Source organism: Lepus europaeus, chromosome 6 (assembly GCF_033115175.1).
Source record: "Lepus europaeus isolate LE1 chromosome 6, mLepTim1.pri, whole genome shotgun sequence".
NCBI lineage: Eukaryota > Metazoa > Chordata > Mammalia > Lagomorpha > Leporidae > Lepus > Lepus europaeus.
Window position 1 is genome coordinate 88,044,992 of NC_084832.1, and position 125,310 is coordinate 88,170,301.

The 125,310-nt window shown below is 42.2% G+C and overlaps 3 protein-coding genes across 11 annotated transcripts in view; 1 reads left to right on the plus strand and 2 right to left on the minus strand.

Moving 5' to 3' along the window:
- Positions 1-18,133, minus strand: part of SKA3 (spindle and kinetochore associated complex subunit 3) — a 19,941-nt gene extending 1,808 nt beyond the window's left edge. Inside the window, exons 1-9 of one of the 2 annotated variants that reach the window (XM_062194544.1) lie at positions 17,930-18,133; positions 16,522-16,583; positions 16,251-16,416; positions 12,614-13,019; positions 9,235-9,320; positions 6,939-7,024; positions 4,344-4,547; positions 2,791-2,918; positions 1-2,352 (exon numbers count right to left, since the gene is read on the minus strand). The exon at positions 1-2,352 is cut by the window's left edge and continues 1,808 nt beyond it. In XM_062194544.1, coding sequence (XP_062050528.1) covers positions 2,793-2,918; positions 4,344-4,547; positions 6,939-7,024; positions 9,235-9,320; positions 12,614-13,019; positions 16,251-16,416; positions 16,522-16,583; positions 17,930-18,032 — 1,239 coding nt within the window. In that variant the 5' untranslated portion in view covers positions 18,033-18,133 and the 3' untranslated portion in view covers positions 1-2,352; positions 2,791-2,792. Of the gene's footprint in view, positions 2,353-2,790; positions 2,919-4,343; positions 4,548-6,938; positions 7,025-9,234; positions 9,321-12,613; positions 13,020-16,250; positions 16,417-16,521; positions 16,584-17,875 lie in introns of both variants that reach the window. The other variant, XM_062194545.1, reaches the window with a different exon arrangement.
- A 40-nt stretch (positions 18,134-18,173) lies between these two features.
- On the plus strand, positions 18,174-19,253 carry MRPL57 (mitochondrial ribosomal protein L57). The gene is made up of 2 exons (XM_062195406.1): positions 18,174-18,251; positions 18,463-19,253. Exon 2 carries the CDS (start codon positions 18,468-18,470, stop codon positions 18,774-18,776), a length of 309 nt encoding a protein of 102 aa, XP_062051390.1. The 5' UTR covers positions 18,174-18,251; positions 18,463-18,467; the 3' UTR covers positions 18,777-19,253.
- A 14,790-nt stretch (positions 19,254-34,043) lies between these two features.
- ZDHHC20 (zinc finger DHHC-type palmitoyltransferase 20) lies at positions 34,044-117,086 on the minus strand. 8 transcript variants are annotated; one of them, XM_062194553.1, is made up of 14 exons: positions 116,876-117,086; positions 84,389-84,415; positions 80,046-80,149; positions 72,358-72,478; positions 66,339-66,408; positions 64,814-64,846; positions 64,086-64,206; positions 57,354-57,389; positions 56,233-56,365; positions 48,262-48,388; positions 41,394-41,483; positions 39,866-39,939; positions 38,748-38,825; positions 34,044-37,330 (listed from the first exon to the last, which is right to left on the minus strand). In XM_062194553.1, the coding sequence occupies exons 1-13, from the start codon at positions 116,991-116,993 to the stop codon at positions 38,788-38,790; spliced, it is 1,092 nt and encodes a 363-aa protein (XP_062050537.1). In that variant the 5' UTR covers positions 116,994-117,086; the 3' UTR covers positions 34,044-37,330; positions 38,748-38,787. The 8 variants fall into 8 exon arrangements, with proteins under 8 accessions (XP_062050537.1, XP_062050532.1, XP_062050531.1 ...); XM_062194548.1 differs by having other exon boundaries at positions 39,866-39,975; positions 116,876-117,085; XM_062194547.1 differs by having other exon boundaries at positions 39,866-39,978; positions 116,876-117,084.
- Positions 117,087-125,310: the final 8,224 nt, after the last annotated feature.

Here is a 125,310-nt window from a genome sequence, read left to right on the forward strand (position 1 = left end):
TTGTTAAGAGCAGGGCTGGGCAAGGCTGAAGCTAGGAGCCAGGAACTCCACTGGCTTTCCAATGTCAGTGGCAGGAACCCAAGTATTTGTGGACTCTGCTGCCTTCACAAGCATACTAACAGGAAGCTGGATGGAAGTGGAGCAGCCAGGACTAAAATCAACACTTCAATATGGGGTGCAGGCATCCCAAGTAGCAGCCTACCCCTGCTGTGCTACAATGCCTGACCCTTGGATTTCATTTTAAGAGCTGTGGAAAATACCAGAAAGATCCCAACAGTCCCGAGGATTATAGGAGGAAGGTGGTAAGGGTTGGGAAGTTGGAAAAGTTGAATTTGTGGGGCCATGTCATGGCCTCACGGACAGTCAGAAGTAGGTATCCATCTATTGTCCATCTTTAAAAACCTCTTTGCTGGGGCAGTGCTGTGGCATAGCACGTAAAGCATCCCATATGGACCCCAGTTCGAGTCCTGGCCACTCCACTTCTGATCCAGCTCCCTACTAATGCACCTGGGGGAAGATGACCCAAGCCCCAGGGACCCTGCCATCCACATGGGAGACCTGGAAGAAACTCAGGGCTTCATATTGCCCCAGCTCCAGCCACTGAGGCCATCTGGGGAATGAACCAGTGGATGGAAGATACCCACCCCCACCCCAACTCTGCCTGTCAAATAAATAAATCTTAAAAAAAAACAAAACCTTTTTGTACCCTATCTCCTGTCTAGCTGCTGTCTTCCTTCTTCAGCAAAACCATCAGAGTTGTCCAAAGCCATCGTCTTTACCCCCCCACTTCTGTTCTCTCTATCCTTCCCAGGACTTCTGTCATTATCAAAATTAACCAGTGTTCAGTAATTTCAACTTCGCCAGATGCAGCAGATGTAGTTCTGAGTCCTGGGTTTGCTAGAGTTCTCAGCAATGATGACAGAATCTCTCTCCTTGAAGCCTGTCTTCCTGCCTTACTGGCCTCTTCTCAGTCTCCCTTGCCAGATGACTGTGCCCTCCCTCCTGTAGCCTGTGTACGCTGTGAACACTCCTTCCCCCAGCAGTCCCTCCAGCTCCAGATGCACATACACACACGGTAAGTCCTGAAGCAAGGCTGACACACATTCTGGAGTCATCAGCATATATAATGTTGACTAGGCCTTTACCTTGAGAGATTAAATCTCTCAAAAATAATTTTTACATTATATTTAACAACAATTACACTTAGCATTACACAGTAATTCCTAGATCAAGGAAATGAACCAGGTTTTGTTTTGGTGACAGTTACCTCGCAAAATTAGCATAGCACACTGTGACACGTCCTCCATTTGACTCTAAGGCACAGTCTTATAAAAGAGGTTAATCTTTGTTTCATCAGAGTTCCCAAAACTACGCCTTTGAAGCACCACACCCTGATATTTGTCAGTTGTTTCTTACATTTTTACCCAGTTTTCACAGGAGGCCAGGTCCTTATTTTCCTATTTGAGAAGTTCTCTAACAGCACTGTTAGCATTTGGACAACGTCTTTCCAGTTGTACTTAAGTGGGTGGCATCTTATGCTGAATGGACAGGTCAGGACAGTCTGAAGCTATCAACCCTAGAGACTTCTGTGGCCGCATCTGAGAGTTCACACGAGGGCCTCTGGCCCAGGGTGAGTCATCAGAACCTTAGGACGGAGTTGAAGCTTGGGCTGCTCAGGGTGGCTGAGCTGAAGAGTGGAGCTTCGGAGGTCAGCGGCCACATGGGGGAAGGAGCCAAAGTGAATGAAATGTGACACAGGGCGCAAAGCTGAGGAGATGTGCACGGCTAGAGAGCTGTGAGCCCTGCTTCCAACTGTCTGACCCGCCTCCTCCTCAAGGGTCATAGTGCACTTTACCCCTGTGAACTCCTCCTCTTTTCCTAAGTTAGTTGAAGTTGTGCTTCTGTTATCTGCATCCAGCAACAGTCTTAAAAGTATACCAGTGAAGCAAGAGGTATAGAAGACGTTGGGATTGTCATGAGAGGAGAAAGGCAGAGCTAACAGACGGCAGTAACTACATAGCCATGAGAAGTGGGTGGCCTTATTCAGAGATCAAACAATAGCATTCAAATTTTTAAAATTATTGCCCTACTTCCTAATATTACTTAAACCACTCTGCTCTGTTGGATTAAGCAGGGTAATTGTTATCAATGATACAATGCTACATGTCAACAAGATCGAGGTTGAACTGAATCAAAACTTCATTAAAAGCATGATACGACAGCAGTGTCCATGTTGCTCATTACACCGGATTAGATTTTAAAAGGGGAAGCCATAGGGAAACGTGAATAAGTCCAGTTATGCCTTCTTCTGATTCCTTACAGTTTTTATAATAGATGGATCCACTAGAATTTCTGCAAACAGATATAAATAAAAATTATCAATTAAAAGTAAAATTTTTATTACCACTCAAATGTTAAATTTTTTTCCCAAAGAAAACCATTTATTGAATGAGTACAAATTTCATAAGTACAATTTTAGGAATATAGTGATTCTTCCCATCATACCTGCCCTCCCACGCCACCTCATCCTCCCTCTCCCATTCCCATTCCCATTCTCCATTCAGAAAAACAAACAAACAAAAAAAAACCTGTTTCTCAAAAGTCAAGACAAGGGCTGTACAAGTCATTGCTTCTCAAAGTGACAATTTCCCTTCTACAGATTTCCTTAGTTATCACAGATCAGGGAGAACATACGATATTTGTCCCTTTGGGACTGGCTTATCAAATCTGAATTTTTAAATGCCCTTCTCAAATAGCATGTGTACTTTCTTCAGAAAGTAACATACTCACTTTCACCAGTTTTCTTTGTTGCCAATATCCCGGATGTTCTGTCCTTCATATTTGAGGAACTCTTTCCTGGCTGGCACTGCTTTAACAGCTACTGGAGTAGCCAGCTTTGAATTGTATTTTGTTAAAATCTAAAACAAAAATAAAATTTTTTTGAGTACTTCCAGTACACATGCATAATTCCCTATTTCCGAGGGTTTCCATTTGGATACAACAGGGATAGAAAACAAGGTGCAGGAAATGGGGTGAGTCTCCCGGCCATTTCCTCATTCCTGACTCCCGCATGGTACCGACCCTGCCCTCCTAGTTGTCAGCAGAACCAAGAAAATTCTTTTGTATCAAGTTATATGATCAATATAAATGTGGAAGATGTTACAAAATGTTCAAGAAAAGCCCTGGAAAATCTGAAGACATAGATTATTTAAAACTCTTAAGAATTATTTTTTACCAGTGCATAAAGTTTTTCAATATGCACTCAGTAGCAATACAGTCATGAAAGCAAATTAAGGGCCGGCGCTGTGGCTTAACAGGTTAATCCTCTGCCTTGCGGCGCCGTCACACCAGGTACTAGGTCCGGTTGGGGCGCCGGATTCTATCCCGGTTGCCCCTCTTCCAGGCCAGCTCTCTGCTATGGCCCGGGAAGGCAGTGGAGGATGACCCAGGTCCTTGGGCCCTGCACCCGCATGGGAGACCAGGAGAAGTACCTGGCTCCTTGCTTCAGATCAGCGAGATGCGCCAGCCGCAGCGGCCATTGGAGGGTGAACCAACGGCAAAAAGGAAGACCTTTCTCTCTGTCTCTCTCTCTCTCACTATCCACTCTGCCTGTCAAAAAAAAAAAAAAAAAAAGAAAGAAAGAAAGAAAGAAAGAAAGCAAGCAAGCAAATTAAGCTTCTACAAAGATTTAGGGGAAATATACATAGGAAAAATCTGAAATGAATGCTCAAGAGAAAGGTCATCAGTTATAAAGATTATAAAAGAAGAATCTGAAATATCACCAATTTTTTTTCATGCATAAAGAAGTTTCTTTCCCTTCATGCAGAAATATGGAGGAAAGAATCAACCACAGGGAAATATAAACTTAAACTCCCATAATGACAAGAGATGTTCCTTCCTCACCCAAATTCTTGTATCTCTCAGGAAAGCAGTAAAGATAAAGAAGGAGAATAAATATTTTACTGATATCTTAGGATATATTCTTTTTTTTTTTTTTGACAGGCAGAGTTAGACAGTGAGAGAGAGTCAGAGAGAGGTCTTCCTTCCGTTGGTTTACCCCCCAAATGGCTGCTACAGCCAGCGCGCCGATCTGAAGCCAGGAGCCAGGTGCTTCCTCCTGGTCTCCTATGCGGGAGCAGGTCCCAAGCACTTGGGCCATCCTCCACTGCCTTCCTGGAGCACAGCAGAGAGCTGGACTGGAAGAGGAGCAACTGGGACTAGAACCTGGAGTGCCAGCGCCGCAGGTGGAGGATTAGCCTAGTGAGCCATGGCGCCGGCCAGTCATAGGTCTTTACGTAATTAATTTTGGAAAGAATATCAGAAAAAATAGCCTGGAAAAATACCTGGAGAATATCTTCTGGAATTGTAGTTACTTCTGGAGGTGTAGGTGTTCTGAGCAGATTCTCATAAGAAGAAATCGTAGGAGAAGAGGGATCTGCAAAATTCTCAAAGCACTGGTCTGAATTTAAAACTAATGAAGTACAATCTGTAACTTCCAAATCATTTGATGACTTGTTTGTTTTTGATAATGGAAAATTTGTGGATACCTATGAGATAAAAGCAGTCATTAAATTACAGTAATATAAAATAATGCAATAAACAAAAATTATTAGTTAATTGTTAGTTCTGTTGGGGTCTTCAAGTGGGCCTCAGAATGACTCCATCCATGATCAAGTTCTGAAACTGATACTATGGTGGCTCAGCAGGTTAAGCTGCTGCTGGTGCAACCCAAATCAGAGTGCCTGGAATCAAGTCCCACCTCTGCTTTCCATCGAGCTTCCTGCTACTGAGACCAGAGAGAGATGATGGCCCAACTACTTTGCTCCCTGCCACCCACATGGGAGAACGAGACAGAGTTCCTGACTCCTGGCTTTGGTCTGGTCCAGTCCTGTCTGTTTTTGGAATTTCAGGAGAAAACCAGTAGATAAAAGATTGATCTCTCTCTTCCCTTCCCTCCTTCCACCTGTCTGTTTTTCAAATGAAAAATAATAAATCTTTTTTTAAAAAAGGAAAGGAAATAGCATTACTAGAAAAGGCTAGTTAAGTTAGAACTTAACATGAGGATTAAATGGACTTTTTTAACTAAACCACCAGGTTTAGATGGACTCACCCACCTTGTCTCAGACTACACTAAACTCGGCCAGATGAAAATCCTGGCATGTGTGGGCAAAGTGTTACCACATACCCTCAAGCAGGCAGGCTTGCTCCCATGAAGAAAGGAGCTCTGAAGTAAGCTTAGCAGTTTAATCATACTAAACTGACCAACTGGGTAAGTAACTCCATCTCCTAGGGTCAGGGTGGTTAAGAGGAGAAAGGCCAGGAGTGTCACGTCAGTAGGATGCTTTCCATGTGAATGGAAACATAAGGAGTAGACTAAATGTAAATGGATGGTTACCTGAAACTCTTAACTGATAACACAGCACTATTTGTCTACAGCTGTACCATCCCGCACAGCAGTTAAACGCCACATGAGACTACTTAATTTTAAATTAAGTACAAGTTATAAAAATTAAAAATTAGTTTTTCAGGGGGCCAGTGCTGTGGTATAGCAGGGGAAGCCACCATCTGCAGCACCAGCATCCCATATACACCCGGTCTGAGTCCCAGCTGCTCCACTTTGGATACAGCTCCCTGCTAATGTGCCTAAGAAAGCAACAGAAGATGGCCCAGGTCCTTGGGCCCCTGCACCCACGTGGGAGACCTGAAGGAGACTCCTGGCTTCTGACTTCGGATTGGCCGAGCTCCAACAGTTGCGGCCATTTGGGGAGTGAACCAGTGGATGGAAGATCTCTTTTTTTTTTTTTTTTTGACAGGCAGAGTGGACAGAGAGAGAGAGAGAGACAGAGAGAAAGGTCTTCCTTTTGCCGTTGGTTCACCCTCCAATGGCTGCCACGGCCGGCGCACCGCGCTGATCCAAAGGCAGGAGCCAGGTGCTTCTCCTGGTCTCCCATGGGGTGGCAGGGCCCAAGCACTTGGGCCATCCTCCACTGCACTCCCAGGCCACAGCAGAGAGCTGGCCTGGAAGAGGGGCAACTGGGACAGAATCCGGTGTGCCGGCGCTGCTAGGTGGAGGATTAGCCTGTTGAGCCATGGCGCCAGCCAAGATCTCTTTCTCTGCTTCTCTGTAACTTTGCCTTTCAAATAAATAAATAATTAAATAAATCAGTGTTTTCCAAACTGGAAAAAAAAAAACCTTTAAAATATTATGTATTTATTTTTGAAAGAGTAGGGTGGGGGGGAGAGATACCTGCTTGCATCTGCTGGTTCACTGTAATGGCCAACACTGGGCCAGACTAAAGCCAGGAGCCACACCCAGGTCTCCCACATGGGTGCAGGGGCCTGTCTTCTGCTGCTTTTCCAGGCCACTAGCAGGAAGCCACTAGCAGGAAGCTGGACTGGAAGTGGAGCAGCTGAGACACAAACCGGTACCCACATGGGATGCCAGTATTGCAGGCAGTGGCCTCAAGCACTACGTCACAACGCCAGCACCTCTAGCCAATCTTTTTCCATAAAATAAAATACAGGTATATATTGTATGTGTATACCCATACACACACGTCATTTCCCATATGATTAAGTATTTCTTGAAAACATTCTATGTTCTGTTTTTCAAAGCCTAAGACCATAATTATGAATGATAACAGATCTTATGTATACACCTTATTGTATTTTGCTTCCCCTTTGTCATTTGATATTAATATTGTTTCTCATGTTTTTCCCTTATAATTAATGCTGTTCTTCCCTCTTATACATTCTTTGTTATAAATCTTTGTCCTAACTTGCCTTAGAACAAATTCTGAGACATGGCTAAAGATTATGAAAAATTTTTAAAGCTCTTAATTTATGCTGCTAAATTACCCTCTGGAAATGTATTATAAATATGCTTCTAACAGCTACATTAGTGTAAACTTCTTAAAGAGACTGAGTCTGGAATTTACCAAAGCTGTGTTGTTCTTTGTAGCAGGAATTTTCAAGCCAGGAGTGCAGAATGTGGGCGCCAAGGGGGATTTTGTGTACTCGGTATCTAGAAGACACATACAATAGGCATTACAAGTTGAAATAAAGATTTAAACTCTTAAATTATAAGCTTTGACAATGTAATTTGTGTACTTTATTCTTAATTACTTAAAAAATAACTACAGTGTGTGCTTCACATATGTAACTTTTCATTTATTTGAAAAGCAAAAGAGAAAGAGAGGAAGGGAGATCTTTCATCTGCTGGATCATTCCCTCAAATGCCTCCAATGAGCTAGGGCTGGGCCAGGCCAAAACCAGGAGCCAGGAACTCAATCCAGGTCTCTCATGTGGGTGGCAGAGACACAACTACTTGAGCCATCCCAGGATGCATATTAGCAGGAGGCAGAAATTGGAAGGAAAGCCAGGAATCCAACCCAGTCTCTCTGATATGGCTTGTGGGGCCCCAAGTAGCACTTATACAGTGATTAAGCACCCACTGCAAACACATATGTAATTATTGGCATTAATAAAAGTTCACCAAGGTTGCAAGGTACAACAGCAATACACAATAATGGATAGTTCTGTTATAGAACAGATATAGGCTGGCGCCGCGGCTCACTAGGCTAATCCTCTGCCTTGTGGTGCCGGCACACTAGGTCCTAGTCCAGGTCGGGGCGCCGGATTCTGTCCCGGTTGCCCCTACTCTAGGCCGGCTCTCTGCTGTGGCCCGGGAGTGCAGTGAAGGATGGCCCAAGTGCTTGGGCCCTGTACCAGCATGGGAGACCAGGAGAAGCACCTGGCTCCTGGTATCGGATCAGCATGGTGCGTTGGCCGCAGCGGCCATTGGAGGGTGAACCAACGGTAAAGGAAGACCTTTCTCTCTCTCTCTCTCTCTCACTGTCCACTCTGCCTGTCAAAAATAAAAAAAATTAAAATTAAAAAAAAAAACAGATATAACAGTAATAAACTATTAAAAGCATAATTTGGAAAATTATGGGCACAGATTCTGGTCTCACCTGTGTCACTTTTTTTTTTTTTTTCTTGACAGGCAGAGTTAGACAGTGAGAAAGAGAGAGGGAGAGAAAGGTGTTAGACAGTGAGAAAGAGAGAGAGAAAGGTCTTCCTTCCGTTGGTTCACCCCTTAAATGGCTGCTATGGCCAGCACGCTGCACCAATCCGAAGCCAGGAGCCAGGTGCTTCCTCCTGGTCTCCCACAAGTGCAGGGCCCAAGCACCTGGGCCATCCTTCACTGCCTTCCTGGGCCACAGCAGACAGCTGGACTGGAAGAGGGGCAACTGGGACAGAACTGGTGCCCCAACCGGGATTAGCACCCGGAGTACCGGTGCCACAGGCGGAGGATTAGTCTAGTGAGCCGCAGCACCGGCCTTTTTTTTTTTTTTTTTTAAAGATTTATTTATTTATTTGAAAGGCAGAGTTACAGAGAGGCAGAGAGAGGCAGAGAGAGGCAGAGAGAGGCAGAGAGAGAGAGAGAGGAAGGTCTTCCATCTGCTGGTTCACTTCCCAGATGGCCACAAAAGCTGGAGCTGTGCTATCTGAAGCCAGGAGCCAGGAGCTCCTATGTGGGTGAAGGGGCCCAAGGACTTGGGCCATCCTCTATTGCTTTCCCAGGTCATAGCAGAGTTGGATCGGAAATACAGCAGCTGGGACTCAAACCAGTGGATGGAAGATCTCTTTCTCTGTAACTGCCTTTTAATTAAATAGAAATGAATCTTCAAAAAAACCAAATACTGTACATAATCAGGAAAAGTATTTTTTTTTTTTTTGACAGGCAAAGTGGACAGTGAGAGAGAGAGAGAGACAGAGAGAAAGGTCTTCCTTTTTGCCGTTGGTTCACCCTCCAATGGCCGCCGCGGTAGGTGCTGTTCCGATGGCAGGAGCCAGGTGCTTATCCTGGTCTCCCATGGGGTGCAGGGCCCAAGGACTTGGGCCACCCTCCACTGCACTCCCGGGCCACAGCAGAGAGCTGGCCTGGAAGAGGGGCAACCGGGACAGGATCGGTGCCCCGACCGGGACTAGAACCCTGTGTGCCGGCGCCGCAAGGCGGAGGATTAGCCTAGTGAGCAGCGGTGCCGGCCAGGAAAAGTATTAAAAACATATCAGAAAATTTTATCTTTCTCTTGGATGAAATCATCCTGAACTGAATGGAATGGTACTTAACTCAATGGTTAGTAGAATGTTTAAAGTGAAAGGACCATTTTTGTGCAAAGATCATCTGGAATGAGTACAATTTAGAAATAACTTGATTTTTACACTCACCACATTTTTGCAGCTGCTGGATTATGGGACCAGGAGTGGCAAAAAGTTTATCACTAGATGTGTGTTCTGTTTCTGTGGTCTTCTCCCTGATAAGATTCATAGAGGAATTATAATGTTAAGACATGTTAATATTAAACCTCTGGGGGAAAATTTTATCATCACATCTGCTTTATGCAATAGCATTCTCATAGAATCAATCTTTGAAATATATAGATAGATATCCATGGTTCAAAAGAGGTTAAAAATGATTTTCTACTGACGATCATGACTTAGAGAAGTGGGTTAAGAACAGGGACTTAAATAAAGCCATATGTTCAACTCATTAGTTCAAATATAGGAAATACGTAATTCTTCAGCTTCAAAACCATAAAGTGGAATTTTACAATCAGTATACAGATACAAATTAAGTATCTGTTAAAACTAAAGGATTGATCCTGTCATCTTAGTGAGGCTGTCCTAGCCAGTTACAGAGATGTCTAGAATATCAGTACAAAGGAAAAGTGTCTCTGAATAATATAACATGGTTCAAGACTGATTTTCACTTAAGTTTCCAGTTTTGAATTGGAACGTAATGAGCTATGCTGCCCTTCATAGCCTATGCAAACATTTTTTTAAAGTGTGTATGTAAAATACAGAATATATACAAAATAATGTGTATATAATGTGTGAAAATTAAATAAATTTAAAAATTAACTCCTACATATCACTGTCTGGTTTAAGATATAGAAAACAGCTAGTATCTGTGTAGTCCTCTATGGAAGCTTCTCCATTAGGGATTCCTCTCTGTTCAGAGATTATTTCTTCCTAAATTTCCTCAGTAGTTTAACTACTTATCCATGTGATTTCATATAATTTTTGAAATTCATATACATACAATCATAGTGATATACATATCAATCATTGCACTTTCTAATTATTTTCCTTTAAGAAAAATTTCGTGAGTTCTTTTTATACACACAGCCATTCACTAATGCCAATGAGCGTTATGAAAACATTTATTTTCTATGTCTTTATTATTACTGCATATAATGTTTTCTGAAATTATTTCTCAACATTAACAAGCCCAGTTAAAATAGATCCCTGCCACTCACATGGGAGAGGCCTGGCCTAGCCCCAGCCATTGTGGATATTTGGAGAGTGAACCAGCAGATGGAAGATCTCTCTCTGCCTCTGCCTTTCCCTCTCTGTAACTCTGCCTTTCAAATAAAACAGAAAGAAAGGAAAGGAAAGGAAAAGAAAATTTGAATGGATTTTTTTCCACTTTTTTACCAACTAGTTATTAAATATGGGAAGCATTTTTTGTTGTCTTATATAACTATATGAAATGCACAACACAGAAATACTTATCTCTATTCCCTATCTCATTACATTGGCCAGAGTATCAAGACTAATGTTAAATACTGGTGACAGACAGCTTCACTATTACGTTAGACATTCATATTGTTTACCATATTATAAAGCATCCGTCAGTTAAGAATTTTAAAAGAACAGGTGTCAAATTTTAGCAAATTTCTCATTGACATCTACTGAGATTATCTATTTTTCTTACTGAATCATAGAAATGATGTATGAGTTCCCAAAATTAAACTCGTTTAATAAGTTAAACTAGTTTAATAAGCTTAACATGAAAGACGTCCATTATACTTTTAATATTCTGTTGAGAGGCTGGCATTGTGGTGCAGTGGGTTAAGTCACCACCTGCAACACTGGCATCCCATGAGTGCCAGTCTGAGTCCTATCTGCTCCTCTTCTGATCTGGCTCCCTGATAATACACCTGGAAAAGCAGTGGAAGCTGACCCAAGTACTTGAACCATTGCCACCAACATGGGAGACCTGGATAGAGTTTCTGGCTCCCGGCTTTGGCCTGGCCTAATCCCGTCCATTTCAACCATTTGAGGAGTGAATCAGTGAATGGAAGATCTCTTTCTCTCTGTGTCTCGTCCTCTCTCTTTCTTTGAAATAATAAATTAAAAAAAAAAAAAAAAAGTTCTGTTGAACTCAATTTTAAATTATTTTAATTAGGATTTTCATATCTGTACTCATTAATTAGGTTGGGCCATGGTTTCCTTTTGTGGGTTTTGTCAGTGTTTGTACCAGGAACTATAACTCAGGGTGGGTGTTTGGCACGAGTTGAGTTGCTGCTTGGGATGCCCGCATCTCATACTGGAGCTCTTGGTTCCTGATCCAGCTGCCTGCTAATGCACACTCTGGGAAGCAGAAGATAATGACTCAAGTACTTGGGTCCCTGTCACTCATGTGAGAGACCCGGATTGAGTTCTGGGCTCCTGGCTTCGGCCTGGTCCAGCCTTGGGTGTTGTGGGTATTTGGGAGAGTCAACAAGTCGATGGGAGATCTCTCTGTGTTTATCTGCCTCTATCTCTCTGTCTTTTGAATTAAGAAAAAACAAAAAAAAAGGAGGATTTAACATTCTATATTCCTTGACTAATTTGATAAATGCCATTTGCATTGTAACTCTTAAGATTTTAATCACCATTTTCATGCTTTAGTCTGGCACTGAATTCGTCACTGAGCTTCAAACACATAGTAAAATACCTAAATTTAAGAAGCAATAAAAATGTATACAGACACCTCAAAAACCAACATGTAAGCACATCACCTTTTCCCCTACACTGCAGATATTTTTATCTTAGCTGTTTTCCTTAGCAATAACTTGGGCAACAAAACAGAAATCTGGGATTTATCCTAGATCCTCCTGTCTTCCCAAATCAGTGTGCCAAATTAATAACAAATTCCTACTAATTTTACCCACTTATTTTTAGACCTTTTTTTTTTTTTTGAAGATTTATTTATTTATTTGAAAGGCAGAGAGATAGAGAGATAGAGAGAGAGAGAGAGAGAGAGAGAGAGAAAGGTCTTCCATCTTGTTTCACTCCCCAGTGGCTGCAATGGCCGGAGCTGCACCCAATCTGAAGCCAGGACCCAGGAGCTTCCTCCAGGTCTCTCATGTGGGTGCAGGGGCCCAAGGACTTGGCCCATCTACTGCTTTCCCAGGCCATAGCAGAGAGCTGGATTGGAAGAGGAGCAGCCGGGACTAGAACTGGCACCCATTTGGGATGCCGGCACTGTAGGCGGCCATTTTACCCACTATGCCACAGTGTCGGTCCTGTTTTATACTGTTTTTTATCCCTACAAATGCCATCTATTTTGAGGCTCTTGTTATTCCTTATATAGCAATTCACTTTAGGAAACCAAGAGCTCACATTTTACTGACAGAACTGGTGATTAGAGAGGTTTAAAATATGAAGTACCTGAAAACTTTAAAAAGGAAAGACATTATCTGAAACATTTCCACTAGGACAAATGTCAATAAATAAAAGATTCAGAAAGTAAAAGGAGACTTTATAAAAAGCGGCTTACCTTTTATTATTCTTTATATTTTTAAGTCCCATTGTGTAATCTTCATTTAAACACATAGTATATTCAGAGATACCAAAATGTTCTAATTTAGGAGTCACACACTCAAAATCATCCATCTTCAGTGCACATTTTGGAGTTTTGAGTACATTAATTACTGACTGACTGACAGGTGGAGTTACAATTTTGGGCTCCTCCTTGTGGTGGTTTACTGCTTGTGGAGGGTTTGGCAGAGCTTGGGATATCATGTACCGCTCAAGTCCAAAATCTGAAAGTTGTGGACTACGTGGAGGTTTCTCAGAAACAGAACTGCTTGGAACAGGAGGATCAGACAAATCACCATCAGGCTTTTGAAAACTGTCACACTGAGGCAACTCTGTGGCAGAGTCAACACCATCTTGTTCACACACTAGGAACAAAATTGAAAGAGAATATGCGGTCAAACATTAAAAAGGAAATCTTCTGTTTACTAAAACAGAATAAAATAACTCCCTCTGAAATTTCTCAACTCAGCAAAAAATTTCTCTAAAATTTTTATTTCAATTGTCCTTCCAATAAATTTATTATGTATCTCTTTTTCTTTAACATTTTTTATTTATGCATTTGATGAATTTTCACTTATTTTATTTGAAAAGCAGAGACAGATCCCCAATTTTCTGGTTCACTTCTCAACAGCTGAAGTTGAGCCCGGTCAAAGCCACGAGTCAGGATCTCAACCTGGATCTCCCACATGAGCAACAGGTATTCAACAGCTATTGCCTCTTGTGCACGTCAGCAGGAAGCTAGAATCAGCAGTGGATCTGGAACTTGAAGCTAGGCACTCTGCTACGGGAAGCAGATGACCCAAGGAGCATCCTAACCACTGTACCATATGGCTGCCCTGATATTTATATATTTGAGAGAGGGAGAATGAAAGAGCACTCCAATCCACTGATTCACTCCCCAGATGCCTGCAACAGGTGAAACCAGGCTGGGCTAAAGCCAAGAGGCAGGAACTCAATTCAAGAATCCCATATTTGAGCCATAACCACTGCATCTCAGGGTCAGCAATGGCAGGAAGTTAGAGTCAGGGGGTAGAATCAGTTCTCAAACCTAGACACTCTGATGTGGGATGCAATGTCTTAACCTCTAAGCTAAGCACCTGCCCACCCCCGCCCCAATCCTATTTTGATGATACATTAGAGGAAGAAAGCAACTTAAAGTGCTGAAAGAGGAGCCAGCACTGTGGTGCAGCAGATAAAGCCACACCGGCATCCCATATGGGCGCAGGTTAGAGTCTTGGAAGCTCCACTTCCAATCCAGCTCCCTGCTAATGTGCCTGGGAAAGCAGCAGAAGATGGCCCAAGTCCTTGGGCACCTGCACCCACGTGGGAGACCTGGAAGAAGCTCCCGGCTCCTGGTTTCAGATCGGCCCAGCTTCAGCCCCTGTGGCTGCCATTTGGGGAGTGAACCAGTGGATGGAAGATCTCTGTCTGTCTCTCCCTCTCTGTAATTTTCCTTTTCAAATAAATAATCTTTTTTTTTTAAAGTGCTAAAAAATAAAAAAATCAATACCCACAAGTGAAAGTCCAATTTCCTTACTTCTTCAGTTAATGTGATTTACTGGTCTTTCTTAATACTTTCTGAAGCTATTCTATCATTTTATAACATTAATTACAGTGTGGTATCAATTGTATTCTAGATTTCCCAAAAGGTATATTATTTTAGATTTTTTAATTTCTGATGCCTGTGAGAAAATAGAATGACTGCTGACAGAGATATTTATCTTACATCAGTTTGCAACACTTCTATCGAAAGCCTAATTGAGAAAATAATAGCATTTGAAAGAGATGTAATTTCCTAACCATTAATAGATTTCATGGCTTTAGGCCTTTATTTGGCATTGTGTTTTGTGCATTCTGAAGAATGTCAAAAGAGTTGCCAAAAACATACTATTACATTTAACACAATACAATACATTTATCACCGTTATCACTACTCCACAGGGACACAGTAGTATCTTCCTCATTTTCAAAGCGAAGAAAATGCGATTTAAATCCTCCGCCTTGCGGTGCCGGCACACTGGGTTCTAGTCCCGGTCAGGGTGCCGGATTCTATCCCAGTTGCCCCTCTTCCAGGCCAGCTCTCTGCTATGGCCCGGGAAGGCAGTGGAGGATGGCCCAAGTCCTTGGGCCCTGCACCCGCATGGGAGACCAGGAGAAGCACCTGGCTCCTGGCTTCGGATCAGCGCGATGCGCCGGCCGCAGCGGCCATTGGAGGGTGAACCAATGGCAAAAAGGAAGACCTTTCTGTCTCTCTCTCTCTCATTATCCACTCTGCCTGTCAAAAAAAAAAAAAAAAAGAAAATGCGATTTAGAGAATTTGCTCAAGGTCACACATGTTGCATCTGGTGGAACCAGTCTGAACCCATGGCTCACTCACACCAAAGTCAACGAAATTCTTTATTTTACCAGGGGAACCGTTTAATATACCTTTCACACATTCTCAACACATATTTATTGAATTTAATTAATGCTTTATTTATGTTCACTGGTTATTTTCAAAATGGAAATGAAGACACTGAAGTATATTTAAGGTAGTCATTCAGAGGTATGGGCAAAACAATAGCAGCAGTTAACACTGGGTGAATGGTAAACCAGGCACTGCTCTAAGTAGATGATTTTTTTTTTTTTTTTTTTTTTTTTGACAGGCAGAGTGGATAATGAGAGAGAGAGAGACAGAAAGATCTTCCTTTTTGCCATTGGTTCACCCTCCAATGGCCGCTGTGGTCGGCACATCTCGCTGATCTGAAGCCAGGAGCCAGGTGCTTCTCCTGGTCTCCCATGCAGGTGCAGGGCCCAAGGACTTGGGCCATCCTCCACTGCCTTCCCGGGCCATAGCAGAGAGCTGGCCTGGAAGAGGAGCAACTGGGATAGAATCCGGCGCTCCAACCGGGACTAGAACCCGGTGTGCTGGCGCCGCAAGGCGGAGGATTAGCCTGTTAAGCCACGGCGCCGGCCTCTAAGTAGATTTTATCTTATTTAGTCCTTATATAACTTCTTGAGGTAGATATATTAACCATTCCCAGATGAGAAACTGATGCATGGGTTACGTAACTTGCCAAAGATAATACAGTACGTAAGTGATGCAATAAAGATTTGAACTCAGGCAGTTTAGCTCCAAATTTCAAACAACTGTGTTTTACTACCACTCATAAAATCTTAGAACTAAAAAAGGACTTTATTAACTTAGACAGCCAAAATCTCTCATTCCACAAAAGAGAAAACTGAGAACAGGAAAAATGAAATAGCATTCCTTAAGGTTTCTCAGCTTTTTTTTTTTTTTTTTTTTTTTTGCAGCACTGACTAGAAATGACCAATCCTAAGTCACGCAGATTTATCTTGTACTTTTTCATTTGAACAGCTGAATGAATTCTTTCATCCAACACTGTTAATTCTCATCTAGCATTTTGGAAAGGAGAATGGGACTATCTTTATATTGCACCACAGATTAGCACAGTGACTGCTGAACAGATGTTTGTCAAATCACAGTTGCATAATGGCAGTCAGAAATGAAAACCATTGTCAAGCTAACACTTGTCTCAATCATGTTGCCCTCCTGAACACTAAAACAAATGCAATAAAATGAAAGTTAGTCAAACCTGAATTTTTCTTGACACGTGGATTATAGCCATACTTCTGGAAAAACTCTTTTATTTGCATGATATCCACTGAATTTTTTTTCATCATTACTTTTGTTGTCTTTATGAAACTAATGTTTTCTTCATTTTCCAATCTAGTTTTATCAAGAAGAATACTGACATCATCCTTTAATGAAGAAACAAAATAAATTATAATTTCTGTAACGTTTCAGTTTACTTTGGCTAAAATAATGACCACAGAAAATGATAAAATCAACAGTGTAGAAGGTACCTTTAGAGTCTGGACTTCTGAATGAAGGCCATTTAAAATTCTCATTGGATAATCTTCAAAGTCTTCAATATGAACATTGAAAGGAAAAAATCCAATAAATATAAGGGAAATAAAAAGAGAATTTAGTATAGTTACTGAGAATTATAAAATCCTTGTAGATACTTATTTATAAATTTATGTCCTATTAATTCCTAAGAAACATATTAAGGCTGTTCTTTAAAATGCTTATTGAATTATAACATACACATAGAAAAGTATGTAGGTCATAACTATATAGCTTGCTGAACTTTATTTATTTATTTATTTTTTTGCTGAACTTTATAAAGTGAACATACCTGCAGAAACATCTCTCACCTCAAGAACCAAGGAGGGAGGATTTCTAAAACTCTCTCAGTCCTCTCTCAGTCCCTCCCTTCCCTTTAAAGGTAAACATTTCCCTGATTTCCAAACCCAGGAAGTGCTTTCATCTGTTTATGAACTTTACTTAATGGATTCATACAATATGTAATCTTTTGTGATTGATTTATGTCATTCAATATTGTTTGACATTCCTCTCTGTTCATAATCAAATCCACCCATGCCCATTGCTCTGTATATCTATATATATATATATATATATAGATAGATTGTACTGTATCAAATTAATCCAATCTATTCTGTTCTATCAACAGATAGACTTTGGATTTTGTGTAGTTTGGGACTATTTTAAAGACTCTTGATTTGAACTTCCTATAACATGTCTTTGGTGCTAGTATAGTCATTTTTTTGTTTGCTAAAGGAAAAGTGCTGAAGTATAAATTAGGTATGTATATGCTTAACTTTCCTATATACTGTCAAACGGTTTTCCCACGTGCCTGTTAAAATTACATTTCCACCAGCAGCGCATGGAGGGCTCCATTTATTCCACATCTCTGCAAACACTTGGTATTTTTCTACTTTTTCTTTCAGTGACCCTGGTACTGCATTGGGATTTAATTTGCATTTTTTCTTGGTGACTAATAGATGTTTTTTCGTACATGAGTGACCACCTGAACATAATTTCTCTTGAAGTATTAATTTAAGACTTTCACATTTTCTCTGCATTGTCTTTCTCTTTTAACTTGTAGGCAGTCTTCACACACTTTGGCTATAAATCTCTTGTCAGACATATCAAAACACTATCTTTTTCCTTTCCATTGCATCCTACGTTAAAAATCTTTGCCAATGACACTAGGTATCTCTGACGCTTTCTCCTAAAAGCTTACCAGTTTAGCCTTTTGCATTTAGAGCCACAACACCCGGACTTTATTTCTGTGTACGGCACGAGGTAAGGACCAGACCCATTCTCGTTTTCCAGATGGATATGAGCACTTACTGAAGCCACCGCGGCTGAACGCGGGGGCCGGTCGGGTGCGGCCCCGTCACTCACCGCTGTCGTCTCCGTCCAGCGCTCGCTGCAGCCGGGCCGTCTCGCAGTCCAGCGTGCTGGCCAGAGACCGCAGCTTCCCGCAGAAGCTCCGGATCGGGTCCATGGGTGAGGGCAACAGAGAAAGACTCTAAGCGCGAGCGGACGCCAGCTCTTCACGTTCAGAACCCGCCACTGGTTTGAATCTGAAGGCGACGGACGCGTCCAGATTCTGCGCAAGCGCAGAAGTCCTCTCTCGCCAGAACGAAGTCTCGCGCGAAGACGCTCCAGGGCGCTTCCGGTACGCGTCAGCGTGGGAGACGCGCAGTTCTGAAGAACGCGGGAGGTCAGTGGCTTTCCGTGGGGAGGTTCTCCTGCGGGGTCTCCCTTTTTTTCCCCCTGTTGGACCCAGCTGGGTCCCCCACTTCCGGGGAGGGGGGACGGTGCGCGCTCGCGGGGAGCCGGGCGGCGCCTGGCCGAGGCTGGCGCGTGGCCCGGGGGCCCACCGGCCTCCTCCGCCGTGGCCGGCGCACCTGCAGCTCGCGTCTCCTCGGCAGGCAGCATGTTCCTCACCGCGCTGCTCCGCCGCAATCGCATTCCGGGCCGGCAGTGGAGTGGGAAGCACCGGCGGCCGCGGCTGGTGTCCGTGTTTGCGAAGCAGAACATGATCCGTCGGCTGGAGATCGAGGCCGAGAACCACTACTGGCTGAGCATGCCCTACATGAGCGCCGAGCAGGAGTACGGCCACGCCGCGGCGCGCAGGGCCGAGGCCTTCGAGGCCTTGAAGGCGGCCAGGACCTCCAAGTTCCCCCCGCATAGGTTCGTTGCAGACCAGCTCGACCATCTCAATGTCACCAAGAAGTGGTCCTAACCCTGAGCCGTCGCCCTTGGGTTTGATGGCTCACGGGACCGTCCTGTCTGGTCCCGGGACTGAAAAGCTCCGAGAAGAAGCAGGAAGCTTTGGACCATAGCACAGTGAGCCGTGTATGAGCTGTCTGGGGCTTAAAACTCCCGAAGCACTGGACAGTTGTGTTCACTTTTTAGTCTGCTAGGAAGATATCTGGGATTTCCTGAGCCACAGATAAGATAAAGTGTATTTTGAAAGTTGTAATAAAGCTACAAACCCAATTTGGGGTCTTTGCTTAAATCTGTGATGCTTCGTGGCCTTATCTGGCATCGTGTTTGCTTACCTTGCTTGGATAATCTTCAAAGTTAAATATGATCATTCTCTGCTAAACATACTCCTAAAAATGGCATTTTCCTCTGTGACTTGACTACTAAAAATGGACATTTAAATGAAGTAAGAGTGTTTTTCAGAATGTTACATAAAAGAATTTTTAAGTGAAAACCTTTTACATGTATTTTAAGAGATATTTATTTGTTTTTATTTGGAAGAGAGTGTTGGGGAGAGAGAGAGAGATCTTCGATCCACTGGTTCACTCAAATTGTCCCAACAGCCAAGGCTAGGCTAGGCTGAAGCCAGGAGCTTCATCTGGGTCTCCCACTTGGTTGTAGGGGCCCAGGTACTGGGATCCATGCTGTTTTCCCAGGCCTAGCAGGGAGAGCTGGGTTGGAAGTTGAACAGCTGAGACTTGAACTGGTGCTGGTGCGGGATGTTGGTATTGGAGGCAGCAGATCAGCCGGTTGTGCCACAATACAGGCACCAATCATACACTCTTAAATTTTTTTTTTTTTTAAGATTTATTTATCTCTTTGAAAGTCAGAGTTACATAGAGAAGGAGAGGCAGAGAGAGAGAGAGGGGTCTTCCATCTGATGGTTCACTCCCTAATTGGCCGCGACAGCCAGAGCTGCGCCGATCTGAAGCCAGGAGCTTCTTCCAAGTCTCCCACGTGGGTGCAGGGGCCCAAGGACTTGGGCCATCTTCTATTACTTTCCCAGGCCACAGCAGAGAGCTGCATCGGAAGTGGAGCAGCCGGGTCTCGAACCAGCGCCCATATGGGATACAGGCAATTCAGGCCAGGGCATTAACCACTGCACCACAGCGCCGGCCTCCAATCATACACTCTTGATCACCATTGCTTTACATTTTGAAACTATGTAGTGTAAGTCTTCCAACATTTTTTTCAAAGTTGTTTTGTTTGAGGTCTTCTGAGTTTTCCTGTGAATTTTAGAATCAGTCAATCTAGCCCTCTGTTCTCAGACAATAGACTGTTGGGATTTTGGCTGGAATGGCATTTAAATTCATTTCAATTTGGGTAGAACTGGCATAGTTACCAATATTGAGTCTTCTGACCAATGTACACAGAATCTCCATTTCTTTAGGGCCTCTAATTTCTCTTGGCAACACTTTGTAGTTTTTTTAGTGTAGTGGTCATACTTTTTTTCAGATGGTGGCTTAACCTGTGCCACAACACTGGCCCTTAGAAATACAATTTAATATACGAAACAATTCAGTTGAAAAACAATTTTTTAAATATTTATTTATTTTGAAAGTGAGAGAGAGTAGGAGAGACAGATAGGGATCCTCCATTTACTGGTTCACTCCCCAGATGGCCAGGCCAAAGCCAGGAGCCAAGAGTTTCTTCCAGGTCTCCCACATGCTTGCCAGGAGTCCAAGCACTTGAGCCATTTTCCACTGCTTTCCTAGGTACACTAGCAGGAAACTGGATTGGAAGTGGAGCAGCTGGGACTTCAGCTTGCACCCATATAGGATGCCGCTGTGCCATAATGCAGGCCTCTGTTTTTTTAAATGAGTTTTTCCCTGGGGCAGGCATTTGGCCTAGTCAGGTGCTTTGGATTCTCCAGCTCTGGCTTCTGACTCCAGCTTCTTGGCCAATGCAGAACTTGGGAGGCAGTGGTAATGGCTCGATTAATTGGGTTCTTGCTACTAATGTGAGAGACCTGGATTGCTCTGGCTCCTGCTTTCTACTTCCTGAGGGCGTTTGGGGAGTGAACAAGTGGATAGGAACTTGCTCTCCCTTCCTCTCAGATTTTAAAGTCTTTTTCAGAATGTAATAAAAACAGTTAAGACCTTTATGTTTATACCAAATATTTATACCTTTATATTTATACCAAATAGGGAAATAGGGAAAATGTTGTATTCATTGGTACTTTTTTTTTTTTTTTTTTTTTTTTGTAACAGGGTTTTTGAGGAGCAGAGCTCCACCTTCTGGTTCACTCCCCAATTCCTACAACAACTGGAACTGGGCCAGGCTAATCCCTGGGGCTGGGGATATAATGCAGTTCTGTACCTTTCATGTATGTGGTAGGGACCCAACAACTTTAGTGTGCTACAGCCGGAAGCTAGAGTCAGAAATTTGGAGTTGAACTCAGGTACTCTGATATGGGACACTGGTGTCTTAACTGCTAAGGCACATTCCTGCCACATGACTATTCGGTAGGAGAGAACAGTAACCAAGCCTGTCCAGAGTCACACTCAGTAATTAGGGACTTGGAGTTCGAATGTTATGTAATACAGAAATCTTACTATACATACAACTATTTATTTTTATACATACATTTAATAGAAAATTAGCAAGATACACAGGAGAAAAAATTTGTTCAATTCCATTACCCATTAATGAAATCTTTGTATGTTTTGTCTTTTAGTATTCTTATATACATTCACTTTTTGAAGATATTGAGATTATAGATAAATAGAATTTAAAACTATTTAAATATCTAACTCTAAATGGCTTTCCAAAAAGGTAGCACAAACCCCAAGACTAATAATGTGAGTACTAATCTCATTTGTGATCAGTAACAAAAATACCATATTTTGTTAGGTGATTTTACTTTTTTTTTTTTTTTTTTTTTTTTTTTTTGCTTTTTAAGATTGTATTTATTTGAGAGGCAGAGTTACAGACAGAGAAAAGCTCTTCCATCTGCTGGTTTACTTCCCAAATGGCTGAAATGGCTGGAGTTGGGCTGATCAGGAGCCGGGAGCTTCTGGGTCTCCCATAGAGATGCAGGGGCCCAAGAACTTAGACCATCCTTCACTGCTTTCCCACCATAACAGAAAGCTGGAATGGAAGTGGAGCAGCTGGCACTGCAGGCGGTGGCTTTACCTGCTACGCCACAGCACTGGCCCCCAAAACTCGATTTTTTAAAATTCGTTGCAACTGAGTGCCCAAGTGTTTCATGATTGAGTGTTTAACCAAGTTGAAAGATCAATGGTGTGTCATTATTGTTAGTATATAAATACTTAATGTATACAGTTAAATGCTTTTCATTGTTCATAGAAATGTCTCATGCATATGGGATGTTTATTATGTCCGAACTTTTATTTTCAAGCCTAGAAATAGTGACAGCTGATACTGTTTAGAAAGATGGTGAAGGAAGGAGGCTCAGCTGCCACTTCTTTGCTCTGATCTCTGTATAGAAACCTTTGACTTCAGAGTTGGAAAAATGCTGCTGGATAACGTGAATCGCAGAAGACATTTGAGAAGACAAAGGATGACAGAAGAAAACTTTGGTTCTTAAGAAATGGAAAACAACCATGAGAAAACAATTTTTCAAACAATTGTAAAAAAGTGAAAAAACAATCTTGTGAAATAGATGTCCCCATTATATAGGTGTGAAACCGAAGCTCAGAAATGTCAGCAGCATTCCTGTTTCACACAGGTGATGAACAGTAAAGGTACACTAATGGACTAAGAGTGTCCAAAGACTATGTTCATTTTTAAATAGCAGACTAGGTGCTGGAAATAAAGACCAGCTTTGTTACTGGTCACTTTTTAGCCAAGGCACTTTTGTTGAGAAGTTTAACTTTTCTCCTTTGAATACCACAACTGTTAACCATCATAGTCATAGAGAGTAATCTTTTCACCAACAGCAAGAGGCCTGTTGGCACTCAGAGCTATTCATAATCACACAAGTAATAAAATGCAGACAGCTTAGCCTATTCCCACTTTACAGGGGAGCAAAAGCAATGCACATTGAGTAGAAACTATATTTTGAATTTTGATTTTTTTGCTTGGGCCAGTGGTATGCCACAAAATGTTCTCATGCAATGCTGGGCAGTGGGAGCAGCTGCAGCTCCTGGCCAGCCCCACATTCACAGGGAAAACAGCTGACAGTACCATGTGCAGTGCAACTAAACTAGGATAAATAGTGCTAGGTGCAGTAAATGTATTTTCCATTCACAATGCTATCTTTAAAAAAAAAAAAAAGATTTATTTATTTGAAAGGCAGGAAAAGGGAGATTTCATCCCCAAATGCCTGCAATAGCTGGGGCTGGGCCAGGCCAAAGCTCGGAGTCAGGAACTCCATCCAGGTCTCCCTCATGGGAGCCATCAGCTGCTGCTTCCCAGGTGCCTCTGCAAGAAGCTTGATTGCAAGTGGAGTAGCTGGGATTCAAACCAAGCACTCCCATACAGGATGAGGACTTCCCAAGTTGTGGCCTAACCCACTGAGCCACATTGCCGGCTCCTTTTTTGATACTTTTAATTTGTAGTGGGTTTATCTGAACATAACCCCATTGTGCACTGAAAGCTTTTGTATGACCTGTGCCACACCTGCATTATGAGTGCTACTTGTTTATAGCGCTAGTGGAGCTCCTTGGGCTCTGTTGTATTCAGGTGTCGAGTCGAAGGCAAAGGGCATTTTCAGCCTTGCCTAAGCAGTCAGGAAAAGCTTCAGAAGAGGTGATCTTTGAGGAAATTCAGTTAGCGTGTTGAGCAGATGGGTAGTAGGAACTTCAGAGCAACCTTATGATTGCTCAGGGAATTTGATCATGTAAGCAGTCAGGAGCCATTGAAAGCATTTAATTAGTGGCATGAAAAACATGAAGGATGGGGCCGGAGCTGTGGCATAGCATGTAAAGCCGCTGCCTGCAGTGCTGGCATCCCATATGGATGCTGGTTTGAGTCTCAGCTGTTCCACTTCCGATCCAGCTCTGCTATGGCCTGGGAAAGCAGGAAAATGGCCCAAATCCTCGGGCCCCTGCACCCGTATGGGAGACTGGAGGAAGCTCCTGGCTCCTGGTTTCAGATTGCTGCAGCTCCCGCCATTGTAGCTTTTGGGGGAGAAAACCAGTGATTGGAAGATCTCTCTCCCCCTCTCCCTTTCCCTCTCTCTGTAATACTGCCTTTCAAATAAATAAATCTTTTAAAAATTAGAAAACAAAACTAAGAATAGCATTTTAAAAAGGAAAAATTTTGTGACCTTCATTTAGAAAAAATTTCTTACATATGAACTAAAATGATTCAAAATAAAATTTGAGAAATTAGACTTCATGAAAATTAAGAATATCTGCTTTGTGAGAAGCACTGTTAGAATAAGGAAGAGATGGGGTAAGTGCTTGGCAGAGCAGTAAGGTGCCACTTGCGATACCTGGTATTGGGGCGCCTGGGTTCAAGTCCTGGCCAGGCTCCTGATTCCGGCTTCCTGCCAGTACACACCCTGGGAGGCAGCAGGTAGTCATTCAAGTCGCTGAGTCCCTGCCACCCACGTGTGACGTACAGATTGAAACCCTGGCCTGGCCTAAACTACTGTGGCAAGCTTTTGGGGAATGAACCAATGGATGGGAGATTTCCTCCCTCTCTCTCTCACCACTTGCTATGGTTTGAATGATGGTCTTCTCTCCAATATCCATGTTGAAAATCCTCATCATGGTGGTACCACGAGATGGAATGGATTAAGTCACGAGGGCTCTTCCCTTTGAATGGATTAGGGCCCTTAGAAAAACGGCTTGCCGGAGTGGGCTCACTCCCTTCCTTCTGCCATGCGAGGATGCAACAAAATTCACCATCTGGGAAGCAGAGAAACCCTCATTACACTCCAGTGCCAGCACCTTGATCTTGGACGTCCAGGCTTCCAGCACTGTGGGAAATAGCACCCAGTCTGTGGTCTTTTCTTATAGCAGCACAGACTAAGACACGACCCAAGCAGGATGGCACAGGGGCAGCGCCTCGTTACAGCTGTAGGAGAGCAGAAGTGCAGGTCCTCACTCTGCTTTGATGTCGGGGAGGGGTGTGTGTGTGCGCGCATGTTTGTGCTGTTTGCGCTGTTTGAGTGAGTAGGGTGGTTATTGTATAAATGTTTTCTGTCTTGCTCAATTGTTCCTTTCTTGATCCTTTGGTTACAGAAAGCAGTTTTCTCCATGGGGTTTATTGTGTCTTCTCCACTGATGTTTTCACAACTCCGGAGACAGGACACAAAGAAGGAAACCAACTGTTATGTCATTCCTTTGGCCGGAGGTTCCTGATGGTCAGCCTTCTCTCCACCTTGCATATGCTTCTTGTTTGCTTTGTATATAATGTACTTGGTGGGGAGAATAGGAAGATGTGCCTTGCTTCCATCTTTTTCTGGAGCTGGAGTTGTGGGGAAGTTTTTGATTACAAATCCACTTTCTTTTTTTTTTTTTTTTTTTTTGACAGGCAGAGTGGACAGTAGAGGGAGACAGAGAGAAAGGTCTTCCTTTTTGCCGTTGGTTCACCCTCCAATGGCCGCTGCGGTAGGCGCACTGCGGCCGGCGCACCGCGCTGTTCCGATGGCAGGAGCCAGGTGCTTCTCCTGGTCTCCCATGGGGTGCAGGGCCCAAGTATTTGGGCCATCCTCCACTGCACTCCCGGGCCACAGCAGAGAGCTGGCCTGGAAGAGGGGCAACCGGGACAGGATCGGTGCCCCGACCGGGACTAGAACCCGGTGTGCCGGCGCCGCAAGTAAATCCACTTTCTTTGCTACTCAGATTTTCCTGTGTGCCAGTGGGTAAGTTGTGTTTTCTAATATGCCATGTATTAGCATAATGTTGCTTATAACATTCTCTTTATTCTCTTGATTTCAATAGGCTCTGTAGTGATAATCTTGTTCATTACTGTGTTTGCTTTTTTTCTTAAAGATTTATTTATTTATTTGAAAGGTACAGTTATAGAGAGGCAGGGAGAGAGGGGCGTGGGGAGAGGTCTTCCATCCACTGGCTCACTCCCCAAATGGCCACAATGGACGGAGCTGCACTGATCTGGAGCCAGGAGCCAGGAGCTTCTTTCAGGTCTCCCACATAGTTGCAGGGACCCAAGTACTCAGGCCATCTGCTGCTTTCCCAGGCCATAGCAGAGAGCTGGATTGGAAGTGGAGCAGCCAGGACTTGAACTGGCACACATATGGGATGCTGGCACTGCAGGCTCTGGCTTCACCCACTATGCCACAGCACCAGCCCCTCATTACTATATTTGTAAGTTATGTCTTCTTGCTTATTGGTCAGTCTTCCTAGGGATTTTTTTTTTTTAAGATTATTTATTTGAGACAAAGTTACAGACAGAGAGAGGGAGAGACAGAGAGGTCTTCCATCCGCTGGTTCACTCCTCAAATGGCTGCAATGGCTGGAGCTAAGCCAATCAAAGCCAGGAGCTGGGAGTTTCTTCTGGGTCTTCCATGCAGGTGCAGGGGCCCAAGTATTCACGCCACTCTCCACTGCTTTCTCAGGCCATAAGCAGAGAGGTGGATTGGAAGAGAGCAGCTGGGGCATGAACTGGCACTCATATGGGATGCCATTGTAGCAGGTGGGGGCCCAGCCAACTGCGCCACAGCACCGGACCCACTTGGGGTTAGATTTTCACACACCAGATAGCTTTAGATCTGAAGCAGTTTGTCTACTAATGGTGGAGCCCAACATTGGATAGTTCAGAACAGGAGCCTGCACTATGGCACAACAGGTTTCCCATATCAGCATTGGTTTGAGTTCCAGCTGTTCCACCTCTTAGGGTTCCTGGAAAAGCAGCAGAAGATGGCCTAAGTGCTTGGCCCCTGCACCCATGTGGGAGTCCTGGAGGATGCTCCTGGCTCCTGGCTCCTGTCTGGCTCAGGCCTGGCCATTGCGGCTATTTGGGAAGTGAACCAGCAGATGGAAGATAGCTCTCTCTCTGTCTTTCCTTCTTTCTGTAACTCTGCCTTTCAAATAAATAAATAAATGTCTTTTTTTTAAAGAAATATTCAGAAAAAAACCTTTTTTCTTAAAGGCCTTTGTCTTTTTTTTCAGATTTATTATTTATTTGTATATTTGGAAGAGTTACAGAGAGATCTTCCATCTGTTGGTTCACTCCCCAAATGACTGCAACAGTTGGGGCTGGGTCGGGCCAAAGCCAGGAACCTAGAACTCCATCCAGATCTCACATGTTGGTGGCAGGGGCCCAAGCACTTGGTCTGTCCTCTGCTGCTTTCCTAGGCACATTAGCATGGAGCTGGATTGGAAGTGAAGTATCTGGGACTTGAACCAGCGCTCTGATATGGCATTACATGTGGCAGCTTATCTCACTGTGCCACAACAGCAGCCCCAGATCAAACTCTCTTTTTAAAATATTTATTTGAAAGACAGAAGCAGAGGCAGAGGGAGAGAGAAATCTTCCATCCACTGGTTCACTGCCCAGATGGCTCCACTGGCTGGAGCTGTGTCAACCTGAAGCCAGGAACCAGGAGCTTCTTCGGGTTTCCCATGTGGGTTCAGGGGCCCAAGCACTTGGGCCACCTTCTACTGCTTTCCCAGGCCATAGCAGGGAGCTGGATCAGAAGAGGTGCAGCTGGGACTTGAACAAGCACCCAAATGGATGTCAGCACTGCAGGCAGCAGCTTTACCCGCTACACCAAAGTGCCAATCCCTAAACTAAAAAAAAAATTTATTTCATTTATTCTAAAGTCAGAGTCACAAGAGATCTTACACCTTTTGGTTCACTCCCCAAATGGCAGCAATGGCTAGGGCTAGGCAAAGCAGAAGCCAGGAGCCAGGAGCTTCATCTGGGTCTCCCATGTGGGTGCAGGAACACAAGGACCTGATCCATCTTGGGCTGCTTCCCCAGGTGCATTGGCGGGGAGCTGGGTCAGAAGTAGAGCGGCCAGGACTCAAACCAGTGCCTCTGTGGGATGCTGGCATTGCAGGTGGCAGCTTAACCCATTATGCTACAATGCCAGTCCCTCAAACTCTTTATTCAATCCAAAAAACTGTTCTTACTGGTGTTCTCCATTGTGTGACTTCACATTATATTCATCCTGATTGTTCAAGCCGGAAACGTCAACCACTGATTTTTTTTTTTTTTGAAGATTATTTATTTGAAAGGCAGAGTTAGTGATAGGAGGAAAGAGAGAGGTCTTTCATCTGCTGGTTCACTCCCCAAATGGCTGCAACGACTGGGGCTGGGCAAGTCCAAAGCCAGGAACTTTTTCCAGGTTTCCCACGTGGATGCAGGGACCTAAGAACTTGGGCCACCTTCCACTGCTTTCCTAGGCCATTAGTGGGTAGCTGGATCAGAAGTGGAGCAGCTGGGACTTGAACCCGTGCCATATGGAATGCTGGCACTGCAAGAGGAGGCTTAACCTACTAAGCTACAGTGCTGGCCCCACCACTGATTTCTTATATTATATTATACTTTTTTATTGTCTGTCCTATGTTAAAAAATTTTTGTCATTGAAAATGGTAGAGGTGGGGCTGGCGCTGTGGTGTAGCAGGTAAAGCCACTGCCTGCGGTGCCGGCATCCCATATGGGCGCTGGTTCGAGTCCCAGCTGCTTTACTTCCAATCCAACTCTTTTCTATGGCCTGGAAAGGCAGAAGCAGTGGAAGATGCCCAAAGTCCTTGGGCCTCTGTACCCACGTGGGAGACCCGGAAGAAGCCCCTGGCTCCTGGCTTCAGATCAACCCAGGTCTGGCCATTGTGGCCATTTGGGGAGTCAACCAGCAGATGGAAGACCTCTTCCTCTCTCTCTCCCTCTCTGTAACTCTGCCTTTCAAATAAATAAGTAAATCTTAAAAAAAATTATCATCTGGCCTTTTAGATACTTTCCTATGCATATAAAAATTTTATACATGTTTGTGTCTAACATTTTAGAAGCTAGGATATTACTTTTTTTTTTTTTTTTAATTTGAAAGGCAGATTTAGAGAAAGAATCTTCCATCCATTGGTTCACTTCCTAGATGACTGTAATGGCCAGGGCTGGGCCAGACCAAACCCAGGAGTTAGGAGCTTCTTCCGGGTCTCCCACGTGGATGCAGGGGCCCAAGTACTTTGGGCCATCCTCTGCTGCTCCCAGGTGCATCAGCAGGAAGCTGAGTTGGAAGCGGGGCAACCAGAACTTGGACCAGTATCCATATGGGATGCTGGTGTTACCATAACACTGGCCCCCACAGGATATTACATTTTATTCTGCTGCTTTTTTTTTTTTTTTAAGATTTTATTTATATATTTGAGAGGTGGAGTTACAGACAGACAGAGGGAGAGACAGAGAGAAAGGTCTTCCGTCTGCTGGTTCACTCCCCAGATAGTTGTAATGATCGGAGCTGTGCTGATCCGAAGCCAGTAGCCAGGAGCTTCTTCCAGGTCTCCCACATGGGTGCAGGGGCCCAAGCACTTGGGCCATCTTCTGCTGCTTTCCCAGGTACTTAGCAGGGGGCTGGATCTGAAGTGGAGAGTCTGGGATTTGAACTGGTGCTCATAGAGGACTTTGGTGTCACAGGCGGTGGCTTAACCCATTGCACCACAATGCTGGCTCCTCTTTTTACTTCCTAGTCTGGGTTTTTGTTTACATATATTAAAATGTAGAGTTGTAAAATATGTAACAACACACTAAGGAAAATGAATGATCTTTCTAGTATTCCTCTTACTACTCTCCTTTTTCCGAGCATTTGTGTGATCTTCCAACGCTTTCAGGTTTTACTCCTCAAATTTTAATTTTTTAAAAGACTTATTTGAGGCCGGCGCCGCGGCTCACTAGGCTAATCCTCCGCCTTGTGGCGCCGGCACACCAGGTTCTAGTCCCGGTCGGGGCACCGATCCTGTCCCGGTTGCCCCCTTCCAGGCCAGCTCTCTGCTGTGGCCTGGGAGTGCAGTGGAGGATGGCCCAAGTGCTTGGGCCCTGCACCCCATGGGAGACCAGGAGAAGCACCTGGCTCCTGGCTTCGGATCAGCGTGGTGTGCCAGCCGCGGTGGCCATTGGAGGGTGAACCAACGGAAAAGGAAGACCTTTCTCTCTGTCTCTCTCTCACTGTCCACTCTGCCTGTCAAAAAAAAAAAAAAAAAAAAAACTTATTTGAACAAGATTTCCAACCACTGGTTCACTCTCCAAATGCCAGCAATGGTCAGGGCTGGCCAGGCCAACGTCAAGGGCCAGGAACTATATGCTACTCCGTAACACGGTGGCAGGCAGGAAGTGGAGCAGCCAGGACTTGAATCAGCACTCTGAGATGGCATGCCAGCATTGCAGTCAACAGCATAACCTGCTGCAGCACAATGCTGGCTCCACTCAGGTTTTAGCAGTAATACATGCTCAACAGGAAGCTGGAAAAGAATTAGATAATAAACCACACTCACTTATAATCACAAAATCAGAGTGCAGGATGTGGGTATACACTTTTTTTTATACGACTGAGCTCTAACACACAGCTTTGTATTGTCATGACTCATGAAAACGTCCCATGTCGAAACCTGAAAGCACTAGTATTTTTATTAGTATGAGTTCACATTATCAGCACAGTCCATAAAGAAAGGCAGTCTATAATAAAGTTTATAGTCTACAGTATAGTGGGAGGGAGAAAGAACATTTCATCTTAAAAAGACAAAAGGGCAAACTGCCACCAGATTTTAAGTTTATTTAAACAATTGAGGGAAAAGCTGTCAATAGTTCATAGCATATGCACAGGCTTATAATTGGGAAATCCTCCACGTAAATGCTTGTCACTTTGGGGGGCTAAATGAAGCAAATCGTAAGCCAACATTTTTCACTTCCTACATCAAACATGCTCAGAGCCCTACAGTGGTCCTGGGCTCTGGCAATGGCTGCCCAAGTACCTTCTGACCCCTTCAGAGGCAGTGTCCTGGGGTTTCCCTATGTCCCCCAGGTGGGTCCCACACATGGACATCACTTGGGACAGCACAGCGATGGTTCTGTCCCCACCACTCACCCATCCTCTGGCATGGTGCTCAATCAATGGGTCACATTTGAACACACAAGTACACTGTTTGGCATTGTCAATTCCAGGTGGGATCATACTATATACGTAGATTTCTGCAATTTCGTATTTCTAGATCTTTTACCATGGAGAAAATTTGGATTTTTATGAATATAGCTACACTTTAAATAGCTTCATGGTGGGCTCTGGAATTAAATAAAAGAATTTAAGCCATTTTCTACTGATGGACACTGGGTGTCCTTATTTACTGATTTTAAAAAGGACCCTGTGTGTATTGCTGTATCAATTCCTGAGTGATTGCCAAAATGCTTTTAGTAGAGTTGTCATTTTATACTCCCACAAAAATGTTTCCTTGTCCATATCCTCAGCACTTATCCTAATCAAAATATAATCTTATCACAGTTTTCACTTGAATTTGATTATTTTCACATGTTGTGTTATTGAGGACTTATTTTTAATTCCTTTGTGAATTTGTTTTTAAAATTTTCATGTGATGTTCACCTTTTATCATTACCAGCATTATTATTGCTTCTAAATACTTCTCTGTCCCATACCTTTATGTATTTTCTTAGTATTTAAGTCCGCGAGCCAGCTGGACTTTTTTTTTTTTTTAAACGTATGATGCGAAGGATAGATAGCTTTAACTTCTTTCCCACATGGCTAGCCCACTGGCCAAGCATCCTATATCAAACAACCTCCTTTCTCCATTGGATACAGAAGGTCTAAGGAACACTTTTTCTTCTTGAAAATACATGCACCTGGTAGGAAAAATAGCATAAAAAAAATACAGCAAAATAGAATCAATTACTTACTCAATTTTCCTCTCTGAAGGCAACCCTATTAGTTGATGGTGTATCCTTTCAGATACATCACAGCATATGCCAGCCATAAGTGAAGGTGGGGCAAAAGGTTGTTTCCAGACTTTTGTTTTTTCAAACAGTACTCACACTGCAATGAATAATCTTATAAGAGGGTACCCACTAGTGAGCGCCATGGCTCACTTGGCTAATCCTCTGCCTGCGGCGCCGGCACACCAGGTTCTAGTCCTGGTTAGGGCACTGGATTCTGTCCCACTTGCTCCTCTTCCAGTCCAGCTCTCTGCTGTGGCCTGGGAGTGCAGTGGAGGATGGCCCAAGTGCTTGGGCCCTGCACCTGCATGGGAGACCAGGAGAAGCAGCTGGCTCCTGTCTTTGGATCAGCACTGGCCACAAAGGCCATTAGGGGGTGAACCAATGGAAAAGGAAGACCTTTCTCTCTGTCCACTCTGCCTGTCAAAAAAAAAAAAATCATGAAAAATGGAATTTAAAGAAGTTTATAATTAAAAAAAAAAATCCATGCATGAGAGGGCCTGCCAGAAGTTTATGGAAGGTGCATAGAACTATGCATGGACAAATATATTTTCATTTTTCCAAACTTCTTGAAGGTTTGCTGAATACTCATGTACTGCAAATTCACACAATTCCTAAATGCAGAACTACTAGGTCAAAGGATATGGGCAGTATCTGAAAGCCTGAGCTATACCGCCAAACTGCTCTCCAGAGACTGCAATATGCCAGCGTAGCCCACCATCAGAATGGGAGTGTGACTATTCTTTTTCAAATTTCAGGGGATTCTGTAGGCTCTGATGCCCACTTAGCTTTAATGGTAACTTGGGCAAACACCACAGGAAAAAAATCTAATGGATGTGAAATTCATTACGTTTTTTTTTCATCTTCAGTGTTCACTTTGTGGGGTTAGTGATAAAAAAAAGTCCCCTAGAACTTATAATCTAGTGAGTTAGCTATAAACTGTGCATAATGAATATATTGCAAAATAAAATAAATAGAAATACAATGCTCTAGGCAGCGTAAATGGTAACTTGGCTTGGGGTCATGGGGAAGTAGGATGGAAGCCTGCTGGGGAGTTGGAAAGCTGGATGAAAATAATTAGCTTATGTGGAAGGTGAGAAGGGAGGAGGCAGTCTTGATGAAAAGTACGTGATGAATTACAGAGAAGAAATATCACCCAAGGGGCAGGCAGAGTGAAGGAATTAAGATACTGCTTGAGATGCTCTCATGCCACATCAGAGCGCCTGGCTTCATGTCCCAGCTCCACTTCCAGTTTCAGCTTCCTGCTAATACGCACCCTGGGAGGCAGCAGAGGATGGGCCCTAGTACTTGGGTTCCTGCCACCTGTGTGGAAGACCTGAATGGAGTTCCTAGATGCTGACTTTGGCCCGGCCCAGCTCCAGCTGTTGCAGGAATTTGGGGAGTGAACTTGTGGATGGGAGATCTCTTTCTCCTTCTTGTGTCACTTTTCATATTAATAGGAAAAAAAAAAAAAAGAGGCCAACATGATTCTACTCTGCCAGAGTGGTTCTCAAAAAACCAGCCTATAAAAAATGACAAAAGCTGAGGCCAATGTGATGTCATCTGTTCTACTCTTTTGGTGTCAGTCAGCCTTTTGGCCATTTGTCTGGGAGAAGGTTGCTTCATCTCTATAACCTCTCCTGGTTCTTGCAAATATTGTGAAATATTACTAGCCCGAACAGTGAGAATCACAGCTCAACCTCAAGCCTTCCATATTCAGCAGCTTCACTAATAAAACTGTACCCCTCTGAAAGGGAACTGGGGACAGAGATGCCATAAAAGAATTCTATAGGCCGGCGCCGCGGCTCACTAGGCTAATCCTCCGCCTTGCGGCGCCGGCACACCGGGTTCTAGTCCCGGTCGGGGCGCTGGTTCTGTCCTGGCTGCCCCTCTTCCAGGCCAGCTCTCTGCTATGGCCAGGGAGTGCAGTGGAGGATGGCCCAAGTGCTTGGGCCCTGCACCCCATGGGAGACCAGGAGAAGCACCTGGCTCCTGACATCGGAACAGCGCGGTGCGCCGGCCGCAGCGCGCCTACCGCGGTGGCCATTGGAGGGTGAACCAACGGCAAAAGGAACACCTTTCTCTCTGTCTCTCTCTCTCACTGTCCACTCTGCCTGTCAAAAAAAAAAAAAAAAAAAAAGAATTCTATACAAGATAAAATCTGTTATTCAGCATTTTAGCAACCACAACTCAAACACTTCACAGTGACTCAAGATCCTAAAGTGGCTTTTGAAATTAAACTATATGCAGTGAAGGCTAAACTCTTTAGGTTTTGAATAAACTAAAGTGCAATTTAGTTGACTGAAATGTTACCTGCTGGAGAGGTGGGTTCCCCCAGATTATTAGCCAATTGCTTGCTCTAACCGAACACGATTTTACCAGATTTCCACACTGATCAAAAGTAATTCATTCTTTATAACCAGAACAAAAATGGTTCAAATACAAGACTTTACTTTTATTTATTAATAAAGTGATCAGTTATGATTTTTGAAGTAAGGTTGAAAATGTTTTATATACATGTTAATGTAGGTTAGGTCATCCGAAAGACAAAGCAGAGTTAACATCAAGTCATGGTTGACGATTACACAAATGAGAAAAAAACAGAAGGCTGGTGGTACTTGGTAAGTAAAGACAACCAAAGTAAACCGTATTTCAAATTTGTTTATATAAAAGCATATTAAAGTTCCCTTTAAAATATTGTCCATCTTTCTTTTAAATGGGCATGGACTCCTCTATAACCATGCTCATATATAATAAACAACTAATAGCTTTCTTAATCTGTTAATACAAATACAATTCCTTGCTTCATTATGTAATCCAACAAAATAATAGAGTGAAGTGATTAGAAAAATATGAACCTTTCTGTTTCTATATTGTATTTTTAATTTAAATTGGAAAATACAGTGCAGATAATATGAAATATATGGATTTCAGATTTACATATTACTTGTATCTAACTGATTATTAGATATGGTCTTTATTTTGGCTGAAATGCAAAAATATGATTAATTTCTTAATAACAGTTTAGTTAAAAATACTTTCCATTGATAGCAGTGCCAGTCTGAGAACAACATAAGCGAAATACATTTTTAAGTTACTGTCTATTCAGTGCCCAAAACAGGCAGGTCCTAACACTAAGCCCTTAAAATACATTTGCTTTAAAGATAACTGAATGGCAATCTCACATGTCAGATAATCTTTAAACAATCCTGTAAACATTGTCAAAATTTGCTTTCTAATAGAAGTTCAAGTAAACATTGAATATTTGATTTAAACTAACCTTAGAGTCAAACTCATTTATAGCTACATATGTAAAAAGTTTTAAAAAAATCACCCTTATGTAAAGATGAAACCTAACTTTGTAAACATGTTCATTTTTAATAACTAATACACTACAGCTGCTCTTTGGTTTGGCATAGTGATATTGGTCTGATGCCTCAGGTACTGAGTATTCAAGTAAGTCTGTACCCAGGTATACTAAGTCTCTTGTGTAATTTTTTTTTTAATGGCAATGGCTAGACCTGAAATTCAACTTCATTTTCCTTGAGTATTGTCACCAATGTTCAAGTTTTTGAAGACCAAAGATAGCAATTATAAATTTTGACAGGGTTTCATTTTGACCTTTTCCCACCAAATAGTTGAGAGCAAGAATCAATACCAGTTGAAATACCAAAGAGGCAGCCTTTCCCTGATTCCCATACCATTTGTAGGCCCTTGATAAACAGTCATTATGAATAAATTTAGCTAAACATTATTAAGAATGCAGCAAAATATTGGCTCTAGATTAAATCAAATGTAACTAAAATAAGAGTGCTTCATTGAACATTTCTGAAAAGGTTTTAACTGTACTATTAAAGATGATGTTAAATAACAAATGAAAAGAATCATGAAAGATTCTAATACCATAAAGGTGCCTGAATAGGTTAAAGGAGAAAGTTAAGTTTCCGCAGTTGTTAGCTGGGTACATGCAAATTCTTTGATCTAAATGTAACAATACTCACAAAAAGTACCAGGTGTTTCTGTACGTAGTCAAATCTGTTTATAGACATTTACTGTGTCCTTGTAACTTACAGACTGCCAAACTGAATTGACATTTTGGTTGGAAATTGCTATTTCTTCACTCAGTCTGAGCTTCTAGAATCAAGATTCATAGTAAAGAAACGAAGGTGAGAGAATCCATAGTATCAGACCCTAAACTATGTTTTCAAGGCTAACACATACCTTCAGTTCAATGGGGGAAAAATAACTTTTAGAAAACCTAATAATAGATTAGCCAATGGAAATAAAATAAATTCTACAAATTTTATACCCAGAGTATCAATTATAAAGTTTATGCTACATTAGGAAATTACAGAGCTGTCCCCTAGTATGTTGTTTGACATATGGATAGTACTTCAAGGATGTTTGTTAGGTGAATGAAAAGTGAGGTTATTTTGCAAAATTAGGTATCACAGCATGTTAGGAGTCATCCAGTCCAACTCATTCCAGAGCCCCTTGCCCCCTGTAATCTGATTTTACAAGAAGGAAACTAACCCTTAATAGTTAGAGATGCTGGTAAGATTTCTCCTTACCCACCTACTGGAAGCAGTGAATCGTTGTGTGTGTGTGTGTGTATGTGTCTGTGAGAGAGAGAGAGAGAGAGAAACAATATAAAGGACAAGTAACATTTCTGATCATATTATTCTAAATAGTTTTTTCCCTAGCTCAAGTTGCATCCCAAGTCACTGTTAAGCTGTTAAAAGATTACTGTAAAAAATTTCAAAGTAATTTTTTGTCATTATCTAAATTGAAATTTGAAAGTCATCTCCATAGCGTGCTTTATTCTAAATAACTTTAGGACTGAAAATATTTCTTAACAGCTTACAATATACCTCCTATCTTTCCCTTGGCTTCTCTTCTAGCCATTTCCACCTGTTCACATTGTGTCCAATATTCCTATAGCACATGTGCCTTTGTCATTCCCTGCCCATACAAATACTCCTGAAAGTTCAACCAAATATAATTAAAAAGCAGAGGGGATCCAAAATATTTCTTAAACGGTCAAGTTTCCTTTAAGCCTTTGGCACATACTACAACATTGCATGGTTACATGAATGCTCTTAACTAAGTCAATTATACCAATATGTTCTATGCTCTAAATGATTACATTTAGGTATATGAATCCTTCTGTTATTTTATAGCCAAAAATAAAAAAAACTTTATTAAAAATGTTGAAAAGTATAAAACAGTAATTATAAATTAGCAAATACCCAATTAAAAAAAAGTTTTTTTTCCTTATACAGTACAAGCAACAGTAATTTTGATATTATTCACTCTCCGCCACCATCTGCCCTAGAAGTACTTAAGTTTTTACTTTGTGTTTTAGGAGTGAAAATGTATATGGATACTAGGAAACAACTCTAATAATGTAACTCAGGTATCAGGAAAGTAAGTATGCCATGTTAACACGCGGTGATAGCTCATATTATAGCATCTCATACAGGTAAGCGTTATTTCCAAAGTAAAAGTTAAGTCACTTCCGTCGCTGTGAGTGTGCTGCACAAATGGACACTTAGGATTAAGGCATCGTTCTGCTCTGGAGAAGGGCTTCTGTAGATCCAGCGAACTGTACAAAGGCTTCCTTTTTTAAAAATATATCTTCTGTTATATTTCAATTATCTCATCCCATTGATCATTTTCTTGCAAATAAAATTGAAAATAGTCCACAATGTGTTTAAATACCTATAAAAATAAAAACAATTACTGATTAAAACTTAAGTTTTTATTTCTCAAAATAGTAAATGGTTTTGTGGGCTAAAGTATAAAGTTGCTAATAGAACAAGACAGGAAATATGCTCTTTAATACTATGAATATTATAATAATAAATAATTTGAAAGCATTAAGGGGATATCACTGACTTTCTTCTTTCCCTGAAGCATCCACAAGAGTATTTTAAAAGGGGTGTTTTTTTTTTTTAATGTTTATTTTTTCATCCACTTGAAGACACAGTGAGAATGAGAGAGAGTGAAAGAAAGGAGGGGCAGAGAGATAGATCTTCCATCTGCTGGTTCTCTCCCCAAATATCACAACAGCCAGGAGCCCAGAACTCTATCCAGGTCTCCATGTGGGTGGCAGTGGCCAAACCATGTAAGCCATCATCTGCTCTCTCCCAGGATGTATTTGTAAGGAGTTAGATGACAAGAGTTGTAGCTGGGATTCAAACCAGCACTCTGATACGGGATGTGGGCATCCTAGCAGCAGCTTAACCTGCTGTGTTTGCTCTTAAATAGTCCTTCCTCCCTGGCTGCTGACTCAGTCCTCGCTTGAGGAGCCACGCTGTCCACCTACACTGTTCTAAGACTGCTGGTAAGGCCTGAGGAAGTTCCCATGGCAACTGTTGGAGGAGTTTCAGCTGAGGAGACTCAACAACCACAAGCATCACATTATTCCGCCTACATTAAGAAGCAATGCAGAACCAGGACTGAGGACCACAGTCACAGTTCACCGGGGCAGGAAACTGACTCATGGTCACCACATTCAGCTTCTCAGCTTCTCTTCAGACTCAGCTCACTCTGCCCACAGGGATCGATCCTGTCCTAGGTGTTGATTCTAACTCTGGACACAGGTCTTGTAAGGACCTGCCTGCTGATATCGAGCCCTCCTGAGGTATAGCCCTGACACTGAGGAATGGGCAGCCGGTGAATGCGTCATCCTCGTGCACGTCTGTGGTCTCGGTTAGCAGTGCTCTGCTGTGGGAGCTTTCACAAACCAAGAACATCAATGAATCGCAGGGCTTGTCTAAGCCTTTAATATTAGCCGCTCTTCTCTGGATGCAATTTTTTTAATAGTGGCCAAATTCCCTTTTTATTCTTGAATGAATGAATAAGATGCTGAACAAGTTAATTGTCCAAGCACCCATCTTAAACTCTATTTATTAGTTTTTCCATTAATCTACCAGCAAATATTCACTAACATTATTGTACAAGTGGTAAGAAAATGAGACTTTGAGCAGATGTCATCTTCCAGTTTCTCCTGCATTGCCTACTTTTGTTGATACAACTGAAAGGTTAAAAAAATAGAATGGCATATTGTTTTGAGACAATGAGATATGTATATAAACTACATTTGTTCAAGAAAATTACCTTTATACTGTCTTACCTTGCTCCTATTCAAATGGTTAGTTATGAACAAGAGGTACTCAATTTTCTATTGCCACTGTAACATGGTTATTTGTCCCTGTAAGCACACAATTATACCATGACATGACAAAAAAGAGAAGTATTCAGTTTTTGGATAAATGGTAAAACTGATTACAGTGAAAACGACTACAAAGTAAAACACTAAACAGGATTACAGTCCTTACCACTTATCTTCTAAAACCCAGAAGTGCGTACAGAGCATCAGGAGTCAAAGGCCTGGTTTTGATGCTTATCCTCATAAAGATATTCGTTGGCTTTAAAGATGTTAAGCAGCAATAATTAAAAAGTCTACAAAATGAATTTTTGCCTTCATCCTATGCAAGGGGTCTAATGATCTTAATGAAGGGCCCAAGATAATAAATTAAGAGAACATTTTAAATGCTGCTAAAAGGTCAACACAATCAAATTCTCACAGCAAGCTCTTTATTATCCAGGGTTAGTACAAACTGAATGGAATGTCTCAGATCCTTTTTGTGCATTGCAAGATGATGATGACAGTGTTACCACTATTACCATTAAGAACGACCTCAGATGTATTTAGGCTGTAATATAATGCTAAGTGTGCGGCTACACAATACCGCAAACCCTGAAAACTCCCACTTCAGTATGATCAATTACTCCATGAATCCATGATTCATGAAATGATTAAGAGTCTTCAATAAAAGGTTAAAATATATTCAGTATACTTTTTTAGCTAAGGCAGCAAGAGGACAGTGTTTTTCAAAAATTATTTTCAACTAAGAAAACGCTAACCTCTAAAGAATAATGTTGACTAAAACATTCAGAACACTCAATGCCTAAGGAACTTTCAGCATGTGGATGAAGAACGTGTGGATGGGTAACACGAAAGTCAGCTGACAGAATAAATCCCATCGCTGGGCATCAGACCCCCCTCTGCCTTCTTTCTCCACAGAAGCTACCTATGAACACAAACACCCTATATCTAGTATTTATTAAAAAGTTTAACATGTTTTAGTAACTTTTAGTATCACATTATTTTGATTTTTCCGCATTTACTAAATCTGTTGATTTGCAGTTGAACCAGAAGCAGCAGTGTTTTCAAGTGAGAACTATTACCTGATCTGACGCCTTCTTCAGCTCCGTTCTCCAGCCACTGAGATTCATTGTCCAACAAACGGTTTTTTGATTCACTAAGTGGTTTGATAGGAAAAGGTTGATTTGAGCCACTACTGAAAAGAGGATCAAACGGTTTAGTATATAGCTTAGTGCTCAATTCAAGATACTTAATAAATTAATAAGCAGGAAATTAGTATTCCTTCTCCTAAATATGTGAGGGCAACTCATGAGATCTCAGCACTATGAGAAACTATCTTCCAAAGAACACTATGCCCACAACCCCCCGTTAAATGGCTCTCTAGACCCAGGGATCTACACTTCAACACTGCCAATGGAAACAATTAGACAACAGAAAAGAAGCTTCAGAGGCCAGTCTGAATGCTCATAACAGGTTAATCAGGAGCCATAAGGGAGTGCGAGGACAGGTGAGGATCTATGTCTGTGGCCAGTACAAAAAAATTACCTGTCATTTCCCAAGTTTTCTGCTTTCTACCTCTGCAGTTTAGATCTAAGGGGAAAAAATGATTCAGTGATTCAGCGTAGACTTATTTTTTCTAGCTAAGAGATCCAGGAAGGAAGGAACAGAAAAAGGAAAGGAGGAGGAAAGGGAATAATATTTGCTGGGTCCTCATTATGGGCCAACCACTGTGTAAGTGCTTTGTGTATATGATCTGGACTCTCAGAGCCACCTTTGGAGATAGGTATCATTCTCTTGGTTTCTAGAGATAGAAAATGAATCTCAGATGTTTAAGTGACCTGTTTAGAACTGTAATAAATGTAAGAGCTCAAAGGCTCAACACCTCAGGCTGTAGATTCTAAGGCCTGTGTTCTTCCAATATTAGTAGGCTAGCCTGGACTTTACAATCCTTCCTCCCTTATGGTTTATTTCTGTAACAAATGTATCTCAACTGCTTTACTTGGACAGAAATATTTCCAGCTTCTTTAAAATTTCATTTAAATTATTTTGCTGAATTTGTGAAAGTCTGTTTGCCATGACAATACTGAGAAAATTTCCTCCAAGACAGATGAATTAATAAGAAAAAAATTCATATTCTCTAATCTTATTATTATTGACATTGCAGTTTAAATCTATTTATCAGATAGATTTTAAAATAAAAGAGTGATCAGTACATTGACTGATTTCTTTAAAAACATGTAACTGATAATATAAAGCAATGTAATAAAATGCTGAGAGAATATCCTAGCTCTTAGGAAGATATAGCATATTTAGATGCTCTTAGTAGACATTTTCAGTTTTATGTGATTGTCTTGGCTCAACGGTTAACACACTGACTAGATAAGCATTCTCTTTCCTTTCTCAAAAGTAATATTTTGGGGATGATCAAAAAATATGGTTATCCTATATGCACACATTAACCCTCCATTAAAAAATTTAAAGAGAATATTTGTTTTCTGTTAATGTTGGCTGGCTGAATGACCTTTACATTTACCTAAAATATAAGTACATCTAACATGTTACAGTTTGTTTTACAATAAACACTGAAAAACGTAAGGACAAGAAGCACACCTTCTGGGAAATTCATCTTGGTTTGCAACAGAAGCTTGTTCCGGATCCGTCCCCACAAGGCGGGTTGGAAAACTGCAACCATCACCCAAGCTACATCATAGGAAATATCAACAATGACTTAAATTATATTTGTATTAAGTTAATCAAAGTAGTCAAATTTAACACTTGTATTTCAGAGTCATAGCTTAAAGAAATTATCACAACTTGTCATTTTAGAGAATAATTTCTAAGATTTCTAATTTTAGAGGGTTATTTCTACCATGGAAGACATAAACCCCTTTCTTTTATATAGTTTACATATATTTAGAAAGAAAGTCTTCCATGCTTATTAAGATTATGATACCTGTTAACTTGTGAAACACAGGTATTCAAATATTTGGGTAACTGATCTGCTTAATCATTTCAGATAGCATACAGGCTCAGATTGAAAGATGTAAGCTCCACATATTTATTCATTTAACAACATTCATAAAACAAAAATTTACTGAACGTCCATGAGGTTCCGGGTACTGTCTTAATCATGAATGAAACAGCACTGAACAAAGAGAAGAAAACCTCTCTCAGAAGTTTACAGTTTAAAAGAGCACAGGTATGCCCCCTTTTTTTTTTAAGAGTTTTTAACACAAGTCTTTTTTTTTTTTTTGACAGGCAGAGTGGACAGTGAGAGAGAGACAGAGAGAAAGGTCTTCCTTTTGCCGTTGGTTCACCCTCCAATGGCCGCCGCGGTAGGCGCGCTGCGGCCGGCGCACTGCGCTGATCCAATGGCAGGAGCCAGGTGCTTCTCCTGGTCTCCCATGGGGTGCAGGGCCCAAGCACTTGGGCCATCCTCCACTGCCTTCCCGGGCCATAGCAGAGAGCTGGCTTGGAAGAGGGGCAACCGGGACAGAATCCAGTGCCCCGACCGGGACTAGAACCCAGTGTGCCAGTGCCGCAGGCGGAGGATTAGCCTATTGAGCCGCGGCGCCAGCCAACACAAGTCTTTTTTTTAATAGACTTATTTGAAAAATCAGATTTACAGCACATGAGGGAGAGACAGAGAGAGAGGAACGAGAAGAGAGATCTTCCATTTTGCTGGTTTATTTCCCAAATGGCCACAATAACTAGTGCTGGGCCAGACCGAAGCCAGAAGCCAGGAGCTTCATCGGGCCTCCCACGTGTGTGCAGGGGCCCAAGCACTTGGGCCATCCTCTGCTGCTTTCTCAGGCACACTGGCAGAGAGCTGGATCAGAAGTGGAGCAGACAGGACATGAACTGTGCCCATAGGGGATGCCACTGTTGCAGACAGTGGCTTAACCTGCAGCACCACAGTGCTAGCCCCGCCTTACTTTCACATTAAAATTTTTTAAAATTATTTTTTATTAGAGAGAGAGAGAGGGAGGGAGAGAGAGGGAGAGATTGCGAGAGAGAGAGAGAGAGAGACAGACTGAGAGCTCCTATCTGCTGGATCACACCCCCAAATGTCCACAATGACCTGGGCTGGGTTGGGGTCAAAGCCAGAAGCCAGGAAGTCAAACCAGGTCTCCCATGTGGGTAGCAGGAACTCAATCACTTGATACAACACCATTGCCTCCCAAGGTGTGCAACTGGTGGGACGCTGGAGTCAGGCATCGGAGCTGGGAATTAAGCCCAGGCACTCTGATAATGGAATGTGGGCATCTTAACCACCAGGCCAAATACCTGCTCCTACTTTCATGTCTTATTTATTTTACTTTTTAAAAAATTTGTACATTTGGACAGAGAAGGGAGAGAGAGATATAGAGAGCGTGACACAGAGAATGAGCAAGTGAGAGAGAGAGAGAGAGAGAGAATAAATTACCAGTAATTCATGTCACTCCTATCCAGTGGTTCATAACCTAGATATCCCCAACAGCTGGGGAGCCAAAGCTGGGAGCTGGGAACTCAACTCAGGTCTCTCACGTGGGTGGCAGGAACCCACTGACTTGAGCCATCACCTCTCCTCCCAGGTCTGCATCAGCAGGAAGCTGGAATCAGGAGCCATAAGCAGGCATCAAATCCTGGGACTCCAACACAGGAAGTGGGGGACTTAGCTAGCATCTGAACTGCTAGGACAAACACCCGTCCCATACTTTCAGATTTTAAACCAAACACCAAAATTGCATATGATAAGGACTTTTACTTTCAGCCAAAATGGAATGGTAAAGTTACATGTCAATGGAAATAGCCAGAAACTGAACAGTGTAGAGAAAAACCTGTTTTCAAAATAGGTAACACAGAACTATAGATCTCAGAGAGAAGGAGAACAAGCGGAGTGAATGCCAGCTTTCTGCAGGGACCTTGGCACTGGAAGGGAGCCAAGCAGAGCAAGGGGATCTCACACTGAATCGAGGTGACAGAGGTGGGCAATAGGAGGCTCTGAGGCGCCTTGACATCGGAGACACAGTTGAGAAATAGGGAGATATGCGGAGAAATAACTACATAAATCTGTACAGTGTTGTCCTCGAGTCTTTTGTTGAATACGAGGCTGCGCTGGTGAATATGGAAAAACATTGGAAAGCAGAAGATGTACAATTCATAGAGTTCCCACAAAACAGTCAAAGCTGACCAGTCACAGCAGAAAGATCTAGCTGAGTGCACGGAATTGGTAGAGAGCCCCCTACTGCAGGGCTAAACTAGCCCTCGTGAAAATGCTACCCTGGATCTAATCCATAAAGCTTAAAACCTGTCTCAAAAAGAAGAAATTGAAACACAAGTAACTTAACTGCCTGTCCAGACAAAATTCAACATTCTTTAAAAGGAGACAATAAAATTGATACCCAGCTTACAAGGATCATTCAAAATGTCCAACACCCAGGGGCAGGTGTTTAGGCTTAGTGGTTAAGATGTCACTTAGACACCCTGATCCCATAGTGGAGTGCCTGGGTTTGATTCTCAAATCCACCTCCTGATTCCAGCTTCTGGCCAACTGCAGACCCTGGGAAGCGACATGTGGAAGTACAGTGGTGGTTGGGTTCCTGCCACCCATGTGGGAAACTTGAACTGAGTCCCTAGCTCTTGACTTTGGCCTAGCCCAGTCCAGGCTGTTGTGGGCAACTGGGAAGTGAACAAGCAAATGGGAGCTCTCTTTCATCTGTCTGTCTGCCTGCCACGCAAATGAAAAAGAAAACGAAAAGTGCAGCATAAGTCAAAAACTGCTAGACAAGAGAAGTAGCAGAAACTGTGATCCAATGCTAAGGGAAAACAAAACAAAAAAAAAGCCAATAGAAAAGAATCAAAAAGTTATCAATTTCAGTAAAAGTTAGCAAAGACGACTAAAACAGCAATTTTAAATGTCCATGAATTAAAAGAAAAAATGGTATTATAAAAGGAGAAGTAAGGTATTAAGAAAAGAACCAAATTAATTTCTGGAGCTGAAAATATACCTGAAATGGGAAACATACTAGATGGGCTGACCACCAGATTAAGTGCTACAGAAGAAGTGGTCAGTGAACTTGTAGACTTAGTAGTAGAAATTAACCAAACTGAGGCAAAGAGAAATGAAGATGGGGCTGGGAGAGAGAAGGACAGAGTGGCAATGACCTGTGGGTCACTACCAAGCAGTTTACAGACACGTGTTTGAGTACTGGTAAAGCTGGCAGCGAGTGGATGAGAGGAGGGAAGCACGCAGAAAAATTCCTGAAGATATAATGGATAAAAAATTATTCAGATCTGTTGATCATTATAGATTTCACAGATCCAAGAAGCCAGCCTAAAGAACAATCACCAAATAACTGCTTAAAACCAGTGACAAAAATGAAATCTTAAAAGTAGTCAAATCTTAGGCCTGCGCCGTGGCTCAATAGGCTCATCCTCCGCCTTGTGGCGCTGGCACACCGGGTTCTAGTCCCGGTTGGGGTGCCAGATTCTGTCCCGGTTGCCCCTCTTCCAGGCCAGCTCTCTGCTATGGCCCAGGAGTGCAGTGGAGGATGGCCCAAGTGCTTGGGCCCTGCACCCCATCAGAGACCAGGAGAAGCACCTGGCTCCCCTGCCTTCGGATCAGCACGGTGCGCCGGCCGCAGCGCGCCGACTGCGGCGGCCTTTGGAGGGTGAACCAACGGCAAAGGAAGACCTTTCTCTTTGTCTCTCTCTCTCACTGTCCACTCTGCCTGTCAAAAAAAAAAAAAAAAAAAAAAACAAAAAAAAAACAGGCCAGTCCACTGCAGTGGCTTTCAATGTGGTAAGCCTGGGCTTCAGCAGAAGTCAGCTTGTGAAGAGCCCTGGCAGCTCTGCCAAGAGTTGGATCACTGGAAATGGACCTGCCCTGGAGTCGAAGGATGCCCAGGTCAGAGCCACAGATCTTATTGGCTCTAAGCTGAAAAGCCCTTCACTCAGCCCAACTTCCAAAGGGACCACTGCAGCTGAGGGGATGGTCAAGTAGGGTCAGCAACATTGCAGGCAGAACTGTAAATTTCTTGTTAGAGATGCCACCTGCCTTTACCTGGCCAGCTCTCCTCCCAGGACAGCCAAGTAATGAAAGTCAACAGAGTGCCTTCCCCTAGGAGGTTCACACCTCCCTTAGGATATACCCCATGTGAAGAGATTGATAGGTCTGGGCCTCTGAATTTACAAGGCCTAAAGCCCACCAGATTATTATCAAGCCCCTTCTATCAGGTTCTATTTGCCTCTCAATCAAAAAACTTAATTGTAGCTTAGACAGCACCTTGCTTAGCTCCTCTAATAATGACTCTGTCCTTTGTTCTAGGCCCTGTCTAGTGCACTTGGGCCTCATTCCTTTGTAATCATAACCTCTACTCTACCACCAATGGCTCTACTCCCAACCTGTGTGTACTGATGGTCCTCTTCCCCACTTAATGCTGTATAATTGTTCAAACCTGGTAAATGCCACTCTTAGGATCATTGGTTACTATCCTCACTCTGTCTTTTATGACCTTGTCTAAATATGATCAGAGTCGGCAAACTTGGAAGGCTTCCATAGCCTTGGCAACTCATGACGACAGCCTAGGGTGGTTACTGGCGCCATAAACTAGAGTGTCAATTTGTTGGGTCAACAACAGGAGCCACTGTGCACTTGCTCCTCATGTGGGATCTCTGTCCTTAATGTGCTGTACATTTTGATTTAATGCTATAACTAGTACTCAAACAGTATGTTTCACTTTGTGTTTCTATGTGGGTGCAAACTGTTGAAATCTTTATACTAAATTGATCTTCTGTATATAAAGAGAATTGAAAATGAATCTTGATGCAAATGGGAGGGGAGAGGGAGCGGGAGAGGGGAGGGTTGCGGGTGGGAGGGAAGTTATGGGGGGGGGGAGCCATTGTAATCCATAAGCTGTACACTGGAAATTTATATTCATTAAATAAAAGTAAAAAAAAAAAAAAGTAGTCAAATCTTAAAAAAAAAAAAAAAAAATAAGGCACAGCAATTTACCAACAGTAGAATAAAGAGTGAGTCTGACTTGTCAATAACAAGATACACCAGAAGATAACGGAATAAAGTCTTTTAAAGGAAGGGACCCCCCCATCCTCCCCAAAAACACCCTGTCAAATCTGGATTCTCTGTTTAGAGAAAATAGTTTTCACAGTGGAAGAGGGCCCAAGTCCTTAGGCCCCTGCACCCATGTGGAAGACCCAGAAGAAGCTCCTGGCTCCCAGCTTCAGATTGGCCCAGCTCTGGTAGTTGTGGCCATCTGGGGAGTGAACCAGAGGATGGAAGACCTCTCTCTCTGCCTCTCCTTCTCTCTCTGTGTAACTGTGACTTTCAACTAAAATAAATAAATCTTAAAAAAAAAGCAGCTTTCAAAACAAATAGTCTGGTGTTCCAACCAGTAGGAGTGGAAAAACCTGGAATACATGAGACAATCGAGAAACAACACAGAACAGATTGTAAAAGTCAGCAATAAAATCCACACAAAATGAGGTGCAAAAACAACTGAACAAAAATGAAGAGTACAACACTGAGCTGTACAAAACTTTGAACTTAATACATGTAGAACTGGAGTTCCTACAGTAACGGCAGGGGGAGAAGACCACAGAATGAAAAATTATAATTACAGGTTTTTAAAATTTGATGAAAGCTATAAAAACAACATATATAAGAATCTTAACCAATCCAACTATATCAAAGTATGTGACAAATTGTGTGAAAAACAGTGATAAACAAAAAGACTTAAAAGTAACCAGAGAGAAGACATATTTTATATATAGAGAGGGTAAAAATATGTGTGATCATTAACTTGCCATTAAAAAAAAGCCAAAAGACAACAATGCAACATCTAAAATTCTATATCACACAACAATGTCCTTCAAAAATGAAGGCAAAATAAGTCAGTTTCAGACAAAAAGAAAAGGCAGTTAATTAAGATGAAAACCTGCCAACACCTCATGAAAATACATCACTTGAATTAAAATAATCTTCCTTCTCTATGATTTTGGCAGTTTAAAGGCCTAAAATGGCTGGGAACTAGGGAGACATGGAAACCATGAATCATACGGAATACATATTCTTTCACACTTGAATTAAAATTACATTATGCGTTTGTCTTCTTTGATTGAAGATAATAGAGTGCATATGAAATCTGCAAAGGAATCTTTGTGAAGCTAATACATATAAATTCTTGTAGGTTTTTACTTTAAACAACTTATTTTCATTTTGAAGGAAAAAGGTGATTCTTACTTTTTATAAATCAAATTTATTTTTCTACTTTCCATTTAAATACGTATGTTCAAAGACTCCCTTTATCTTACATAAAAAAGAAAAAGTAAAATATTTTATATAAAATCAAGATATTCTGAGTTTTCATCCTAAATGCCCATTAGAATGTCATTGTATATTCTATGAATGTTAAAATATTTAACCAGAGAGAGAGAACACAGATTTCATATTTCCTGAGATCTGCATTTTGTAAATTACCTTGAAAATACTGGAAGCAGCCAATATTTCTTTTCATCACCAAATACTTGTCTCCAATTTTTACTGTATCCAAGAGAGAAACCATTTCCATCTGGTCCATATGAAAATGTGGGTGCACGGAATGATTCTGTTAAAAATAAATATACATAAAAATCTAATTATTAATAATTAAATATAGAAGGTACTCATTTTCATGCTTATATCTCTAACATTAAAAAACTTATAACTTTTAACTATTTGTAGAAATTAAAAGATAAATTTCTGAGATTCATTTGGGAAAAAATAGCATATTTGCTATTTCTTTTTATTTATTTATTTTTTTAAAGATTTTATTTATTTATTTGAGAGGTAGAGTTACAAACAATGAAAGAGAGAGACAGAGGAAAAGGTCTTCCTTCCGTTGGTTCATCCCCCAAATGGCTGCAACGGCCAGAGCTGCACTGATCCGAAGCCAGGAGCCAGGTGCTTCCTCCTGGTCTCCCACGTGGGTGCAGGGGCCCAAGCATTTGGGCCATCTTCTACTGCCCTCCCGGGACACAGCAGAGAGCTGAACTGGAAGAGCAGCAACCGGGACTAGAACCGGCGCCCATATGGGATGCAGGCGCTGCACGCAGAGGATTAACCAACTGCGCCACAGCGCCGGCCCATAATTATTTTTTCTTAAAGATTTATTTTTATTATTTGAAAGTCAGAGCTGCAAAGAGAGAAGGAAAGTCAGAGCTACAAAGAGAGAGGGAGAGAAAGAAGGAGAGAGAACGATCCTTTACCCATTGGCTCACTCTCTAAATGGCCTCAATGGCCACGCCAAAGCTAAGAGCCAAGAATTTCATTTGGGTCTCCCTCATAGGTGCAGGGTTCCAAGCACTTGGGTCATCCTCTGCTGCTTTCCCAGGCACATTAGCAGGGAGCTAGACTGGAAGTGGAGAAGCTGGGCTTCGAACTGGTGCCCATATGGAATGCCGGCACTGCAGACAGTGGCTTAACCCACCGTACCACAGCACCAGCCCCATTTACTCTTTCATCAACCATATGGAATAATATGTCAAAACAATTAATATTACTGAAACTCTGACAAAGGTTATGTTTAATATAGCTTATATACACACCACTTTAAAAGATTTATTTGAGAGAGAGACAGAGAGAATGACAGAGATATCTTCCATCCACTGGCTCACTCCCTAGATGGTTGCAATGGCCAGGGCTGAGAAAGGCCAAAGCCAAGAGCTAGCAGTTTCATCTGGTTAACCCAAGTAGCTGAAGACACCTAAGCGCTTGGGCCATCCTCTGCTGCTTTCCAAGGTTATTAGCAGGGAGCTGGATTGGAACTGAAATAGCCAGCATATGAACTGGTGCCCATTTGGGATGACAGCATCATAGGTAGTGACTTTACCTCTATGCCACAAGGCTGGGTCCTTTAATTATATTTTTAAAAAGATATTCTTTAGTCATTATTTATAAACTTCTATGTTCCTGATGGCACAGCATAAGGTAATTGGTATCCAAAGACAAACTACTACAGGAAATTCTCCCAAAGTGTCTAACAAAACTACAATGTAGTAAGCATTAAAACAGTCATGGTAGGGGTCAGTGTTGTGGCACAGCAGATTAAGCTATTCCATTTCCCATCCAGCATCCTACTAATGCGCCTGGGAAAGCAGCAGAAGATGGCCCAAGTGCCACCCATATGGGAGAACTGGATGGAGTTTCAGACTCCTGGCTTCAGCCTGGCCCGGCCCCCACTATCACAGCGATCCAGGGAGCAAACCAGCGATGGAAGATCTTCCTCTCTGTCTCTGTAACTTTTCTAAATAAATAAAATCAATCTTAAAAAAAAAAAAAGAGTTGTGGTGGACTATGAGAACAGAGGTGAAAAATCCTATGCTTGCCTGGATAGGGACATGTATGTCTTTTTTTTTTCTTTTTTCTTTCTTTCTTTTTTTTTTTAAAGATTTATTTATTTGTTTGACAGGCAGAGTTACAGAGAGGGAGAGGGAGAGAGAAAGAGAGAAGTCTTCCATCTGCTGGTTCACTCCCCAAATGGCTGCAATGGCCAGTGCTGTGCTGATCCAAAGCCAGGAGCCAAGAGCTTCTTTCAGGTCTCCCAAATGGGTACAGGAGCCAAGGACTTGGACCATCTTCTACTGCTTTCCCAGGCCATAGCAGAGAGATAGACCAGAAGAGCAGCAGCCAGGACTTGAACTGGTGCCCATATGGATGCCAGCACCACAGGCAGTGGCTTTATCCACTAAGCCACAGTCAGCCCAAACATGTATGACTTGAGGATACTGGAGGGGGTAGCACTTGAGCATGAACTTCAGTGATGAGCAACAGGAGAAAGCAGGGGGAGATTACAGACCATTATTTCTAGCTTGTTTGTATAAAATGATACACAGAATGATGTCTAACAAAAGACCCCTTTTAGTCACAGAAAAGTTTTGTTTCCTTATTTAAAACTAAAATACAGGAGTGGGCATTTGGTTTAATGGTTCAGATACCATGTCCCTCATTGGAGTACCCGGGTTAGACTCCTGCCTCGTTCCTGACTCCACCTTCCTGCTTGTGCAAGGCCTTGGGAGACAACAGTGATGGCTCAAATTATTGGGTTCCTGCCACCCATGTGGAAAACCTGGGTTGAGTTCCTGGTTTCTGACTGTTGCAGGCATTTGGGGGTTGAACTACAGGATGAGAGTGCTCTTGTTCTGCCTCTTGAATAAACAAATAAATAAACAGAGGCTGGAATTGTCGTGCTGAAGGTTAAGCCAGCACTTGAAATGCCAGCAGCTCATAATGGAATGCCAGATGGAGTCATGGATGCTCCGCTTCTGATCTGACTCCCTTCTAAGGAGCCTGAAAAAGAAGAGGATGATGGTCCAAGTACCTAGGCCCAAACAATCCATCTGAGAGACCTGCATGTAGTTCTGGGCTTTGGCCTGCCCCAACCCTGGCCATTGTGGCCATTTGGAGAATGAACCAGTGGGTGAAGGTCTCTTGCTTTCTCTTTTTCCCTCCCTCCATCTTCCTCTCTGTTACCCTGTCTTTCAAATAAAGAAATAAATCTTAAAAACAATAAATAAATAGAATGCACTGTAGCAAGTTTTACAAGTGAAGGGTAAGAAGAGTTTCTGCACTGCAAAGGAAACACTCAACAAAGTGGAGAGGCAACGACAGAACGGGAGAAAATATTTGCAAACTGTGCAACTAATACAGGATTAATATCCAGAATCTATAAACAGCTCAAGAAACTCAACAACAACAAAACAAACAATCCAGTTAAGAAATGGGCACAGAACAGGAAAAGGTTTTTTATTTTTTTTATTTTTTTTTATTTTTGACAGGCAGAGTGGACAGTGAGAGAGAGACAGAGAGAAAGGTCTTCCTTTTGCCATTGGTTCACCCTCCAATGGCCGCTGCGGTAGCGCGCTGCGGCCGGCGCACCGCGCTGATCCGATGGCAGGAGCCAGGTGCTTATCCTGGTCTCCCATGGGGTGCAGGGCCCAAGGACTTGGGCCATCCTCTACTGCACTCCCTGGCCACAGCAGAGAGCTGGCCTGGAAGAGGGGCAACCGGGACAGGATCGGTGCCCCAACCGGGACTAGAACCCGGTGTGCCGGCGCCGCAAGGCGGAGGATTAGCCTGTTGAGCCGCGGCGCCGGCCTGGAAAAGGTATTTTTTAAAGGATTAAATATAAATGGCCAACAGACACATGAAAAAATGCTCAGGATCACTAGCCATCAGAAAAATCCAAATCAAAACCATCACTTCTAATTCTTCTAGAAGTACTCACAACTGAGTAGAGTAGAGAGAATGGTGAAAATCTGGAAAATCTGCGTCGTAAGTGAGGAACCTGGCTAAAATCGTGTAACATGACAGAGTTGAGGGCTTCAGAGAGGTCTGAGACCTTAAGACTGCAGCCGTAATGCTTTCTACGGGATTTCAGATTTCCTTGATCACCTTTCAATAGCACCACTATACATGCAAGTAATGTGGGTAGCTGGATAATGGAAGAAAACTGTTGGAGAATGGAGACTTAGTGAGTTAAAAAAGGAAACACATCAGAGTACTGAAAAGAGAGGGCAGGGGCCGGTGCTGTGGTGCAGCGGGTTAAAGCCTTGGCCTGAAGCGCCGGCATCCCATAAGGGCGCTGGTTTGAGTTCCGGCTGCTCCTCTTCCAGTCCAGCTCTCTGCTATGGTCTGGGATAGCAGTATGATATGGCCCAAGTCCTTGAGCCCCTGCACCCATGTGGAAGACCTGGAAGAAGTCCTGGCTCCTGGCTTCGGGTTGGCGCAGCTCCAGTGGTTGTGGCCATCTGGGGAGTGAACCAGCGGATGGAAGACCTCTCTGTCTCTACCTCTCTAACTCTTTCAAATAAATAAAACAAATCAAAAAAAAAAAAAAAAAAGAGGGAAAAAAGGATAAACAATTGTGATGAAAGGATGGAATATTCAGGAGCTGGTGTTGTGGCATAGCGGGTTATGGTCCCAGCTGCTCCACTTCTCATCCTGCTCCCTCTAATGCACCTGGGAAAGCAGTGGAAGATGGTCTGAGTACTTGGGACCTTGCCAGCCATGTAGGAGACCCAGATGGAGTTTCTGGCTCCTGGCTTTGGTCCAGTCCCAACCATCAGGGCCATTTGGGGCGTGCACCAGCAGATGGAAGATATCTCTCTCTCTCTCTCTCTCTCCCTCCCTCCCTCTCTCAAATTCTGCCTTTCAAAAAAAAAAAAAAGAAAGAGAAAATGGAATATTCAAAAAAATTTTAAAGATTTATTTTATTTATTTTAAAGTCAGAGTTACACAGAGAGAGAAGGAGAGGCAGGGAGAGAGAGAGAGGTCTTCCGTCCGCTGGTTCACTCCCCAGTTGGCTGCAACGGCCGTAGCTGTGCTGATCTGAAGACAGGAGCCAGGAGCTTCTTCTAGGTCTCACATGCAAGTGCAGGGGCCCAAGGACTTGGGCCATCCTCCACTGCTTTCCCAGGTCATAGCAGAGAGCTGGATTGGAAGTGGAGCAGCCAGGACTGAAACTGGCACTCATATAAGATGCTGGCACTGCAGGCAGTGGCTTTACCCACTATGCGACAGCGCTGGCCCAAATTTAAAACTGCATCTCCAGAAGCTCTTCAGTTCTACAGGATTAAAAGACTCAACATGTGGTTGTAAGAATTATAGGCCACTGGAATCAAAGGGACTAACTTGCCAATTTGGGACAATGGAATCAGTTGAATAGAGGAACTCATTAAATGTGGGCAAATGATTTCAAGATGGGTAGATGACAGTTATAGGGAGGTGATAGTGGTTGGTATTGTGGCACAATTAGTTAAGTCGCTGCCTCCAATGCTCGCACCCCATATTATCACTGGTTCATGTCCCAGTTGCTCTATTTCTAATCCATCTCCCTTGCTAATGCACCTGGGAGAGAAGCAGAAGATGGCCCAAGTACTTGGACCCCTGCCACCCATGTGGGAAACCCAAAGGAGTTCTAGGCTCCTCCCTTCGGCCTAGCCTAGCTCTGGCCACTGTGGCCATTTGGGGAATGAACCAGCAGATGGAAGATGTGTCCCTCCCACTCTCTGTAACTCTCTGCCTTTCAAATAAATAAATATTTTTTTAAAAAAGAGGTGAAACAGGGGCTGGCACTGTGGCCTGCAGTACCGACATCCCATTTGGGCACCGGCTTGAGTCCTGGCTGCTCCACTTTCAATCCAGCTCTCTGCTATGGCCTGGGAAAGCAATAGAAGATGGTCTGAGTCCTTGGGCCCCTGCACCTGAGTGGGAGACCTGGAAGAAGCTCCTGGCACTTAACTTTGGATTGGTACAGCTCTGACCATTGCGGCCATCTGGGGAGTGAACCAGGATAGAAGAACCCTCTTTCTTTCTCTGCCTCTGCCTCTTTGTAACTCTGCCTTTAATCTTAAAGAAAAGAGAGGATATATCTGAATAAAATACCCTCAAATGATAAAGAACAAAAAACTGAATGCATCATAGAAAGCTAGCCAAACACCCAGGCTGTGGGAGATGAAGCAATAAAGGAAGCGGTTTTAGTGGTTTTTAAGGCAATGTGTTAATCAAACTGTGGGTTTTAAAATGCTAAAGCATTTAAAATTTAATATTAAATTTTAACATTAAAATAGGCCATAGAATCAATTTTTGTGGCCTGAAAACTAGGAATGGAAAAACAATTAGAATAAATTTAGCAATGTTTTGTGAAATTTTTGCCCACTTTATTTTCATAATTTCATAAATATGTACTTATATAACAGGTCATGATATAAAATGATACTTCTCTTACTGTGGTCACTAGCAAAGAAGTTTGAAAAAGAGTGTTCAAAGAGAACAGAAAGTCCCCTTGAAGTGCCTTTCAAATTCTTCCCAGGAAACAGGTGAAGCAGGCATGGTGGGAACCGTGGCAAACTGAAATGTGCATGTCCCAACCAAAGCAGCCAGCTCCAGCTGACAGATGTCAGAGGGGAAAATGAGCCCATCATTACCAGATTTACTCATTTTGCAAAGACAAAAATCCAGTTTTCTATATAAAATCTCTGTTTTTGCTGTTGTGAGAGGTCTTCAGGGCTGGACCTTGCATGCAGCCTATTTTTTTGTCATTTCTGACTCAGGGTAAGGAGATAGCAGGATATTCTGTGAAGAGTGTAGAAAAGTCAGTTAATAGGTAGGAGCAATTTTATTTATATGGAAAAGGAATGAAGATGTGATGGAAATGAATGAGAGTTCAACAGTGGAGGGTGACCTAGGGAAGGAAGGCCAGAGAAATTTGTATGTGGGAATCCCACTAGAACTTGGTGACTCAGTAAGACACAAGATTAAAGGAATCCAAACATAAAATTATCTAAATGTCTCCCTAAAACCTCTTCCTTCCAATTCTCCTGGCAGATACATGGCTTTAGATAGAGTTGGTTTTTAACTTCCTTACAAAACATTATACCAACAATGGTACCAACTGGTACACTGGTAGATACACAAAGATTCAATTATAACATAGGATGCTGCTTCCATGCCAACACCTCATGTAAGCAATGCCACCATCATCTTTGGGAAATATTTGTCCAATTACTTGAATACATTACTGAAGTCTTCCATTATATTTTCATTTTAAAGAATGAACAAAATAGAGAAAAAATTCTGATACTAGTAAATGACAACTGACACAAAGACAAACAATGATGTATACCAAAAGCACTATTCCTTGGCCTCAAATATGGAACATATGCCAGTCAAATGTGTCACTGTGGGGAGAAAAAGTAAACAACATGTATGAAATATATAGTTGATATGTTATAGCTAAAAATAAACTAATTAAGGATCCAACCTTTTTTTGGCTGAGAATGAGCCTCACAATAAAGCATTTGAATCTATCATAAACTGATTTTTCAAAAGATACTATAGATAAATATAGATGTAGGAAACAGATTTTCTTCATAAATAAATAAGAAATATTAATGAATATTTTATTTAATAAATATTTTAATTTATTAATAATATTCCTTATTTATCCAGTCACAGTTACTTTTAATGCAAATTACTTTATACTTCTTTATCATCTGGCTATTGTCCTATAGATTTCATCTTCATTTGTGGTTATTTTCCTAAGTAACTATACATTTTAAAAAAATTTATTTATTTGAAAGTCAGAGTTACATAGAGAGAGAAGGAGAGCCAGAGAGAGAGAGGTCTTCCATCTGCTGGTTCATTCCCCAATTGGCCGCAACAGCTGTAGTTGTGCCAATCCGAAGCCAGGAGCCAGGAGCTTCCTCTGGGTCTCCCACACAGGTACAGTGGCCCAAGGACTTGGGCCATCTTCCACTGCTTTCCCAGGCCATAGCAGAGAGCAGGATCAGAAGTGGAACAGCCAGATCTTGAACCAGCATCCATATGGGATGCCGGCACTGCAGGTGTTGGCTTAACCTGCTATGCCACAGCATCGGCCCCAGTAATTATAATTTATTATAACCTACTTACCTATTGTTGTTCTGTTTTTTCCAACTAGCCAGCAATGGTAGCTGAAAAGTGAGAGGACGCTGATGAAGAACATTGCAGACACAAAGAAAAGAAAAAGTACGTGGAATTTTGCACGTGTATCTGTTAGTTCATTCTGAGGAAACATAAAAGAAGAGTTACTTTTGAGGACAATCAACCTCCAAAAAATAACTTATACACTGCCTAAAATCTTATTGAATCATCCAAAAATTTCCCAGGCTTAAAGAATAATAAAACAAATTAGATAATATTTCCCAAAGCAACAACTGCAAAAGCAAAGAACTGGTATTATTAAAGTAGGTTGCTTATCTAAGAGGTTAGAAAGAGTCATTTTAAAGTTACTCTTAAACATTTAAAGATGTTATCGTTACTTTTAGCAATAAATGAAAAGATGGACTCTTCTGCCCAACATCTTTCTTTTGAAGTTTATGCAATGAGCTTTTCCCAACATTGAAGATACACAAAGGTTCCCTTCATCTTTGCTAAAGTATTTACTTATTTTAATTATATATGCTGCTAAGTCATATTTAAGTTTTATTTTTCTAATAAAAATCTGTATTTTCAGAACACCATTGCAAAGCTACCCAGGCCCTTAGATGCTTTGATTCCTACTTTTTTATTTATCTTTGTCTCATTTCTATAAAGCCTTATTAGGTAATTTGCAATTGTGATGAATAAATTTATTGAAAGATATTAATGAATGAAAAGAGTTTCTCTGTTATCCCTTCTTATGGCTACACACATTTTTCAGAAGCCAAGTTTTAACCTAAATGAAATTAGTATCTATCAACAGAAGGAAGAGGGAAGCTTTAAATGTTAGCTCTTAAAGTAAAAATGATTCAGAAAATCACCTACCCCACCAGAACAAGAGAACAAGAGGCTGTTTTGTTGATTTAAAAAGTGTTCCACAGACTAAAAGGAAGGTTATTGGTACTAGATTATCCTAACATTTCCCTTTCTTTTTCTAAGTAACCACTATACCCTCTAAACACATTAAGTGATTCTTCTCTATTGCCATCTTGTGAAGGAAGCTTTTATGGAATATATTCATTATAAATGTCACAGAGAGAGCATGAGAATGTCATGGCAATGATGTGTTTTACCTTTGGACAATTCTCTGTAGATTTCCTGCGGCAAAGCTTGTGAAAATAGAGACAATGTATTAAGAAACCAGTTTTTATCCAAAAGTACCCTGAACATGAGGTTCCATAATCCTTATGTTCTGAAGTAACACTAAGAGGTGGCTCTCTAACAACCATCTAAAACATTTTCTCACAAAACAAAAAAGAAAGCAGACAAGAACACTTAGCTTTTCAAACACATTTCAGGTACCCTTTAATTACACAGTTCCCACTAAGTTGTTAAACAGATATTTTCTAAGACAAAATAAAATGTTTTAGCAATTATTTAAAAAACTTCTGATTGGTAGTTGCCAGAAAGTAGATCTGATGGCCTCTCACCACCCTTGTTCCTCTGGGACACAGCACAGCAGCCCATGACGCCTGCTGGCTGCTGTCAATACTTGCCCTGCCACCGATTCTCTGCTCCGCAAGCACAGTGATGCTTCTACAGGTTAGAGCACACCACTCTTGGGCTCAGCATCTAAATCTCAGTAACTAAGCCACTGCCCTTCCAACAGTCCCCAAAGCCTTGCGTCACTTGTGGCCCCCACTCCTGGGCTTCCCCTCAGTCTCTGTCTTGCTCATTCTTCCCCCTACAGAAGCCTCCTTGCTGCTGCTCAAACAAGCCAGGGACACCTGCCACTGTCCCCTCTACCTCAAGTGCTCTTCTCTCACACAGCCACTCTTCTCCTTCAAGTCTTGGCTCAGGTCAAATCCTACCTTCTTCATGAGGACGCTTCTGTAATCTGGGCCACACTCCCTTAGCAGGATCTACTTTTTTTTTTTTTTTTTTTTTTTTAATTTGACAGGTAAAGTAATAGACAGTGAGAGAGAGAGAGACAGAAAGAGAAAGGTCTTCCCTCCGTTGGTTCACCCCCCAAACGGCTGCTATGGCCGGCGCCGCGCCGATCCGAAGCCAGGAGCCAGGCGCCTCCTCCCCATCTCCCATGCGGGTGCAGGGGCCCAAGCACTTGGGCCATCCTCCATTGCCCTCCCAGGCCACAGCAGAGAGCCGGACTGGAAGAGGAGCAACCGGGACCAGAACCCAGAGCCCATATGAGATGCCGGCACCTGCCCCAGGATCTACTTTCACTATGTCTCAGGAGTCAGCTCTGCGGATGGCATTAAGATATTCGTGTTCTTCCTAGCTCTGGCTTCTCATTCTAGCTTCCTGCTAAAAGGCACCCGGGAGGCAGCCACCTCTAGTTCTTGAGTCCCTGCAACCCACATGGGAGACCCAGAGTTCTAGGCTCCTGGCTCCACTGAGCCCAGCCTAGTCACTGTGCGCATTTGGAGAGTGAACCAGTGGGTGGAGTGTGTGCTTTCTCTAATAGAAAATTCAAAACTGTTTAAAAGTTAGCTCTGCAAAGACGGAACTGTTTGTTCACTGATTCAAGGGCACTCCAAAAAGTTCACGGATGGGCTAGTGTTGTGGTGCAGAAGGTGAAGCCACTGTCGGCTGTGCCGAGGAGTCCCAGCTGCTCCACTTCCAATCCAGCTCCCTGCTAGAGAGCCTGGGAAAGCAGTGGAGGATGAGTGGAGGATGGTTTAGGTGCTTGGGCCCCTGCAACCGTGTGGGAGACCCACATGAAGCTCCAGGCTCCTAGCTTTGGTCTGGCCCAGTCCTGGCTGTTGCTACCCTGTGGGGAGTGAATCAGTAGGTGGAAGATCTCTCTCTCTCTGAAACCTAGGCCTTTTTTTTTTTTTTTTTTTAAATATTTACTTATTTATTTAAAAGGCCGAGTTACAAAGAGGCTGAGGCAGAGAGAGGTTGGTTTTCCATCCGCTAGTTCACTCACCAAGTGGCCTCAACGGCCGGAGCTGGGCTGATCTGAAGCCAGGAGCCAGGAGCTTCTTCCCACATGGGTGCAGGGGCCAAGGACTTCTACTGCTTTCCCAGGCCAAAGCAGAGAGCTGGATTGGGAGTGGAGGAGCCGAGACTCAAACCAGTGCCCATATGGGATGCTGGCACTGCAGGCGGCAGCTTTACTCGCTAGGCCACAGCGCTGCCCCCTGAAACCTAGCCTTTCAAATAAATAAAATAAATCTCCAAAAAAAATTTGTGGAAAATGGAATTAAAAGACAAGTTTATTTTGGTGCAAAAATTTTTTGAAATCAATACACAGTTTTTTTTTTCCCCCACCAGATACATATTGTATATTTTAAGTCCCTAGAGACTGTATGGCACAAGTACAAAATAAATATTTGTGGCATAAAGGAAGAAGATAAATTCAACTTTACTAGTCTTACTCATGCCGAACCTTAAAAAGTTAACACCTGGTTTTAAATACCCCAACTTTAAAAGCCTAGTGAGTTTTTAAAAATAAATATCCTTCTGACATGTATTAGATACTTCCTGGAAATATAACTGTGCTTGATGATGCAGGTCTTTAATTATGTTTTTCCCAACTGTAACTATATGAATGGCAAGTTACAGTGGTAAATATCTAGGTGTTGGAACAGACAGACCTAAAATTAAACTCTGCCTTTCTGTACTCTAGAGCCTGCTGAAGTTACTCAAGCTGGCCAGTGCTACTCTGTTTACCCTGCCTCCCTGCACAATACTGCTCTGGCCCTCGCTCCTTCCACCTCCAGAACTTGACCCCAGCACTTCCTGTCACCATGTGCTCCCTTCTTTGGGGCCTGTGAGTAGCACACTACCTTTTCAGTGGAACTATATCTTCTGAACTGTTGCCTTACCACTATTACCTTAATAATAATACTAAAATCTACATTTTTAAACATCTTCATAGGGTTTTTAGAAAGAGTAAATATGAAAGTACTTTTTAACAACATAATATGTCTGGGACCGGCGCTGTGGCGCAGCAGGTTAACACCCTGGCCTGAAGCGCTGGCATCTCATATGGGCGCTAGTTCGAGGCCCGGCTGCTTCACTTCTGATCCAGCTCTCTGCTATGGCCTGGGAAAGCAGTAGAAGATGGCTCAAGTCCTTGGGCCCCTGCACCCATGTGGGAGACCCGGAAGAGGCTCCTGGCTCCTGGCTTCGGATCTGCGTAGCTCTGGCTGTTGCGGCCAATTGGGGAGTGAACTCTTGGATGGAAAACCTCTCTCTCTCTCTCACTTTGCCTCTCTCTCTGTGTAACTCTTTCAAATAAAGAAATAAATCTTTACTGCTTTAAACATGTAAACTTTGGTTACACAAAAACAGAACAAAACAAAACAGGGTTAAAATGCACAAAAAAACAAATACAGAAAACATGCTTGCCACACATTTCAGAAAAAGGCTTAATATATTTAAGTGTTTCTCATGTACTCTGCATATGAGTCCTATGTGCATTGCAAATATCTTTTTCCAATTTGTAGCTTACCTTTCATTCTAAAAGTTGACTTTTTATTAACACTCTTAATTTAGAAATCATTTATTTATTTGAAAGGCGGACAGACAGAAAGAGTGAGAAATACAGATCAATCTTCCTTTCTCTGGTTCACTCCCCAAATGTCAGCAATAACCAGGGCTGGGCCCAGGAGAAGCCAGAAGCCCAGAATTCAATCTGGGTCTCCCACATAGGTGGCAAGGACCCAACTACTTACATCCCCTACTGCCTCCCAGGCTGCCTATTGGCAGGAAGTTGGATGGGAAGTAGAGCTGAGACTAGAACCCAGTGACTCTGACATGGGACACAGGCATCCCAAGCAGTGACTTAACCACTATGCTAAACTCTTGCCCCAAAGCTCTTAAATTTTAGTGAAGTCTAATTCATTGATCATTTCTTCTATGGTTAGTGATTCCTATGTTCTTTTTAAGAAACCCTCATGGGGCCAGCACTGTGGTACAACAGGTTAAGCCACCATCTGCAGCGCTGGCATCCTATATGGGTACAGGCTTGAGTCCTGGCTGCTCCTCTTCCAATCCAGCTTTCTGCTAACGTGTCTGGGAAAGCAGCAGAAAATACCCCAATTGTCTGGGCCACTGTACCCACGTGGAAGACCAGGAAGAAGCTCTTGACTCCTGACTTCGGCTTGGCCCAGCCCCAGCCCTTGCAGCCATTTGGGGAGTGAACCAGTGGATGGAAGATCTCTATCTCTCTGTAACTCCCACTTTCAAATAATAAATAAATCCTTTTTTTTTTTTTTAAAAAAAAAGAAACCCTCACGTACACCAAAGTCCAGAATGAATATTAGTACTGTTAATATAATAGGTCTCATATGTAAATACAAAAATCTACTAGAAAAAAAGGGTAAAGAACACAAACAGGAAGTTCATACAAAAGACATTTTAGTGGCTAATGAGCATACACTTAAGGATAGGCAAAATAAATTAGATTTTTCTCATAAATTAACAAGCTCTGCACTTCAGAAAGGGAAAGAATAAAGACAGGGATGTAGGAGACAGAGTCTAAACCATGTTTGTGATTAGGAGTAGGAATGATTTAAACCACAGTGAATTGGAAAAAACAAAATCAAAAACATATACTGAATGCTTTCTATGTATCACATATTAACACTAATCTTCACATCCATCCAGAGACAAATATTACTCCAAATTTTAAAAATGAGAGAACAAAAAACAAATGTTCACATATCTTGACCATGGCCTATTCCTTCACCCAGCACACAGTCACAGTCAAAACCTACTGTGAGCCAGGCATTTTCTAGGTGCTTGGGATACATCAAGGGACAGAAGAGCCAGTAATCCTTGCCCTCATGGAACTTAGATCTTAGGGAATAAGATGACTTTTAAATATAAAGAGGCTACTTTTTTTTTTTTTTTTTGCAATATGCAACCCTGATTTTAGACTAAGGGAATTAAAGGAATAACATTTGCTCAAAGATGAAATTAACTTTTCTAGCCTGGCAACTGAGAGGTTAGCATAGATTTTGTTCTCATTAAATCAGATAAACATAGGACGAACAATGGACGGAGAAGATAATGAGGTTGGTTTGAGAAACACTGATTTTTATGATGCCTTCATGTCTGATGGTTCAATAAATAGCAAATGGTGACTGAGCACAAAGGCTTGGACAGTGTCAAGAGCTAGGGCTAAAGAGACTGTGAAAGCCACAAGGGGACATGTAAGCACCCAGAAACACATTACAGAGAAGCAAGAACGTGGCACCGAAGGACAACGGCCACATTTAAGGAGGCTGACAGGGATGGGATGGAAATCAGGTATGGGATGAATAATATTTTGAAAGGCAGAGAATTTTAATGAAGGGAGATAGCTTTATTTTAAAATCACTTTATCAAAATGCACAAGTAAAATCAAATAATGCCAAAAAGCAATTAAAGAAAAATAGCAGTTCTCTGCCCGACCCCTAAGAGGCAGTTAACTTTCAGGGATTCTGGTAGTTTCTTCTATATATTTCCATATTAAATTTATATATTCCATAGTAAAAAATAAAAAATTAAACTGTATTATCTAATTTTACTGGATTACTATTTGTACATGGTATACAAAATTTAAAAGGTAATGGTGAAAAGTATGTCTCTGTAATTGTCCTTCTTAGAAGCAAACACTGTCAGTGATTTTTTTAATGCGTTCTTCCAGAGAAGACATATACAACTATATATTTGTGTTATTTTTCTGTAGAAATTGTAGCATGCTATGTGCAATCTTTTGTGCCTTATTTCTTTTACATGTAACACATCTCAGATATCATTTCACATTATTTGTCATAAAGGACTTCCTTACTCTTTCTTAAGCAACACTGTAGTCTTCTCTGTGTGTGTGTGTAAAATAGTAAGTCCCTTGTTAATAAGACATCTGATTGTTTTTTCAATTACTTAACATGAAAAACAATGCTTTAGTGTTGTGGCATAGCAGGTAAAGCCACCGCCTGTGATGCCGGCATCCCATATTGGTACCGGTTCATGGCTGAGTTGCTCCACTTTCGATCCAGCTCTCTGCTAATGGCCTGGGAAAAGCAGCAGAAGATGGCCCATGCTTGGGCCCCTGACACCCAGAGGGAGACCTAGATGAGGCTCCTGACTTCGGCCTGCCTCAGCCCCAGACATTTCAGCCATCTGGGGAGTACACCAGCAGGCGGGAAATCTGTCTCTTCCTCTCTAACTCTGACCTCCAAATAAATAAGTCAGTCTTAAAAAAACAAACAGTGCTATAAATTTTATAGTCAGGAGGTAGATTAATGGTTGCATGGGGCTGTGGATCTCACTGTCACTACTGTAAACTGCAGTAAGGCTCAGCAACTCCAAGAGCAATTCCTGTCTTAAAATTGATGTCGTTATTTGGGTGTGGCTGAAAATAACGGGTCACTACGAAAACTTCACTCTTGTTTAATATACATTGATTTACAACTAAATGTGTATCTGAAGGTAAATGTAGCTCTGTCTGCCCTCTGATCCATAAACTCTAACTAGCAGAAGTAAAGTATATTCACTTGAGCTGGCGTTGTGGCATAGCAGGTTAAGCAGTGGCCTGCGATGCCAGCTCCCTGCTAATGCGCCTGGGAAAGCAGCAGCAGATGGCCCACCTGGGAGACCTGGAGCGAGTTCCAGGCTCCTGGTTTCAGCCTGGCCCAGCCCCAGACGTTGCAGCCATTTGGGTTTAAGTAGCAGATGGAAGATCTCCCTCTAGTTGTCTCTCCCTCTCTCTGTAATTCTGCCTTTCAAATAAGCAAATCTTTTTTTTTTAAAAGTATATCTACTTGTAACAAAGAATCAAGTAATTCTTTAGGAATATAAACATCTTAAGAAAAAGTCTCAAATACATGTTTAAGTAGAAAAAGACTTACCGTCCAAAATTTAATAAAGTACTCTAAAACCGTTGTAGCCACAAAAAGGCAATATAATAAGGAATACAATAAAAACAGCATGAAGAATTTGTAATTAGAAAATCCCACACAGTTATTCACCCTAGAAGAATAAAGAAAGTCACACTATAAAAATAAGAAAAATTACAAATTCACAGACATAGAAAGTAGATGAGAGTTGCCAAGGGCTGGTGGGAGGGGTAAGGGGAGCTATTTAATGAGAACAGCTTCAGTTTTATAACAGGAAAAAGTTCTGGAGATTTATACAGCAGTGTAAATATACTTAACACTACTTAACTGTATAATCAGAAATGGTTAAAATGTTAAAATTTATGTTTTTTAAACCATAATATAAAAAAAAACAAATTAGAAAACTTTAATCATTATTACTTGGAAGTAAGTCATTTGGGAAATAGGGAGTAGTGTCTTAACTGTGGATGTGTGTTTTTAATAAATTCTATAAAGCACTTCAGAATTTTAGTGTTAATACATTGCTATTAAGGTTAATAATATCAGAAGACATTTTTAAAGGAAAACATTTAATAAAAATACTCTTCTATATATACACATATATGTATATAAGCAGATCAATCTTAATACCTATAAGTAATTAAATCAACCTTTAAAATTTAGGAACGTTGAGATAAAACACTCAATTCTCTCCTTCCCACCTTTCCATCCCTTATACGTGATTTTTATTTTATACATACCAAGGACAGTGATGATCCATCTTAAGAATACATCTAAGAAACAAATAAGCATAAGAAAATTCATGCAGAAAAAGCTTCCTAATACTAATTTCTCATATTTTTTTTGTTTGACTTAAAATTTCCCCTTTCATGCTGTATTTCAGAGAGCCAGACCAGAAACGTCAGGTTAGGGATAATTTCTGGTATTTCCACAAGTATCTCAGAGGTTATGAATTTTCACACTGGGAATTCAACTGAGAATTTCCAGTTGTCTTGGACTGTATCCAATGACATTTTAATTCTCAGATTTGATGGGCAATACTGGGGCACAATAGATAGGACCAGCTTACAAACTGGCTGAAAGAGATGCAATATAATACAGATGTGGTCCTTATGCTATTTTAAACATGTGCAAGTCATGAAGATACAACTAGAATCAACTATGTCAAAATACTAACAGTAATGAGCTTATTTTTAATATTTTATCCTATGGGTAAGAACTACTGTATTTTTATAATAAGGAACAAAAGCAAACCCAAAATTTGCCTCCCTACTATTATATGTATTCTACATTTATATAAAGTTAGACCACAAATCACCTCAAATAATGTAACAAATCAGAGAGCTAACACTCAGAAGTCAAGCAGCCTGTCTAACCAGAAATCAAATTCACAAAGCAAAGATTCACAAAGCAAAGATCTTTGAACACACTCACAACCTTCTCACTCATGTAGGAGTGCTATATTCCTTCAAATTTTTCTGAGAAAACTCACAAATGGTAACTGAAGAGAAATACTTTAGTGGATTTTTGGGTTTTAAGTATAAGCATTAATAATAACAAGAAAGAGGCCAGTGCTGTGGCTTAGCGGGTAAAGCCACCGACTGCAGCACCAGCATCCCATATGGGCACCATCCCAGCTGCTCTTCTTCCAATCCAGCTCTGCTGTGGCCTGGGAAAGCAGTGGAAGATGGCCTAAGTGCTTGGGCTCCTGCACCCACATGGGAGACCTGGAAGAAGCTCCTGGCTCCTGGCTTCGGATATGCTCAGCTCCTGATGTTATGAACATTTGGGCAGTGAACCAATGGGTGGAAGACCTCTCATTCTCTCTGCCTCTGTGTAATTCAGCCTTTCAAGTAAATGAATAAATCTTAAAAATAATAAATAGGGCATCTTCAAAAAGTTCATGGAAAATACATACTATGAAAAATTATTGCATGGATTCCAAAACATTTTAAAAATCAAAATGAACATTTTTAATGCCATTTTTTCCCACAAATTTTTTGAAGTACTCTCATGTTTAGGCATAAACATAGAAAAGTATATTTAAAGTTAAAATTCTATAAACTGGTAGAGAAACTGTTGTCATCAAAGATTACTTCTGGGAATATTCTACTTTACATAAATATTTTTGTTAGCACTATATGCATAGCAAATAATGAGGGAAAATGATGTGTTTTTGCTTAAATGCTCCTTCCCCTTTCATTCTCTTGTCACTAATCTCCAGTGCATGGCTTAGATGAAGACAAATGAGTGAGGAGCACTTACGTGTCACAGGCTGAGCAGTGATGTGCCCGGTCAGGTTTAATCAGCTGACACTTTTCACAGTATCTGATAGCTACAGGAAAGGAATCAAAGTAAGATGTTGACTATAAAACTTGATTTTTAAAAATAAACAATTCTAGGAAACTAACAACTAATAATTTAAAAATAATATCAAAATACACCAGAGAGCTTGTCAATCAAAATGTTAAGAGATAGACGAGGGGCCGGTGCTGTGGCGCAGAGGGTAAAGTTGCTGCCTGCAGTGCCAGCATCCCACATGGGCACCCGTTTCTGCTGCTCCACTTCTGATCCAGCTCTCTGCTATGGCCTGGCAAAGCAGTAGAAGATGGCGCAAGTCTTTACTAGCTTGTGAGATTTGGACAATAAACTACTCTCTAAGAACATTAATTTCCTAATCTGTAAATAAAAGTATATCAAGTGGAAATATTATTGTATTAAAACCAAATCTGGAACATCAGATTCTCAACGAATTAGCTATAATCATTATGACAGTACCACTATTAATAATACTTATTTTATCATTATTTTTGATAAAAATTAAGTCATACTTTAAGATGGGGAAAATAAGTGAGGGAGAAAACTAGGAAGATTTGAAAATGTACCACAGGGGCCAGCGCTGTGGCACACCTGGTTAAGCTGCCACTTGTGACACTGGCACCCCATCTAAGAGAGGTTTGAGTAACAGCGGCTTCATTTCTGATCTAGCTCCCAGCTAACATGCTTGGGAAAGCAGCGGAAGATGGCCTGAGTGCTTCCGCCCCTGCCACTCATGAAGGAGACCCAGCTGAGTTCCATGCTCCTGATTGTGGTCTGGCTCAGCCCTAGCTGTTGCAGCCATTTGGGGGGTAAATCAGTGGATAAAAGATCTCTCTCTCTCTCTCTCTCTCTTTCTCCCTCCTTCCCTATCTCTCTCTCCTTCTCTCTCTGTAACTTTCCTTTCAAATAAATAATTTTTTTAAAAAGAAAATATATCCACAGCTATCATGGAACACACCCAGGAAAAGATTCATTGAACACCTATTTAGTGAGATACTTTGTAAGACCCATGGGAGAAATTCCTGACCATTAGGGGCTTAGAATAAAGTCAGAAGGTGAGAGAGAGAGCATAAATAACTATGTAGCAGTGATTTGTGATCTGCAAGGTAAGGATTTTAAGCTCAGAGTAGACTTTAAAGACTATTTAATGTCCCATATATGAGTGCCTGGGTCCAAGTCCTGATTCTGCTACTGATTCCAGCCTCCTGCTAACATGCATCCTGGCAGATAGCAGGTGATGGTTCAAGTAGTTGAGTCCCTGCCACCAGTGGGAGACCTGGATTAGCTTCCAGGCTCCTGGCTGTGGCCTGGCCCACTCTGGGCTATTGTGGGCATTCAGGGAGTGAACCAGTGGATGGAAGATCTGTGTCTCTCTCTCTCTACCTTATAAATCCATTTTTTAAAAAGCTGTATGAGGTTATGGTTATAAAAAAAAAGAATGAAAAATCATTTCTTGTGAAAGCAAACAGAAATAGGTTTAAAAAAGACAGATGTTGGGAGCTGGCATTGTGATGTAGCGGGTAAAACAGCTGTCGGGGACACTGCCATCCTATATGGGTGCTGGTTTGTGTCCCAGCTGCTCCATCCAACTCCCTGCTAATGGCCTGGCAAAAGCAGAGCAAGACAGTCCAAATGTTTGCTCCCTGCTACCCATGTGGGAGAACCTGATGAAAATTCTGGCTTTGGCCAGTGCCATGGCTCAACAGGCTAATCCTCCGCCTTGCGGCGCCGGCACACTGGGTTCTAGTCCCGGTCGGGGCGCCAGATTCTATCCCGGTTGCCCCTCTTCCAGGCCAGCTCTCTGCTATGGCCCGGGAGTGCAGTGGAGGATGGTCCAAGTCCTTGGGCCCTGCACCTGCATGGGAGACCAGGAGAAGCACCTGGCTCCTGGCTTCGGATCAGCGTGATGAGCCGGCCGCAGCGGCCATTGGAGGGTGAACCAATGGCAAAAAGGAAGACCTTTCTCTCTGTCTCTCTCTCTCTCACTGTCCACTCTGCCTGTCAAAAAAAGAAAAAAAGAAAGAAAGAAACTTCTGGCTTTGGCCTGGCCCAGCGCTGGCTGTTGCAGCCATCTGGGGAGTGAACCAGTAGATGGGAGATGTCTCCTGTCTCTCTCTGTTAACTAATAAATCTTCGGCCGGCGCCGTGGCTCAACAGGCTAATCCTCTGTCTAGCGGCGCCGGCACACCGGGTTCTAGTCCCGGTCAGGGCGCCGGATTCTGTCCCGGTTGCCCCTCTTCCAGGCCAGCTCTCTGCTATGGCCAGGAAGTGCAGTGGAGGATGGCTCAAGTGCTTGGGCCCTGCACCTGAATGGGAGACCAGGAGAAGCACCTGGCTCCTGGCTTCGGATCAGCGTGGTGCACCGGCCATAGCGGCCATTGGAGGGTGAACCAACGGCAAAGGAAGACCTTTCTTTTTTTTTTTTTTTTAATTTTTGACAGGCAGAGTGGACAGTGAGAGACAGACAGAGAGAAAGGTCTTCCTTTGCCATTGGTTCACCCTCCAATGGCCGCCGCGGTAGGCACGCTGCGGCCGGCGCACTGCGCTGATCCGATGGCAGGAGCCAGGTGCTTCTCCTGGTCTCCGATGGGGTGCAGGGCCCAAGCACTTGGGCCATTCTCCACTGCATTCCCTGGCCACAGCAGAGAGCTGGCCTGGAAGAGGGGCAACCGGGACAGAATCGGTGCCCCAACCGGGACTAGAACCAGGTGTGCTGGCGCCGCTAGACAGAGGATTAGCCTAGTGAGCCGCGGCACCGGCCAAAGGAAGACCTTTCTCTCTGTCTCTCTCTCTCACTGTCCACTCTGCCTGTCAAAAAAAAAATAAATAAATAAAAATAAATCTTAAAAAAGTAGATGTTGACTGAGAACTTTAAACTGGACTTTGGGAGGAGGCAATAATCATAACAGACAGAGAAAAAGACATTGAAAAGGTGGGGAAGGGCAGGGACTTAGCACAATTTAGAGCACAGGAATCAATCAGGAAAACAGTGTGGGGCAAAACTCAAGACAGTGGGATCCAGACTGCAGTCAGGAGAAGGTTTAGAAGGATGCATTTTGCTTTCTTAATAACAAACGTCCACATGGTTCCAAAAAGCACAACACAGTGCGAAGTCTCTTCCATGCCTGTACTCTAGCTCTCAAGTTCCCAGAGTGAAGACAGCTCCATTATCTTCTACTAATCCTGATGTGTGAAAGGCCCAATGTATGCCATATGTATTTCTGTAACTTCAATTTTGAAAGAATAAACAGGTATTACTTCTGTAGTAAAAAAAGAGAGAGAGAGAGAGAGAGAGAGACCTGCACACAGTTTGGAAATCTAAGCAGTGGGAATGCAGTATAAAACAGCACACTGGAGCTCAGGCTCCTCGTGGGAGTCAGAGAGAAGGCAGGAATCCCAGGCCTGGCCACCTCATTGTGCCACATTCTCCACAATGGGCACAAGTGCAATACTTCTCTCAGAGTTGTTACAAAGGTCAAATAGTCACAGATAAAGTACTCAGAGCACAGTTCTGCTGTGATACTTGATAGGTAATGAGTATTACACAAATTAGAGGGAAGTCACTACAATCACTGAAAAGTAAGGAAGCTTCAAGAGTCAACTTTTCACATCAGTGGCTCCTTTGTTATTATTATTTTTAAAGACTTATTTATTTGACAGGCAGAGTGACAGCGAGAGGGAGGGAGAGACAGAGTGAATCTGCTGATTTACTCCCCCAACGGCTACAACAGTTAAGGCTGGTATTGGCAGAAGTCAGGAGCCTGATACCCTGAGGCTCCCAGGGGGTGGCAAGGGTCTAAGTACTTGGGCTGGGCCATCCATCCTTCCCAGGCACATTAGCAGGGAACCTGCTCAGAAGTGGAGCAGCAAGTAATGTGCCTGGCAAAGCAGTGGAAGATGGCCCAAGTACTTGGGCCCCTACACCCACGTGAGAGACCTGGATGAAGCTCCTGGATCCTGGCTTTGGCCTGGTCCACTTCTAGCTGTTACAGACATTTGGAGAGTGAAACAGCAGATGGAAGATCTCTCTCTGTATCTCCTTTTCTCTCTGTAACTGCCTTCCAAATAAACAAATAAGTCTTAAAAAAAAAAGGGGGTGGGTGGGTGGGTGGGTGCTGGCGCTGTGGCATAGCGGATAAAGCTGCCACCTGCACTGCTGGCATCCCATATGGGTGCTGGTTGGAGTCCCAGCTGCTCCACTTCTGATCCAGTTTTCTGCTATGGCCTAGGAAAGCAGTAGAAGATGGCCCAGGTCCTTGGGCCCCTGCACCTGCGTGGGAAACCAGAAGAAGCTCTTAGCTCCTGGCTTTGGATCGGCACAGCTCCGGCTGTTGTGGTCAATTGGGGAGTGAACCAGTGGATGGAAGACCTCTCCTTCTCTCTGCCTCTCCTATCTGTGTAACTGACTTTCAAATAAATAAATAAATCTTAAAAAAAAAAATAAGTGGAGCAGCAAGAACTTGAATTGGTACTTGGATTCCAGGGTTTCAAGTGGCACTTAAATATGCTATGCCCCAAAGCTGGTACCTATCAGTAGTTCTTTACTTTCTAAACATGCACTGCTCTGAAAATCAGATGTATCTGCTATGAATGAGTTACTCTGAAAGTGACATGTGTCCCATATTCTGTACCATATCCCAGAGGCCCATAAATCTTGGACCTTGAGTTAAACACACCTAATCTACAGAACTGCAATTACTAATAATTAAAAAGAATTATTTTAAATGAAAATTATTTTAAATTAGTGATCATTTACTGTAAATGAGTGTACTGGAAATTTATTATTACATGCCAAAATGTGCACCAAGTGCTTTATGTGTATTGTTTTATTTAATGCTTCCACTAACTCAGAGATGTAGACAGTATCCTCCTTCTGAAGTGAGGAAACTAAGGCTTAGAAAATTTAAGTGACTTGTACTGCACTAGCATTGGAAAAACTGGGGTTTGATAAAAAATCATGTTTTTGTTCTATATCTTAGTATGTTAATTATGCAAAAAGACAGTATTATACCTGCATTAAAATTAAAAGTCAAAGACCCCGTCCTCCTGAAGCTTACGGACACTTCAGTTTTTCTGCAGTCCCAGTTTGTACACGACCACACAAAGGCAAAGCTCCCTCTATTTCTATCTGAAGCTGAGAAGTCCAATGAGTGCTGAGTCGGAGCACCTGGATTTAAATCCCTGTTTTCCCACATATGACCTGTATGACCTTGACCAAGGTACTTAACCTGTGTCCCAGTTTCTTCATCTGTAAAATGGTGACTACAGTAGCTTCCTTACACAGTTGTTGTGAAGTTGAAATTTCAAGCGTACAAAGCAATTAAAACAGACTAATTGTTACGCTGTGATGATTTTGTTATTTGAACCAATTAGTTAGGTTTACAATACACATGTGCAAACAATTTCTTATATTTAAATGACTAGGTTGGTCACTCATAGGCTGTTCCCCATCATAAGGATAAACCTGAGGAAAGGAAGCTGCTGTTAACAGTTTTTAGGTCAATGAGGGCAGTGCTACAGCAAGGAACACCACGCTAGCTCTCAGAATAACAGCTTTATAACTCTGAACAAATTTCCTCCCCATTGTGTCTTTTACATCTCCTCTTAGCAAAGTCTTGATTTTACTACTCTGGTGATGACACATCATATTCAAATTCAAACTAAAATTTCCAAATGATGGTTTACTAAGAAGAACAACTGAAATTCTTAGCCTTAATGGTTGAGAAAAAAAATAAGCAAAGGAAAAGTTTATATTAAATTGACTCTTAAACAAATTATGTTTTTATTTATACATGTGTATCTGAAACACTACAGAAGACGCAGAAAACAGAAAAATTTTGTTCTTGAAGCTATTTATGGCAATCGTAGTATGCATTTAACAGTCAAACCATGGAAACATATATTGGCAGGAATAAATATATTTTAAAAATCCTTTGGAAAGGAAAGTTTAAAATTTGTTTCTTACTTCTTGAAGCTGATGTTGTGTAGATAGGTAAATCTCTTGCTACCCGTCTCAAAATTTCTTGTTGTCTTTCTTGGCTAAATTCCTTTTCATAACGTTCCTTTTCAGAATTTGACAAGTAGAACTATGAAAGGAGAGAGAACTATTAAAAAGTTTTAAATGCCATGATGTTAACTATAATTCTTAGAAAAACTGCTATTGAAAACACAAACAAAAACAAAAAACCCTATTTTGTTTTACTAAGGCAAAATTTGACTTCAAATTTCTTTAAGAAGTAAATCAAATACATTTTAACCAAAACCATATACCTTTGGCACATTAAAAAATATTTGCCATCTATACTAATAATGGCAAAGACATGAATTAAGTATTTTTGCATCTTTATTTTTAATAGTTAAAATTAAATTCCTCTAAAAGAAAAAAGTTTTAATATACATTTTCTATTAGTAAAAATATTTTTGTTTAAAAATTATTGCCAAAAAACTTTCAATTTTTGGAAGAATGCTGAAAGACTTGCTTCCTTTGGAGAACAGGCTAAGTCAAGGTAATGGGGTCCCAGTATCTTCTGGTCAAATGTGTCAATGACAGAACAAGTCATTCTTTTATCATTTTTAGGCTTTAGGAAAGCCAACCTGTAGGGATACTTTCTCCAGAATTATCAAAGATTGTCAAGATATGCACATTTTCCTTTCTTCAAGGAGAGATTCCTCTATAGACTTGTTTCATACCTTAGTATTTGTTCTTACCGTGTGGCTAGCCTCCGGTGCATTTTGATAGCGTTTTCTAATCATGTAATTGTTTAGCTGCTATTCTTTTCCTATGACATCCCATCATCTCAAAGGTGCTCAGTTTTATGTCTGCATTTCAGGTAGCCAAGAACTTTAAATTTCTATTAGGCTAGGGGCCTGCACTGTGGCATAGTGGGTAAAGCCACCACCTGCAGTGCCAACATCCCATATGGGCACTGGTTCGAGTCCCGGCTGCTCCTCTTCTTATCCAGAGCTCTGCTGTGGCCTGGGAAAGCAGTAGAAGATGGCCCAAGTCCTTGGGTCCCTGCACCCATGTGAGAGACCTGGAAGAAGCTCCTGGCTCCTGACTTCGGATTGGTGCAGCTCCGGCCATTGTGGCCATTTGGAGAGTGAACCAGAGGATGGAAGTCCTCTCTCTTCCTCTCTCTCTCTGCCTATGACTCTCTGTAACTCTGCCTTTCAAATAAATAAATCTTCAAAAAAATTTTTTATTTATTTATAGAAGTTACAGAGAGAGGGATAGAGAGAAAGGTCTTCCACCCGCTGGTTCTCTCCCCAGATGGCCGCAATGGCCAAAGCTGGGTAGAATTGAAGCTAGGAGCTTCTTCCCGGTCTCTCACATGGATGCAGGGGCCCAGGCACTTGGACCATCTTCTAGTTTTTTCAGGCCACAGCAGAGAGCTGGATTGGAAGAGGAGCAGCCGGGCCTACAACCAGTACCCATATTGGATGCTGGCATAGCAGGTGGAGGCTTGGCCTATTATGCCACAGTGCTGGACTCTGAATTTTATATTTTCATATTTTATATATTTGAAGAGTATTTTAGTGTGGTCTACCTGCTAATTCAAATCCCCTCCTCTTGCTGCCCCATCACTGATAAAAGTATTAGCTTGACCATGTAGTCTGTTCTGATATAAATGAGGCTATAGCTTGAGGGGGCTCTGGGAATTTTCTACAGTTGCAGAATTATTAGCAGAGTAATAATAACATACTAAGATATAGAACAGGTCCTTCTGGGTTTTACTCTAGTATGTTTTTTTTTTTCTATATTGCCAATGTAGAATAAGTGCTCTGGCTTTTTAAAGACTGCTACTCTAAGTGGATAAACACTATATTTAGTAAGTAGAAGAGTCTAGATCACCTCACCTGGTTCCCGAAATCACATGAACAGGACACAAAGAAGTCAGAACAGATTCACACAACCTAAAGGTCAAAGTGACAAAGACTGTGGAGGTCACTTGTGTAACCTCCCATCACAGAAGAGAGGTTCTTCACACATTTCTGACATATCCATCCTCTCTTTAATATTTTCAGAGGGAAGAAATACCTTTTTAAAGATTTATTTATTTGAAAGGCAGAGTTACAAAGAGAGAGAGAGAGAGAGAGAGAGAGAGAGAGAGAGAGAGAGAGAGAGAGAGAGAGAGAGAGGTCTTCCATCGGCTGGTTCACTCCCCAAATAGCCTCAATGTCTGGTGCTGGGCCAATTTGAAGGCAGGAGCCAGGAGCTTCTTCCAGGTCTCTCACATGGGTGCAGGGGCCCAAGGACTTGGGCCATCTTCTACTGCTTTCCCAGGCCACAGCAGAGAGCTGGATCAGAAGTAGAACAGCCGTGACTCGAACTGGTGCCCATATGGTATCCTGGCACTGCAGGCGGCAGCTTTACCCGCTACACCACAGCGCCGGCCCCTCATTCTCTTTCAAAAGGAACTTTACTTTAGAAAATTCTTCCCTGATATGTCTCTGAAACATTCATAGTAAAGTATAAAAATCACATGGTATGATGCTAAGTATGTATTTGGATAGGAGAATTTCTCATCAAACTTTACAGTTTCCTTGTAAAATCTCAACAGATTTCCTTGGGCTGTCTTATTCCTAGCATTCAGGAGTACCCCAACTTCCTTTATCTTTATTTTGTTACTTTTACTCAACATCATTGTTTTTCCTTAAGAATCAAGCTTATGGGGCTGGCGCTGTAGCATAATTGGTTTAGTCTCCGCCTGCAGCGCTGGCATCCCATATGAGCACCGGTTCAGGTCCTGGATGCTCCACTTTTGATCCAGCTCCCTGCCAATGTGCCTGGGAAAGCAGCGGAAGATGGCCCAAGTGTTGGACCCCTGTATCCATGTGGGAGATCTGGCTTCGGATCAGCCCAACTCCTGCCGTTGCGGCCATTTTGGGAATGAACCAGCAGGTGGAAGACCTCTCTCTCTCTGTAACTCTGCCTCTCAAATAAATAAATAAATCTTAAAAAACAAAAAGGATCAATCTTATGAAATTATGAAAAACTAAAATTGAATGAAAATTTCAAGAGATACCAGAATTTTAGATGAGAAATGGAATAAAATTAAAATTAAAATAGTAGATTTGTCCTAGCACTTAAAATGCTTGCATTCCATATTGGAGTGCTTGGGTTCAAATCCTAGTTCTGCTACTGGTTGTAGCTTCCTGCTAATGTAGACCCTGGGAGGTAACAAGTGATGGTTCAAGTAGCTGGGTCTCTGCCACACCTGTGGGAGACCTAGAGTGAGTTCTTGGCTCCTGGCTTCAGCCTGGCCCAGCCTACCTGTTGCAGTCATTTGAGGAGTGAACCAGCAGATGGCAGCTTGCTCTCTCTCTATTTATTTTTAAATAAATAAATAAATAAGTAAAATAGATTAGACTTTTGAAATTAGTACTAAAATTCTATTTTCATTCAAAACTGAAGAGAATTCAAACTATGGAATGTTGTTATTATCTTTAATTTTGGTGTTCAGCTGGTTCCATTTAAATATATATTAAATACCAATTAAGGGCCAGTGCTGTTCCTGATATCAGGGAATCCAGAGATGAATAAAAACAACCTTTGTCTCCAAAAAGAACATTCCCATGTAGTTAGCTATGTAAACAGTGAATTACAAAATACAAGTCAGCATAAGTATAATATTAACAGTATATTATTACGTATGATAAATGTTCCCTTGGGTCAGCCTGGAAGCTGTTCTTGAACGACGAGGTACCTAGCTCATCCACCATTTCTTCACTCAAGTCTACCAATCTGCTGATTAGATTTTTTTTTTTTTTTTGACAGGCAGAGTGGACAGAGAGAGAGAGACAGAGAGGAGAAAGGTCTTCCTTTGCTGTTGGTTCACCCTCCAATGGCCGCCGCTGCCAGCGCACTGTGGCCAGTGCACCACGCTGATCCGAAGCCAGGAGCCAGGTGCTTCTCCTGGTCTCCCATGGGGTGCAGGGACCAAGGACTTGGGCCATCCTCCACTGCATTCCCTGGCCACAGCAGAGAGCTGGCCTGGAAGAGGGGCAACCGGGACAGAATCCGGTGCCCCAACCGGGACTAGAACCCGGTGTGCCGGCGCCGCTAGGCGGAGGATTAGCCTATTGAGCCGCGGCGCCAGCCTCTGCTGATTAAATAGCAGGCCTCATTCTAGACAATGAGGACACAGCAGTAAACAACAGATTTTTCCTCCAAAACTTAGTGGAAGAGATACTTACAAAGGTCTTGGCTTAAATGCTGCTTCCTCAGAGAAGACTTCTTTGGCTGTATGATTTAACATAGCTTTCTTCCCCTTAAATCAGCTTTACTGTTATGCTCTGTCACATCTCCATGCTTTTCTAAATTTAACTAATTTTCTAAAATTATCTACATTTATTACAATTATTTTGTTTGCTTGTTCATCACCTCTCTCTCTCTCTTTCTCTCTCAAGTGTAAAGAACCTGTCTGTCTTGTGTCTTGCTCTTCTTTTTATTCTGAGACTAGCACCGAGTCCAACATTCAGTAGGCACTCATTGAGTACTTGCTAACTGAAACCAAATCAAAACAAAACTTGTATTTGTAACAGTTTTTCCTTTCTGGACCCTATCAATTCTCCTAGACCTGATCCCCAAGAGTTGCTCTAAACTTTGAGCTAACAAAGTCCTTCCAATATAGTCAGCACTGATCTCACAGGTTTGTAATTACTTATGGCGTTATCCCAGGCAGCACACCGCAAGCTTAGTGAGAATCTTAGAATCCTGTCCTTGGTTGTCACTAGAGCTGAGCTTAGTTTGATCCTTGAGGATTTAATAATTAACTCATTCAATAGTTACTGAATGGGGCCGGTGCTGTGGCGTAGAGGTTAAGGCTGCCGCCTGCATTGCTGACATCCTACATGGATGCCGGTTTGAGTCCTGGCTGTTCCACTTCCTGTCCAGCTCTCTGCTGTGGCCTAGGAAAGCAGTAGAAGATGGCCCAATCCTTGGGCCCCTGCACCCGCATGAGAAGACCAGAGGAAGCTCCTGGCTCCTGGCTTCAGATCAGCACAGCTCCAGCTATTGCGGCCAACTGGGGAGTGAACCAGCGGATGGAAGACCTCTCTCTCTCTCTGCCTCTCCTTTTCTCTCTGTGTAACTCTGACTTTCAATTAAATAAATCTTAAAAAAAAAAAAAAAGTTACTGAACACTCATCATGTGCCAGATAGTGAGAGGTTGTGGAGAACATGATGGAAATGTCCTTGGACAGGGCAAATGGAGCATGTCATAGCATGGCCACTGGACATAGGCTTGGGCAGTCATGAGTGGGGGAGGATGAAGGGTTGAGTGGATGTAAAGGCTTAAGCTCAGAGCTGCAATATGCCAAAACAACAGCCAAAAACGAAAAGCACATATATTTAGATGGAACTTATATCCTAGGCATTCTTCTATATTTTATGTTATTAATTATATATGCTATTAATTATTCATTCCTTACAACAATCTCATGGGATATATACTACTATCAACCTCACTTTACAGCTAAGCAAAGTGTCCACAGTCACATGCCTAGCAAGTAGCAGAGGCCTAAGCTAAGCCTGGGCAGTTCTGGCTACAGAATCTGAGTTCTTAACCTCTATACTGCTTCTCAAAAGTATTAACAATTTGCTCTTTTTCTATTTTTACTTCCTATAATGAGATCTATTTACTTTTTGCATATGCTATGTTTACAACAGCCACCACTCCTAGTAACCAATTAAATAAAAATAGATGGTTTTGAATTTAGAGATTAAGAAATGGATGACTGTAGCATACTTTTAAGGGCTAATTATTACCAAATTTCTGAAGAATATATACATTTGAAGGGACATTGATTTATGGTTTACCTATTAAAACACAAGCATCCAGTGAAAAACTGGCATATCCACTTAATTTTTTTGAAATGTACACATAATGCATGATATAGCAGTTCTACTCTTAAGCATCTCTCCAAAAGAACTACGTATACATCCCCCCAAGAGACATGCACTGGAATGTGTACTGCAGCCCTATTTGTAACAGCTCTAAACTGGAAACTACTCAAATGTCCATCAACAGTAGACCCAGTAAATAAAGTGTGTTACATATATACCACAGTTGAAAATCAAACGTGGATGAATGATCTACAATTATATGCAACAACAGGGATGAAGCTCATAAACAGAATGTTAATGAAAGAAGCCATACACGTAAGCATATATCACTATGATCATTACACGACTATACATGCTACCTACTATATATTAAGTATAAAAACAGGCAAAACTAATTTCTGCTGTTAGAAGGCTGGAAAGTGGTTTCTTCTAGAGTGGGTGACAAGAAGAAAGCAGGAGGGAGCTGATGGGATGCTAGCATGATTCTGCCTCTTAAACTGGGTTGGGTAGTGGTTACATAGTTTGCGAAACTCCGAGTTTTATGACATGTATACTTTTCTGCATATATGTTCATCATTACAAACTTAACTGGAAGTTGATATTAGTTTTAATCACATGGTCTATAATGTTAAATATATTTTCATAAATTTAATATGAAGGGAAACAATATTATTTACCATCATTTGATATATATGAGTGCCAATCTTGTAGTAGCTAATATATTAAAACCTTTACTTAGACAAATCTTATTTACTCCTCACAAACATCTTTTAGAGACAGGCACAATTGTTAGCTCCATTTCTGATGACAAAACTGAATGTGCTAAAACAGAAAATCAAGACAATTCTAACTCTAGAGAACATATTCTTAACCATTTGCAATAATAAATTTATAGTGGGAAGAATTTAGACAGCTATGTCAAGGCCAAGAGAGACATACAAGTCCTAAAACTCACTCCACAAAAAATGTTTACCTACATTGTTTTTCTTTTTCTTTTCTTTTCTTTTCTTTTATTTGACAGGCAGAGTGGACAGTGACAGAGAGAGAGAGACAGAGAGAAAGGTCTTCCTTTTGCCATTGGTTTACCCTCCAATGGCCGCCGCAGCCGGCGCGCTGCAGTTGGCGCACCGCGCTGATCTGAAGCCATGAGCCAGGTGCTTCTCCTGGTCTCCCATGGGGTGCAGGGCCCAAGCACTTGGGCCATCCTCCACTGCATTCCCTGGCCACAGCAGAGAGCTGGCCTGGAAGAGGGGCAACCAGGACAGAATCCGGTGCCCCAACCGGGACTAGAACCCGGTGTGCCGGCGCTGCAAGGCGGAGGATTAGCCTGTTGAGCAATGGCGCCGGCCACCTACATTGTTTTTCAATGAGACTTCTAATTAGAAGAAACTCTAGTCACTATAAGGTGGAACAAGCAATAGCCTAGACAGTTTGTTTCCCACAATCAAAATATTTTCTTTTGTTGTTGTTTGTGCCTAACATAATTGTTATTAGGCATAATTGTTCATCCTAACAAAATATAGATGTTAAGAGGGTTTCTAAAAATAAACTCTACTTTTACTCCTTTAAGAAAACATAGCATGGCAGGAAATTCTTCATCTATAGTTAAACTTTTACCATGTTATGTCAGGGGATTGTATCTGAGAATAGGCTAATGACTCACATTCACAATACGGAGTTACCAAGCAATTTTATGAACGGAAACAGAACAAATGTATTATGTAAAGTTTTAACAAAGGTAACACAAGGGAAAATAATTCCATATTCAGTTAAAGCATTTGGTAATTTACCAACATTAAATTTACCTCTTTGGAGGGGGTAGCGGGAGACGTGAAAATTGTCATCCAATAGGACCATACAAACATAACAAAGAACAGATGGAAAGCCACAAGGTAAACAACGGTCTTTCCTGGTAAATAAAAGCAAACAACATTTCATTGAATCCAAGTGAAAACAGGAAAAGCATTACATTAAAACATAATATTTGGGTCTAGAGGCCTAATCCAATAAAAAATGGAATTAAAACCTATCATAACATCAAATATACAAACTTTATCTGCATGATATAACATTAATAGATATGAAGAAATAGTCTTATCAGTCTGATTTACAAGAAAATACTACAGCCTGAGATGAAATCTGATCTCATTAAGTTGATGAGCACTTAAGCTAAAACACTTCCTTTACTCACTGTAGTTCAAGCACTCCCTAAAGTTAATGTTTAATGACTTAAAAATTATTTAAAACAGAATCCATCACCATGAACATTAAATCTCAGAACTGTAAACTGAAAGTAAATAAAGTCACCATTACCATGAATAATGAGTAAATAACCAAATTCCTGCACTGCTCAGAAAAAAACATTCTAAATTTCATTCTCTTGTTCAACAAAGCTAACAAGAAAAATGTTTAGTGACTTTAAATTTTTACCATAATTATTTCCCAAAGGGATCAGTGTAACACTCCAACATCTTCATCTCCAAATGTTAACTCACTGATGTAACTTTAAGCTTTTTGTTGTGCAATGTAGTTTTTCTATTTGGAAGGAACAGGACCTGTTTCCACAAGCAAGAACTATCTACCAGCTGCTTAAATTCTTTCAGTTTGGCACGCAGCACCACAAACACACTACAGATAACACAGACAAGCATAAAAGTATGAGATTCTATGCATTTTAAAGTTCAGCTCCAATACTACTTCTTCCACAAAAATATTCTACAATTACATTTTGGGATTCATTACCTCTTCAAACTGCATACCCCCAATAGTTTGCTTAGACTTTAATTAAAGTTCTTGCTTCAGAAGAGTTAGCTGCTTACTATGCAAAACACTTAGAGTAATGCCTAGCACATAGTAAATCGTCAATAAATACTAGCTCTTCAGGCATCTTAATTCTTCTTAACATTTGGTGCTTTTTGTACATTCCCTATTCCAGTGCTTCTCAAGTTTAAATAGTGGTAGTTTTCACTGGGCTGTAGGAAAATGAGAAACATTAAAAACATTGTAGTGAAGCTTTCATAAAGCTAACATGTATTCAATTTGAAGTACTGTCCTTCCTTCTGCCAGACGTTATCTTCCTTACATTTTTGGTTTTAAAAAATCCATTCTCTTAAAAAATTATGATAAATAATTGAGAACCCCATTGGAACCCAGCATTTTATTTTGAAATTGTGCTGGTCCATTCCTGATTTCAGAGGCTTAGAAACCCCAGTCACACAGTTAACAGATGCTCAAGTGATTCTTCATCCCTCACAGCTAGCCAGCACAAATACTTCCAGTCCTGGTGCCTAAAATTTAAAGTGAACTCATCTTCACTGTCAGTACACAGCCCATAAATTGTTGCCTAGCTCATCTGAATTGCTGCAAAAGCCATTTGGTCTCCTCACTTCCAGTCTTTGTTCCAATCCATCCTCGATGGACAAAGTGAAATGTGCTGCTCATAGTTCCTTCTCACTCTTCACTGTGAAATCCCTGAAGATAACTCTAGCTTCCTGATAAATACATCCCAACAAAACTCCCCACCACACACTGCCGGTTACACACGGTCACCTGGAAAGCATATCACATGTGCCTCATTTCTAACCCTCACAGAAGTCAAGTAAAGCATTCTTCCAGCTTACAGATGTAAACACTGAGACTCACAGAATTTAGTATTTTGCATGATAAAACCAGAATTGAAACTTGTATCTGCTTAAAAAAAAATCCAAAATTCTTTTCAATATGTCATCCCTAAGATTAGATTTTCCTCTACTTTTTAAACCATCATCTTAATGGTCAAATTCTACTTCTAAGCTGGCATCAGATGCCAGGATAAAATTCAAACTACAATTTTCTTTGATTTTCAAATGTGCTCCTTTCACTTCTACTAATATTGTTATGCACACTGAAAATTCTGGTTTCTCAAATCTGCATTTTCTATCTTATCAGTTCCCTCAAGGTTGAACCCTGTAGTATATCCCAAAGACTCAAAAGCATTGCGTGGTTTGTTTTTCATCTTATTTATTTATTTATTTTTAAGATTTGCTTATTTTTTTGAAAGAGTTACAGAGAGAACTGGAGAGACAGAGAGAGGTCTTCTATCCACTGGTTCACTCCCCAGATAGTCAGGGCTGGGCCAAGAGTCAGGAGCTTCATCTGGGTCTCCTACATGCAGGGGCCCAGGCACATGGGCCATCCTCCTCTGTTTTCCCAGCCCATGAGCAGGGAGCTAGACCAGAAGTGGAGCAGCCGGGACTTGAACGGGTGCCCATATGGGATGCCAGTGTCACAGGTGCGTCTCTACCTGCTACACTACAATGCTAGATCATGTTTGGTTTGTTTTTCCTTTGCACAAGTGACTGTGCAGATGTTACCTTCAGCAAGCTCCCTTTATCTATACTTTTGACTGACACTCATGTTTAATCGAGCGTACCATTCCTCACCTATATACTGAGGTAAAGAGTACCCCTGACGTATTTAAACTTCATAATTTATCTACAACTAAGAGCAGTATACGAAACAAAGCATATAGGCTTCAAGCATTTAAAACATAAATATCTAATATGTTTTTAATATTTTTGCTCTCCATGAAAGCAAAACAAGACAATTTGCTTTAAAATAAAATACTACTACTTATTTAAATAAAAAATTGGTAAAATTAAGTTCTTAGTACCATGCCTAGACTATAGAATTTAACAGGTGATAATTATTAAATTATGAGTAAACAATAGAAGATATTGCTTTTAACTAAGTTTAAATTAATGTGATTGTTAACAGGCAAATTGCTGTTCACATATATATATATGCCATAAACCATTGGTTGTAAACAACATGGAAAATCTTATTTACTAATAAGCAAATTAAGTCAAAGCTGAGAGAAAAATCTGAATTTATAAATCAAGAAATCTATATTCATAAATCACCTTGAATTAAAAAGCAAACAAAAAAAACTTTGTTCAAAGTTTCTTTAAGAGGCATGTTAGGAACAGCCCTAAGAGATAATACAAGTGAAAAGTCCTATAGGTACTTCTGAAATTCTCTGCTTTAAACACACAGGGAACAGTGTAAGAAACAAGAAGGGAGCAGTAGTGGATGCCTGTGATGCCAGCAGACCATACGGGTGCTGGTTCAAGTCCTAGCTGCTTAATTCGAATCTATCTCCTCTACTAATGTACTTGGGAAAACAGCAGAAAATGGCTTGCATACTTGGGCTGCTGCATCCATGTCGGAGACCTAGATGTTTGGGCTCCTGGCTAGGCTCTGGCTTCTGTAGCCATTTGGGAAGTGAATCAGTAGATGGAAGATTTCTTTCTCTCCCTTTGTCCCTCTGACCTTCAAATAAATAAAGTATATCTAATAATAAATAAATAAAAAGAAGAAAGAGCTTACCAAGACTGAGTTTATGTTTACTCTGTTACTGAAAAGTTAGAGTAAAAATGCAACTTGAGATATAAATGCTTTATGCCTAATTATGCTTAATAATAATAATAATAATTAATAATTTCTAACCAACTATTTTAGAACCTCTGGATTTTTGTCAAATCAAATTTTATTTTTAAAATGTGATCTCAATAAACTTAAAAAATTTTTTTTATCCTGATGAATTTTGATATGAAGTTTTGATAATTTTTTCCCTCTATAACTAGCTACTAGAAAAATTTCAGTTTCCTTGAACTAGTAATAAAATTTTCAAATCTGTAGTCTGGTTATTTTTATTAAATGTATGTGAGTAGTGAAGTGTTATTTTTGACAAATGTTATTTTTAACAAATGTTATTTTTAACAAAACATCAATTAAATTCATGAGAGCAAATTCTCCTTCTAAACCTAGCTGGATATGACATTAACAACCTGAATGAGTTCTGGAGAATAAATAAAGCAGGCAAATCTAAATAGGTACACAAAAATACAAATATTTGAGTGCTAGGTATTTCACGTAATAAAGGCTACTTCAATTTATATATATAATACAAACTGAGAACATACTAAATGTCTAAGAATAAACCCAATATTATATCTCCTTTTTAATTACATAAGTTTTAAAGATATATATTTCTTTCTGAAAAGCAAAAATCACATGTGCTCATCAATAAGTAGAAAGTATGTGAGTGGCAACTAAGATACCATAAGGATTATTCTACTTTATTAAAATGAGACTAAAGATGACTTACCATTTTCTTTATTTCCAGAAATAGTAACTAGAATAAAAGAAAAAAGAGTGAGTAAGTATATTTTAAACATTTTGTACTAAGCTTTGAGTTGAATATTCATCTTAATATAATTTTCATAAAAATAAAGTTGGGTTATAAAATATAAACACCAATGTAAAGTTAGAATTGTTCTTGAAAATTTTTCAAAAACACTGAAATACTAAAAAAATTCCTTATCATTAACACAGTCACATTTAAAATTTTCTGTAGACTTTTGTTAATTTCAAATATGTCAACAAGGTTATATAGTTGTGATATCTTCTTTAGCTCTTTTCTTAATGATACCTGCAGAATGAACAGCGCTGTCCTTTATGGCACTCAAACTTATTCATCAGTCTATGATGTACTCTACTGACCTTTTGGTGAAACATGTACTCAAGACAAATCTTTCTCTTTTTAACTGACACATAATCATTGTACATATTTACAGGGTAGAATGTGATAATTGAGTCCATGTACACAAGGACCTCAAATCAGGGTAATTAACATTTCCAACTCTACTGTATTTGGAGCCTTAAAATTCTTCTCTTCTAGTTCTTTATAAAGCATACACTAAGATGTAAATTATAGTTGCTCTACTGTGCTATAGAACACTAGAATTGATTTCCTCCTATCCAACTATATTTTGGTACCTGTTATCCAGCAACTATTTCTTTTTAGAAAGCTTTTATTTAATAAATATAAATTTCATAGGTACAGCTCCAGCAACTCTTTATTCCCTTCTCTACTCCCCTTCCTCACCTTGGGTAATCACTATTTGCTCTCTTCTTTAAGATCAACTTTCTTAGTTTTCACATCTGAGAACACACATTAGGCAAATTTATTTTTTATAGAAAAAAGTAAAAATCATACCTGTAATTTTCAGGGAGTACTCTTTCTTTGAACACTCAAATATTTAAAAAAATTAGTCTAAGTACAGAAAAGTTAATTCAGTGTTTCTTCCATCTTGTATACTATTTCAATTCAACAACCATATCAGTACACCAAGTCCAAACCCCTGGGAATTGCTACTTACTAGTACCCCCGACCCCAGCCCTGGAGGGTCCAATGGCCTCTAGGTCCTGTTGACTCTACTAAGTCTCTTTCAAATGTGTCACCTCTTCTTCAATTCCTCCCATCCCTCCTCTGCCTTCCTTAAATGCAATAGTTTGAGCTGTCTTCCTACTCTCAGTTTAACACACACCTCACCACCACAGTGGCTTTAACAGTTTGCATTCCCACCAACAGTGGATTAGTGTACCTTTTCCCCCATACCCTCGCCAGCATTTGTTGATTATTGATTTCTGTATGAAAGCCATTCTAACCGGTGTGAGGTGAAACCTCATTGTGGTTTTGATTTGCATTTCCCTGATGGCTAGTGATCCTGAACATTTTTTTCATGGGTCTATTGGCCATTTGGATTCCCTCTTTTGAAAAATGTATGTTTAAGTCTTTGATCCATCTCTTTAGTGGGTTGTTTGTTTTGTTGTTGTGGAGTTTCTTGATCTCTTTGTAGATTCTGGTTATTAATCCTTTATCAGTTGCATAATTTGCAAATATTTTCTCCCATTCTGTCAGTTGCCTCTCACTTTCCCAACTGTTTCTTTTGCAGTACAGAAGCTTCTCAATTTGATGTAATCCCAATTGTTAATTTTGGCTTTGGCTGCCTGTGCATTTGGGGTCTTTTCCAAGAAGTCTTTGCCTGTGCCAGTATCTTGCAGGGTTTCTCCAATGTTCTCTAATAAGTTGATGGTATCAGGTCATAGATTTAGCTCTTTAATCCACTGTAAATGGATTTTTGTGTAAGGTATAAGGTAGGGGTCTTGCTTCATACTTCTGCATGTGGAAATCCAGTTTTCCCAGAACCACTTATTGAAGAGACTGTCCTTGTTCCAGGAATTGGTTTTAGTTCCTTGATCAAATAAATATAAGTTGGTTGCAGATGTTTGGATTGATTTCTGGAGTTTCTATTCTGTTCCACTGATCTATCCATCGGTTTTTGTACCAGTACCAGGCTGTTTTGTTTGTTTGTTTGTTTGTTTTTGACAGGCAGAGTTAGACAGTAAGACAGAGAGACAGAGAGAAAGATCTTCCTCCCGTTGGTTAACCCCTCAAATGGCCTCTACGGCTGGCACGCTGTGGCCAGCACGCTGAGCCGATCTGAAGCCAGGAGCCAGGTGCTTCCTCCTCGTCTCCCATGCGGGTGCAGGGTCCAAGCACTTGGGCCATCCTCCACTGCACTCCCGGGCCACAGCAGAGAGCTGGCCTGGAAGAGGGGCAACGGGACAGAATCCGGCACCCCTACCGGGACTAGAACCCGGGGTGCCGGCACTGCAGGCGGAGGATTAGCCTAGCAAGCTGCAGCGCTGGCCATCAGGCTGTTTTGATTATAACTGCCCTGTAGTTATGTCTTGAAATCTGCTATAGTGTTGCCTCTGGCTTTGTTTTTGTTGTATAAGATTGCTTTAGCTATTTGAGGTCTCCTGTGCCTCCATATTAATGTCAGCATCATTTTTGGGAGAATTCAATTTCTTGAGCCATCACTGCTACCTCCCAGGACCTACTTTATTAAGAAGCTGGAGTGAGGAGCCAGAGGTAATGAACCCAGGCTTTCTGATATGGCACATGGGCATTCTAAATGGTAGGCTGATGGCCCTCTCATCCTACTGTGACAGCATGTTCCCAGAAATGTGGAATCATGTCTTAGAACATTTACAACCCTGAAAGTTATCATTATCTCTAGTTTACAGATAAGTAAACTATGTCTCAAAATAATTTAATGATTTGCCTAAGGTCGTAGAGTTACTATGTGTAGTGTGGATAGGATTTGGAAGTTTGTTCAAACTTGTTTTCTTTCTTTTCTTTTTTAAAAAGATTTATTTATTTATTTGAAAGTCAGAGCTACACAGAGAGAGAAGGAGAGGCAGAGAAAGAGAGAGAGGTCTTCCATCCACTGGTTCACACCAAAATGGCTGCAATGGTCAGTGCTGGGCCAGGCTGAGGCCAGGAGCCAGGAGCGCCATCCAGGACTCTTATGTGGGTGGGCCATTTTCTGTTATTTTCCTAGATGCATTAGCAGGAATTTTTTTTTTTTTTTTAGAGATTTATTTATTTACTTGAAAGTCAGTTACAGAGAGAGGAGAGACAGAGAAAGAGAGAGGGGTCTTACATCTGCTAGGCCACTCCCCAGTTGGCTGCAATGGCCAGAGCTGTGCTGATCCAAAGCCAGGAGCCAGGAGCTTCTTCCAGGTCTCCCACATGGGTGCAGGGGCCCAAGGACTTGGGCCATCTTCTACTGTTTTCCCAGGCCAGAGCAGAGAGCTGGATCAGAAGTGGAGCAGCCACGACTCGAGCCAGCGCCCACATGGGATGCCAGCACTGCATGTGGCAGCTATACCTGCTATGCCACAGTGCTGGCCCCAAACTTGTTTTCTTTCCTATAGTATCTTTCATTTTATTTGCATTTTATATCCAAAGCCTGGTACACAGCAGAAATGCTTAATATTTGATTAAATATCAATTTTGACCAAAATCTTTTTGATTAAACAATTTTATATGAATACTTCCTTAATAAACAAATATATATAACACAAATTCTTAAACCAGCATAATTCAATCAGATAATATTAAGTAGTATTCCCAGTAAACTCAGAAACAAGAAGAGTATGTTCATGATCATTACTCTTAAAAAAAAAAAAAAAAAAGGGAAAAAACCCCATTGTTTTGTAGTCCTGGAGCTTCTCTCAACCCATCTCAGAGCCATCAGAGGGGCCTGGAGTGGTTAGATCCTGTGCTGATCACCTTTCGCCTCACACAGCATTTTCTACTAATCTTATTGTACACTAAAAAGTTTATTATTTTCTACACATACCATAATGTGAAAGTGACTTGAGAGCATTATACAAGCTAAACCATTATGAAAAAGAAGTAGATTCATTATATAAAGATTGAAAAAGCAAATGTTATCACTATTTGTACTATAATCCTTGACAAAATAAATTGAAAAACTACTATAAATGAGAGGCGATAGTGCACAAAAACGGTATAAAGAAATCAGTAGCTTTCCTTTATACATATAGTTACTACACAGAAGTTATAATTGAAGGAACAAAGTTTTCTTTATAAAACAATCTAAAAAACATAATAAATTAGCAAGATTTATACAAAGAGAAACATTTTCATGCTTTTGAGGGACACACAAAATCTGCACAAATGGAAAGACAATGCCCTTACATAGGATGAGTTGTCAATTCTCCCTAAATTAATCTTAATAAAAATACTTTTTTAAAAAAAACCTGGGGCCAGAGCTGTGGCGTAGCATGTAAAGCTGTCACCTGCACCTGCAGTTGCAGACATCCCATATGGACACCAGTTCGAGTCCCGGCTGCACCAGTTTGAGTCCTGGCTGCTCCATTTCTGATCCAGCTCTCTGCTACGGCCTGGGAAAGCAGTAGAAGATGGCACAAGTGCTTGGGCCCCTGTACCACGTGGGAGATCCAGGAGAAGCTCCTGGCTCTTGGCTTCGGATCAGCTTAGCTCTGGCCGTTGTGTCATTTGGGGAGTGAACCAGTGGATGGAAGACCTCTCTCTCTCTACCTCTGTCTATAACTCTGCCTTTCAAATAATAAATAAATCTTTTTTTTTTTTTTGCTAAGTAACCTTTCTTTTTTTTTAAACTTTATTTAATGAATATAAATTTCCAGTGTACAGCTTATAGATTACAATGGCTTCCCTCTCCCATAACTTCCCTCCCACCCGCAACCCTCCCCTCTCCCGCTCCCTCTCCCCTTCCATTTGCATCAAGATTCATTTTCAATTCTCTTTATATACAGAAGATCAATTTAGTATAAAGATTTCAACAGTTTGCCCCACATAGAAACACAAAGTGAAACATACTGTTGGAGTACTAGTTATAGCATTAAATCACAATGTACAGCACATTAAGGACAGAGATCCCACATGAGGAGCAAGTGCACAGTGGCTCCTGTTGTTGACCCAACAAATTGACACTCTAGTTTATGGCGCCAGTAACCACCCTAGGCTGTCGTCATGAGTTGCCAAGGCTATGGAAGCCTTCCAAGTTCGCCGACTCTGATCATATTTAGACAAGGTCATAAAAGACAGAGTGAGGATAGTAACCAATGATCCTAAGAGTGGCATTTACCAGGTTTGAACAATTATACAGCATTAAGTGGGGAGGAGGACCATCAGTACACACAGGTTGGGAATAGAGCCATTGGTGGTAGAGGTTATGATTACAAAGGAATGAGGCCCAAGTGCGCTAGACAGGGTCTAGAACAAAGGACAGAGTCATTATTAGAGGAGCTAAGAAAAGTGCTATCTAAGCTACAATTAAGTTTTCTGATTGAGAGGCAAATAGAACCTGACAGAAGGGGCTTGATAATAATCTGGTGGGCTTTAGGCCTTGTAAGTTAAGAGGCCCAGACCTATCTATCTCTTCACATGGGGTATGTCCTAAGGGAGGTGTGAACCTCCTAGGGGAAGGCACTCTGTTGACTTTCATGACTTGGCTGGGCTGGGAGGAGAGCTGGCCAGGTAAAGGCAGGGGGCATCTCTAACAAGAAGTTTACACTTCTGCCTGTAATGTTGCTGACCCTACTTGACCATCCCCTCAGCTGCAGTGGTCACTTTGGAAGTTGGGCTGAGTGAAGGGCTTTTCAGCTTAGAGCCAATAAGATCTGTGGCTCTGACCTGGGCATCCTTCGACTCCAGGGCAGGTCCATTTCCAGTGATCCAACTCTTGGCAGAGCTGCCAGGGCTCTTCACAAGCTGACTTCTGCTGAAGCCCAGGCTTACCACATTAAAAGCCACTGCAGTGGACTGGCCTGTTGGGTCTCCTTGAGGGCAGTTTTTAAAAAAACTATGTTGTATTAGGTTGCTAAATCACTTTAAAACAAAAACAAAAACAAAAATAAAAACCCCAAGTCTAAAGTCCATTTGTAAAAAAACAAACTTGCAGGGAGAGAAAGAAATGCTTAAAGAGGAAAACAATGAAATAGATCCAGTCATGCCAAGTACTACACCAGATGACTTTACTTTTAGATTTATTTATTTGAAAGTCAGAGTTAGAGAGAGAGGGAGAGATACAGAAAGAGAGATATCTGCCATCCACTGGTTTACTCCCCAGGAGCCCCCAATGGCCATGACTTGGCTGGGTGAAAGCCAGAAGCCAGGAGCTTCATCTGGTCTGCCACATGGGCTGCAGGGGCCCAAACACTTAGGCCATTCTCTGTGCTTTTTCCTAGGCCATTAGCAGGGAACGGAGCTGGATCTGAAGTAGAGCAACCAGGACATGAACCACCAGCCATATGGGATGTCAGCATCGCAAGGCAGCAGCTTTACCCACTATGCCGCAATGCCAGCCCCTAAACCAGATGATTTTTTTTAAAGAAGAATTCTTTTATTTATTTATTTTATTTTTTTATTTTTGACAGGCAGAGTGGACAGTGAGAGAGAGAGAGAGAGAGAAAGGTCTTCCTTTGCCATTGGTTCACCCTCCAATGGCTGCCGCGGCCAGCGCACCACACTGATCCGAAGGCAAGAGCCAGGTGCTTCTCCTGGTCTCCCATGGGGTGCAGGGCCCAAGCACTTGGGCCATCCTCCACTGCACTCCCAGGCCACAGCAGAGAGCTGGCCTGGAAGAGGGGCAACGGGACAGAATCTGGCGCCCCAATTGGGACTAGAACCCGGTGTGCCGGCACCACAAGGTGGAGGATTATAAACCAGATGATTTTAAAAGCATCAGTCAACCAGGGGCATAGATTCTGAGCAACAGGCAAATGTCCTAGGTGAATGTCCTAAAGTATATTTATACAATTCAAGACGGTATGGGCTAATTACTCAATGTGGTCTCTTTTTTTGGTAAACTTTTATTTACTTTTAATCTCTATTTATTTGAGAGGTAGAGAGTGACAGCAAGAATGAGAGACAGAGACGGAAGCTGGGTTGGAAGCAGAGAGAGAGAGAGACAGAAGCTGGGTTGGAAGCAGAGCAGCCACTTGAACCCAGGTACTCTCATAAGGAATGTGGGTGTCCCCAAGAGGGGTCTTAACTGCTGTGTCACTACACCCATCCCACCAGATGGCCTCTTGATACAATCAGGAGTGTGGTAAACACAAGACCTAAGAGGCTGCCATCAGTGTGATAGTAGGAGTATACTCTCAAATAAGGATAAAAGGCACAGTGCAGTAAATACAGAAACCAGTAACAGTTGTTTGCTATCAAGCATTATGAACTATACATAACTGTATGTGCTACACTCTCACAGGACTGGTGGCTCAGTGTTTATTCCGGCATCACTACACACAAGGAATGTGATGTACTAAAATGTTAGGGCAGCAGTTTTAATGTTACTAGGTAACAGGAATTTGTCAGCTCTTTTATAATCTTATGCAATCATTTGTATACATAGCCTGTCACTGTTTTTTAATTATTTATTTATTTAAAGATCTGTGTGTGTATTTGAAAGAGTTACAGATCAGGGGAGGGAGGGAGGGAGGGAGGGGGAGAGAGAGAGAGAGAGAGAGAGAGAGAGAGGGAATCTTCCATCCACTAGTTCACTCCCCAGAAGGCCACAATGACCAGGGCTGGGCCAGACTGAAGCCAGGAGCCTCATTCAGGTTTTCCACATAAGTGGCAGGGGCCCAAACACTGGTGCTATCTTCCACTGCTTTCCCAGGCCATTGGCAGGGAGCTGAAGCAGAAGTCCAGCAACACCCATATGGAATGCCGGTATCACAGGCAGTGGCTTCACCCACGATGCCACAACACCAACCCTGTAGTCTATGACTGTTGACCAAAATTGTTTCGTGGTCCCTTTATATCATCAGTACACAAAAACTTGCACTTACATATTTCATTATATTTCTCTAAAATATTTCATGTTTTTGATGCTTTATAAACAGCATTTTTATCTTATTTTCACTTAAAAAGCAGAAAGAGACAGAGACAAGGGAGGTCTCCTATGCCCACAACAGCCAGTGCTGAGCCAGGCTGAAGCCAGGAGCACAAAACTCAATCGAGATCACCCGTTTTGGGGGCAGGGACCCAATCTCCCAGGGTGCACCTTAACAGGAAGCTGGAATCAGAAGCAAAGCAGCAACTCAAACTCTGGCACTTTGATATGGCATGTGGGTTTCCAAGCAGCAGCTTTAACCACTGCACCACACACTGCCTCAAATTTCAGTTTTTAATTGTTCATTGCTATTATTTAGAAATACAACAAAGTTTTGCTTATTCATCTTCTGTCCTATGACTCTGCTTTTATTTTTAAGATTTATTTATTTATTTGAGAGGTAGAGTTACAGATAGTGAGAGGGAGAGACAGAGAGAAAGGTCCGCTGGTTCACTCCCCAAATGGCCACAATGGCCGGAGCTAAACTGATCTGAAGCCAGGAGCCAGAAGCTTCCTCCGGGTCTCCCACATGAGTGCAGGGGCTCAAGGGCTTGGGCCGCCCTCCCGGGCCACAGCAGAGAGCTGGACTGGAAGAGGAGCAGCCAGGACTAGAACCGGTGCCCATATGGGATGCAGTCGCCACAGGCGGAGGATTAACCTACTGTGCCACAGCGCCGGCCCCGACTCTGCTTTTTAATAGAATCTTTCTGTATGAGGTTAGTCTGGTAATCAATTTTTTCTCCCCCTCCCCAAAAAATACCCTCATGAGTGTACACTGATATTTCCAATAAAAATTCAAGTCTAGAAGAAGATTTGTACTTAGCATATTCTAACAGTTGTATCTCCTTTTTTCCCACTGAGATCCCTAGTTCTCAAGGACTCAAGGGAGGAAGATTAGAATATCCCATAATGCTCACTCAACAACCACAAGATATGAGACCAGCAAGTAATATTACTTACAAGCTTACATACTTTTTCACATAGGTTCTCTCATTCTTTAATACTTGTACTGTCTCTACACTGTCAAAGTATATACCCATTACCATTAGAAATCCATTCTCTATTCCTTATAATCCTCATTTAGTCTTGGGTCTACAAGAAAATAATTAATGTTTATATCAGAGTTTAAGTTGTACTCCTATCTCTAAAGTCAATTTAATTATCTGAAGCTCATTCTTATTCTCCAGCAAAATAGCTTTGCTAAAGATTCCAGTAAAGGTGTTCTGTTTTTATGCAGTGATTTAGAGCAATTCAAGCTTCCCAGAATCACATATAATGGTGACTTTTTTAAGAGAACAGGCCAAATGTCTTTTCAAATGCCCTACAAATTCTAGAAATCACTACACATTAGCACACAGGGGCAATCATTTCTATAAAGTACTGCACTGTATTCCATTGTGTAGATATTCAATTTTATAACCAGGCTTTGGGTATTTGGGTTGCCTTAAGTTTTCTGCTATTAGAATTTGGTAATTGGGGCTGGTGCTGTGGTGCAGCGGGTTAAAGCCCTGGCCTGAAGTGCCGGCATCCTATATGGGTGCCGCCGGTTCTAGTCCTAGCTGTTCCTCTTCCGATCCAGCTCTCTGGTATGGCCTGGGAAAGCAATAGAAGCTGACCCAAGTTCTTGGGCCCCTGTACCCATGTGGGAGACCCAGAAGAAGCTCCTGGCTCCTGGCTTTGGATTGGCGCAGCTCCAGCCATTGCAGCCATCTGGCGAGTGAACTAGCAGATGGAAGACCTCTCTTTCTCTCCCTCTCACTATCTGTAACTACCTCTCAAATAAATAAATAAATCTTAAAAAAAAAAAAAAAAGAATTTGGCAATAAATAATCATATGCATGTGTTATTTGTGGAAATTTATTTTCAGTGTAGATTTTCAATAGTGGTATTACTGAACCAAAAATAAAATCTGCTATGTTTTTAGCTTTGTTCAAAATTCCTGAAATAGGAGTTGTAATCACTTTCTTCTCACTCTTCCCAGCGATGTGTGAGACCACCTGTTTCTCTCTGTTTTCTACTCAGTAAGGTGTTCTCAAACTTTTGGTGCTGCAGGGTCATTTTACTTTGCATTTACTTTATAAGCAGGTAAGCACCTTTCCCTATGTTACAAGCCATTTTCATTTTTCCTGTGAACTGTTTATGAAATTTGTCCATTTTTAAAAATTGGGAATAGCAATTCTGAACTACAGTTAGAGGCTTTCCTTACTTACTCCCATTATAAGATCACCAAACTATGCTTGAATGTTTTTGCTTTGTTTTTCCTTAAGATTTTTTTTTTAAAGGCAGAGTTATAAAGAGAGGAAGACACACAGACACACACACACACACACACAGATCTTCCATCCACTGGCACACTCCCCAAATGGCCACAATGGCCAGGACTGGGCCAGGCTGAAATTAAGAGCTCAGAGCTTCTTCTGGGTCTCCCACGTGGCTGTGGGGGCCCAAGCTCTTGGGCTATCCTCTGCTGCTTCCCAGGCGCATCAGCAGGCAGCTGGATAGGAAGTGGAGAAGCCAGGTTTCAAACCAGCACCCATACAGGATGCCAGTGTCGTAGGCAGAGGTTTAACTTGCTATGTCACAATGCCGGCCCCATTTTCATTTTTAAAAATTCGTATCCGGTCCATACTGAAATGGCCAATTTTAAGGGGCAAGGAAAAGTTATCAAATGACCCTGAAAAATGTCTTGTGCCAGAAAGCAAGGAAGTCCTAAAACATGATGGGAACATGTGAAATGGACACAGAAACCAGACTGAACAGACTCCTGTGGGCCAAATCTGGAACAATTTGGGAGACAAAATAAATGATTGATTATAATCCCTAAAATGGAATCCCTAAGTGTATGTGGATGTAAATGAATCAATCAACCAACCAATAAAGGGGAAGATGATAAATTATTTCTTACGGAATTCTGATAAATGCAGAAGAAATGACAGAATTAAAAAACCACTATCAAGCAAAAATCCTCAAAGGACACCTTTAAAAAGAGTAATTGAAAGCAACAGGGAACAGGTTATTTATAGAGTTTCAACGTGTTTCCTCACAAGATACTTGTCTCAGGTTGGGTTCTCTGACAGTAGCTGCTGAGACAGAGTTTGGGATCAACATATTTAGTAGAGATTGACACAAGTGAAAGAACAGGGAGGAAGCAGAAATTGGGTTGAGGGAGAAATCTAACTGCAATGCAGTCCTAGCTCCACAGCTAGCAAGGAGCCTGCAGTGAGTGGTGTCGCCCCAGCTCAGGCAGGCGGTGCGTGGGCTGCTCCAGGAAGGGTGTGACCTTGGCTGAGGTGAGTCAGGCAAAAAGAGCTAGCAGCTGGAAGTTGTCTGCTGACCACAGTTGCCACACTTGAGCAGCATGTCTTTCCTCGAAAGGCAATCTGTGTGTGGTATCTCTGAGTCTACTGGAATACTTATTAATTACCAAGAGAACCGGTACCTTTACAGAATAAAGCAAGCCGCCAAACAGCACTTAAAGTGGTGACCCCAACGGTACAATCAATGACACAGCATTTCTGCAGTAATCCTGCTGAAAGCATTTACTCTAAATCTAATCACCAGGAAGCATCAGATAAACCCAAACTGAAGGACGTTCAGGCATTCAAAGTAAGTCTCTGCTCTTACAAAATGTCATGGACATAAAACACAGAGGCTGAGGAAGCCCTTCTGATTAAAGGACATCAGAAAAGCAGCAACTCCCACCAAAAGATGTGATGTAGACTAGACTGCGAAGCCGAACAAAGGCCTGGAGTGATGAACGAAGTTTGAATCAAGGCTACAGATTAGACAGCAGTGTTTTATCAATACTAATCCCCTGATTTTTATGACTGCATTGTGGTTCACAAAATGTTCTTATTCTTAAGGAATAATACTGAAGTATTTATAGTAAATGGCCATTATACCTGCAACTTTAATATTTAAGGCAGAGAATAAATGAATTACAAAGATTAAGTGAAAAACAGTGCAGGACCTAGGAGCAGGATATATGACAATTATTTATATTGTTTTTCACAAGTCTGAAATTATTTTTAAATAAACAGTTAAAATTTGAGAAAAAAAGAAAATAGTTTATCCAGGAATAGTATAGAACTGATTTTACCTCTTACCAAAAATTTATCCAGTTATTCCATCTTTTTTTCCATGATTTGAGTTGCTACCCTTATATTTTAAATTACTATAATCACTATTTCTGGACCTTCTATTCTGTTCCATTGGTCAACATATGTATCTGTACCATGCCAAAATTGAGTGGAACTGGGGCCAGCGCTGAGGTGTAGCTGGTAAGGCCAATGCCTGCAGGGTCGGTATCCCATTTAGGCGCTGGTTCAAGTCCCTGCTGCTCCACTTCCAATCCATCTCTCTGCTATGGCCTGGGAAGGCAGGAGAAGATGACCGAAGACCTTGGGCCCCTGCACCCTCATGGGAGACCTGGAAGAGGCTCCTGGCTCCTGGCTTTAGATTGGCAAAGCTCCAGCTGTAGCGGCCACATGGGGAGTGAACCAGTGTATGGAAGACCTCTTTTTTTCTCTCTGCCTCTGCCTCTCTGTAATTCTGCCTTTCAAATAAATAAATAAATAAATCTTTAAAGAAAAATTGAGTGGCATGTAGAGAGTGTTCTCATACATTCCCTGTCTCAATAGTTTTAATTATTGATAAAGGCCTTGTGGTTTGCCCTCGTCATGCTGGGGTTTCCTTCTATAAATTTGTATTTTATTGAAAGGCAGAGAGAGAGAGAGAGAGAATGAATCAGGTAGCACAAGCTCTCATCTGCTAGTTCACTTCCGAAATGTTCCTAACATCAGGAGCTGGGAACAAAATCCAGCTCCCCTACGTGGGTTGCAGGAACCCAACTATTTGAGCCAGCATCTGCTGCCTCCCAGGATGTCCATCAGCAGGAAGCTGGTTAGGAGCAGAGCTAAGTAGAGCTAAGACCTGAACCCAGATACTTGGATATGGGATGCAAGCATCTAAATGAGCATCCTAACTGCCTGTTCCTCAGGGGTTTTTTGGTTGTTCATTCTTTTTAGTTGTTCATTCTTTTTAGTTTATTTTTTCATATGGTCTTTTTTTTCCCTAAAGAAACCTTTTATTTAAGAAATACAAACTTCATGCTTTTCATAAGTACAACTTTAGGAATACAGTGATTTCCCCACCATAGCCGTGCTCCTACCCACACTCCTACCCCTCCTCCTCCTCCCTCTCCCAGTCCCATCCTCCACTAAGCTCCATTTTTGATTAGCTTGATACACAGAAAACCAACTCTATACTAAGTAAAGAGTTCAACAATTTGCACAGAAAAAAAAAAAAAAAAACTGTTCCTCAATAGTTGAGACAAGGGCTGTTCAAAGTCAATGCATCTTTAAGATAATTTCAATTTTTTTTTTTAAGAAATGTAATTAACATTAAAGAAGTATCCAAGAATGATACATCTTTTGCTACCATGTAGACTTAATTATAATACAACTCTTTGAGGACAGAGGTCCTGCATGGGAAGTTAGAGCACAGTGACTCCTGTTGTTAATTTAGCAATTAATACTCTTTTATGTATGACATCAGTTATCACCTCCCATAACTTGTTTTGCACCAGAAAAAATATCTTCACTTGTGAAGAACTGGTATCTCTGTAATGTTGAGTTATTCTATCCATAAATATGATATATGAAACATCTTTCCATTTGTTCAGCTCTAATTTTGTGCCTTTCAGGAATGCTTTCCTATGGATTTGACTTTTTTTTTTTTTGACAGGTTGAGTTAGACAGTGAGAGAGAGAGACAGAGAGAAAGGTCTTCCTTCTGTTGGTTCACTCCCCAAATGGCCATTACGGTCGGTGCTGTGCTGATCAGAAGCCAGGAGCCAGGTGCTTCCTCCTGGTCTCCCATGTGGGTGCAGGGATCCACGCACTTGGGCCATCCTCCACTGCCCTCCCAGGCCATGGCAGAGAGTTGGACTGGAAGAGGAGCAACCAGGACTAGAATCCAGCACCCATATGGGATGCTGGCGCTGCAGGTAGAGGATTAACCAAGTGACATGGTGCTGGCCTGGCTTATTCTTAAGTTTTTTTTTTTTTTTTATTACAGATGTTTGATGTTACAGACATCTTTCTACTATATTTTTCAAACTATAAATTCAAAAATTATAAAAAAGTATTGGGTTTTGCTTGCTTATTTTATATACCGCCCTTTTACTCAATTCTCTTGTTTAGATTTTCAGTCAATATTCTCAGCTTTTCAGCATACAGCATCATGTTATTGCCATAAAGAAATGGCTCTCCCTTGGGGTCGGACATTGTGGTGTAGCTAGTAAAACCCACCACCTACAATGCTGGCATCCCATACGGGTGCAGGTTCAAGACCCAGCTGCTCCACTTCCAATCCAGTTCCCTAGTAGTGCACCTGGGAAAGCAGCAGAGGATGGTCCAAGTGCTTGGGGTCCTGCATCCACAAGGGAGACCCAGAAGAAGCTCCTGGCTTCTGACTTTGGACAGACCTAGCTCTAGCCATTTTGGCCATTTGGGGAGTGAGAGTGGATGGAAGATGTCTTTTCTCTGTCTCTCCCTCTCTCTACGTAACTCTGCTTTTCAAATAAATCAATCTTGGGCTGGTGCTGTGGTGTAGTAGGCTAAGCCTCTGCTGGCAGTGCAAGAATCCCTTGTAGGTGCCAATTCAAGTCTGGGCTGCTCCTCTTCTAATCTAGCTCTCTACTTATGGCCTGGGAAAGCAGTGGAAGCCCAAGTACTTTGTCCCCTGCACCTGCTTGGGAGACCCCGAAGAACTTCCTGGCTCCTGGTTTCAGATCTGGCTGTTGCAGCCATTTGAGGAGTGAACCAGTGGGTAGAAGACCTTTCTTTCTGTCTCTCCCTCTCTGTCTGTAACTCTACCTCTCAAATAAATAAATAAATAAATAAAATCTTTAAAAAAGAGAAATAGCTCTCCCTCTTTCCTTTACAGTGGCTTAAGCTTCTGATTGAATTCTCTTGCTTGAATGTAGTAATTAATTCTATCAATATAATGTCACAGAGTAATGAATATAGTAAGCACTGTATTTTATTCCAGGTTTCAGTGGAACTTTATCAAGTATTTTATATCTTTTAACAACATTAAAAATATCCACTTATTCCTATTTACATAGATGTTTATGCACATTTGACTTTTAAAACTTTTGGAAGTTTACTTGAAAGACACAAAGGCAGAGAGAGAGAGAGAGAGAAAGGAGGGAGGGAGGGAGAGAGGGAGAGAGGGAGGGAGGGAGAGAGGGAGAGAGGGAGAGAGTGCACTCCTTTCCACTGGTTCACTCCCCAAAGTCCTTTCAGTGTGACTTCTCATCCTACTCCCACAACTGGAGCTTTGTTGCTAATGGTCAATTATCTAAGTCAAAAAGATTTAAAGAGGTCTCATGAAAAAAAATTCTATGGAAAAAGAAAGCTGGAAAAATACTGAATAAAACTGCAAATTTAGTTAAGGCAAGACTTCTTAAAACCTGTAAAATGCAAATGAGAACTGTGAAAACTAAAAATGGGGACTGGTATATGAAGTGTAAATGCATTTGGCTATGGCTATTTATACACCTTTGTATTTTCAGTATCAAATATATAGTATCTAGAACAATGAAAGCATGGAATCAATATTTGTTAAATGAAGAACATATGGATGATTTTAATTAATTGTGTTTTCTACTATATGAAAACACTTCAATTCACTCTTCAGCTAGCATAGGAACTGGCAGCTACAGAATCAATTCACTCATTCAACAAATATCTATTGAGAACTTATTTGCACTACGCTACACCCTGTTCGAGGTTCTACAAACATTTCTCAGTAGAGAAATACAAATAACTATGTCAAACAGTAGTAGGAACTATGAGGAAAAACAAGCAGGGTAAGGGTAAGGAGATAGTGGAGGAGGAAGCACTTATTTTTCAGAGGGCGTTCAAGAATGCATCTCTGACAGGATACTATTTGATAGCTAGCCATACAGAAATCAGGAGAAGAGCATTTCAAGCTGAAGGCACAGGAGCTACAAATATCCTCAGGTGGGACCATGGACAGCTTCATAGATAAAGTAGCTTGCTTGTGACAATCAGAATGAGCAAACAAAAGAGATGAGGTTAGAAACAGCAGGGTAGCTCAAAGGCTACACCACATTGGATTTCATTATGAATGAACCGGAGAGCCACTGGAGGGTGCTGAGCAGAGGAGTCATACACTTGGCTTGGGTTTAAAAATACTCACTTTAGTTGTTTGGGGGTTGAGGGAAGAATACACTAAGGAGAAAACATGACAGCCTTTTATATTTACATTTTATTTTGTAAAGATTTAGTTTATTTATTTGAAAGAGTTACAGAGAGAGGTAGAGACACAGAGAGAGAGGTCTTCTACCCATCTGTTCACTCCCCAGATGGCTGCAATGGCCAGAGCTGGGCCGATCCGAAGCCAGGAGGCAGAAGCTTCCTCCGGGCCTCCCATGCAGGTGCAGGGCCCAAGGACTCGGGCCAACCTCTACTGCTTTCCCAGGCCAAAGCAGAGAGCTAGATCAGAAGAGGAGTCGCCGGGACTCAAACCAGCGCCCACTGGGATGCTGGTGCCTCAGACCAGGGCTTTAACCCATTGCACCACAGTGCCGGCCCCGACAGCCTTTATTACAAGACTATTGCATACATGAACACAATATTTGTGTCAAGGCCACGACCAGCTCCCTTCCTTTTAAAGTGCTTGTGAAAAGTACACCAATTATTCATAGAAAAAGAAACTCACAGAATATCTGGGAAAAAAGGAGTATCACCTTACACCCAGAGACATGCGCTAGTAAGATTTTGTTACATTTGATATGATTTCCTTGAAGTGCTGAGGATATGTTTTCCACACAATTAAATTTAAACAGCTTCCCCGAAGACTTCACTTTTAATAAATTCACATTTGTTTTTATATGTTGTTCAATTAGTATGTTACCAAAAATTAACTCTTCCTATGATTCCAATAAGTGGTACAAAGTTTACACTAGTTAGTACAGTGAAGTGCTGGGAACAGCAAAAAGAACTCAGAAAATGGGGGGCTGGCATTGTGACATAGCGGGTTAAGCTGCCACCAACATCCAATATTGGAGTTCCAATTTGAGTCCCAGCTACTCAGCTTCTGATCCAGCTTCCTGCTAATAGTCCTGGAAAGGCAGTGGAAGATGGCCCAACAACTCGGGTCCCTGATATACACACAGGAGATCTGGGATGGAGTTCCTGGCTCTTGACTTCAGATCCAGATGTTGCAGCTATTGGGGAAGTGAACTAGTGGATGGAAGATACCTGCTTCTCTTTCTCTCTCTCTCTTTCCCTTTGTGTTGTTCCACCTTTCAAATAAAAACAAATCTTTTTAAAAAATCTTTATTTTTAAGATCTTTGAGTATGAATCCCTATCTTGAATTTATTTTCTTAAAACTACTGCTCATGGGGCCAGTGCTGTGGTTAAGCAGGTTAAGCCTTCTGTCTGCTGTGCCAACATCCCATATGGGTGCTCGCGCAAGTCCTGGCTGCTCCACTTCCAAACCAGCTCCCTGCTAATGCACCTGGAAAAGCAGCAGAAGACAGCCCAAATCCTTGGGCCCCTGCACCCACATGGGAGACCATACGAAGTTCATTGCTCCTAGCTTCAGTCTGGCCCAGCCTTGGCTATTGCAGGCATTTGGGGAGTGAACTAGTGGGTGGAAGTGCGCTCTCTCTCTCTCTCTCTCTCTCTCTCAATATCTCTCCCTCTCTCTCTCTTTCAAATAAATAAATAAATCTTAAAAACAAACTATGCTCACTTTTATTTTTTATCGGCTCTTTCAGTAATTAAATGTATGTGCCCAACTGCTCAAAAACATGTGCTGCACATTTCAGCAATACGTAAATCTGTATTTCTTACACACAGGAATAATGTCAGGTGTTATCATTCTTAAAAGCCCACATGATGATGCGGATGACCCCTTCCATTAGACAACACACCTTCCCACATGCATACTGCTAACATGACCAGCAGTTTACAGCAAAAAAGGCACATTCTGTGGTATGATCTTCAAATAGAGCCAATTACGAACATGAAAAGTGGGTGAGAATGTGCTCCTTTGCTCACTACACAACTTGGGGGAGAAAACACAATTCTACCTACAAAAACACCAGCTCTCACCAAAAAGGGTTCAAGAAGACAAGAAACAGTGTGCTAATGGTATTTAAATCTTTTCCCTATCCTCAATAACATCTGAAAGCCTCCTCTGCCAGGAACTTGACATCACTTTTTAAGCTATGATTCCATTTTATTGCAGGGAAACAAGTTCAAAGTGTACACAAAGACCATTACATGAAGACCATGATTAAGATGATTAAGGAACAGAAAGGAGGCCAGTGTGGTAGTGGTAGAGCTATGGGTCAATGGTAATGTCAGGAGTATGTGTGGGGGAAGCAACAGGGAGAAACCTAATGGAGATGGCCCTTGACATCATCATCATCCTGCAGAACTTTAGAAGCTGAATACAGGGCTGGCACTATGGTGCAGCCTGCAGTGCCAGCATCCCCTATGGGCACTGGTTCGAGCTCCAGCTGCTCCACTTCCAAACCAGCTCTCTGCCTGCGAAAGCAGTAGAAGATGGCCCAAGTGCTTGGGCCCCTGCACCAGTGTGGGAGACCCAGAAGAAGCTCCTGGCTCCTGGCTTTGGATCGGATGGAAGACACCTCTTTCTCTCTCTCTCTCCCTCCCTCTCTCTGCCTTTACCTCTCAGTAACTCTGCCTTTCTAATAAAAAATAAACAAATCTTAAAAAAAAAAAGAGAGAAAAGCTTAATACAAGACATTAATCTTGTAAGCATCTGATCTCTCACACAGCAGTCTAGCCTAGATTTGCCCTTACATGATGACAAGAATGTTGCAAAAGAGCTAAGGCCGAAGATGTATTATCACTTGAGGCTCAGGTTCCAGAACTCATACATCATCATTTCCACCACATTCTATTGGTTAAAGCAAGTAAAATGTCAAGTCCAGTTTCATGGGTAGATAACCAGACTCGACCGCTTGATGGGAGGAGGTGCAAATTATGGTGGCCATGTTTTCCAACCTACTTCACAAAGCAGAGATCAAGTTGGTTGAAGGGATATAGTTGCAGTGGTGTGATCAGGAGCAACCAGGTTTTAGTATATTTAATGACAGGATTTGCTGATCAGTTGGATGTGGAATGACTTCAATCAAGAAACTGGAAGAGTACAACTGCCATTTAATGAGTTATGATAGAAGCAGCTGGTTCAGGAGAGGGAAAAAAAAAAAAATCCAGAGTTTCGTTTTTGGACATGTTAAATGTGAATGCCGGGCCGGCACAGTGGCTCAATAGGCTAATCCTCCACCTTGCGGCGCCCGCACACCAGGTTCTAGTCCCGGTCAGGGCGCCGGATTCTGTCCCGGTTGCCCCTCTTCCAGGCCAGCTCTCTGCTGTGGCCAGGGAGTGCAGTGGAGGATGGCCTAAGTGCTTGGGCCCTGCACCCATGGGAAACCAGGAGAAGAACCTGGCTCCTGGCTTCGGATCAGCACGGTGCGCCGGCCGCAGCGGCCATTGGAGGGTGAACCAACGGCAAAGGAAGACCTTTCTCTCTGTCTCTCTCTCTCACTGTCCACTCTGCCTGTCAAAAATAAAAAATAAAAATAAAAAAATAAATAAATAAAGGTGAATGCCTATTGGTTACCCAGCACTGATGTCAAGCAGGCAGACACTGGAGGCTAGAGTTCAGCACACTACTTCTTCTTTACCATGAAGTGGAAACGGGCAAAGAAGTAAAGCTTTTATTTATACCACCAGGGCACGTTCTTCCAGTCTGATCTGGTTTCTAAGTTGCCCAATGTCTTTTCCTTCCACATTTCTTATCTTTCAAGAAGGCAGTGAAGCCTCAAAGAAAGTTCAGTTCAGTGGGAGAAAACATACAAGATTGTTTTGTTCATTAGGGTTGGAGTATTTTACTCTGGATGTATTTTTATAGAGCTAGTTTACTACCAAGTAACAGGGGAAAACAATACCAAGAAAGATAACTCAGTTGTTAGAAGTGGGGGAGGAGAACAAAAAATAAAACCAAAACCTTGTTCTACAGAATGCAAATAAACAGGTCTGAAGGGGACTATAGCTTGCAAAAGGTAACCTATCTAGATAATCATTAAACTCAAGCAATCCGAAAGACAGGATATACAATTAATAAATTATTTTAAACAATTCAAATTAAGATTTTTTTTTTTTACTTTTCCTATCATTATGCCAAACATACAGATGAGTTATTTTCCCCTAAAGATTCACTTTATGTATTTGAAGGGCAAGGTGATAAAGAAAGAGGAAGATGGAGAGAGAAAAAGATTTTCTATCTGCTGGTTCACTACCCACATGGCACCAATGACAGGGGCTGGTCCAGGCTGAAGTCAGGAGCTCAGAACATCTGGGTATCCCATGTGGGTGGCACAGGGCTCAAGCACTTGGGCCATCATCTACTGCTTTCCTAGGAACATTAACTGAGAGCTGGATCAGAGGCAGAGCAGCTGGGACTTGAACTGATGCTCTAATATGGGATGCTAGCATCCCAGGCAGCAGCTTAACCCACTGTGACACTATGCTGGCCCCTATGGATGGGATTTAATGAGCCAAGTTTTTATTTTATTTTTTTTTAACATGTCAACATAATTTCAAGGAATCAGTTTCATAATTCAAAACAAAGACTGTAGAACCAATAGGCCATATCATCTAGACTTCTACACCAAAGATTGTAAAACACAGTGGGTTTGTTTTAATTTATTTGAAAGTCAGAGATACACAAAGAGAGGGAAAGACAGAGAGACTGGTCTTCCATATGTTGGTTCACTGAAGCCAGGAGTGAGAAGTGTCTTCCAGGTCTCCCATGTGGGTGACAGAGGGCCAAAGAGTTGGGTCATCTTCTGCTACTTTCTCTGACACATTAGTAGGGAGTTGCATCAGAAATGGAGCAGCCAGGACATGAACTGGTGCCCATATGGGAAGAAGCACCATAGGCAGAGACTTAACCTGCTACGCACAATGCTGGCCCTGTAAAATATGTTTTATAACTTTAATAAGTACTATTCTACTTGTTTGTGTGTTTTAACATTCAAACATGAGTCAAAGGAATTTATGAGTATGATTTTAATAAATTCAACAAAAAATAATTAGAAGTCAGGGGGAGTCATTTTCCCTAGCAGTTAATATGTCTGGGTACCCCATTGAAGTACCTGCATTCAATAACTGGCACTAGCCAGCTCTCACTCCTGACTCAAGCTTGCTGGTAATGAAGACTCTAGGAGGCAACAGTGATGGCTCAAGTGGTTGGGTTCCTGCCACTTACGTCTCCAGGTTCTGCTTTAGCCCAGAGCAGGGCTGTCATGGGCATCTGGGAAGCAAACCAGCAGATGGCTTTTTCTCTGTGTGCCTCTCAAATAAAAAGTAATTAATTAAAAGAATATTGCTTGGGAAAGCAGTGGAAGGTGGCCCAAGTGCTTGTGCCCCTGCACCCATGTGGGAGAACCAGAAGAAGCTTCTGGCTCCTGGCTCTGGATTGGTCTAGCTCTGGCTACTGTGGCCATTTGGAGAATAAGCCAACCTCTCTCTCTCTCTCTCTGTAACTCTGCCTCTCAAGTAAATAAATAAATCTTTTAAAAAAATAAATCCTTAAAAATTAAAAAAGAAACAGTGATAAGTCTAATATTAACACAGTTAAGAGAATAATATTCCCTAAGCAAATCAATATAATAATATGAAATCAAATATCTCTATTAAGAGGAGATAAGGACCCAAATAGATATTTCCCAATAGAAGAGATGTAAATGGCTAATATATGAAAACATCCTCAACATCACTATCTTTGGTGAGACACAAATTAAAACAGCAATATATCACCTCCCACCTGTTAGAATGATCAGAAAGATGCAAAATCGTAAGTGTTCATGAGGATATAAAAAGAGTCTCCATTGTACCCTATGCAATTGTACATTAAAATGGGCAGCTTGGCAAATAGCATAAACTTAAGCTAGAAAATCCATTGGATTTAGCAATCCTATAGCAGGGAATATATATGAAGGACATGGAACCAGTATATTGAAGAGCTATCTGTACTCTCATATATATTACACATTACGCAGAATAGGTAAGACGTAGAAACTATGGACATGTCTACCTACACATGACTGGACTCGAAATGTGGCATATAAACACAATGGGGTTCTACTGAGCCTTGAATAATAAGGAAATTCTGTCACATATGGCAATTTACATGAATATAGAGGATATCATGTGAAGTGACAAACCCAGAAGGACACAAAAAAGACAAATATACGACCTCACTTATACTTCAACTCTGAAAAACTGAAATGCATGTCAGAGAGAAGAATGGTGGTTACCGGTGAGGGGGGGAAGTGGTAGAGTAAGAACAAAGGGGACACACTGGTCTAGGGGTACAAAGTTTCCAGTAGATAGGACAAATGAGTTTACAGTTGTACCACACAGCATGGAAACTATAATGCTGTATTTCATATTTCAAATTTCAAGGAGAGGCTTTTAAATGTACTCACCATAAAATATATAAGGTGAAGAATATGTGAATTATTCTGTGAATTATTCTGACTTGGAAATTCCAGAATTGGGGCCGGCGCTGTGGCACAGTGGGTTGACACCCTGGCTTGAAGCCCTGGCATCCCATATGGGCACCGGTTCGAGACCCGGCTGTTCCACTTCCAATCCAGCTCTCTGCTACGGCCTGGGAAAGCAGTGGAAGATGGCCCAAGTCCTTGGGCTCCTGCACCCGCATGGGAGACCCGGAAGATGCTCCTGGCTGTTGCGGCTATCTGGGGAGTGAACCATCGGATGGAAGACCCTCCCCCTCTGTCTCTCCTCTCTCTGTGTAACTCTTACTTTCAAACAAATAAATAAATCTTTTAAAAAAAATTCCAGAATCAACATTTATCAAATTATCATATTGTACCCCATAAGTATATACAACTATTTCTCAGTTAAATATATATATATATATATATATTTTTTTTTTTTTTTGACAGGCAGAGTGGACAGTGAGAGAGAGAGACAGAGAGAAAGGTCTTCCTTTTGCCGTTGGTTCACCCTCCAATGGCCGCTGTGGCCGGTGCACCGTGCTGATCCGAAGCCAGGAACCAGGTGCTTCTCCTGGTCTCCCATGGGGTGCAGGGCCCAAGCACTTGGGCCATCCTCCACTGCACTCCCGGGCCATAGCAGAGAGCTGGCCTGGAAGAGGGGCAACCGGGATAGAATCCAGAGCCCCGACTGGGACTAGAACCCAGTGTGCCAGCGCCGCACGGCAGAGGATTAGCCTGTTAAGCCACGGCGCCGGCCTCTCAGTTAAATATTTTTAAAAGGCCAATATTATCAGGTTACACTAAAAAAGCTAAGAAAAATATAATGTATATATGATAAAAAACTAGTTTTAAGTTTTTTGTATTAATATAAAAAGAATGTTTCATACACTCCATAGGAGTATAAAAACTTTTTAAAAAGATTTATTTAAAAGAGTTACAGAGAGTTACAGAGTTACAGAGAGAGGGAGAGACAGAGAGAGACCCTCCATCCACAGGCCCACTCCCCAAATGGCCACAACAGCCAGGGCTGGGCTAAGCCAAAACCACGAGGCAGGAGCTTCCTCCGGGTCTCCCCTGTGGGTGTAGTGGCCCAAGCACTTGGGCCACGCTACTCTACTTTTCCAGGAGCATTAGCTGGAAGCTGGATGGGAAGCAGGGCAGCTGAGACTCAAACCTGGGCCCACATGGGATGCCAACACCACAGGCTGTAGCCCATCTTGGCACAGCACAGCAGTGGCCCCAGTAAGAACTCAAAAAAAAAAAAAAAAAAAAAAAAAAAAAAAAAAAAGTTGGGGCCAGCACTGTGGCTTAGCAAGTAAAGCCACCACCTAAAGTGCTAGCACCCCACATGAGCGCTGGTTTGAGTCCTGGCTGCTCCACTTCCAATCCTGCTCTCTGCTATGGCCTGGGAAAGCAGTACAAGATGGCCCCCAAATCCCTAGGCCCCTGCACTCACATGGGAGGCCTGGAGGAAGCTCCTGGCTTCTGGTCTAGGACTGGCCCAGCCCCAGACATTGTGGCCATGTGGGGAGTGAACCAGCAGATGGAAGACCTCTCTCTCTCTCTCTCTCTTTCTCTCTCTCTCTCCCCCCCTCCTCCCCCCTCTCTCTGCCTCTGTAATTCCACCTTTCAAATAAATAAATATTTCTTTAAAAAAAGAATATTGCTTTATTACAAAAAGTCTACTAGCATCAGACTTTCTATTGAACAGGAACACCAACAGGACCCAATCATAAATCTTGTAAGCAGGATTATTTAGGTACTTAAATATGAATCCATATTTTACATTTATATTCTAATTCAACACACAAATGCTTTGTAAAGGTGTACTAGAAATACAGCTCTAAATTAAACTATAAATATGTATTTAAAACAGGAAAAATACAAATTGGAATGTGAAGTGAACAATAATGCATGCATTTTTGAAGATTTTTTACTGCAACACAGAGAAACCTCAAAAACACTAAGCTATGTAAAAGACACCAAACACAAAAGAACACTCATTGTGTGATTTCATTTATGTGAGATGTCCAGAAAAGGTATATGGAACAGAACATGGATAACGGTTGCCTTTGCTATAGCTGGGAAGAGGGATTAACTGTAAATAGACACGAGGAATTGGGCGAGTGATAGAAATGCTCAAAAAGTGGATTGCTGTGACACTGCACAAATGGATAATGTTAATAAAAATCACTGCAGTGTACCTCTTTAATGAGAGTGAATTTCGTATGTAGACTGTATCTTGATAAAGTTGCTTTTTGAAAACCAAAGGTAAAATAAAACATTTACAGGCACAGAAGATCAGAAATGATTCATTACCAGCTGACCTATACTACAATAAATGTCAAAGGAGCCCTTCAGGAAGACAAAATAATACCAGATGGAAATACATATCTATAAAAAGGAACAAACAGTACCAGAAATGGTAACTACAACAGTATATATGTAACCTGTGTTTTTTATTGTTTATTTATTTTTATTTTTTTGAAAGGCAGAGACAGACAGATCTTCTAACCACTGGTTCATTCCCCAAATGCCCACAATGGCTGAGGTTGGGCCAGCCTGAAGTCAGGCGCCAGGAACTCACTCTGGGTTTCCTATCTGGGTGGCAGGGACCCAATTAATAAGAGCCATAACCTGCTGCCTTCCAGAGAGTGCATTAGCAGGAAGCTCGATTTGGAAATGGAGCAAGGACTCAATCCTAGATACTCCGATACGAGATGTATATAAGGTGCATCCCAAGCACCTTAACTGTGCACCAAACACCCACCCTTTTTTAAAATTATTTAAATCTTTTCAAAACATAATCAATTGTTCAAACAAAATAATAGCAGCATAGTGTGAGGTTTAAAAAAATGAAATGTGTGACAACAGCATAAAGGCTGGGAGGGAAGAAATGGAAGTATGCTTTAATAAGGTACTTTATGTAAAGAGCTGTACCACTTGAAGGTAGGTTAGGAGAAGTTAAAGATGTATGCTATAAACTGTAAAGCAACCATTAAAATAACAGACAGAAGGAAAAAGTAGTAAGTCAAACAAAAGATTAAAAAATAGCTAATTCAAAAGAAGATAGAAAAAGGAAACAGGAATGGAGAACAGACAGGACAGATAAAGAACAAATGGCAAACAATATACTTAACTGTATCAAGTATTACATTAAATGTAAATGGTCAAAACATTCCAATTAAAAGGCAGAGATTTTCAGATTGAATAAAATACCCAAATATACACTTCTCACAAGAAAAACATTTTAAATATAAAGAAATAAGAAGGTTAAAAGTAAAAGAACAGGGCAGACTTTCTAGTCTAGCAGCTAAGGTGACATTTAAGATGTTTGTATCCACATCAGAACATCTAGGTTTGATTCCCAGCTCCAGCTTCTGATTCCAGCTTCCTGTTAATACAGACTCTGGAAGGCAGCAATGATGGCTCAGTAACAGCAGACCTGCCACCCGAATGGGAGATTTGGATTGTTTCTGATCCAGCTTTGGCCCAGCCCAGTCCTGGCCATGGCAGGTATTTAGAAAATTAACTGGCAAATGGGAGTGTTCACTTGCTTGCTCTGTCAAAATAATTTTTTAAAGATTTATTTGTTTATTTGAAAGTCAGAGTTACTCAGAGAGAGGAGAGGCAGAGAGAGAGGTCTTCCATCCACTGGTTCACTTCCCAATTGGCCGCAATGGACAGAGTTGTGCTGATTAGAACCCAGGAGGAGCTTCTTCTGGGTCTCCCATGCAGGTACAGGGGCCCAAGGAGTTGGGCCATCTTCTACGGATTTCCCATTCCAAAGCAGAGAGCTGGACTGGAAGTGGAGTATCCGGGACTCAAACCAGCGACCATAGAGGATGCTGGCCGCAGCTTTACCTGCTATTCCACAGCTCCAGCCCCAAAATAAATTAACTTAAAAGTTTGTTTTCCCATGTGGGAGACCAGCATGGAGTTCCAGGCTCCTGGTTTCAGCCTGGCCAGTCACTGACATTGGGGAGTGAACGAGCAGATGCGAGATATCTTTCTATCTCTGTCTCTCTTTCTGTAACTCTGCCTTTTAAATAAATAACTAAATCTTTTAAAAATAATTTAAAAAAATAAAAGGACAAAGAAAGACATACCACGCTAACACAAATCAAAGAAAGGTTAGCCAACATGTAACTATGATGAAATTTTTAAAAATCGGCCAAACAATATCACCAGGGATAAGCAAGTTATTTCATAATGATAAAAATCGACAATTCATCAAGAGACCATAATAATTTTAAACTGTTCATGTTCCTTATTACAGATCTGAAAAATACATGAGACAAAAATGGCTATTGGGCAAATGTTGTAGCATGGTGAGTTAAACGACTGCTTGCAACACCAGAAGCTCTTATTAAAGTGCCCATTTGAATCCTGGCTGCTCCACTTCTGATCCAGCTCCCTGCCATGTGGCTGGGACAGCAGTAGAGGATGCCCAAGCGCTTGGACCCCTACCATCCACATAGGAGACAAGAATGGAATTTTAGGCTCCTAGCTTTGGCCTGTACCAGCCCTAGGTGCTGTGGCCACTTGCAGAGTAAACCAGTGAATGGAAGATACTCTCTCTCCTTCTCTCCTCCTTTGCCACTTTGTCTTTCAAATAAATAAACTAATTTCCAAAAATTTACAGAAATACAAAGGAAAATAAACAAATCCACAATCACAGTCATACTTCTCTTAATAACTGAAAGAACAGAAAAGCAAGAACAAGCATTCAACAGAAGAGTTGAATGCTACCAACTTGCTTTAATTAACATTTATGGAGCATTATGACATAACAGAACACTTAGTGCACATGTAACACTGGTAAGACAGACCACCACATTTTGGGCCATAAAATAAATCTGAATATATTTTAAAGAATGTAAGTCGCAGAAAATATGTTCTCTGACAATGTGGAATTAACTCTGAAATCCAATAACTGAAAATTAAGTAGCATACTTCTAGAATAATCAAATCATGGGTATCAAAGGTGAAATAATCAAATCATGGGGGTCAAAGATGAAATCAAAAGTGAAATGAGAAAACTATTTAAATGGAGTAAAAATTAAAAAATGATGTAAGGGGCCAGTGCTGTGGCGTAGTGGGTAAAGCAACTGCCTGCAATGCCGGCATCCCATACGCTAGTCAGTTTGAGTCCTGGCTACTCCACTTTCGATCCAACTCTCTGCTTCAGCCTGGGAAAGCAGTAGAAGATGGCCCAAGTCTGTGTGTGGGAAACCAGGAAGAAGCTCCTGGTTCCTGGCTTTGGATCAGGCAAGCTCTGGCCATTGTGGCCATTTGGGGAGTGAATCAGTGGATGGAAGACTTCTCTCTCTTTCTCTGCTTCTGCCTCTCTCTAACTCTGCCTTTCAAATAAATAAATAAATCTTTTTTAAAAACCTATAATGTATCAAAATTAATGGTGGAAGTGACACTGTGGTACAGCGGGTTAAGCCACTACCTGGGACGCTGGCATCCCACATTGGAGCACCAAAATTCAAGTCCCAGCTCTTCTGCTTTGTATGCAATTCCCTGCTAATGTGCCCAGGAAGGCAGCAAAAGACAGACCTCATGCTTGAACCCATGGACTGTGTTCCATGCACCTGACTTTGTGGTCATTTGGGGAGTGTACCAGCAGATGGAAGATCTCTGTCTCTACCTCTCTCCCCACTACTCTCTGTCACTCTGTCTCTCAAATAAACACAATAAATCTTTAAAAAAAATATGATGGGATAGAAGTAACATAACATTTAGTGGTAATTTATAGGACTAAATACCTAAGATGGGCTCAAATCAATGACCTTGGTTTCCATATTAAGAAACTAGAAAAAGAGCAAATTAAACTCAAAGTAAAAGATAAAAGGAAATAGATGAATCAATGAAATAGAGAAGAGAAAAACTATAAGAATCTTTTGAGATCAATAACACACTTCAAAACCAACTATTTTAAACTATGTTTAATGATAGTATTTATTTATCTTGTGTCTCTAAATTTGAAGAAGATGCAAGAAGTATGTGATACAAGTTCAGAGGTTACAGTCCCACTGTATATATTTCTGCCTCAGAAAAAGTAAAAGATATACCCATCCTTGGATAAACCAAACATGTTTGTATATGTTTAATTAGAAAACTAGGAAGCTACAGAGACTGGGATGGAAAGAAGGAGGGTCTCTCTCGCTCAGAAGCAATCTGTCCAAATGACTGAGGGCTTACTATGGGCCAGGCATTTTTATTGCCTGATACATTTAGGAACCTCTACTGCTGTTTTTGAAGAGAAAAACCACCTTCTATAAACATATCATAGACGAACATATGATAGACAGACACTTCCCTCAGTGTCCAGATCTGCACAAGTAAGTAAACGAGTTACTCACTGCACAGTGGTGAACTTTAAAACACGGGCTCAGGAGGCAAACCACTTGAGTTCTAATTCTGATTATGTTATTCAGTGTCTCTACATCACCCTGGGGAAACTGCTTAGCCTTGTGAATTTTGACTGTGAGTATTAAATTGACACATGCATGTAAAGTTACAACCAGGATCCTCCCTGCCTTCTAGTTTGATGAAGAATATCAGTAACTAAGAAAATTCTATAAAAATGCTTAACACGGCATATAGTGGAAAGCACACTTCCTTCCAGTCTTCCTATAAAGGGATATGCTTATATATTTCAGGGGAGGGCCATTGCTTATGAAATATAAAAATACCTAAGTAGAATAAAAGATATTTTTGAGAGGGAATATACTTTTATACCCACCTTGACAGTCCAGAGACACTGCAGACCTTCCAAATTCCAAACCCAGCTATCAGTATGAAACAGTCTCTAAGACCTCTTGTTTCTGAATAGTTGAAAATTCTGCCAAGCATTGGACCTTAATTGTTGCAGAATGTTTTAACTTAATAAAATCCTAGAGCTTTAATTTCTAAAGGATGGGCCTAAAGTCCAACTAATTGACTTTCAAAAATGTCAACCACTTGAATAACCTACCACCCTATTATGGACCAAACAATTACTGTTCCACTGACTCTCACTGGTCGCTAAAAGTTTAACAGAAGTATGGAACCATGTAGGTCACATTCCAATAGTCACTCAACAATTATATGACCTAACCAAAGGACTAATCACGCAGAATCTCAACTTCCAGCTCTGTAGAGACACCTACACTCTGAGATAAGAGAATTAAAGAATAGAATAAATGAAATATCCCTTTTATGCTCACTAGCACACAGTGCTTCTCAATTCATATTCATTCCCTTACTTTATATGAAAGGTTGAAAGAAATTAGGAACAATTTAAGACTTTTGGCAGCATGGTCTAATCACACCTTTTGATATTTTTGACAGAAGTTATGGATAGGTTAAACTGTGAAATCGGAACATAAATACGCATTTTTAACCAATATCAAATTTTTAGTGTTCTTTCACAAGCTTTACTTCAAAACCACTAATGAGAATTAGAATAGGGTGGGCCTCATCCAACATAAGAATGATACAACTTTTGGAGTGAATGTCCACTTCAAAGAAAATAGTATAAAGTAGGTATTATAAGTTAACTATTACTTTCTGGAAACAGCTGCAACAAATAGCTAAATCTACTCAATTCTAACTGACTCAACATTTTGGCATCCAAAGGATGAGACAAAACATTATATTCAACAGATTGACGCTATTATTGTTTGGAACTAATATTCCACAACCACCTTATTATGGGCCTACCTGTAGTGATAGTTTTCCTCAAAATTAAACATTTAGGTGCAAAGCAATTTTCTTAAGGGCGGATCTTTAAAAATGTTGATCTTCATCTACTGAAAGGCAGAGTGAGAGTGAGAGAGAGACACAGATAGTGAGTCTTATCTACTGGCTCACTCCTCAAATGCCCACAACAGCAAGGGCTGGGCCAGCCTGAAGTTAGGAACCCGGAACTCCATCCAGGTCTCCCACACGGGTGACAGGGGTCCACGCACTTGAGGCATCATCTACTGCCTCCCAAGATGTCTTAGCAGACAGGTGGATCAGAAGCACAGTAGTCTAGTCTGGGTTTAAACCAGCACTCTGATGGAGGATGTGGGCTACACAAGGAGCCACCTGAACTGCTGAGCTACAACACCCCCCCTCCCACAAGGGTAGATATTTTAATTTAAAAACTGACCCTTGGGGCTGGTGCGGTGCTGTGGTGTAGCCAGTAAAGCCGCCACCTGCAGTGCTGGTATCCTATATGGGCGCCAGTTCTAGTCCCGGCTGCTCCACTTCTGATCCAGCTCTCTTCTATGGCCTGGTAAAGCAGTGGGAGATGGCCCAAGTCCTTGGGCCCCTGCACCCAGGTGGAAGACCTGGAAGAATCTCCTGGCTCCTGGCTTTAGATCAGCAGAGCTCCAGCCATTTGGGGAGTGAACCAGCAAATGGAAGACTTCTCTCTCTGTAACTTTGCCTTTTAAATAAATAAATAAATCTAAAAAAAAAAAAAAAAAAGATCCATAGGGGGTGGCTGTTAGCACAGATTTAAGACACCACTTGGGATGCCTGCCTGGGTTGCAGTCTGATCCACATTACCAATCTCAGCTTCCTAATTATATATGTGACCCGGGAGGCAGCAGGAGATGGCTCAAGTAGTTGGATCCCTGCCACCCATGTGGAAAACGTGGATGGAGTTCTCAGCTCGCAGCTTCCACCTGGCCCAGCCAGGGCCCCTGTGAGCATCTGGAGTGAACCAGCGGATGGGGGACATGTCTGTCTCTGTCTCTCGGTCTTCCAAATCAAAACAACAAAACACCTACCCTTAAATCTTCTCAGCCAGAGTATTCTCCATTTACAGAACTCGTGTCCTAATCAAGCAGCTGGCTGAGAGTCACACGAATCCGTCCTAACTGAAATGCTGCTTCTGCCACTTCCAGGGAAAGCGGGTGCTACGACTGCTTTGCACTCAACAACTAGAACCTATCTCATCCGGTTTTCTGTCAAAGAATACTAATGGTGATGTTTCTGCAGAATAAGAACTAGGGCTACATCGTCCCAGGGTACTTCCAAGAGATGGCTTTTACAGGCACCATTTACCACTGGGTCCTAGGTTTTCATAAAAAAATTGATATAAAAAGCAGATGTATACAGAGCAACAGGGAGGGGGCGACTGACATGAAACAGCCGCATACCCAAAGCTTATGAACAATTTACACAAGACAGCAATCTGGGCACACATGTTCTCTCTCTCTCACACACACACACACACACACACACAGTAGCTCTGAATGTTCCGATGACAACCAATTTCCTTCGATCTAAAGACAACCCTTTTTTAAGCAGCAAGTCAGGGAATCAGGTGAGAACTGGGTACCAAAAACCAACCAGGAAAATGGGAATAACGAAAATAAAACAAGACCCAGGAAGCTGAAGCTCTAAGATACACCAGCCTCCACAGCCAAGAAAACGAGAGTCGAGCTCGGTGTCGCCCCCACTCACTCGTCCTGCCTGAAAGCCGCGTTCTGCACCGGTCGCTGGCTTCAGACTCGAAATAAATGAACTTTAAGAAGGGTCAAGTGCCAGCAAACATCAGCAGCGGGCGATCTCGCCTGCTCTCGGGCCAGGGGAGACACGCCTCCCTTCCCCCACCCGCGGCCGCCGGCTCGGCGGGTCCCGGGCGTTTCTTCCCGCGCTGTTCGGACAAAAAAACAATCTGGAAGGCACAGATTTGTCTTCCGCGAGCCCTTAACAAAAGCAGGCACGGCCTCTCGCGCACCTCGGGACGACCCCCGCCCCCGGGCTGGGCTCTCCCACTTGGCAGAAAACGCCTTTCCTTTCCGAACATTCCGTCACAGAACGCCGCCCGCCGCCCCAGGAAGCTCGGGCTCGCCGGCCCGCGGCCGCGCCGCTCGGCCCCGGGGACGCCCGAAGGCCGCGCCGCGGGCGCGAACCGAGCCCCCGACCCCGGCAGGCCCGCCCCCGCCCGCGCCCGCCCGGTACTCACACACGCACAGCTCCACCACGTACGCGTAGTAGGACCAGGCGACCACGAAGGTGATGAACAGCACCGGCACCCAGCCCACGATGCGCTGGCAGCAGCGCCAGAACGTCAGGGGCGCCATGTTCCGCCGGCGACGGTGCAGCTCAGAGCCCGACGGCCGCGGGGAGCGCCAGTCCTCCAGCGGCGGCTCCCCCGCCAGCTCCTCGCTCTCCGAAGCAGAGCCCGTAGGAGCGAAAGTGTGAGTCGCCGGCGCGACTCCTCCCCTCGTGGCACTCGGCCCGGTCCCGCCCCCACCCCTCATCCCGCGCCCCCCCTCCCCGGCGCCCGCCCCGCCCCCGCCCCTCCTGCGGCGGGCCGCGGCGGCTGGTCGCCCCGCCGTCGGGGGCGGGGCCTCCGCGGCCGAAGGAGGCGGGGCCCGAGGCATTGGGGCGTGGCCTAGGCTTCGTGGCCGCCCAGGGGGCGTGGCGGAGGTGGGAGGGGACCGGCCTGGGGTGGGAAAGGGAGGAGAGACTGGAGGGAGAGTGGGTGGGAGGTGGCAGTGGCGTTGGGAAGGTGGGGGGTCTCATCGGGCTGAAAACACCCCCGGGGTGGAGGACAGCGGTTAACAATAGCTTTTGTGAATCGAGTTTCAGGGTGGGGAGGCGACTGCTGGAAATGGTCCCTTAGCTGTGAGCTAAGGGCCTTGTCCTGAGTTCCGAACTTCCTCCTGGGCTGGTCCGTGGGGCTCTAAGTAGTTGGGGCGTGTGTTCCGCTGTGACAAAGCCGTGTGAGTGCGGGACGCAGGCGGGGGAATGCATTCTGTTCTATAAGCTGCTCCCTGAGATTCGGGCGCACATCCCTGGTGAAGAACCCTTGTGCTCTGAGACAGTTTGATCCGGGTTTCAGGAGGAAACCCTTCGGTGTTTTTGAAGATTCAAACCCGTAGGTGCTTGTGTTTTAGGACGGAAGCCATCTGGATTCCGTCAGTTTCATTTGGAGCCCAAAGTGAGATTGAGTTGTGAGAAGGGGAGCGTGTACCTGCCCCCTAAATGACTACTGAAATTTCAAGAATTTATTTACAACCGGAGATTGCTAAGCAATGCCTGTGATCATAACAGAACCTAGCGACGGTACCGTGAAGACGTCATAAACCAAGGTCAAAAGCCCTGGAAGAAATTCCAGACGGTGCTCTTAATACCAGTTCCTTTTACCGGCTTGTCAGTTCTGCTTAGACTGAGATTCTAATGAGCCGTAGACTGCACACTGAGATCTCCATGACGATACCTCCCGCCCCTCTTACAGTGTGATACAAAAGGAATAAAAGCAAGTGATCATTTAACCACCACAGTTCCTGCTTAAAGGGATAAAGCCTATGTAAAATATTCTGTTCTTCCTGATTTTATGCCTTACAGTCACGTTGATGCCAAAGTTGACACTGGGTTCTTACAGAGCATTAAAGGGAATCAAATAGGCTGTTTAGCAGGGCTGCGCTTCAGGATTGATTCCTGGACTGATGTGGAAGAACACGAAGTGCTTTCTGCTGCCATCGCTACCTATCAAAACCATGCTACAAAGCCCGGCCCAGATGCTGTGTTCTGCACAGGCTCCATGTCAGCTGGAAATGATTTCTTTTTTGTTATGTCATTTTGTTTATAACACTAGCTATAAAACTAATGATAACATTAGTTTCCCAGGGCTGCTGTAACAAAATAGCACAAACAGAGGCTTAAAAACAACAGAAATTCGTCTGGGAGCTCTGGAGGCTTCAAATCCCTAAATCTATAGGGGCAAATCCTTCCTGCTTCCTAGCTTTTCTTGCTGACTGTCATCAGTTGTTGGGGGCCCTTGGCTTGGAGCTGCATCAGCCCCGCCTCTGCCACCATTGTCGCCTGGTGTTCCCTCCTGTCTGCACATCTCATGCTGGATTAAGGGTCTGCTCTACTCCAGTCTGACCGCACCTGGAACAATGACAGCCATGGAAACTGTTTCCAAATAAGGTCACATTCTGAATTACTGGGGTTTAGGGCTTCAGCCTATCTTTTTTGGGGAACACAGTTCAACACGATTTCGACACAAGCTGAAATGTTTCACCTTACCTACTACTGTCTTGAAAGGTTCTTTAAAGCTGGACACATTGTATATGCTTTCTGCTTTCCCTCAAAGTACCTTGAAAATAGGAAATGTTTAGTATCTGTTAATGGGCATTTGAAGGTTTTCATCATTATCTTCCATTCTTCCTGACTTTTGGAATCACCAACCAGATCCATTCTAACTGACTGCCACGTGTTCTAAGCAGGTGCTGACTGTTACATGGGACCTAGAAAGTATTCCTGACCTATTCCCTTGTCCTGAAGTCTTTCTGGTGAGCATTCATTTTTAGAAGGTAGTAATACATTCATTCCTTTGGGAACGTGTCTGTCTTCTGTGACTATAGAGTCAATGCTCTTTCGCCTGTGAGCAGTAGGAGACAGTCTTCTTCCCTTTCCATGTTGAGCCAGTGAGTTCGCGCCACCTCTGCTGCTGATTGTGACAACAGGGAAGTACTTAAAGCCTCTAGGGAGGGTAGTGAAGTGAGAAGAATCACATTGTACAACAATTCCTTGGTTATGGTGGGAAGAATGGGGACTGGTGGGAAGAAAGTCCGGCGGTAGGGAGATCAGTTCGGAAGCTGCCGTAGTTATCGAGGCAGAGTGGACAGTGGCCTGAACTAGAGTGGAGGCAGCAGAGAAATTGACAAGAAGGCTACTCAGGACTTCAGACTGGCTTTGATACAGCGACTCTGCTCCCAAACATAGCAATGGAAGATTAAAATAGAAAGCCAAGAGGATAAACACAGGCACAAACTTCGATCTCCAGCATCCATTCTCCCCAGCCCCCAACAAGGTAGACAGAGGAATTGTGCTGGTCATGTGCATGGCTTTTAATGGGACTTGGAGGACATAATCAGCTCCTGACCCTGGAAGTCAACCAAGCTACCAGCTGGCCTGGGACAGGATTTCTGATTGTTGGACCACCAGCCAGGCACCTCAGAGTACTAGGTTAACTTCTAATTCTAGATGGGCAGGTAGAGGCAGATAGGAAATGTTAGCATGTATAGAACCACGTATATGGAGATACAAAGTGAGTGAGGAAAAGTTACAAATCAAAAACCAAACTACACTTCAAAAACACACAAGAAATCCAACACCAACAAAGGATGCAAATAAAAACTAGCATATTGGAATTTATGCAAAATAAAATTTATTATATGAAGGAATCTGATGAAGGCTTTAAACAGTATTTGGCGCACATGTACAATGAGGTAAATGAAGGAGTAACTTCCATCTAAAAAGAATATGAAATTTCAAAACAAAATAACGGGCAAACATGGAAAAAGAACAGATTGTAAAAATGTCCATTTAGGCTGGCGCCGTGGCTCAACAGGCTAATCCTCCGCCTTGCGGCGCCGGCACACCGGGTTCTAGTCCCGGTCGGGGCACCGACCCTGTCCCGGTTGCCCCTCTTCCAGGCCAGCTCTCTGCTGTGGCCAGGGAGTGCAGTGGAGGATGGCCCAAGTGCTTGGGCTCTGCACCCCATGGGAGACCAGGAGAAGCACCTGGCTCCTGCCATCGGAACAGCGTGGTGCGCCGGCCGCAGCGCGCTACCGCGGCGGCCATTGGAGGGTGAACCAACGGCAAAGGAAGACCTTTCTCTCTGTCTCTCTCTCTCACTGTCCACTCTGCCTGTCAAAAATTAAAAAAAAAAAAATGTCCATTTAGAATTCTTCAGAATAAGAAGGCACTGTTGTCGAGTTAACAACGCAATAGACAGAAACAACTCCAGCCAGGGCACTACCACAGAGGGACTGGCGTGCATCTTGGCTTCCTGCTGCAGTGGGATGAACCTTCCCGTGGTCCTTGGACTATGTCAACCCAGCCAAGGGAGGGTGGGGAGGAAGTTGGAAACACACACTAAAAGCATACAACCAAGTTCCCTCTTTCTACTGATGCTGGTCAGGACGGACTTCCCTAAGATATGGCACGCTGGCATTTGAGGAGACAGCAGAAGCAGGTGGGCATCTCTGCCTTCTCCAGCCAGAGAATTCTCTGACCTTCCTCCAAAGTGATCCCAACACCCTCATTCAAGAATTGCCCTCCCGGTACCTGGAGCAAAGGAATTCTTCCTCGTGTTTCTTTCTTTCTCTCTTTTAAAGACATTTATTTATTTGGAAGGCAGAGTTACATAGAGAGAGGGAGAAACAGAGAGAGAGAGAGAGAGAGAGAGAGAGGTCTTGCATCCACTGGTTCACTCCCCACATGACCACAATGGGCATGGCAGGGCTGGGCCTGGCTGAAGCTAAGAGCCCAGAGATTCTTCCAGGTCTCTCATGAGGGAGCAGGGGCCCAAGCACTTCCCCCGCTTTCCCAGGGGGCATTGGCAGGGAGCTGGATGGGAAGCGGAACAGCCAGGACTAGAACAGGCACCCAGATGGGGTGCTGGTGTCACAGGCTTATCCTGCTGTGCCACAGTGCCCACTCCCTTCCTTGCATCTTAAAGACACAGAGACATAAACAGACCTTGCTGAGATCCCCCCAGTTTATGATTATTAGATTAAACCCTTCTGGCTTTCGAACATGCTTCAGCATGATTGTCCGTAGGAACACACAGCTTTACTCTGACTCTTCATTTCAGAAGGCTCCTGTGTCACATCAATTTAATATAAAATACATGTGTATGTTTTTCTCTTATTAATCTTTGATTATAGGTGACTCATCCATGAACTTTGCAATGAATGAGAAATCTTTTCTATACTACCAACAATCAAAATATTCTTTGAGGACGGGCATTGTGGTGCAGCAGGTTGAACCAGGGCTTGGGACGCCTGCATTCCATGTCAGGGTAATGCCCGGAAGCCCAGATCCTTTACTGCCAATCTAGCTCCCTGCTAGTGAATCCTGGGAGGCAGCAGCTGATTGATCCAGTAACTGGGCCCCGGTCTGCCTGCTGAGGGCATTTGGGGAGTGAACCAGCAGATGGAAGATCTCTCTTTTTCTTTTTCTTTTCTTTTTTTTTTTTTTTTTTGGTTTTTGAGAGAACTTATTTTGAATTTACATTACAATAAAAGGCTAATACTTCACTTAATAAGAAGTTTAACAAGTAAAAAGCAAAAAACCCTAGTTAAGTAGGAATAAAGACAATGGCTATAAACAATAATTAAATGGAAAAATGACCATTTCACCCATACACAGTAAATTTTAAAGTAATGACAGATCATTAAAACTGTAGTAGTATGATATTGTTTTTTTTAAAATGTTGTTTTCTTGTTTCTTTAAAGATATATATTTTTTATTTTTTTGAAAGGCAGTTATAGAGAGGCAGAGAGAGAGAGAGAGAGAGAGAGAGAGAGGTCTTCCATCCGATGGTTCACTCTCCAGTTGGCCACAACAGCCAGAGCTGCGCCAATCTGAAGCCAGGAGCCAGGAGCTTCCTCTGGGTCTCCTACATGGGGGCAGGGACCAAAGGACTTGGGCCATCTTCTACTGCTTTTCCAGGCCATAGCAGAGAGCTGGATCGCAAGTGGAGCAGCTGGGACACGAACCGGCGCTCATATGGGATGCAGGCACTGCAGGCAGCAGCTTTCCCCACTATATGACATTCTTAACAGTTGGTTTGCAAAGGTATAAAACAAAGTTAAATCTTTCTCTGACACACTGCCTTTCAAGTAGATGAACACAAACATTTAAAAAAAAAAAGGCTCACAAAATATTCTTTGAGGGCTATGTTTTGCTTTAGGACTAGAAGAGCTAGGGGAAGTTGCAGGTTCATCCTTTAGTGCTGCACTTGGGGAGAGGAAGGAGGTGCAGGAGCGGGTTTGAGGCTGGTAAGGAGACAGAGTGGGGAGTCAGAGCTGATGGGGAAACAGAGGCAGCCAGGGCCGGGCTCCAGCTCCTCCCTCCTCCAGCATTTAGCTCAACAGCCTCCTCCAGCCTGTCCTACATGTTCATTCCTTCCTTTATGCACTCCACAATAAACACATTCTGATTATCTGCTGTGTGCCTGGCACTAAGCCCAGAGACACCGGGGAATGAACAGAGACCCAATCTTTGTTCTCACACAACCATCCTTCTTTCTTGTTTTCTGTTCGTTTCCACCCCAGGGTTGGAGCAAGCCTGTAGGAAAGCCAACTTGCTGAGCGCACTCGAGTGATCTGAAATGCCATTCAACCCTGCTCTGAAGGGCAGGCCTCTCTGCCACCTTCCTGCTCCAGCCCTCTCCCCGCAGCCCTGCGCTCTGTCCGGTCTGGACCTGTTCCGGCTGGCCACTTGTCTTCTCCTTGAACCTCAGCACTCACTTGCTTGGGTAGTGCTGTTTCATCTGCACACTTGGCCTGCGAAGGTTCTACAGAAGGAAATTAGCAGGCTCCATAAAAAGGTTCATGTAAGGTTTATTCAGGGCCGAGTATCAGTGCTGGAGGCCAGGGACGCCCAAGCCCAGTGACTTTTAATGACCTTGGGAAGTGTTGGAACGTGGTCAGACTCTAGTCAGCGTTTCTGTGTTCCGTGCCAGTATATGTTCATGTGTCATTACACAGTGAGCATGCATTGGCTTGAGCTTCTTCCGGGTCTCCTACTTGGGTGCCGGGGCCCAAGCACTTGGGCCATCCTCCTCTGCTGCTTCCCAGGCCATCAGCTGGAAGCTGGATGGGAAGTAGAGCAGCTGGGACTCGAACCAGCACCCATATGGGATTTGCAGGAGGTGGTTTTAACCCACTGCACCACATTGTCAGCCCCTGGAGATTACTTTTTAAAGAACGCATTCTTTTTTTTTTTTTTTTTAAAAACATCATCTCTAAAAAGGCCACTGGTTGCTTTTTTAAAAAAGATGTTTATTTTATTTATTTGAAAGAGTTACAGAGATAGGTAGAAAGACTGGAGCTGCTTCTGGGTTTCCTACATGGGTGCAGGGGTCCAAGGACTTGGACCATCCTCTGCTGCTTTCCCAGGCCATAGCAGAGAGCTGGATCAGAAGTGGAGCAGCCAAGACTTGAACCTGGTTCCCTTATGGGATGCTGGTGCTGCAGGCCGAGACTTTAACTCCCTGCACCACAGTGCCTGCCCCTGCCACTGGTTAACTTTAAGAAGAAAAATTCGGCTGGCGCCACCTGTGGCACCAACACCCCAGGTTCTAGTCCCGGTTGGGGTGCCGGATTCTGTCCCGGTTGCCCCTCTTCCAGTCAGGCTCTCTGCTGTGGCCCGGGAGTGCAGTGGAGGATGGCCCAAGTACTTGGGCCCTGCACCTGCGTGGGAGACCAGGAGAAGCACCTGGCTCCTGGCTTCGGATCAGCACAGTGCGCCAGCCGCAGCGGCCATTGAGGGGTGAACCAATGGAAAAGGAAATCCTTTCTCTCTGTCTCTCTCTCTCTCTGTCCACTCTGCCTGTCAAAAAATAAATAAAAATAAATAAATAAAAAAAGAAGAAAAATTCTAGGGGCAGATAAGGACTGTATTGATAAAGAACAAAGGACGGCTCAGGGTTGCTCCGGATGCCCAAGACAGAAGCAGAACTTGCGTGCACATCACTCAAGTCAGATCGAGCTGGTGGGTAAGATCAGTAGTTCTGTTGGGACACTCCTCACACAGGTCTTTCTAGGGGTTTGTCCTGAATACTTTGCAGCCTTTTTAGGGGAAGCTTCTTCTCATTTCTGTCCTTTTCTCCCTCCCCAGAATTCTCCACCCTTCCCTAGATCAGGCCTGAGCCTCTTCCAAGCAGCCTTCCTGCCTGCCAAGGGGCTGGCTGCATATGCTGGTGTTGGACCCACCTCTCCTCCCCAGCCCAGGACTGCTGATTGTGCAAACAGTGCCACCCCTACTACCTAACCCTTAAACTGCAGAAGTACTGCATGCATTCGTGGAAATGGGTCCTGGTATGTGGTAGCTTCCCCCGCCCCGCCTCTTTCCATTTTAGTTTTGAAATAATTTTAGATTTACAGAAGGGTTAGATAGTACAGAGAGTTCCTGTATAGCCTTCACCAAGCTTCCCCAAATGTCACCTTATATAACCATGGCATCTTTATCAAAACAAAGCAACTAACATGCTACTAGCTCACTGACAGACTTTAAAATCTGAATTTCACCAGTGTTTCTACCAAGGCCCTTTTTCTGTCTCAGGATCTTGAATTGTGTTTATTCTCAATCTTTCTTTGTTTTGCATGGAAAAACACTTTGGAAAAGTACTGGTCAGAAGCCCAGAAAGACAAATAGCTCCTGTTCTCACTTATCTGTGAACTCTAAAACAATCAAAGTCATAGAAACAGAGAACAGAATAGTGGTCACCAAGGGTAGGATTGGGGGTGGGGGCGTAGGGAATGGGGATGTGTTGGTTAAAGGATACAAACTTTGTTAGATCCTAAGAATAATTGTAGTTATCTATAGCACAGCAGGGGGACCACAGCTAGTAATATGAACTATTGGCATTATGTT

What these genes read in the sequence shown, in the direction of transcription:
- MRPL57 (XM_062195406.1), top strand. Translation starts at nt 18,468, where the DNA reads ATGTTCCTCACCGCGCTGCTCCGCCGCAATCGCATTCCGGGCCGGCAG.
- ZDHHC20 (XM_062194547.1), bottom strand. Translation starts at nt 116,993, where the DNA reads ATGGCGCCCCTGACGTTCTGGCGCTGCTGCCAGCGCATCGTGGGCTGG. An exon ending in ACTTTATTAAATTTTGGACG is followed by an intron (nt 57,390 to 64,085) that starts GTAAGTCTTTTT and finishes TATTTTCACAAG; the next exon opens with CTTTGCCGCAGGAAATCTAC. An exon ending in CTGCTTCCAGTATTTTCAAG is followed by an intron (nt 41,484 to 48,261) that starts GTAATTTACAAA and finishes CCTATGATGTAG; the next exon opens with CTTGGGTGATGGTTGCAGTT.